General features: G+C 45.0%; 3 protein-coding genes and 1 pseudogene across 5 annotated transcripts; all 4 read left to right on the top strand.

Moving 5' to 3' along the window:
• Nucleotides 1–36268: 36268 nt before the first annotated feature.
• LOC310775982 (arf-GAP with dual PH domain-containing protein 1) lies at nt 36269–86870 on the top strand. Of its 2 annotated transcripts, XR_014552685.1 has the most exons (12): nt 36269–36715; nt 45277–45407; nt 48197–48288; nt 56365–56447; nt 56629–56741; nt 59450–59596; nt 63900–63983; nt 64850–64912; nt 71151–71222; nt 82173–82404; nt 82777–83053; nt 83084–86870. XR_014552685.1 is itself a non-coding variant. In XM_083636110.1 (11 exons), the coding sequence occupies exons 1-11, from the start codon at nt 36628–36630 to the stop codon at nt 82803–82805; spliced, it is 1134 nt and encodes a 377-aa protein (XP_083492236.1). In that variant the 5' UTR covers nt 36269–36627; the 3' UTR covers nt 82806–86870. The 2 variants fall into 2 exon arrangements, 1 of the variants encoding a protein (XP_083492236.1); XM_083636110.1 differs by having other exon boundaries at nt 82777–86870.
• Nucleotides 86871–89532: 2662 nt separating this feature from the next.
• uts2r4 (urotensin-2 receptor 4) lies at nt 89533–90642 on the top strand (the record flags this gene model as incomplete). The annotated part of the gene is made up of 1 exon (XM_083634547.1): nt 89533–90642. One exon carries the CDS (start codon nt 89533–89535, stop codon nt 90640–90642), a length of 1110 nt encoding a protein of 369 aa, XP_083490673.1.
• A 19172-nt stretch (nt 90643–109814) lies between these two features.
• LOC310775057 (beta-galactoside-binding lectin pseudogene) lies at nt 109815–121771 on the top strand (annotated as a pseudogene). The gene is made up of 3 exons (XR_014554039.1): nt 109815–109876; nt 110744–110915; nt 121212–121771. The product of XR_014554039.1 is annotated as a beta-galactoside-binding lectin pseudogene (transcript).
• A 3979-nt stretch (nt 121772–125750) lies between these two features.
• On the top strand, nt 125751–132796 carry LOC310775055 (beta-galactoside-binding lectin-like). Its single transcript, XM_083635148.1, has 4 exons — nt 125751–125790; nt 128007–128080; nt 128923–129088; nt 131703–132796. The coding sequence occupies exons 1-4, from the start codon at nt 125776–125778 to the stop codon at nt 131847–131849; spliced, it is 402 nt and encodes a 133-aa protein (XP_083491274.1). The 5' UTR covers nt 125751–125775; the 3' UTR covers nt 131850–132796.
• Nucleotides 132797–144179: the final 11383 nt, after the last annotated feature.

Below are 144179 nucleotides of genomic sequence, written 5' to 3' on the forward strand. Positions count from 1 at the left end.
ACGCTACACCTCCCGCTCGGGGGGAAAACCCAAACTGTTGCTATAGCAACCCGCGTTAGCATGGTAGCTACCTACTAGCGAACAATGCTAACCGAACATGCTGAATGCTGAATTTCACACAGAGCGAAACACGATACAAACGCATATGAAACGTTAACATTACATAATTAAGAACTCAACTTGCGTGTTAAAACGTCAACAAACGTCTTTATAATAATTCTGTGATTATCATTAATGATGCAAGTAGCCATTTTGATGTGGCTGTGACGTCAACTCGGAGAAATCGGAGCTCTGAATGATACCCGAATTTCCGAGCTGTAATTCCGGCCTGGACGACCGTTCAATTCACTTTTTACAGGTGGGAACCCATTTCTTCCGGCGGTCCGAGTTGTCTTGAACGTGGTATGAGCCCTGCCCGCCTGCCTGAGTCTGGTTCTCATTGGTCAGGGCTGATGTCAATCATTGCAGGGAGGCATTCCTACAAGGCCTGCATGCCTCCACTGTTGCACAATCTTATCTGTTTAGCCAATCATAGGTTAGCATGAAAAATACTGAACACACACATGACACACGGCATAAGACCCTGGCCATGGACCCTGCCCCTGACGAGCAACAAAGCTCCTGAGGTCCTCCGTCCTCCAGAGACGGCCCTTTCCTTCACTGGCCTGCAGGTGTCACCATTAAAGCATTTTCAATCATGGAATTTGTTCAAAGAGGAGAGAAAATATATTTTGGTTTATTTATTAAAAATATATAAACTCTCCCTTTTCTTCTCAAAAAAGAAGGGAGGGGGCTCCTCCCTTGCCTCACTAGAAAAACCTCCTGTGATCACCACCACATGCCTAACATTACGGTAACCCTTAACTGACCTAACCTTAACCTATAATCTTACTTTAGCCCTAAACCCAAATCCTATCCCGACGTAATTGTTGAGATCAAATAATTGTTGGGATCCAATAACATAATCATGGTCCCATAGCATCATAGCATCCAGGAATTCAGCCAAACTACAAGTACATTGGGGGTGGAGGGCGGGGCTTTGTCTGAGAGGAGGCGCACAGCCTCAGACTGTGCTAAGTGGAGCAGTAGGGGGAGGCAAAAACAAACAGAGGCCACTTATTCTTAGTTTACAGAAGTGAAAACCATGAAACTGTCCTCAAGTTGGATGCTTTTCCCCCTCATCTTTGAAACCTTGTGAGGGCGTAACGGTCCTCACTTGCATAGCAATACAAGAAACCAAACAACCCCCCCCCCCCCCCCCCACATACACAAACTCGCACGCACACACAACATTACACATAAACACACACATATCGCACACACTCACACCAATCTCCTTTACTCCCCTCTTGCCACTATACGTGATTTGCAACGTATCATTTGAGAGGGTTTAAGCCTCAGCCCACACTTGGCTCTCGACCACATTACATAACTCAGAGATAAACCTTTTAAGAATGCTACGCCTCTCCGCGTGGAAAGCGCTAATCCGTGCGGATGGCGCGGCGGCGGCGGCGGGCGTTTAGTCGTTTTAATTTTTCAATAACGCTTCACATTGAACAAAATTGTTGCCATTTGGAGGCCTCTTTTTTATCTGCAGCACCGCACCGTCGTTATGAGTGCACACATTTGGAGCAGTGCTGCCCCTCCCTGCCCCTATACAGATTCACGGCTGACACTCGCACCGCGGCGGGCGGCTGCCATCTTGCTTTGAGAGGTGTGAAGGGAGTGTCGTCTATATAGGCGTAATACAGTACGGCTCTGTATGAAACAACAAGGGGACGTGTCTATCACCTATAGCTACCTAAGTAGGTACCTCCTGTTTCAGACAGGCTAAAACTTAAGAATTTACAACTCCCTACCTAGAAATGCTACTTATATCGATTCCGTGCATTTCATACACAGCTACTGTGTTGGTGAGAATGCATGTATAGCCGGGGAGAAGACAAGCGTACTATGCTAAGTGTAGGGAAAGCCATTTCAACGAGTCATTGTGGCTAATTATAGCTCTTTTGATCTAATGATAGCTCTTTTGATCTCTCTCTCTGTCTATTTTTTCTCTACTACTCTCTCCATTAGCTCTCTTCCTCTCCCTCTGCTCTCCACCTCTCTTCGTTTCTTTCTGTTTCTCAGTTTTTTCTGTTTTATCTGTGCATGAAGTCCCAAAACTATCTCAACTTTACCCCCCCCCCCCCCTCCCTCCATGCCTTATTTCTCTTTTCATTCTATGGATTTGATGTGCTTGTCTCTTGCTATTAATATTACATTAGACCAATGTTGCAGAAATGCATGGAGGTTGTGGAATTATACACACACACACACACACGCACACGCTCACACACACACACACAACACACACACACACACACACACACACACACACCGACACACACACACACAAACACACACACACACACACACACACACACACACACACACCCACAGTACAGCAGCTCTCTCTCCACCACACGCACGCACGCACGCACGCACGCACGCACGGACGTACGGTGACGTATCAGACTGAAAACAGATATTGCCTGAGATGAAAGAGGGTTGAGAGGCGGGCCACATAACGTGTCGATAATTTGATTTGACAGTGCTGAGGACTGGAGTTGGCATTGGCCAATCCTGGCGTGTTCCGCCCCCAAATCGAGCGTGTTCCCGCGCTACGCGAGTGAACGTTTGATGTGAAAAAGTGTGGAAAAACTAAAGAAATTAAATTTGTGAGATTTTTCCTTTTGCATAGCTACATTCATACGAGGGATCAGCGTGACTTCACTTGCCACCCAGAAATGCGGAAACCCGCGGCAGTTAATAGTATGAGTTGTGTCAAACAAACATTAATATCTCAAAAACTATACATCACATCGCTTATATTTGGACATTCTGAGTGAGAGCAGAAGTCGCTCAAGAGTTTGGTGTATAATATCTGCATGTCGTGTTAAGTTGTGTGAACTGTCGCAGTTTTTAAAATGTAAACAGAGTTAACTGGCTAGAGTCAGCCATTCAAGCCTCACGCCACTTGGGCTCTATAGGGTTCCATTGCCGTTGCCACCCAGTGACACGGTTTGTTTATCCAAAATTCTGCCGGTATGCCGCGATACACACACACGAGACAGAGCCAGAGAGAGGAGGAACGGAGGAGAGGATGACTTACTTTTAACAAATGGTTTAACACAAACAAGTGGGGTCTTCACAGTCCATGTGGAAGACGCGTGTTGAGACGCATGATAGTTGAAACACGGGGGGGATCGATCTCTCAGAACACGGAGCAATTTAAAGTATCCGGACTCCGGAGAAAGCCTAAGCGAGAAATGTCGTTTCCCACTGCCTGCCTGCAGACGGCAGCATTCATTTGTACTGGATCGCGTTCACGTCGCCATGTATCCCAAGCATATGTCGCCGTAGTCTGCACGGGGCGTCGTCAGAGGAGAAGTCTGCACGGGGCGTCATCAGAGGACAAATGTTTTGTTTTCCACTGCCTGGCACTCAAAGAGCAGCATCGCACAATTCACATCGTACTTTGTCGCCTTTCTGGACGAAATAGTCCCACAGCGGGCTGTTTTAAACATGCTTCGACATGTTCCTTTCTGTTTCTCCTCCTGTCCCATTCACTCATCTGCTCAAAGCAGAGAGGAGCGGAGGGGGGCGGGGGTGTGTGGAGTACATGCTGCATGGAGCTCTGTGTCCCCCGCCCCCCAAAATACAGCTCCTTTCACGGCTGTTTTTACACATGTGATCCCTCAGGTGTGAAGGGAAATTCCGGGAAATAGCCGTTATTGATTTACCGGCAATGTTGTATGCATGTGTGAAAACGGCTTCTGTCTCTCTCTCGGATCCCACAAAAGTGAAATTCATTCGGTTCTATGAACGGACGCATAACTCTCTCTCACACAAACACACACACACGCTTGCTCTTGTGAAGCAGAATTCATGTGAGAAGCCATCCATCGTAAGGCTATTGTTGGCGGCAGCCAAAGCCCTGATCTGTGCCTGTCAGGGGGGTTTGCAGCTCAGCGGTGATAAACGCACCAGGCAGGGCCAACGTCATTATTTAGCTGATGTAAAGTCATGTCAGGATCGCCTCCCACAGCGCCGGTGCAATCTGCTTATCTAAATGATGAGGTACAAAGAGAGAGAGGGGGGTGGGGGGGGTGAGGGGGGGAGAGATTGAGAGTCACAGAGAGAGAGAGAGAGAGAGAGAGTCACAGAGAGAGAGAGAGAGAGAGAGAGAGTCACAGAGAGAGAGAGAGAGAGAGAGAGAGAGAGAGAGTTACAGAGAGAGAGAGAGAGAGAGAGAGAGACACAGAGAGAGAGAGAGAGAGAGAGAGAGAGAGACACAGAGAGGGAGAGAGTGAAGGGAGGGAAGGAAGGAAATAATAACACTAATCTTTTTTCATCTCCAAAGCGATTAGAGACGACAGACTCTTACTCTTCTGCAATTAAACCCTTGTGCTGCCCCGCATTACTGTGCAACACACACACACACACACACACACACACACACACACACACACACACACACACACACACACACACACACACACACACACATGCGTGAATATGAAAAGGGATGAGAGGGCGATGGAGGTGGAGAGAGAGACGTGAAAGGAGTGAGCATGGCAGATAATTAACGTGGATGGAGGGGCGTTGAGCGATGGACTCTTAATTATATGCGGAGGGGAAGAGAGCGATTGGTGTCAGGGGCTGCTCCTGGAGGGCCTCGATTGGCTGAGAGGAGATGAGGGCAGACTGTAGGGCCTGACCCCCCCCCCCCCCCCACCCCCCTTCCCTCAGCCATTGACCGCTGGATTTGGTCCTGTAACTTAATAACAGACTGACAGCCTCTGTGGTACCAAATAACAAAGAGGAGGAGAGATAGACAAGAGGGATGCAACAGTGATTAGGACATCGTGGGTGCTGAGGAAACACTGTGATTCTAATTAAAGTGGTGAAATAAGCACAAAGTAGATTCGGGATGCAGCATTTTCAGCTAAAGTTTGGATAACAGTTAAGTTTAGGCAAGTATACTTAAGGTTAAGGTGTGGGAAAGGCTTCGGGGATGGCTGGGGATTTTGTTTCCCCCGTTTTGGGTGTGAATGATGTTAAGTTATCCTTTATTTATCCCCATGGGGAAATTCATCCTCTGCATTTGACCCATCCTCTACTAGGAACCTTCCTAGAACTAGGAGCAGTGGGCAGCCGCAGTGCCATCAAGGATCAAAAACACAATCAAGTCAAAGACTTGTTTCCATTGTGGTCCTTGGTCTTGGACGGACAATACAGAACAACAAGGAAGAGCCATAGGTACAAAGAATGATAAAACTATAGAAACTACTAACTACTATACCAATGCTGAAATACAAAAAAAAGTAATCAAATACATAAAATACTATACAATTAAATAAAGGAGTACCAAGACATAAGTGCATCTAAACTGTGACATTCTCTAAAAGCCAGCTGGTGGCACAAAGCACCAAAATAGAATCAGCTACACAAAACACCCTTAAATCTTGTGTATACGTTTTCCTTAAAATGTCTAACCTTAAGGATAGGATTTAAGGGTGTTTTATGCAACCGATTTTATTTTATGGACACTTTAACTCTGACTCTAAGGAAAATCTTATCTTGAGGTGCTTTGTGCAACTGGCCCCATGGTTTGACCTTAATCTTAAAAGAGAGATGACTGAATATAGTCTTGATGGGGAGGGCTAGCATGTTCCAGTTGACAGCTCCATACCTTAAATACCTTAAAGCACATTTGCCCATGTTGGTTTTGAACCTGGGCAGGCAGAGATCTGCGATACCGGCTCTAGGTGGTGAGCATGAGTGTCACCACTCCTCTGAAAAAGATCCTTGAGATACTCGTGAGGGGCTGTTATTACAGATATTGTGGACCATACTGAGCTGCAGTTGAACCGCTCTGGCCTCAAGAGGGAGCCAGCCAAGCTGCAGAAAGTGCTTTTTCCCTACGTGGTGTCTAGAGGATAGACCTAAGACAACCCTAATTAATTTGTTCTGGGAGATTTGTAATTTCTCTTTGAGAAGTTTTGACAGTCCTCCACACCAGGAGCAGATGGCATAATCAAAGCAACATAAAACAAGAGAGCTATAGCCAGTAAAAGCAGACTGGCTGCATCCAGTAAAGGAGCTTTTCTGGCTAGGAATTTGGTTCTGCCATTAGCCTTGCTTATGGTTTTTAGAGCGATGGGTTCCCCACCCAGGCTACTATCTAGGATGCAACCCAGGTAGCTCACTGAGGCTTTGGCAGGGAGGGTCAAGCCTTCCAAGGACGATATCAGACTAAGCCAGTCTGCGCAACCTGGGTTTGGAACCAACAAAAAATATATTGGGTTTTAGTCGTATGAAGGAACAACTTGTTATCAGTGAGCCATGACTTGATGTTATCAAATTCTCCTCTGTGGAAGTGGTCCGCCGTGCAGCGCGTCCGACCTGTCATCTGTATTCATCGGCTAACATAATAGACATGGGCCTGCAAACGCATGCAGACTTGCAGAAAATACGTGCGATTACCTGCAATCCCGCACCGAATTTTAAGCCCTGCAATCCAAACAAGCAGCAAACAGAGATTAGATACAGTTGGCTTAAATCAATATCACTATTTTATAACCAATCAGATACATCATTGTTTTCAGGAAACGTCTAACACAGAGCAGGCAAGCAAATGATGAGTGGAAACATTCAAGATGCCCTTTCTTGTGTATCCTCAACGTCACAGGAAAGAAACGCGTGCGCGTGAGCGCACACACACACAGATGCAGACACACGCAGACGCACACACGCACGCGCGCATACACACACACACACACACACACACACACACACACACACACACACACGCACACACACACGCACACATACTTCCTGCCAGTAGATGGGGGGAACAGATGCTACCCAGCCAGAGCACAGTTTGATCTTCATTTCCGACTCCCAAATGTCAAACTGTTGTATGCAAGTATTATAGCTACAGTACATATGTAAACACACACACACACACACACACACGCACACACACGCACAAACACGCACGCACGCACGCACGCACGCCCACAGACACCCAATGTAACTGCAAACAAGTATAACTCTCTCTCTCTCTCTCTCTCTCTCACGCACGCACACACACACACACGCTAGCAGCACAGTTTCTTTGTCCCTCCTATGGGTGTAGCTGACAACCGTCATCACACACAACCTGCAGAGGCAATTCATAAGCTACTATCATGCAGTCATTGCCACAAGGCCAGTGTGTGCGCGCGTGTGTGTGTGTGTGTGTGTGTGTCGACTACTGTCTCACTTTTGTGTATGCACGTGCAGTAGACACAATAGTGTTTGGGCAAGCACTCCTGCCCTAGCGTGTTTCTGTGTGTGTGTGTGCGCATGCACGCACGCACACACACACACACACACATGCACACACGCGCGCGCACACACACACACACACACACACACACACACACACACACACACACACACACACACACACACACACACACACACACACATACACACATGCTACTTTGGTTTTTAATTAAAATTCAGCAAGTGGGTGTTTTGTGCAGAGAGCGTGATGACGGCACAGGGAGAAAACAGAGTCATATCAGCAGATGTGGGGGCAGAGGAGGAAATGTTAAGAGAAGAAAAATGGGATAGATGAGTAGGCAGCGTTTACCCCCCCGGGGTGGGAATCTTATTTGACAGCTAAATATACTCTGTAAGCTACATCTCTGGAATGCTACAGGCCGGTCTGTTATAGCGTCTCCCCCTCCCCTGTGAAAGCAAACCCTGCGCCGTTCGGAGGAGTTGCGATGGCAGCCCTTTCAGAAGCTTTTGTAATCCAGCCTTGAACTACAGAGTCCTTTTGGAGACTTTGAAAAATAGATCCATAAGAAGAATAAGTGAAGAGTTCATTTGCAAAAACAGGTAAACGCCATTCTTAAAATGAACATCTGTTTGATACTCCCTGGAGTGCACATAGAAAACATTATTGAGGTGATTTATGTGAAAATTATCAGATGAATATGTTAGTTATGATTGATAATAACAAATTCCCAAAAATAAATAAATTACAGTATAAAAACATCAATATATAAAATAAAATTATAAAAAATCCAAACGGAGATACCTGTTTTTGCAAATTAACTTTTCAAGTCCATCTCTGAATGTTTGCTGCTCATAAACCACTTTGAAAAGCGATTGAAAGTTTAGCGTCTGAAACTATCTTTTGTCAACCAGAACTTTAGCCGGCAGTTTATTCACTTAAGATGAATCCATGTGGTTCAACTTAAAAAGTTAAGTTCAATTGCTGTCTTATTTTTTTTTTACTAACTCAGGGTATAAATTTAACAACACATGATCGTTCGTTAGACAACATTATGTCTTTTTAAGTTGAACCACATTTTTATTTTTTAGTGTTCCACCAATCACAGGCTCTGTTTCTGACTTCAGAGTGTGTATTTTCCCTACAGACTACATACAGACATGATGGTTCTGCCTGGCCCGGGAGGTCTAAGACAAACACCATTTTACTTATGAAGCTAGAACAATTGAATGAGATGACCTAAGTTGGCTGTTTGGAGTGATTTTTAATATAATAAATGCTGAAGAATAACAGCACAGTTAAAAAGACAATTAAATCTAGTGATGAAATGAGATATTACGCCATGTTCTTTGGCTCCCGGCAACAATCTGGGTTTCTCATGTGGTCCCCCAGGTAAAATAATTGCCCACCCCTGGTCTAATTCATCATCTAGTGTTCAAACAGCATTGTGTCTATACATATGTGTAAGTGTTACTAGATAAATTGCCTGCAGCCACTCTACAGGCTGTCATGGATTTCATTAATTAGCTTTTCCTCATCCATGTAATCACTTCTTGCAGCCTGCTGCTTCACTTCTCCATAAGGACACCTCGATCTAAAATAAGGACACCTTGATCTAAACCTGCTTCTCCATAAGGACATGCACCTTGATCTAAACCTGCTTCCCCATAAGGACACCTTGATCTAAACCTGCTTCTCCATAAGGACACCTTGATCTAAACCTGCTTCCCCATAAGGACACCTTGATCTAAACCTGCTTCTCCATAAGGACACCTTGATTGAAAACTGCAGGAAAGTCATTTTGCCCTGAAATAGATCACTGTCGTCACTGTCGTCACCAGAAACCACCAGAAAACTGCAGTTTGGGATGTCTGATTGCACTGAAAAGGTCCTATTTACTTAGAGGAATGTTAATTACTACCGTACACAAAAACTCTCCGGTTTAATGATTTATTAAGACTTCTTATGTGAATAAAGTCTGTCGCAGTTTTCCAATTAAAATATCTGAGGCGCAACCGCAGTGCCACACGCTGCACCACTGCTCTCAAAGCAATATCATCCACCTTTATTTAGTTCTGAGAAGAAACACTGAGGGTCGAGTCTTTTCCAGTGGTGCCGAGATTACAAGGAGAGAAAATCACAAATACAAAAGAGGAAATTAATGAATAAATGAATAAATAAACTAAATAAACAGAAAATCACACAGATCAATCCATCCTCACAAGCACATCATTTAAAGCAATTAAGGTTAACCAGAGGTAACTCGTTAGCTCATCAACTCATTAGGAAAGTGTTTACTGAGTTAATTAATCAAGAGAGAAGTATAGGGAAATTTTCCCATTGACTTCTATATAATCGGACTTCTTTTTGCAGCAATAGACTGATGTATAAATGGGTGGGTTATATAAAAATTCACCTCCCGTACAGTTTGTCATGAACGAAAATTAGCCATAGAGTCCCAAAACGGTTTCTTTGAACCTGTTTTGCTGTAAAGTTGGGCATTTTAACATGGAGGTCCTACGGGGATGATGCGCTTTTGCAGCAAGCCTCACGTGGCCATTCGAGTAACTGCAGTTTTTTGGCACTTGCGCGTTGGCTTAATTTTTCTAAGCCGGCGCTTACCGCTTGGTTCAGGCTCTGGGCGTTGTCAAAAGGCATTCTGGGAAGTTGGAAATCACTAACTGAAGTAGAAGTGGACAAGGCAGAGTGAGCGACAGTGGGTACAATGCCTTCTCTTTCCCATCGTAGACGTTTTGTCAGGAGCCCTAGCTTGTTCCACTATATTGTAAATATATATTTATATATATTGTAAATATATGTGTAAAGTTGGCCCTTAAAAGCCCTTGGTGAAGCCATTTATTGTAGCAAAGAGTTTACCAGGTGCCACCAGCCCCAGCAGCATAACCCAGCAACAAAACATTGACCACACAGAGGTCACCCTTTACCCCTCTCCCCAGGTGCTGACACTGATTGGGACAAACTATATCAACAGGGGAGCTCCAGCCTCCAACAAATACACATATAAGGAAACACATTTACACATATATACCGGTATATTATTTACAATTTCCTATATCTATATCCAATCATGTATAGGAACTATTAATTGTTAACATAAACCTTGTCATATAACTCCCCCTTATGCTATCCCCTCTTCAATGTAGCAGTGGGAGCATCCAGGACTAATAGGTTGAGGCCACGTCTCGTCATAGACGCTGGTTTAGCTGGCTCAGCCTGGCTTGGGGTGTGGTCAGGGTGGGGTAAAAAAACCCTGTTCTATCCATTCAGCAAAGTTAGAATTTAGCTGATAGCCCAGCCCATAGCAGACACGATCGGGGATTTAACCACCGCAGTAAACGGCAGACGTCTTGTGTTCTGCTCTAGAACCCCCAAACCTGTAGTTTAGAGCCGCAGCACCGTCTTTTGGTGAGTCAGCCCATTGAGATATATCGGCGGTTTTACCCCACTCGCGCGCCAGCCGTTTCACATTTTGTGGGCGTTCCCAGACAAGCGGACTGTCTCTATAGACATGCGAGCAGCAATCAGTAGCAACTTTTAGCAGGTGAGCATGATTGCATTAGGCCTCATTCAACAATTGACCCCACTGCTGTCTCCTGCCTTGTCTAGGAATGAATGGCTGGCTTGATGATACTTTTACCGTGAAACTAAAAGACCCATTTTAGATTTAGAATTGTCTATAAAATAAAATAATCTAATTGAATGTAATTTCACATAACATCAACATTTTGGCCCTGCATAGGAAAGAATTTGGTCACCTCTGCACTAATACCGACGCGCCCGTAATGTTCCTCCACCGCTAAAAATGGAAGTAAACGTGTGCCGCGCCGTTGTTTAGGTTCAGGTGTAACCTGCGTTGTGTTGACAGCACTGGCAGCAACCCCATGTTAAGGGCTTGCCCCAGGGGTGGAGCTGGATTCCATCCGCCGATCTCCCACTTGCAAAGCGCACGCACTAACAGGCCTTTATACTGGTGGGGAGTGAGTTTAACCAACCTCCTCGCACTCTGGACTCAACCAGGACTTACAGTCATTCGGTTACACATGCAACAAAGCCACTTGGTTAGGTTTAGGCAACTACAGCAACTTGGCCGGGGGTAGAGGGATTCCCAAAGTTTTCCATGCCAAGGCCCGGGCGCCCCCCCCAAGTAGAACTTCCGGTTTTGTCAGGAAAGTAGTTCCTATGTAGCTATGTATTTCCTTCAAAGATTATGTCTTGTAATATTACAGTGGGTAGGGCTCGGGTAGGGCTTGGGTAGGGCTCGGGTAGGGCTCGGGTAGGGCTCGGGTAGGGCTCGGGGTGTGCAAAAAAATAATAAGTCTGTGTGTAGCCTTATTTACAGTAGGCCAATGCATTTACATCTGAGCACCAGTGACCTCTCAGCGCTGTCCATGGTGCTGATTGCTCATTTTGGACTCTATGCCCCCTATGTTGCATCGGCGCTGTTTCTAGGCCGAGCGCCTGGCGCAGCGCAAATCAGTGGGCGTGGACCAGCGCACTTGATATCGTCGTGCTGGCGCTACATGCAGCCTAAAGCATTACAACCACGCCTTTTAAGCGTAAAATTATGCATCGTCATGCTCATTGGATAACTGCAATAAACGAATCGCACGCTTGCCTTTTTAGCTCCAATTCCAGTGATCCCGCAAAACCAGACGAAAGCCAAACGCTCTGCCCCCCCCCCCCCCTCCCTTCATCCAGTCTGTCTGTCTCCATTATAGGCTATTATTCCATATTATTATGCTTCTCAAACCAATCTAACTGCAGTTTAAATACTGCAAGCATGTAAATACGCTACACTATAGATCAAAGTGAAAAGAATGTAAGGCATCAGCTAGAAAAATATAGCCTATCCCTATATGATGAGATAAATTTTATATTGGTGAAAGTTTGTTCAGAACGATATTGTTTTCTCTCCCCTGCTGCAGGTAGAATGATGCACATAAATAGACCCTACATTATGTAAAGTCATTGCATAAATGTGTTTTTATTGTAAAACTAAATGTGAAGTTGGGCCAAGTTATTGGAGCAGACATCACAGTATAGCACATGACAGTAGAATCGCTTTCGGAAGCGCGTTCTGCTAACACTTATCTAAATGACGTTAAATCGACAAAGGATATATATAGGCCCAGGAGGACATAATGTTTCACTTAGGGTGGTGTTTTAATTTCGATGATTTATTTGGTCCAATATTGAAATGTTCTACAATTGCAGGCTGTGTTACCATTACACATTATTTTAGATCGACCTTTTATATCTATTTCGCCTCATTTGGTTGCTATTTAGTAGCGAAATGGAGTACCCAATTGCATGGTGGGACATTCACAGGCAGTCAGAGAGAGACAGTCGTATTGTGCCTGTCAGACTGCCTGCAGCCTTAAAGCGGTACACGGAGTTGTTTTACCCAGGCTGGACGCGTTGTCACACAGGCTTGTGACAGTAACTCAACGCGGAAGGATTTATTTCACAATAAACTGGTAAACGCACACCAATGCCTGCTCCTGTCAGTAGGAGAGAGGGAGAGAGTGACACAGAGAAGGGTGACAGAGGAGAGAGCCAGAGGGGAGGGAGAGAGCCAGAGGGGAGCGCTCCGCGCAACTGGCCCACTGAATAGGCCTGCTTTTCAAAGGCGCAAGGCGCTAAATTAACGCCAGGTCGGAAGATAGCAGTACGCCGGTATTTAGCGCCGACACGCCCACTTTGGCCCATTCTGGGACTGCGCCACGCCCATTCGGCCTAAAGCGCATTTGGCAGCGTAAAGCCATATTGATATCGTCCCAAAACAGGCGCAAGGCACGTTTTTTTGCGTTTAAGGCCCGTTTTAGCGCCGAAGGCTTGTGGGAGAATAGGGCCCAATGAATTGTCAAGGCTTTCTCTACTTGTTCAAATGTAGCCATTTATTTGATCAACATCTCCTCCTGTTTGCTCTAATTATACGCTGAATGAACACAGCTAGTTTGTGGCAGAGCCGTGTAAGAAGAGTTGCGACACCTCCATTCACTCCAATGGACCAGTTTTTTTTACTCTCAAGAGTTCCAGGAAGTAAGATCCTGCATTAAGCAGCACTGTCGAGTTGCAGCAATCATTTAATCAAATTGTACATTATCAGCCTGCTAGCTTCTCTCTCTTTCTCTTTCTCTCTCTCTCTCTCTCTCTCTCTCTCTCTCTCTCTCTCTCTCTCTCTCTCTCTCTCTCTCTCTCTCTCTCAGACATTAGTTTGTGGCATTCCTACTTGCTTGCTAGCTTCTCTCTCTCTCTCTCTCTCTCTCTCTCTCTCTCTCTCTTGCTCTCTCTCTCTCACCCATTGTGCTAAGTGATTTGACCCACTGCCTGTGTAGATTGCGCTGAGTACTGAGCACTGTAACAATGTGATGATGTCGAGTGAGCCGGGGTTCAACTGACTCAGGTGGGTTTGGGTTTTCCAGAGCCTTTGAGAACTCTGCTGTAGTGCACTGAAACTGTGAATGCACGAGTCACATGTACATAGGTGCTGTTGTAATGTGTATTTGGTGACTTAGCCGTTCGGCAGACTGCAGTCATTGTGCTAAGCTACTGTAACTAGCAGGAGCTAAGCTACTGTAACTGGTGCCGACAGGCCGCAGTGCTGACAGGTCGCAATGCCGATAGCCCACAAGCAGAACCAGCTGAGCGAGGCGGCGTGCAGCGTGTCGGTGGAGCTAACCTCTCCCAGCCCCCACGCCAAACCTAACCTCCCCCCATGCCTAAACCTAACCTCCCCCAGACCCTAATATAACCCAAAACCTAACCTCTCCCAGCCCCCACGCCAAACCTAACCTCCCCCCATGCCATGCCTAAACCTAACCTCCCCCAGACCCTAACCCAAAACCTAACCTCTCCCACCCCTACGCCTAAACCTAAGGTCGGCATTGCGGGTGGTCGGCATAGCGGGTGGTCCCCACTGTAACTAGCAGGAGCTAAGCTACTGTAATTAGCAGGGGGGGGCACGCTACTTTTCTACTGCACGCACAGAGAAGAGAAGGGCATCTATCGTCTCGTCTTACTATCAGGAATAATGGCAAAAAATAAGGGCGGCATTAGCTCAGGAGGTAGAGCTGTTGCCTGGGAATCGGAAGGTTCCCGGTTCGAGGCTGGCTCCTCCCGGCAGTGTGCCGAAGTGTCCTTGAGCAAGACACTGAACCCCAAACTACTCCCGACGAGCAGTTAGTGCCTTGCATGGCTGCAGACGCCGTCGGTGTGTGAATGGGTGAATGTGAGGTATTCATGTAAAAGCGCTTTGGTAGTCGATAGACTATATAAAATGCGCTCTATAAATACAGTCCATTTACCATTTACCAAATAGATGAATCTCCCAAAATGTCAGACAGTTTGACTGCTGACGAGCCCATCATGTGAAGCTGAAAGTTGCTGTCTCTTTCTCCCTCTGGAACCTTTCAGCAGCATAGGATAATAGATGGCGATGGAAATGAGAAGATAGTGCGGGAGAGGTCAGAAAACCACGAACAGCAAGTCAATGTCCTTCTGCCTCCCACATCATTCATCATGTCCTTCCCATCACATTGGATTTTTTCAGAGAGCACGCTCACTCATCACACACACACACACACACACACACACACACACACACAAACACACACACACACACACACACACACACACACACACACACACACACACACACACACACACACACACACACACACACAGTCTCTGGCTGACTGGTAGAAATGATTGATTATAGAACCAAACCGGCTGAATAACACATTCTTCCCAGTAGGCTGAATGAGGCGTACTAAATCCCTGCTACATCCCTCAACTATTTACTGGAACATATTTACCTTTTAGCGATATTCATTCACTATACAGGGAAAATAATGTAAATAAAAATCATTTTGAGAACCAATGAGGGATTTGGATGCAAGGTTTAAAAACAGACTTTTAATCTGTGCCGCTATATTTTCCTTTTTATTTTTTTTGACTTTGCTTGTTAACTTCACATTGTAATTACAGATGGGTCAGGGCGGATGATGCTCCTGTCAACCGCGCTGCATTGGGCCCTGAGACGTGCGCCCCGCCCCGCATCTATCTGACTGATAGTCTGATAGTCTGACAGGCTGAATGTGAGAATACATGACATGTGCCGCACCGTACTCGCACGAGCCCAGGAGCTGCCTGGCCAAAACAGTGACAGCATAGCTTTGTAATGTCAGCTAATGAAAGTTAACGTCAACAGCAACCTGGCCAATTCAACCTGGCCAACGGCCAGTCTAGTCAGTCACAGCTAGCGAACAAGTACTTGCGCATGCGCGTTACTGCAGGAACGCAATTCATTATTTTATAGTATTGCGCTAAAGTATTAACCATAGTTGTGTCCTGGAAGCTTTTTGGTGGCAGCCTATATAATCCCATATTTATGATATTTCATGTGACATAAAATGCGTTGAAATGTAGTGTTCGTGTAGACCAGATTTCAACTCTCAGTTTCACAATGAATTGGACAAATACCAATTCACACAGTATCAATATTGCCTCTATTTCAAGCTACAACGAACGTTTTAACAATATGATTAACCAAATTGTGTTTTTTGACACGTTGACGTTGTAACCGCATTTTAGCCGGTTGAAAAGAGGGTGGAATTTGGTCTTAGACGTTCAAACCAAATACCACCCAGATTTCAACAAAAAAATCTACGTTGAAAAAAACGTTTTGCGCTCGCTGGGTATAGGCCTAATAAATAACTTGCTAACATTATAACAGATGCTTTGCGCACAGATGTTGTAATGCAGTTTTTGCATGTTATAACTTTTTATTTTGCATCAGTTGACCCGACATAGCTTTGACTTTCATGCAACACAGGATCTCATATACCATCAATCACTTGCTTTATAAATCATTTCAACAATTCCCGTGCTCATCTGGCCTAGATACTGGTGCTGTACCAGTGCAAACAAAGGTGGATAAATAGTCCCCACGTGACGGTATCTCCACCATCATCGGGGCACATACAGTAAGCGAGCGTGCCAAATGAAAGCCATACATTATTCCAACCAGGAAGGAACACGGCTTAAACATGTCATCCGCGTGTCGTGCCCTTGTATGTGCTCCATAAACAGGACACACGATCAATGATGGAGGCACGTTTGCAGCGGGGGAGGGATGTAAACATCGTAAGGAGGAAAGACGTATTGTGGGAAAGCCAGCATAAATAAGGGGAGGCGAAGGTGATTTTTGACTGGGAGCTGAGGAAGGAGATGTCAGGTCCTTGCTTCAAGGATGTAAATAATTGTGTTTGTCTCGCGCTGGGAGGCCGCTATCCGCCGCGCCTGCTGCTGCTGCTGCTGCAGCCGGGGAGGAGGTCGCTATCCGCCCGCCCCTGCTGCTGCTGCTGCCGAGGAGCTGATGAATAAGGATCTGTGCGGGGGACACTGGCTTTTGTCGATCAGGCATGTGTATTGTTGTATCTTTGTCTTCTGGTCATGTCTTTCCTTAACCGATAGAGTTTTGTATTGTCTTCTGGTCTATCGTTCCTCCTTCTGACTGATTATTCTTCTCCCTCCACCTCTGATCATTCTCTCTCTTTCATCCCTCCCTGCCTCTCTCTATTCCTGTCTCTCTCTCTCTCTCTCTCTCTCTCTCTCTCTCTCTCTCTCTCTCTCTCTCTCTCTCTCTGTCTCGGGGTACGGAGGCGCAGTCGGTAGCGCTGTTCTCCCCGTACCCCCCCAGGGGGTTTCCTCCGTATATAACCCCCCCACTAAAAACATGCAGAAGATCAGATCGTCATCGTCATCCGACCAGTGACGACAACATCCGAAGTTGGTCCCCGGGCGTTGTACGAGAAAGCGACCACTGCTCCTGGCCTGCCCCTCGGAGGAAAGGACATGCCTGGATGGGTTAAATGCAGAGGACACTTTTCACCGGCCACCATCAGCATGAGTGTGTTGTGGCCGCATGCATGTGTTGTGGTGTTCGTGTGACAATAAAAGACGGGGCTTGTCCTGTTACGAGAGAGTTTTTTACGAGAGAGAGAGTTTTTTGTGTGGATGCATGTGCGTATGTGGTCGCAGCTATTGAGAATTCACACTTGTTTTTTTATGTCTGCACCCCAGGAAGAAGAATTGCAGCTAATGGGGATCTTAATAAACAGTTAACACACACATGGCCTGGTCTCAACCTGTATGAGTTATGTCCAGCCGCTGTGAACCTGGCTGAGGGCGAAGGGAGGAGATAGATGACTGCGACCTGCCTCTGCCCTCCATCCATCACTCTGCTCACTGACCCAGGATTGATCCACCTGATTCCCCAGCAGCAGCTATCCCACCATACACCACCTTGTTGTGTGACTCAGCACAACATCAGGATCAGAATCAGAATGACTTTTATTGCCACAGGATGCAAGATTACATACGAGGGATTTGTCTCAGTGTCATTATGCAACATAGCTCATGTCAATATCCAGATAAAGAAATACGAAAAACAACAAAAAGACAATCACAACATTGCAAGTGCAGTCCAATATATACAATATATACACTATACGAGTGCAGGAGTGTTCAGTATAGGCATACAATATGAATTTGCAGTCCGAGTTAAATAGTTGTTAATTAAATAGGCAGTGAATTTACAGTCCGAGTTGAATAGGCATTAAAATTAAATATGAGTTACAGTCTAACCCAGGGATACTCAACTTGCTTTGCCCGGGGGCCACTTTCATGAAATGATAGAAGGCCAGGGGCCAGTTCATAAACAAACAATGTACATTTTTCTGTAGGGGATTGTAGGTTTTTGGGGTGTCAGCCGGAGTTTAGTCTGACAATGTTGTGCACACCGGATAGTTAGTTAGGTTAAGTTAGCTAGGTTAAGTAGTACATACATAAGTGCCTGGGTAGTGAGCAGACTGCGGTATTTGACAATTTAGCAGCTAAATCATAGATTATTGAAAGATATTCCATATTCCAGACTGAAATGCTATAACAGAAGTGGAGTATTGGCCAGAATGACATGAACATTTGGAGACTTATTCAGCGGGTATCTTGCACTGTAAAAAAAAGAAAAGAATAAATTCCATCGGGCCGCAAGTTGAGTATCACTGGGATTCAGCTGAGTTCGGGTAGGTTCAGGAAGAGGTAGGTGTGTTGGTAGGGACCTTGGTGGACGGCAGTTGGGAAGTGCCCGTAGCACTATTATATGTGGTATGAATATGTGCATCTCAATGAATGTGAATCAGGGTGGTGGTGAAAGAGAGTATGCATACTTACTAACCCTTCCCTTGATATATAAACGTTAAAAAAAGACAAGTAGGCTACTCACCAAAACAAAGTTACAAAGTGGTTTACATAGTATGGTGGTGCAGTGGTAGCATTCTTGCCTCGCACTCTCGCCTCACAGCAAGAAGGTATGGACCCCCCACTAAAAACATACAGAAGATCATTGCCTGACCACCGGCGGTTGGAAGAAGTTGGTCCCCGGGCGCTTCACTGGAGCTGCCCACCGCTCCAGGCCTGAACCATGGAGGACGAGCCAGGATGGGTCAAACGTGGAGGACACATTTCATGGCGCCTCCAATTGCATGTGTGTGTGTACTGGCTGCCGTGCACACGTGTGTGTGACCAAATAAAGACGGCGTTTGTCCGTCCGGTTTCTTAAAGGGGCCATATTATGCATTTCTTAATTTTGTATCATATATATGTTGTTACAATCTTGGATGGTCATATTAAACATGGGCTAAGCTTCAAATAAATATGTGAAAGTGTTTTAATGTTACCCCCATGAACCACCCCTCGCGCCTATGAACTCTCGTAGACGAGAGGACATGGATTTATGGCGATTTTGTGCGAGAACCATAATTTTTGTGACGTCAGTAAGGACTTGTTACCCTGGCAACAAAGCGTTGCCGCCGGCCGGCGCGCAGCGCGCGCACGCTAGCTCCCACCCTTCCCCTCTCTTCCCTGTTCTGTGTTTCAGTAACCCGCGGCGGCGTCACCACTCACCAGGCTCTCTCTAGCCTGGCTGTCATGGGACTAACACAACAGTAGTAGTCTCATGGAATAACGGATTCCAGACCGCAAAAACAAGGAGACGACATGGAAGTGAGCCAGGATGTAGGACTGAAGTGGTAAGTTCTGAAAATATGTGTCTCATTCCAGCATCGGTCCAATGTGCTGCTAGGAAGCGCTAACGTTACTTACCGGCTGGGTAACGTTAGCACTTGCTATTTAGCCTAGCAGCACAGCTGCCTTATAGACATGAACAACCGATGATTGACGAAAGGCACATATTTTCAGAACTTGTAACGTTAGTCCAACTTGCTGACTTCTCCAAGTCCTCATTTTGGTTTGGTCCGTGTAGCCTTTGCTAGGAGAGGCACACAAGCATGTCACAAGCATTTGGGAAGTTAGCTAACTAGCTACATTAGCTAGTGTGAAGCTCCCGGTGTAACGTTATGGCAGGCCGTGGTAATAGAATCCCTGCTTGGCCAGCCACCGAAGGAAATGTCCCGGTGCAGCCCGGCCTAGCGGAGCTGTAGATAGCTAGGGGGATGTTGGTAAATCAATTGATAGCTTGCTTTATGTCCAAGTCACGTTTTTCATCGATGGTCAAATTCGTTTTGACAATCAGTTGCTCGTTGATATAATTGTTTTACAACTACCAAATTTAGTAGCCATAGCAGAGATCGCCTGTCTGTTTCTGTTATGCATGTCTGTTATGCATGACTATCTATCTATCTATCTATCTATCTATCTTATCTAGATAGATAGATAGATAGATAGATAGATAGATAGATAGTCAGACAGACAGACAGACAGACAGACAGACAGACAGACAGATAGTCTCGCTTCTACAGCGATAGCTCTCTGGGCAGAAGTTGCAAAAACTCCTCGCGCTGCCCACCTGGAGTATTTTCCGGAGGGTGGGGGTTCAGGGACAGGACCTAAAAACAGAGCGTTTCAGACAGAGGGTGAACTGAAGGGGGCAGTGAGAGCCAGTACAAGATAAACAATGAGTTTTTTAAACTATGACTGATGCAATAAGTTACTCTACTGGAGGCCAACAATAAAATAATAATACATTATATTAGCAAAATATGGGCCCTTTAAAAGATCGCTTCACCACAGTTTGGCTGTTGATGAGTACAGCTTCTTCTGGGCAGAGTGCTCGCTTGCTGTCTTTAGCAGAAAGTTTTTGAATTTCCCCCAAAGATGTTCTGCTGTAGCCCCAATTTGTGGTTTAGGGCTTATTAGACGGGTGTATTTTACCCTCGGTGCTGGGCCAGCGGCACCGCCGGGGGTGGAGAAGCCCCCGGAGGAGGCTCACACTGACAAGTCGTCCACAAGGAGAAGACGAAGGAGGAGACCCACGTTAATGATCTTTCTGTATGCAAAGGGCATGGTTCAAAAGGCAAAACTCCATGACGGAGTCTGGCGTTCATTGTCTCTCTCTCTCTCTCTCTCTCTCTCTCTCTCTCTCTCTCTCATCTCCATCTATCTTCCCTGTCTCTCTCTCCCTCTCTCTTTTCGCCCTCCTGGTCCCTCTCACTCGATTTCTATCTTCCTTTCTCTCCCTTCCTGCCTCTCTATCCCTGTCATTATCTCTCTCTCACACTGAGTGTGTTGACAGGCACGCAATAATCCCATAACTGAGAATAATTATCAGGTCATGGCAATCATCTGATTTCCATGTTCACCTCAAAGCGCGTGAGTGGACATTGAGATTGGGCCGTGCGCTGAATAAAACGGACGATTCAGCAGAAAGCTAGATGTGCTTATCGGATTTCATATAATCCGATAACGGCCTTTATCTGATAAAGCATATGGGTTTATGCTGTTTACACTGAATAATTACAACTGGGAATGATCTGGTAACTCCAGAAATCTGATAATGATCGGTTTATGTGCATGTAAACACACTCACTCTCTCTCTCTCTTTCTCTCTCTCCCTCTCACTTTCTTTCACTCGGTGTCTATCTCTATCTCTCCCTCGCTCTAACCTCCTGTCTCGGCCAATTTTCTGTCTCTGATCTCTCCGTCTTTCTCCATTTCTCTCTTCCTTGCAGCCCATTTTCTTCAATCTGCGCACAAACAACATGGCTTTCCACTTTCAAACTACGTGCAGTGACGCCAAACGTTCCCATTGCAAGCAGTGGATACACCGAGTCTTTGGCCAGACCACCAGAGGTCGCTGTGCGAGTCTGATATAGAAATAGGCCGTTGACAAAGCAACTAGGGAAAACGGGCGATGGACTCGTGGTAGCATCCTAGTCTCACAACTTCCTCATTGTGAGAGCGCCGGTTACTGTAGAGTCCCAACATGTCCAGATTTAACCATTTTTAACGCTGACCCAAACCATAACCCTGTTATACTTGGCAGTTGATACGCACAAAGTTAGACAATTTGGCGTACACATTGCACATTTGTGTTTTTATGTGTGTTCTGGTCATCAACCGTCTAAAAATATGGACTGGCAGCTTGACGTCACCCATTGGTTTTTGGACTCCCCCTTTGAAGCCTCGTGTGGCTGTCGCCATCTTGGGGTTCTTGCGCAGCTCGCGCGAGACAGCACAATACCAGGGTTTTTTCCCAGAGCCCCAGCTCCACCTGCTATTGGTCCGTGATCGGCAAGCTGCACGATCACTGGACAGGCGACATGTCAATCACCCCCAAAACACAGTATTTACAGCTTGTCTATTTGATTCTAAACAGGCGAGTTAAATAAAAATGCACCCCCCCCCCCCGTACAGTCACAGTTATGAAAGGTGAAATGACTGTAGCTATAGAGACCAAAACCGTGTTTTTGATCCAGGCCGTAAACATGCTTAATCCTGTTGTAAATTTGGGCATTTTAACATAGGGGTGAACAGGGAACGACTCCCTTTTGGAGCCAGTCTCAAGTGGCCATTCAAGTAACTACAGCTTTCAGTATCACTGCCGCGGCTTCTTCTCTAAAAGTCTGAGCTTGCCACCTGGTTATGGGTTTCCACTTTCCTCGGGTTGTCCTTTCTCTTCCTTCTTGCCTCTCTGTATTCCTCTCTCTCTCTCTCTCTCTCTCTCTCTCTCTCTCTCTCTCTCTCTCACTCTCTCTCTCTCTCTCTCTCTCTCTCTCTCGCTCTCTCTCGATTCAATTCATTTCAAATGACCTTTATGGGGATTACATACTTGAGTTCTTTTGCCAAAACAGACAAGTGAGAATCAATAAAAGTGAAAATGACAACAATACGAAATAACTGAGGAATAGCAAATCGCAATTATTCAAACACCCACAAAATGGTAGAAGGTTTTTGGAATCACTCAGGCGATATCACATCAGTTCTGCCAGCTTAAATGTCTGTGGAAACAACCTCTTGCTCAGGTCGTCTGTCTCCTATCTCACAGGAGGTTATATAAACAGCAGTTGGAAACAGGGATGGCACACTGCGACAATATACAAGAGCTGTTTGTTATATTAGTGGGGGAGTTTTTCCCAAATTACACATGCTTTGGATTTGTGGAGAAATAGGCCACTGTGACATTTTGCTATCTAGTGCAGCTGAGAGGGAAGTGTTTCCATAAGGCTGCTCATTCTGTCTGTTTTCTCCAGGTTCTACATCACTTTAGGATCAGACGCAATGTTCAGGTAGTCTGTCATCATCAGGGTTGGAGATGTAATCTGAGCTTTGTGGGGGGATTGGGGGGGGGGGGGGGCACTAAAATAATGTTGGTTCCATTCGATTTGTTACAAGAGAGAGCGAGAGAGAGACTTCACTGCTCATTACGTGGTCCAACACACACACACACACACACACACACACACACACACACACACGCGCGCGCGCGCGGTCGATGAATACGAGTGTTGGCGCGTAAGAAGTAAGATGACACCTTTTTGTTTCATTTGGTTGGGCCGACACCATTAGTGGCGCCACCAGCCACCAACCACCAGCCACCAGCTCAGTGGCCTTGTGGTTTGAGTGTCCGCCCTGAGACTGGGAGGTTGTGAGTTCGATCCCCGGCCGAGTCATACCCAAGACTATAATAATGGGACCCATTGCCACCCTGCTTGGCACTCAGCATCAAAGGGTTGGAATTGGGGGGTTAGATCACCATATGATTCCCGAGCGCGGCGCTGCTGCCGCTCACCGCTCCACCAGGGGATGGGTCAAATGCGGAGAACAAATTTTGCACACTCAGGTGTGTGACAATCAGTGGGACTTTACCTTTACCTTTACCATTATAGCACCAATGCTTACTGTATATTTGTATTTGGCTGAAGAGGCTCTGCTCTTGACGATGCTCCCGAATGAATCCAAGTAGGATGCAATAGATTCTGCGGAGAGCGCCATAAACCCCCCAAGGCATAGTAGACATATCATTAATGTTATCAAGATGGAGAGAGCCTGCACAGCATCGTGGGAGCAGGTCATACAGGAGGAGGTGATGGAGAGAGAGCCTGCACAGCATCGTGGGAGCAGGTCATACAGGAGGAGGTGATGGTGAGAGCCTGCACAGCATCGTGGGAGCAGGTCATACAGGAGGAGGTGATGGAGAGAGAGCCTGCACAGCATCGTGGGAGCAGGTCATACAGGGGGAGGTGATGGTGAGAGCCTGCACACAGCCTCCTGGGAGCAGGTCATACAGGGGGAGGTGATGGAGAGAGAGCCTGCACACAGCCTCCTGGGAGCAGGTCATACAGGGGGAGGTGATGGAGAGAGAGCCTGCACACAGCCTCCTGGGAGCAGGTCATACAGGAGGAGGTGATGGAGAGAGCCTGCACAGCATCGTGGGAGCAGGTCATACAGGAGGAGGTGATGGTGAGAGCCTGCACAGCATCGTGGGAGCAGGTCATACAGGGGGAGGTGATGGAGAGAGCCTGCACAGCATTGTGGGAGCAGGTCATACAGGAGGAGGTGATGGAGAGAGTCTGCACAGCATCGTGGGAGCAGGTCATACAGGAGGAGGTGATGGAGAGAGTCTGCACAGCATCGTGGGAGCAGGTCATACAGGAGGAGGTGATGGAGAGAGCCTGCACACAGCATCGTGGGAGCAGGTCATACAGGAGGAGGTGATGGAGAGAGCCTGCACACAGCATCCTGGGAGCAGGTCATACAGGGGGAGGCTGGGGTAGTGGAAGATGGGTCAACAGCAGCGGCATGAATGAAAAGGCAGTGTGAGCTGAATGTAAAGATGGCTTCATGGGCCTCATTCAGACTGCAGGCAGATCCCATTTGAGAACCAAATTAGATTTTTGAAGGGATACACCAACATTTTGGGACATTTGTCATATTTTGTCATATTCCCGATAGTAAAACTAGAATGTAGATGCCTTTCTCTCCTCTGTGCGTGCATTAGAAAGCGTGTTTCACGTGTACACGAGCCTACCCCTGTTCATTCAGCAAAAATATCCAACAGCGCCTGAAACACTCACATGTACATGCTGTGACTTGTGTACTCACCATGCGATGAAATAATAATCCAAAGTTACGGGAAATGGTTACTGTATTTTCAAAGTAAATACATACCTGGAAGTCTGATGACTGCACACAGCACATTTGCCTCAAGCAAATATGGAAGTAACTTGGGTTCCTCCATATTAGTTCTCGGTATATGGATTTACTTTGAAAATAACTTTCTTTCTTTCTTGCCCCTCTCATTCTCTCTGTTTCTGTATCTCTCTCACTCACCATGTATCCATCCAACTCACTAACATCCAGCTTTTAACAGACTTTTTTAAATGTCACAAAAAGAATGAAATTTGAATTAGTTGCATTTCCATCAGCAAGGTTGGCACGAATTAAATAGGCACCCAGAATGCAGACCATATAGCTTGATTTGAAACAACAATAACAACAAAACAAAAAACAAAAACATGAAAGAAAAAAAACGGAGAGAAGCTTTCAATAATTGATTAAGCTGTTATTGTTCTTTAGTGTGAATGTGGCGCGCTCATTTCCTGCTATAAAAAACACAATGACAAAAAACAAAAACGTCAATATTCTGCAGTAACTAATGCATGACGAGTCCAAAGTCACTAGTCAACTGTTCACACCGGGCATGCATCATCACTCTACAAACGCATTTCCACTGCTAGTTCAAGTGTCTTCATCAACAACAAAACTTTTCCATCTCAAGCCACACATACAAAACGTTTCATGCGACACCAAGTGAGGACATTTCTACGCACATTTGCCGCTTCCATTCAGCCTCTGCAATTGGACACAGCTTATTTCTCATAAAAAGGTCTGGACGACGTCCTCATACTGAAACGACAGAATCAGCCGATTTCCAATGACTGCCAAAACAATATGAGTGAAACTCTTGTTGTTTTTATGGGTAGTGTTTACGAACAAGGACCACAATGGAAATAAGTCTGCGACTTTTTGGGGTATTCCTTGATGAGTTTTAGAATGCATACTATGAGGTACAATGTATTTTAGTTGTCAAATAAAGTGAACTGAACGGTGCATGCAGAGATAATACGCCTCACATTGGTAAATTTGAAAACATCAACGTTGGTTATGTTTAAAAGCGAGTTATGTTTAGGCAACTAAAACAACTTGGTTACGTTTAAGGTTAAGGTTTATATGGTTTGGGTTACGGTTAGAAACTGAACACGTGCAACTTTCCGACAAAGCTGGCAGGATACCTTGAACAGAACACATTCCTCTTCAGTCTGTCTGAGACATACAGTTATTCGATTCAAGATAGATTGATTACATTGATCCAAAGTAAAATTAGCTAAGTTTACACCAGATATTGATCCAATTTGCGACCGTTGTAAACAAGCTCCAGCAACTCTCTCACACATGTTCTGGCAATTAATGCCCAAAGCTGTTTGACTATTGGCTCTCAATATTCAAACTTCTCTCAGAGGCTTTAGTCCACCTGGTATTCCACTCAGAAGACATGTTAACATAATCATAGCTTTTGCAACTCTTCTGGCTAGGAGATTAATATGAATCAAGTGGAAAGATACTTTTCCTCCTACTTTTAGCGACTGGGTTAAAGATCTCATGTACCATCTAACTTAAAGGAACAGCTCACCCTAAAATCCAAAATACATATATTCCCTCTCACCTGTAGTGCTATTTATCCATCTATATCGTTTTGTAGTTAGTTGCCTAAGTTTTAGAGATATCGGCCGCAGAGTTTCTGCCTTCTCTCCAAAACAATGGAACTGGATGGCACTCAGCTTGTGGTGCTCAAAGTGCCAAAGAAATACACTTGAAAAAGCAGTTTCATGGAGGAACTATTTTCTTTTGCCCGAACTACACACCCGCTAGCTGCTAGCTAGTTCATGAGACTGCAAAAGAAAATAGTTCCTCCATGAAACTGCTCACAACAAAGTCTGTATTATCTTGAGTAACCGGGTCATGATTTCTGGAAAGAGACAATGCTGTTGAGTTTCAAATGTAAAAAAAAATTCAAATTAATTTTTTTGGTACTTCGAGCACTAGGCTACAAGCCGAGTGCCAGTTCCATTGTATTGGAGAGAAGGCAGAAAACTCTGCGGCCGATATCTCCAAAACTCAGGCAACTATCCCAAAACGATATAAATGGATAAATAGCACTACAGTAGGTGAGAGGAAAAATATGTATTTTGGATTTTAGGGTGAGCTGTCCCTTTAAGAAAAAAATCGTTGCTGTACGAGAAAGGATCCCCGCGGCTTCTATGCTATATATGGCAACCTGTGCTGACCTGTAGCCTGGATGAACCCAGCCTTCCACGTGACGTCACAGACTATGCCTGTACCATAAGTGAATAGTACATGGAGGTAACGTGGAGGCTGGGTTTACCCAGGCTAGTTGACCTGCATAGAGAAAATAGACGCTTCTAAGATTTAAACCGTTGATGCTCCATAAACCATTTCCTCCTTAAGAAATAGTCTTTAATATTACTTTATCGGATTATTTTGTTTGTTTTCCTTTTTTCAATATGTGTATGTATCTGCTATTTACTGAATGTGATACATACATAGGTGCAATGGGGTGGGGCTCTGTTGGGAGAATGTATGAGAGGGGGCGGGGTAAATATGTTGTAAGCATTGTATTGATATATGCATACAATTGGTAAAATAAAAAGACAGAAAAAAATGAACATGTCGGGAGGCGAACCGGGTCTCTGGCGACGAGGAGGTTGAAAGACGAGGACATTACGGCCACTCCCACCCTAGCCCCTTTCGGACTCTTCCGGGTATGATGTCATCGTCACGGGTATGATGTCATCGTCACGGGTATGATGTCATCGTCACGTGATCGTCTACCCTACAAGAGTCCCTTATCCGTACATACATTAGACTTGCCTGGGACTCTCGCTCTCAAGCTGTCTAAAGCGATACGCACATATTTACAAGTGTCACAGAGACATTTCAAAGCCACCTACTAGAGCAGAAAGGTTCATAGCTTCTCGACAGCGGGGTTTGAAAGCTCGATGCTGCTCATAAATGCCTCTTTTTATCCGAATTCTGTGCTGGTGATATAATTTTTTCGCAAATGCCAAGATGGCCGCCGTGCCTTCTCTATGTGTTCTTCCGACCAGAGTTGCGCTGTGGAGTGCTATGATGGCTGTGCGCAGCAGCACAAGACAGAATAATTGGTATATTAATGTTATTTATTAGCAGCATCGAGCTTTCAAACCCCGCCATCGAGATGCAATGAACCCTTCTGCTTTGGTAGTTGGCTTTGCAATGTTTCTGTGACACTTGTAAATACGTGCGCATATCGCTGATTTAGACAGCTTGGGACTCAGAGTGGTGGGGAAGTCTATTGACGGATAAGGAACTGTTATCCAGCAGATGATGAAATCATATGTGGACAAACTGTTAGGAAAGGAGCTACTCCCACCCCTTTACTCTTAAAAGTCAGCAAGCTACTTCAACGACAGGCTGTTGTTATGTTAAAGAAAATCATGTTGTCCTTGAGCTGACCTTGAAAATAGACCAATGTTGTTGTCCTTGTGTGGACGGGCTGTTTGGATGAAACCCAACCCAACAGCTGCTATATACTGTACCTACCGTCTCTCTCTCTCTGCTCCTCTACCCCCACATCCTCCTTCTTTAGCCACCTTCACAGTTTACTCATGTGAAGTCTGCTGCAGCGTCGGGTATCTGCTGCCACATTTTGTGACTCATAACAACAAAGGCATCAGACACACACACACACACACACACACACACACACACACACACACACACACGCACACGAACGCACACACACAGACGAGGCTGCAATCAGTGTCAGACTGACCCTGCCTGCTATTGTTGAGGCTGATGAGAGGATGGACAGTGATGCTGATGTGGCTGATGTGAGTCCACCTCAAAAATAAAAAAATATCTCATTGTAATCAACTATTCAATCATTGTTCGTTACACCAAAACCTGCTACATGTCGCTCTGTTTAAAAAAAAAAGATTGATATGATAATTTGGGACTTTTTTCAAATGTTGTTCTGCCAGTCTCCCGCTGTCTCCCGAGTGTCTGTGTCTCTGTCGAGTTTAAATGATGAAGCCGTCATCGTTAATGATAAATTCCCCATATGTTTTGTAAAATGTCTTTTGCGATTGTTATGATCAAAACGGGGGGCGGGGTCTTGCAATTTGCACATTTTTAGATCTTTTGAAGTTGCAGGGATAGATAATTGAGTCAAGGAACGGAGGGTGCTGAAGTGCAGTTTTTACACCGACCTCCTGTTAAGAAATATACTTGCATATAATCATCAGTTCTACTGAACTGCTCATCCTTTTAAGTTTTCGAACTAGAAATAAAAACTTGGGCTCACAGTTACAACAAAGGAAAATATTGCACTTTCATTCCTAAACTAAGGCTCCACATCAGCACAGCACAGCAGCGTTTCATCTGCAGTCGGATCATTGCACAGAAGTGTGATGAGTGGCCAGACGCGCGAGAACTGCTGAAAACGGTGGTACTGTAATTCTGCCAAATCAACACATTCTCCCTCTCGACTCGTCACATACTGCGCCCATCGCTCAGGAACCACTCACGGCCCGGGGTACCCTTTCTCGTTATCTTTCAATGAGCAGGGTAGCGGGGTTGGAGTTATTAGGCAATGGTCCCCCTGGTGGTTGGTTAGGGTTCGGCACATGGTTGCAACTTGGTTGGGGTTATGGTTTGGATATAGGCCAATGTTAGGGATGGAGGCTCCCGCCTGGTGGTCCAAAGCCCCGATGGCCCGGCGGTACGCATCGTCAGGGACCGCCTCGCGCCTCTGCTTTTAAGGCACGTAGATGTAAAATGGTGAATGAGTCATTTGGTACTTATCCCTATCCACCTTATTTCTAGCTGCCATGATGCCTGATGGGTGCTTCTTCCGCTTCCGGTGTAATAGACTGTTTTACAGTCTATGGTTTTAACTTGACAAAAAAAAACGTCTATGAGGATTTTACAGCAGAGCCATTCTGCTCTACAGCCGTGTCGTTCGGGTGCTGGGATAACGTAATGCATTGTGGGTAGTCGGCTACTGTGGCTGATGCTAGCGGCTAGCGTAATAGTTACTTTACATGATGGCAGTAAAATGCCACTGAATGACCTAATTGATTTAACTTTTAACCATTTCGAGTAACACTGTTTCCATATGGACCCCCAGCGTTGGTTAGTTGTTTATAATGTGACTATATTTATAACTTTTATAACGTACTCCAGTTTCCGGTTTATAATTCGGGTCTGGAGCCGAGTATAACAAAGGAAATGGCAAGCTGCAACAATATGTCACGTTAAACCGGACCTTGTACGCACAATTATTTTTTACAGTGGGGCATTCAAAAATAAGGTGGATAGGCTATTTTCAATTTATTTCAGAGACTCCAGGGTCTTGTTATTTGTTATTTCGTACTTGTATTTGGTACTGGCACTTTTGCCACTTGTCTATGTCCGTAGGTAGGCTGTCTTGGCCAGGTCTGCCTTGGGACTAACCTGGTTAAAAATGGATTAAATGAAATAAATAATAAAATAAATAAGTAGTTAAATAAATACATAAATAAATAAATAAACAAACACCTCATTTCCCAGAATTGAAGGTCACGTGGCTATAGCGTCACCCAACGCCGTTGCCCGCATCGTTGCTTTCTACAACCTTTCTCTTCGGGAAGTTCCTGACCATGCGGTAGTATATTTGCCTAATTGGGAGTGAGAATGCATTGGCAAAATAATTGCAACTTCTCACAATATATTGCATAATATATGATTGTAAAATGTAATTCCTGGAGCGCATGAGTAATGGTAATCTTTAGTCCTAACTCCGGGAGCTGGAGCTGTGTCTATATATCACACAGGAAACACAATAAAGACACAATGAACCCAGAGGTCAGACCACAGACAGGACATGATATGTCAGAAGCAGCCAGCAAGACACATACTAATGAGCTGCAGCCTCTGCCATTTAGCCCATGAGCAAGCTGCCAAATGCCACCAAGTGCCTGCAAATGAATCATATCAGGGGAGGGGGGGAGAGAGAGAGAGAGAAGAGAGAGAGGGGGAGGGAGAGAGAGAGGGGGAGAGAGAGGAGGGAGGAAGATAGAGAAGGAGAGAGAGAGGGAGGAAGAGGGGGGGGGGGGAGAGAGAGGGAAGAGAGAGAGGGGGAGAGAGGGAGATAGAGAAGGAGCGAGAGAGAGGGGGAGAGAGGGAGGAAGAGAGAGAGGGAGATAGAGAATGAGCAAGAGAGGGGGGAGAGAGAGGGAGAGAGAGAGAGGGAGAGAGAGGGGGCGGAGGAAGAGAGAGCATTCCCTGCTTATGTGGGGAGAACAATCAGTGTGCAATTTCAGTTGCAAATCCTCATCACAAATGAAGGGGAATAGACAGCAATACTGAGTGAAGAATAACACCTCCAACACCCAGGCTGTTGTGTGAGTGTTGTTGTACCACTGCATATGGAGAGGTATTTGTTGTCACATTGGGCTTTGGTAATGTGCAGAATCCAGGGTCAATAAAGCAGAATAGAAAATAATCCAAATAAAGAAAGGGGTAGAGTTGAAAGAGAGAGAGAGGGAGGGAGGGCGGGAGGGAGGGAGAGAGAGAGAGGGAGGGAGGGAGAGACGAGCCTGTGCCATGACCACTTTTTGTTCATTTTTGTTTGTGTCATTTATTCAAAAATCCCTTCCTCTTGACTGACGCAATTACAAAACACATCCAAAGTGATGGAGAGGGAGAGTAGGTGCACTCTCTCCCCCCTCTCTCCCTCTCTCTCTGCAAAACACAAACACACAAAACTTTAACTCCAATCAATTAGGTGTCGCCATCACACAGTTTGACAGTAGCGTCAGCATCCAACTCCAAAATTGGGAGAGAGGATGTTGGTAACGGGGCAGGGCGGGGGGGTCAGCTGGATGGTTGTTGACAGATGAGCTGGGTAACAGGGCAGGGCGGGGGGGTCAGCTGGATGGTTGTTGACAGATGAGCTGGGTAACAGGGCAGGGCGGGGGGGTCAGCTGGATGGTTGTTGACAGATGAGCTGGGTAACGGGGCAGGGCAGGGGGGTCAGCTGGATGGTTGTTGACAGATGAGCTGGGTAATGGGGCAGGGCGGGGGGGTCAGCTGGATGGTTGTTGACAGATGAGATGGGGACCAGGGCAGGGCGGGGGGGGTCAGCTGAATGGTTGTTGACAGATGAGCTGGGTAACGGGGCAGGGCAGGGGGGTCAGCTGGATGGTTGTTGACAGATGAGCTGGGTAACGGGCAGGGCGGGGGGGTCAGCTGGATGGTTGTTGACAGATGAGCTGGGTAACGGGGCAGGGCGGGGGGGTCAGCTGGATGGTTGTTGACAGATGAGCTGGGTAACAGGGCAGGGCGGGGGTTCAGCTGGATGGTTGTTGACAGATGAGCTGGGTAACGTTGCAGGGCAGGGCGGGGGGGTCAGCTGGATGGTTGTTGACAGATGCGCTGGGTAACGGGGCAGGGCAGGGGGGTCAGCTGGATGGTTGTTGACAGATGAGATGGGTAACGGGGCAGGGCGGGGGGGTCAGCTGGATGGTTGTTGACAGATGAGCTGGGTAACGGGGCAGGGCGGGGGGGTCAGCTGGATGGTTGTTGACAGATGAGATGGGGACCAGGGCAGGGCGGGGGGGGGGTCAGCTGAATGGTTGTTGACAGATGAGCTGGGTAACGGGGCAGGGCAGGGGGGTCAGCTGGATGGTTGTTGACAGATGAGCTGGGTAACGGGGCAGGGCGGGGGGGTCAGCTGGATGGTTGTTGACAGATGAGATGGGGACCAGGGCAGGGCGGGGGGGGGGGTCAGCTGAATGGTTGTTGACAGATGAGCTGGGTAACGGGGCAGGGCGGGGGGGTCAGCTGGATGGTTGTTGACAGATGAGCTGGGTAACGGGGCAGGGCGGGGGGGTCAGCTGGATGGTTGTTGACAGATGAGCTAACGGCGCATTAGCCTCTGCTGTCACCGGGGAAATCACACCAAAGCTCAACTCCTCAGCCCACCATCATCCACCTGCTATCTGTCTCACTTAGTCAACTGAACTGTGTGGCACACGTCTCTGTGCAAGGGCAGTTACTCCAGAGACACCAAGTGTCATTATTTCCCACCAAAACATCATTCCCTTTTGTGTTGTATTGAGTCTATTCTGCTGCTCAATATTGTCTGAAATGAAATGCTTTGATTTTCACTTTTGATACATTCTGCCTATAGGTTACCGAATGGTTATCATCATCATCATCATCATCATCATCATCATCATCATCACACAATATTGTTGTTGTCGGTGTTGTTATTATTGTTCTTTTAAAACTAAAAACATTCCTTTTCTCTGTGGCCTTCTGCTAAATGTATGTAGGCTATAAGCAGTTTTTTTTTATTAATATTGTTTGTTTCCTTTTATTGCGGGGACAAAGGCACAGCACACACCTATACACCTGTGCTACACAATAAACCCACGAGTCTCCTGACAGGTGGTGAACTATCGCCACCTACTGACCGAAAGCGGTACTACAGCCAAGAGACAGAGCTCAAAGACGACAGACAAGGATGTTGTGGACCACCTAAACCAGTGTTTCCCAAACTTTTTTTCTGGGCACCCACTTTTTAAAATGTACAAACCATCGCGACCCAATTCTCATTCCTGACCATTTTACTGCCAGTTCCACATCCCTTTTTTCTTATATTATCTTGAATTGGTAAACCAGACATTTCAAGGAGATATAGGCCTATGTTTGGTAAATCACAATGCACGTTATTGAAAACATAATAACATCATGAGGGACTCTACCCACCATGCACATGGACTGCCCCCCCCCCTCTCTCTGGCAGGAGGGACTTTACCCACCATGCACATGGACTGTCCCCCCCCCACTCCCCTCTCTCTGGCAGGAGGGACTTTACCCACCCTGCACATGGACTGTTTGCCCCCCTCCCCTCTGGCAGGAGGCACTCTACTCACCCTGCACATGGACTGTTTGCCCCCCTCCCCTCTGGCAGGAGGCACTCTACCCACCCTGCACATGGACTGTTTGCACCCCTCCCCTCTGGCAGGAGGGACTCTACCCACCCTGCACATGGACTGTTTGCACCCCTCCCCTCTGGCAGGAGGGACTCTACCCACCCTGCATATGGACTGTTTGCACCCCTCCCCTCTGGCAGGAGGGACTCTACCCACCCTGCACATGGACTGTTTGCCCCCTCCCCTCTGGCAGGAGAGACTCTACCCACCCTGCACATGGACTGTTTGCCCCCCTCCCCTCTGGCAGGAGGGACTCTACCCACCCTGCAAATGGACTGTTTGCCCCCCTCCCCTCTCTCTGGCAGGAGGGACTCTACCCACCCTGCACATGGACTGTTTGCACCCCTCCCCTCTCGCAGGAGGGACTCTACCCACCCTGCACATGGACTGTTTGCACCCCTCCCCTCTGGCAGGAGGGACTCTACCCACCCTGCACATGGACTGTTTGCACCCCTCCCCTCTGGCAGGAGGACTACCCACCCTGCACATGGACTGTTTGCCCCCTCCCCTCTGGCAGGAGGGACTCTACCCACCCTGCACATGGACTGTTTGCCCCCCTCCCCTCTGGCAGGAGGGACTCTACCCACCCTGCAAATGGAGTGTTTGCCACCCTCCCCTCTCTCTGGCAGGAGGGACTCTACCCACCCTGCAAATGGACTGTTTGCCCCCTCCCCTCTCTCTGGCAGGAGGGACTATACCCACCCTGCAAACGGACTGTTTGCCCCCTCCCCTCTCTCTGGCAGGAGGGACTCTACCCACCCTGCAAATGGACTGTTTGCCCCCCTCCCCTCCCCTCTGGCAGGAGGGACTCTACCCACCCTGCAAATGGACTGTTTGCCCCCCTCCCCTCTCTCTGGCAGGAGGCACCCTACCCACCCTGCAAATGGACTGTTTGCCCCCTCCCCTCTCTCTGGCAGGAGGCACTCTACCCACCCTGCAAATGGACTGTTTGCCCCCCTCACCTCTGGCAGGAGGGACTCTACCCACCCTGCAAATGGACTGTTTGCCCCCCTCCCCTCTCTCTGGCAGGAGGGAATCTACCCACCCTGCGGATGGACTGTTTGCCCCCCTCACCTCTGGCAGGAGGGACTCTACCCACCCTGCAAATAGACTGTTTGCCCCCCTCACCTCTGGCAGGAGGAACTCTACCCACCCTGCAAATAGACTGTTTGCCCCCCTCACCTCTGGCAGGAGGGACTCTACCCACCCTGCACATGGACTGTTTGCCCCCCTCACCTCTGGCAGGAGGGACTCTACCCACCATGCAAATGGACTGTTTGCCCCCTCACCTCTGGCAGGAGGGACTCTACCCACCATGCAAATGGACTGTTTGCCGCCCTCCCCTCTGGCAGGAGGGACTCTACCCACCATGCAAATGGACTGTTTGCCCCCCTCACCTCTGGCAGGAGACACAGCATCAAGGCCAGAACCACCAGGCTCAAGAACAGCTTTTTCCCGGTGGCTGTGAGACTAGTTAATTCTGCATAAATGCTGCTTGTCTGTTGGATTTGTGAATGATTGCATAAGTTGCACTTTAGCGCCACCATGCTGTGAGCTGAACACACTGCCCTTTAACACTGACTGATTCCCCCTCTCTCTGTTTTTAATGTCAGGGCATGATGCAATCAGGTCCATCTGGCCACCTGCCTACTGTTGTTGTTGTTGTTATTAAAATGTTTGTGATATTCTTTTTGTAGTATTGATATTTGATATCTGATAGTATTGGCATTGAGTGATATAGTCAGTATTGATACTATCCAACCAGGGCCCTGAGTAGCCTAATCATTTCGTTCCCTTTCATGTTCTGGAATAACAATAAATATGGTTGAACCTTATTAACCTTGAATGACATGTTTTTATTTTATTGGTGGTTGTTTTCCTTGTGACAGTTTGGAGTTGTTAACAGCTCAGAATGACTGCATGGAGTTTCAATTGACTCAGCTCTCTCTACAGTACACACTTTCTACTGACACCACATCCTGTTCAATCAATCCCTCCGACTGCTCTCAGAGTTGGTGTGATTTAGATAGAGGCTATGAAGCAAATGCATATTAGCCTACATCAATCAATGAAGACTCAACTGGGTGAGGGAAGGTGAAGGTGATTTTATGTAAATTAATGGCAATTACTATTACTATTATTATTATTAACATTATCATTATTATTATATTTTTCTTAGATTTCATCAATTAGTCTCTGTCTTTTTTATGTAGGCTAGTCTTCAGCGTATTCTTTTTGCCTGTGATTTGTTAGGACTGACATAATCATCCTAACCTGTTCCTTGCACACAGGACAGGTAGCCTGAAGTTGTGTGCGCTGCACTGAGGGCGCTACAGAGTTCGCCTCCTTCTACTGAGACTGAACAGAGATAGGCTAACCTAACCCACAATTATGCGGAAAAGCAAGTTTGAACAACCTCTGCGTTCACTTCCTAGTAGGCCAGTCAGTGTCGCGTTTCAGCCCTGCACAGTGCACACACTGCACACCCTGCCTGTGCGCTTCAGGGAGTCCGGGACACAGAGGCGTTGCTTTGGGCAGGAGGACGCGCGACGCGTCGGTGTCTCTGGATGAAGACGGTGGAGGTCTGGTCAGGACTCAGCAGAACAGAACGGAGAAGGGACATTTCTATGAAAACTTTCTGAAGACACTTTAACGCGAGTTTTCCTCGTGGTACAACTGGGACGCATACCTCGCCCTTGCTGAGTGTGGTGCGCATACTGTACCTGTGCGGACTTGCCCGCAGCCCGTTATAGGTGGGAGGGGGAGTCGAGCCCGACCAGACACACCTTACCCCCGGCCTGCTGCGGCTCAGGCCCCGGCTCTCTCTCTCTGTTGAACCCGGAGGAAAAGCACGACCTGCAGCCTGACATGTCGGCAAATGAAAGAGCCACCCGCGCACTGAGGGAGATCCTGCAGAACCCTGGAAATGACGCGTGCGCAGACTGCGGCGCGCCTGGTAAGATCAGATGAAAAATGTGCTGACTTCAGAAATTCTAATTATGTAGCCTACAGTAGGAGACAATTACAGTAGGCTATACCAACCCGACAAAATGGTGAATTTGACTGGGATTGGGTGGGGGGTGGGCAGAGGTTTTGATAGGCTACCTTGTGGCTAGGCTATATATAATTGAACTGGAGCAACTGTAACTTTTCAAACAGCTTGTGCAAATGAATCAAAGCACATATAGGCTAATACATCCATTGCATAAAAAAGCAGTTGTGCCACTTTATTTCTAAAAATTAAACCACTCCTTTTCTCACATGTTGTTATTCTGACCACCTGTGACTATAGTCCTACCTGCCGAGCTAAGGAGCGTTTGAGGAACACTTGAATGCAGGAGCAGCCTGGCTCTGTGTGTGTGGAGGACTGGAGGCCATAAGGAAGAACACTTCAACAAGTCTTCACATGCACAGTGTGGGGCCTGCACGCACGCGCACGCACACGCACGTGCACGCACACACACACACACACACACACACACACACACACACACACACACACACACACACACACACACACACACACACACACACACACAACACACACACACACACACACACACACACACACACACACACACACACACACACACACACAGCTTTCAGTCTAACTGTGGAAGTGTAACCTCTGCCCTCTGTTACTTTTAGACGACAGCGGCTATAGCCACTAGTATATTTAAGCAATATAGCATGAGAGCCAGTGTGTTGTGGCAAATATATCCCGCTGATCAGCTGTTATCCCACGAGGCAGCAGGCCGAGTGGGATAACTGCTGAGCAGCGGGATATATGCCACAACACACGCAGCTCGAGTGCTATATTGCTTTTATAAAACGGTTTCCAAGTATGATAATATAATAATAATAATAATACTATAAGTCCGACTGGCATGGTATTCTGATAGAGTCAGTTGAAACACTACTGTAAGGCGGGACCGCAAGAACATGCGGGTGATTTGATTGGATCGTTCTGGAGACTGAAGTTGACATTGGCCAATCCTGGCACTTGCTGAGAAGCTGAGAGCTTTCTGGAAAGCCCGACACGCAGCTCGAGCGCAGCGCTGCATTCTCAGCGCTTGCTGAGAAGCTGAGAGCTTTCTGCAAAGCCCGACACCAACTAACGTTACGGGGTTAAATGCGGGGTTAAATGCGGGGTTAACAGCCTTTTTTTTGCAAAGAAGACATTAGCCCGCGTCTATTCTTGTACAAAACATAATTTTCTGCGAAGTATTAGTAAAGTTATAAGCGAAGATCGATTCACAAGGATCTGACAGCTGTCTGCGCCATTTGTTTTTTCTACATTGTCATTTGAGGTAACCAAAGCCTTTTAGTAAGAGAGTTGCCATGGCAACTCATAACCCATGGCCATGGGTTATGAGAGTGGGTTACAGGATTTATACAATGGCTGTGAACCAATCAGATTGCTTGATTTGAGAGAGCCGTTTTATAAAATGTATTATATAATATAATATAATCTAGTATATACTATTAGAGGCTTGACTTGACTTGACTAGTACATATTAGAGGCTTGACTTGACTTGACTAGTACATATTAGAGGCTTGACTTGACTTGACTAGTACATATTAGAGGCTTGACTTGACTTGACTAGTACATATTAGAAGCTTGACTTGACTTGGGTTCTGCTGAATTGGGACTTGCTTTTTGCCTTAATTTGATGACTTGAAAAGGATTCTAAAGTCTTGACTTGAGATCTTGTGTCTGTGTGAATGACATTGCTTGAAAGTGCTGAGATTTGTTCCGGCAGACGACTGAAATCAATTCACATAATTTGCACGGCATGATTGAATCAATTGAAGTTGAAGCTGATGATAGTTTTCATCCTATTCAAACCATCCTGCATCGAAAGCTCAAATAGATCTGAATTTGTTGTCATTTCACTTGCTGTTCTGAGACTTCTTCCTCACTTGGGACTATATAGGCAGAGTTGACTTGGTCGCACCTCATGATGGTATAATCACGTGGTATAATCACAATCAAATGAAGAAATCAGCTGAATTCAGGCCCCAAGGCAGCGTGTTGTTAGTTAAGCAATGGAATGCAATCTGTATTTATCGTGGCTGCACATTCACCTTTTGTTTTCACTGACGCCCTGATTCATGTTCACACACACTTCCACAAACGGAGTCTTCCACTGGTTGCCACCGAGCAACTTTACTGGAAAAACTGCCTTGCTCAAAGGAAGCTTGGCGGTAGTTTTTTTTCAGATGTTTTTCTCCTCCCAGTTTACCTGAGATTCATTCGTTCAGGCATGTTGGCGTGTTGCCAGAGACATGCATGGGTTAGTTTTTGTTTTCCTGCCCCCCCCCCCCCCCCCCGCATCGTGAGAAACTGACATTGCAACAAATAAGGATTAACCAGGCGAGTCTGCAGTTTTCTGATCGACAATTAAAGACTGCTGCCTTTGTCCTTCTCAGGCATCTGTGATCTTTAGTGATAAGAACAGGCCAGGGTACACACACGCACGCACGCACGCACGCACGCACGCACGCGCGCGCGCGCACGCACGCACGCACGCACGCACGCACGCACGCACGCACACACACACACACACACACACACACACACACACACACACACACACACACACACACACACACACACACACACACACACACACACACAGACAAGCTTAGATCATCTGGCAGCCTGCAGTGTGTGTGTGTCAGAAAGATAAGACAGGTGTGGCCAAAGCAAAGAACACATTTCTCGTAAGTTAGACAGACAGACATACAGGCAGACAGACAGACATACAGGCAGGCAGACAGACAGACACAGACAGACAGACAGACAGACAGACAGGCAGACAGCCAGTCAGACAGACAGACAGACAGACAGACAGACAGACAGACACAGACAGACAGACAGACAGACAGACAGACAGACAGAGATTGACTTCACATATTTCAGTGAACTGTAATGTGATGATTATATAACAGGCTGAAGGTGAAGGTTTGAGAGAGACTTATGATCAGAAGCTGGTTTGAATTCCCAGACCTGCTGGGAAAATCTGGGTGGGAGAAATGAATGAGAAGCGCTTCTCTCTCAACACCTCTTGAGTTACAATAAAAGAAAAAAGCTCAAATAGACCTTTGGATAAACAAAATATTATGACCCCCCAGACACCCAGGGATGTATTAGTGAACGGGCCTACCGGGCCCAGGCCCAGGGGCCCAAGAGCTCAGGGGGCCCATAACCCAGAGCCTCTTCACAGGGCCACCGTGTCTCTTGAGTTGCCCAGGCCTGGGATGAACTGATCCTTTACACCACTGATATGGTTTTCCAAATAGTTGTCCAAGTCTAGATGAGGATAAAAACCCACCTATCTTGTCTCCGTACTTTGTATCTCTCTTCCACTCTTTTCCTCGTTATCTCTCTCATGATTAAAGTCCTACATTCCCACATCGCCCTGCTGTAAATGACCCATGTTTAATACATTTTGAAAGCTGTGGTGCAAAAGAAAAGGTGAGAGGAGGAAGGGAAGAGAGGATGGTAGCAAACGCAAGTATGAACGGACGGGGGAGAGTTTCAAGCAGAAGTCTTGAAATTAAAAAGAGGAAGGGTGGATGAGAAGAAGTAGCAAAGAAAGGAGATTGTTTGGTAAATGAGTTGTGACACTTTGGGGCCTCTTCTCCTTCCTCTATCTGTTCACTCATCAGTGTATTTCTCTAGTGCCTTACTACTGAGAAACAATATTTTTCAGGTACACTTTATAATAACTGTACACTACGAAACTACAGTAAATAGGCTACTTAGTTATTCAATACTGATGCGGACATTCCTTTCTTTACTTTGAGTCTCTTTTAGTCCAGCACCAGTTTTTTCAACTGGTGGCGGGATGTGTGGGGATGTTACAGTATTTAGGGCCAACGCTATATTTTTGACAAAATGTTCCAGAAGTTTATGGACAATTAGAGGGTTATTATGCTTTTGGCTTTTATTGAGTGTGCCTGCGCTGTAAACCCTGTGGTAGATACAGATGAGTTTATTCCTTGTTATTGTGCTGTTGGCTTTGAGTGTTCAGGTGACTGTGCTGTAAATCCTGTTGATATGCAGGTGAGTGTGTGTCTTAGTTATTATTCTGGCCTTAATTGTGTGTATGTGCGCTGTGAGGGGGGGGGGGGGGGGGCTTTTTGCATCCAGGCCCAGGGGCCCGTCATGTCATAATCCGTCTATGCACACACCCACACACAATTAATAGCAGGGCTGCCAAGTTTCAGCCACAGTAAGAATTTGGCCCTTTTTTAGGGTAGATTTAGAGGGATATCTCAATTTAAATTAACATTAGGATTACTGTTGTGATGTAATTATTCAGTCTTCACCCGCATGCCAGCTGCTCTCCCTGCACTGTCAGCCTCCTCTTGCTCTCTCTCTGTCTGTACTCTGAATAGTGAACATGCAAGAAATATGATCAATTGCTAAAATGAATAGAATACACAGAGTCCAAGTCTACATTAGGATTAGACTGTCAGATGTCATTATTCAGTCTTATTCTGTCATTATTCAGGCAGCTCCTCCACCCAATTATTTGTGCAACTTAAAAACCAGTTTCCTGCTATTTAATATATAGTGTGTTCATAATTGACCAGCACAAGCAGAAATGAAAATAATTGTAAGAGGAGAAATCAGATCCACAGCCTCCTCCACTGTTTCCTCTGACCTGGAAAGTTTGGCAGGGGGTGGTTGACCCTTCACTGCCCAGAATGACAGCAGGTCTCTCTGCTTCTTCTTCGCTGACATCTTTCAATTTGTTTCAAACAGACAAAAATGGAAGTGTGCAGTTAAGGACTGCATGACCCACAGTCTCAAAAGAGAGCTACATGTTACTGTAAATCCCCTTAGATCATAGTAAGTATCAGTTAGCTCACACACGCAAATACCTGATGATTTTAACTAACACTGCTATTAGTCACGGTTGTTGTTTTTTGTTAAACCAACCGCAGCAACCTGCCACGCTGTTCACCAGCAGCCTGTGTAACGTTACTCCTGCTCCGACTGAGTGACTAACGCATTTTATTCTATAAAAATAACGTATTTTGGAGGATCAAAATGAGGTGGTTACCTACCGTTTGACATCCCGCTTCAGTTGAAAGAGTGTCACGGCATTATTCAGCTGACACAGAAAACGGAGTTTTCTTTTCAAACTGTTCGCCAAAATGTTTTGTTGTTCTTCTCTTCCTGGGATAGTGACTCCATGACCCGCCCTACTCTGCCTCTGATTGGTTGGTACTCGGGGTTGGGTTGGTTAGATTTAGGCAGGGACTGATGATTGGTTAAGGTTAGGGTAAGAATATCTGGGTCAGCTAATCAGAGGCAGAATAGGGCGGGCTCACTCTGTGGTGCCGCGTCTATGTGCCGACAGGCCGCAGTGCCGACAGGTCGCAATGCCGATAGCCCACAAGCAGAACCAGCTGAGCGAGGTGGCGTGCAGCGTGTCGGTGGAGCTAACCTCTCCCAGCCCCCACGCCAAACCTAACCTCCCCCCATGCCTAAACCTAACCTCCCCCAGACCCTAACCCAAAACCTAACCTCTCCCACCCCCACGCCTAAACCTAAGGTCGGCATTGCGGGTGGTCGGCATAGCGGGTGGACCCCCACTCTGTGACGGACTCGAACTACGGCACAGCAAGTTATGGAAAATTATAATATCAGTGAGAGGGAAAACCCTTTATGAGCGTGTGAAATAGCAAGTGTGGCGTGTGCGCGTGTGAAGAGGTTAAACTGCGTGACTCTCACTCTCAAAGGGTGAGACTTGGCAGCATACAGTAATCTACAGTATTTTTCGTTCAATCATTGTTTTTGTATTTTCCCCACTTTCTCCTGTTGTTGTGTTGCTTGCAGTGGGCTAGCTCGTAGCTCTGTTGGTGTGTTGCTTGCAGTGGGCTAGCTCGTAGCTCTGTTGTTGTGTTGCTTGCAGTGGGCTAGCTCGTAGCTCTGTTGTTGTGTTGCTTGCAGTGGGCTAGCTCGTAGCTCTGTTGCTTGCAGTGGGCTAGCTCATAGCTCTGTTGTTGTGTTGCTTGCAGTGGGCTAGCTCATAGCTCTGTTTGGTTGCTTGCAGTGGGCTAGCTCGTAGCTCTGTTGTTGTGTTGCTTGCAGTGGGCTAGCTCGTAGCTCTGTTGTTGTGTTGCTTGCAGTGGGCTAGCTCGTAGCTCTGTTTGGTTGCTTGCAGTGGGCTAGCTCGTAGCTCTGTTGTTGTGTTGCTTGCAGTGGGCTAGCTCGTAGCTCTGTTGTTGTGTTGCTTGCAGTGGGCTAGCTTATAGCTCTGTTTGGTTGCTTGCAGTGGGCTAGCTCGTAGCTCTGTTGTTGTGTTGCTTGCAGTGGGCTAGCTCGTAGCTCTGTTGTTGTGTTGCTTGCAGTGGGCTAGCTCGTAGCTCTGTTGTTGTGTTGCTTGCAGTGGGCTAGCTCGTAGCTCTGTTGTGTTGCTTGCAGTGGGCTAGCTCGTAGCTCTGTTGTTGTGTTGCTTGCAGTGGGCTAGCTCGTAGCTCTGTTGTGTTGCTTGCAGTGGGCTAGCTCGTAGCTCTGTTGTGTTGCTTGCAGTGGGCTAGCTCGTAGCTCTGTTGTGTTGCTTGCAGTGGGCTAGCTCGTAGCTCTGTTGTGTTGCTTGCAGTGGGCTAGCTCGTAGCTCTGTTGTTGTGTTGTTTGCAGTGGGCTAGCTCGTAGCTCCGTTTGTGAGGTCAATGCGGAAGTCACTTAAACATGCATTATTTCGAATGGCCTGCAAGGGGCAACACCACTGGCTGCAAAAAGAAGTCAGGTTACATGGAAGTGAATGGGTAAATGACACTACTGTACTTCTCACTTGATTCATGGCCCCAGCAACACTTTTATAATGAGTTTAGGAATCGTCAGTTTCAAGTCCTCTTCATACAGCATGATGTTCATTTCGTAAATTATGCTCCCTTTTGAGTAGTCGGATTTCACAGTAGCAGGCTGCTGGTATAAGCTCTGCCATTGGTACACCTTTCCGCTCCCTGCAAGCTCTGCCTTTGGCTCTGACTAGTGTCCTCTAGAGAGAGAGTGGCGTCAGCGGAGGACCAAAATGCGAGACTCATTAGCCAATGAACAGCCAGGAATGGGTCTCGCGCTACTTTTGCATGCTAAAATAAAGCCGATAATGTACAATTTGATTCATTTCAAAGGATGAAAAACCCTTTCAAAGTACAACACTGTCTATTTTGCTGCAACTCGACAGTGCTGCTTTTTTTATTTACTCAAGAGTTCCACTTTCTACTTCCTGGAAAAAAACTGGTCCATTGGAGTGAATGGAGATGTCGGAACTCTTCTATTATACGGCTCTGACTGACCGGCTGCGACCATTTATGGATTTCCTGTCCGCTCCCTCCGTGTCGAATCTGTCGATCTCAAATGCCTGCACCGCTGTGAAACAACAACAACAACAACAACAGCAATGCTAGCTCGTTGCTACACGTTGAAAACGATTGGATGTGGATTGTGCAGGCAATGGCCTGCTTGGTACTTTCGGTGGATGGTTGCCTGTTTTTCCCGCTATACCAGAGTGGAGGTATTACCAGCCAGACTCTCTCCCAGTGCAGGGAAGGAGTCTGGCAAATTTTGAGTAAAATTGTTGATGATAAAACAGACTATGTTTAGACCAGACCAATAGCAGGCAGTGCTGCGTCTCTTCTCATATGTATCAGTATGTCACTTCTGGCTCCAAGTAACCACGGTGAAAATGCCAACTTCAAGGCTTCAAAACGCAAGTCCAAAAACGAATGGGTGATGTCACGGTAGGGTCCATATTATTCATAGGGCCTATGGTTGATGGCTCTGTCCATTTCAATTTAATTAATATCAATAAATATAATGTTAAAAATGGGTAAAATAGTAGGTAAAATTATATACATATGCAAATTATTTTTTATTATTTTGCGTGAGACTGATTTTTGAAACTTGTTGATGTTGATATTATAAATTGAACAAAATTCAGTAGAATATAATATAGTTGCTAAAATCATCAGGACTAATAATTGTGACCATTTTGGTCATAAATGTGTAGTCCTAAATTCCTGGCCTACTTCTTATTTTGTTCTTTGTTTTGTTTTCCCCCGAGGGCGGGACTTTGGCACTCTATTGGCCAAGCGAAAATGGGAGAAAAATCTGAAAAAACTACAAGTACATGTACTTGAGTACTTTTACTTGAGTACTTTCCACCTCTGCATAATGCAATTAGACAGGCTATAGACTGATCAAAAAAGAAAAAAGCATATCTCCCTCTAACCCATCTTCTCAATGTCTCATTCCATCCCTCTGTACTCTCTCTTCATCCATCCCTTCCTCGCTGACCCTCTGTCTGTCCACCCTCCCCCTCCCTCCCTCCCTTCCTCTCCTCCACACTACCTCCTCCCCCTCTCTTCCTCCATACCTTACATACCATCCCTCCCCACCCTCTCTCCTTCCTCCTGTCTGACCATCCCTCCTCCGTCCCTCCCCAATCTTCTCTCTCCTCCCCCGCCCTCCTGTCCTCTCCCTCCTCCCTGCAGACCCAGAGTGGGGCTCCTGCTCGCTGGGCGTCTTCATCTGTCTGGCCTGTTCTGGGATCCACCGCAACAGCCCCGACATCGGCAAGGTCAAGTCCCTGAGCCTGTCCCGCTGGGAGGACCACGAGGTGGAGGTGAGACACCCCTCTCCACACACACACACACACACACACAGACACACACACACACACACACACACACACACACACCCACGCACACACACACACCCATGCACACGCACACACACACACACACACACACAAAACCACCTAATCATAGCTCAGTGTCATTTTAAAGTGAGCTTCCGTCCAAGTGCTTTTATGTGAACAAGGCTACTCTCCCACTGGTTGTTTTGTTATGAAGAAGAAGCGCTGTCTCAGCCACATTTTGTGCTGATCATCAGAGTGTGTTGCTCCATGCACATTTTGCTCCCATAATGAGCAGCTGCCACTACCGATGTACCGATGTCCAACTGTCTCTATACTGTGTCTATATGATGTCCAACTGTCTCTATACTGTGTCTATATGATGTCCAACTGTCTCTATACTGTGTCTATATGATGTCCAACTGTCCAACTGTCTCTATACTGTCTCTATATTAGGGCTGTCAAACGATTAATTTTCTTAATCGCATCTTTGTATCGCATGTTTAAAATGCTAGTATTTTGCATTGCAAAGCTTTTTTAATTAGATATTAATAATTCTTACCAGTGTGTCGTGATTGGGAATCAAATGAATGCAAATAAATGTACTTTGTGATGTTGAATTTTAGATTTATTTTCAATTCAATAGAAGTGCAATGTAGACAGGAGGTCACAAAATGTCTACAAAATGCATCTTGAATAGAAAATAAATGCACACTAATTGTAAACACTCCAGAACGCTCCAGAACCGATACTTCCGGCGGCGGCGCTGTGGAGCAGTCGAAACCCAAAATGACACAGCCGAAGAAGGCTGTATCTGAGCTAAAAACTTTGGCACTTCCATGTGAATAATGGCTCGGTATTGGAAACTGTGTATTGATAACGTGTATATCGCGTGAAGCCATTGGAGCCGACCTCCCAGTGGTTAGAGGACCCGCAGACTCTGAAGGAAGAATGAGTGATGAGTCTCGCGCTAGCTAGCTGGCTGCTAGCTGGCCGCTAGCTGCTCTGGTATGCTTAGCTTTTAGGTGATAGCTCAAACTCGATGTACTTCGGTGATATTTTAATTCCGTTTTACACAAGGTGCAAACTACTGCTCTTGACTTGTCCACTGTGCCGTGTGCTGTCTTTGTCTTCCATGCCTCCACAGGCAGGAGACAGGAAACGGCTGCGAACGGCTTGACTACAAGTACGGGTGCGACGAAGGGACAAAATAGCGGCATGCGATTTACGCGATAAAAAAAAAAGGGTTATGGGCGGCCCTTAATTGCATCACGATTAATGCGTTAACGCTCACAGCCCTACTCTATATGATGTCCAACTGTCTCTATTCTGTGTCTATATGATGTCCAACTGTCCAACTGTCTCTATACTGTCGCTATATGATCAGTACCGATGTCCAACTGTCAAACTCTTTCTATACTGTGTCTATATGATGTCCAACTGTCTCTATACTGTGTCTATATGATGTCCAACTGTCCAACTGTCTCTATACTGTCTCTATATGATGTCCAACTGTCTCTATACTGTATCTATATGATGTCCAACTGTCTCTATATTGTGTCTATATGATGTCCAACTGTCCAACTGTCTCTATACGATCAGTACCAATGTCCAACTGTCCAACTGTCTCTATACTGTGTCTATATGATGTCCAACTGTCTCTATGATCAGTACCGATGTCCAACTGTCAAACTGTCTCTATACTGTCTCTATGTGATCAGTACCAATGTCAAACTGTCTCTATACTGTCTCTATATGATCAGTACCGATGTCCAACTGTCCAACTGTCTCTATTTTATCTTGCATCACTAATCCAATGGGAACCCACAGTCTATTTCATCACAGGAATTATTAAATCTATTTCCGTGACGAAATAGACTCATCTGAGGGTACAGTGATGCTTCTTGATATGTCACTCTGGCCTAGAATATAAGCATCTTTCAAGAGATGCTTTTTGTTTTGCATATATGTTTGCAGCATATCCCAATCTTCCTTAAACTGGTCCCAGGATTTACACAAACTAGATTCTTACCTTGGTTGGATGCACCGATTTTGGCCAATACCCATAGCTGATATTAACATTGCTGTGATGCCCGATAACCGATATTTACTGATGTTAGGGTTAGGGTTATACTGTATGTGTATGAAAACAAATTTCTACGATAATACAATTGTGTACATACTGAAACACATGTAAACACTGGATTTGAAAAAGTTATGTCTTTCTTTATTTCCAAAACATTTGGAAAAGCCCATAAATCATAGATCGACCGCATTGTTCCCTCTCAATATGAAGAATTTGGACAAATTCTGATAACCGATTAACATTTGCTCATCACACTGATACCGATATGTTAAAAAATGACTAACATCGGCCGATATTGATATGATTGCCGATATACTGTATGGTGCATCCCTACTTGGTTTGCCTGGTTCTTATTCCTTCATCTAGTACTTCTCGGCTATATTCAGGGGGTAGTTGAGCCTCTCTGCTCTACCATCAGCTTAATGCCAAACATCACACTGTAAGTCGTAGTACAGCTGTTACTCATTTGGTTTGGCTACTTTGCTACAGTACTGCACCGCAGCAAAGTGGCCGAACGTAATGATAAACAACTGTGAGTGTGTGTCAAGGTGTCACATCATTCATCCTCCAATGCTCTTCTCTCATTTCTTCTTGTGTGTGTGTGTGTCTGTGTGTGTGTGTGTGTGTGCGCATGCGCGTGTGTGTGTGTGCGTGTGTGTGTGTGTGTGTGTGTGTGTGTGTGTTCGGTTAGTTCATGGCGGAGAATGGTAATGAGCTGATGAAGAGTAAATATGAGGCTTCGGTACCCGTCTACTACTACAAACCTACCTATAGAGACTGCCAGTGAGTAACACACGCACACACGCACACACGCACAGGCGCACACACGCTATGGAGTCCTATCGACGTCACTATTCACTGACACATGCGCAGCAACGTGTGTGTGCCTGCGTGACTTAACATAGTCAATCTTGTCACGCGTGCACACGTACGCGCACTATGATGTGCGCAAACTACATCACGCGTAATGACAAGCTGCGTAGCACAGCTACTTACAGCGTGTACACGTGTGACCAGTGTTGGAGAAATTTCGTTACGCGTTCACACACACACGCGTTGGTAGTTTTGAGTGTTACGCAACCGGAAGTGTATCTGCATCGTGCACAACACTGCGCGTACATGAACGCGTCGTGTAGTTCTGTTCTGTTTTATTCGATCTCTTTCTATGTTACATTTTCATCCAGTAGATGGTGCCAGTGACCAAACCAACCAGTTGATCAAGCATGTCGCTTCGAGGAGCTGTCCTGAAAGAGAGCAGCGTCACAATCACATAGCCTGCTATAATGTTAATTTTCTTTTTCTTTTTATATATATTTTTTTCCATAATACAAACAGGACATGACAAAGACTATAGAAAAGGGGGGGGGGGGGGGGTGTACAGAATATAAACAAAGATTCAGCGATTCAAAGTCTATTCAAGAAATTCCAGTAAGGATTCTGACAAAGCTCCAGGGTCCATAAAGATCCTGAATCCTGTCTTCTTGGAGGAGTAGAGCTGCCTGTTCCATTGACAACAAGTCCATGAAGTCTTTACGCCAGGTCTCCATATTGAAACAGTTTGGCTTCCGTTGTTTCCAATTCATTAGAATAATCCGTTTAACTGCAAGGAAGGCCGATGTTATAACATCGTGGACAATTTTTGGTTGCTCAATAGACAGTTTCACCCCCAATATGCAGGTTACAGGACAAGGTTTAATATCAAAGCCAAGGAGACCAGACAAGATTACAGTAATGTCGGACCAATACTGTTTGACAAGAGGGCAGTTCCACAACAAGTGCATGAGCGTCCCCTCTACTCCACATCCATGCCAGCACAGTTTAGATAATGTATGATCGATTTTCTTTAATGTACAGGGTGTAATATAAGCCCTGTGTATTATCTTTATTTGTATGATCTTATATCTAACACCGTTAGATATTTTTGTACTATTTTTGAGTGCTGCATCCCATTGTGATGTAGTTATGGGGAAGCCCATGTCACGCTCCCAATGAGTTTTACTTAGAAGATTGCGGTCAGGGATGGCGCAGCACAGCAGCCTATATACTGCTGAAACTGTGCCCTTCCCGACAGCAGCCCTCATTAATTTAGCTTCCAGGTCTCTCTTGTTTCCAATGTCCATACTCTTAGAGAGTAGTGACTTTGTGATAGATTTAATTTGCAAATATGATAAAAATTCAGAGTCTTTCAGCCCAAATACAGTTTTCAATTGACTAAAAGAGACCACTTTTCCATTACTCACCACTTGCCCCACATGTTTAATGTTGTGCTGCTGCCATACACTGTTTTTAAGGGTTTCACCACCCGCAGTGAATAAAGGGTTATTCCATAATGGACATGATGGTAGAGAATTTCCACTAAAAGTCAAACGTTTCTGCAATATTTTCACCATTTCACATGAGAATTCAAACAGTGCAGTTATTCATTCTCAGAGTGATCTTTGGATTGTACCATAACATTGATAGGGTTAAGACCTTGTTGTGTTCTTGTAGGATTTTCTCCTCAAGCCATTCCCACCCACCAATCTGTCTCACACCATTATAAGCCCACTGCAAGGGGTATCTTGAATTATATGGTACTGGTGGATATCTGGAAGTCCTATTCCTCCACTGCTTCGCGGCTGTATTAATTTTTTATAGCTGATCCTTGGTTTTTTGTCCCTCCATAGGAGGGATACAGGGTGTGTCATAATCATAATCAGTTTATGAACGAAAAAAGGGCTCGCAACACAATTTCAGCAGCAGAGAGAGACAGACGGCAGACGGCAGCGGCGCAGCCGCGCACAGCGCACTGAGTGGAAGAGGAGCTGTCCTGCTGCTGAAAGGAGCAGCGTCACAATCACATAGCCTGCTATGAACCAGAGAAAGCACTTATAACCTAAGAGGAATCTGCATGTTCACAACTACAACAACAAAAACCAGAACAAATGCAATGCAAAGATGTATAACAGTTAAAGGAGTTAAATTATGGAATGGACTAGAAAATGAAATAAAAATGTGTAAAACAATCAACAAATTTAAAAAAAATGTTAAAAAATCAGATTATTAACAAATATAAAACTCAAGATTGATATTTATATTATATTACATTATTATATTTAAACATATTATTACATTCATAGATATATAGAAATTTAGTTTGTGTATTTGACACTTTGTAAGTACAATTCATGTGTATATAGAATACCTGTATTTTGCTTAGTACTCATTATTATTGTTATTATCATTACTATCAATATTATCAATATTATATATCAAGAAAAAAATAAAAAAAAATAAAAAAATAAAAAAATAAAATAAAAAAATGAATGTAAAAAGGGTAGGCGCTATAAGCGTTTGCTTCAGCCTACTCCTTTTCGGTCAGTTCTTTTCAGGCTTGTATACACCCAACCAGCAATCACTGTTTGTTCTCTTATTTTGTTTTCTTGCTTTTCTTTAATCACAACTGTATTGAGCTGTACTTGTGAAATTGACCGAAATAAACTAAACTAAACTAAACTAAACTAAACTAAACTATAATGTTTATTAATGTTCCAGATGTATTTTATTTTATTGACAGTATTTCATTGTTAATATGAGCTGCTGATTGTAACTCATCAATTTCCCCTCAGGCCACGCGCCGTGTCGCTGGCTGCAACAGGCATCCCCTGGCCGCACCGCTGCTGCCTGTGATTTTGAAGGCCCAATTCGAAGGCCCAATTCGGGCCTTCACTGACGGCCCGAATTGGGCCGAAACTGTCTCAATAAATGTCCGCCACGGGAGCTATCAAGAAATTGTGTTGCGTGCCCTTTTTTCGTTCATAAACTGATTATTCTGAGTTCAGTAATTCTCATTATCAGTTTATTGTGTGCATGACAGTAAACACACTCATTCTAGGTCTATTCTTTGATCACACTGCACACAAAACCACGCAATTCATAAACAGATGATTTTAATCATGGCTCAGAAATGTTCAGGCAATAATACTTCAGGAAAATAGATACCAATCATTAACTAATGACTACCTACTCATTAACTATGATTAACTAGTGATTGACTAATGCCAAATTTTTCATTAGCTACTCATTAACTGGCTATTAGTTAATGGTTAGTTTACTAGTAACTACTATAGTATTTGTGTACGTTATTGTAAAGTGTTACCATATAATAGGCTATAGCTACAAAACACAAAATAAAAAACCAGGCGATCTTTCAGCATGTAGCATAACGTTTTTTAAATGGCCTCTGAAATGTTTAGGCAATAAAACAAATAAATAAATAAATAAAATAAAAATATAGCCTATGAATGAGGAATCAAGTTAACAAAAACAGAGAGCAGCAGGCTTTTATAATAGGCTACAAAATAAAAAATAACAACTTCACATGTTGCTGTTAAGGAACAGCAGAGCATTAACACTTGCAGCAGCTCATATTAACAATGAAATACTGTCAATAAAATAAAATACATCTGGAACATTAATAAACATTATAGCAGGCTATGTGATTGTGACGCTGCTCTGTTTCAGAAGCAGGACAGCTCCTCGAAGCGACGCGTGATTTCTAACCCCACATAGCACCTGGGGTTTTTCATCTTTTAAAATAAAGATGTTTAAAAAACTTTTGCTTGTTACATTTTCAGTGCTGTACCTTTTCTCTGGGTAAGAATTGAGCTTGAAATTAACGATATGATACATTATATGAGCTATGAACGTGAACACAACACCGTTTATATTATTGCATGTTTTTGTAGATTGTGTACATTGTGTAGAATTATTATGCTTATTATTATTACTATGCTAAGGAAGGTAGGTGACCATAATTAATTTCAATGTCCACTCTCAATGTCCGCTCTCGAAATCGCTGTCCGTTCTCAAGAGCTATTCAGTTGGTTCATGAAATCGCTGGCCTGCGTGCCCTCCAGTGCTGCTCCTGGCCAATCCCGGCGCCACAGGGCGTGGTTATTGCTTATCCTATGTGGGGTTAGAAATCACGCCTAAGTGACATGCTTGATCAACTGGTTGGTTTGGTCACTGGCACCGTCTACTGGATGAAAATGTAACATAGAAAGAGATAGAATAAAACAGAACAGAACTACACGACGCGTTCATGTACGCGCAGTGTTGTGCACGATGCAGATACACTTCCGGTTGCGTAACACTCAAAACTACCAATGCGTGTGTGTGTGAACGCCTAACGAAATTTCTCCAACACTGGTCACACGTGTACACGCTGGAAGTAGCTGTGCTACGCAGCTTGTTGTTACGCGTGATGTAGTTTGCGCACATCATAGTCCCGCGTGCCCGCGTGACAAAATTGTTCTATTATCTTCATGCGTGCGCTTACGCGCTCTGGCTGCACACCCCGCGTACATCATTACGCGTACATTTACGCGTAATGATGTACGCGGGTTGCGCAGCCAGAGCGCGTAAGCGCACGCATACACGCATGACCATTACAAGTCAATGGGGAAACTACATGACACGTCAAGCGTTGTGTGACACGTTCAGTCGTAGCTGCGCATGTTTATTGAGACGTATGGACCTTCATACACACGCACACACGCACACACGCACAGGCGCACACACGCACACACACACACACACACACACACACACACACACACACACACACACACACACACACACACACACACACACACACACACACACAACAACATAGACAAAAGACAAAACTCCTGCACTTCCTGAACAAACTTTTTAACTAAGCTGTCGGAACATTAATTAACATTCTTGCCTCAAATATTTGCTGAAACAGATTTGGATGGATTGGAGTGTTTAGCTGAAATAAGTGACAGCTCAGAACAAGCCACTGTATTTTTCTAGTTTGATAGAGAACCCAAGGATAGCATACTTTACTTCAGTGTGACACCCCAGAGATGGGGACTTGGACTTGCGACTTGGAGTCAAGTCTCACATTCAAGTCTCACACACACATGTGTGCGCACAGGACTCTGTGCGCCCAGGGACTACAGATGCAAATTAGCTCTTAGCTATCTCTGGTGCAATATGTTTATTGTGTACTGTCCCTGCTCAAATAAACAATAAAGATAAAGATAAAGATAAAAGACACACACACACACACACACACACGCACGCACGCACGCACGCACGCACGCACACACACACACACACACACACACACACACACACACACACACACACACACACACACACACACACACACACACACACACAGTGACTTGAGACTCGTCCTCAAAAGACTTGAGACTTGACTTGGACTCGAGATTTGGGACGCGTGAACAATCTTTTCTTTTTTTACATGAAGGAGATGTCTGACGAGCTGAATGTCATTCAGAATGTCATTCTGTATTTTGTATGATAAATAGGTCACAGTTATTATTGCATGACTATGTTAGCAATATTTTCCTGTTAACCTGAGTAACTTTATTATATATACATATATTTTAGCTGCCATTGTATTGCAAATGCAATAGCCTGTTTAAAGTGATCATATACCAACTAATCAATGCTTATACTGTATGTACTAATAGGGGTGAATGGAGTGATGATAATTCCTGGGATATAGCTATGCAGTGTTAAGCAGACCGGATAGCAGCAAATGATAGAACGCTCATTACAACCATAACAGACTTGAGACTTGACTTGGACTTGTGACCAAAGACTTGTGACTTGACTTGGACTCTAGCTCAAAGACTACAGACCTGAATAGGACTTGCAAAAAAAAAAAGAAGACTTGCGAGCATCTCTGTGACACCGTGGGCCGGATTATCCATATAGGCATCGGGCGAGTGCCCTGGGGGCACCGGCCATTGCCTTGGTGGGTGGGCACCACAGCATTTAAACCACAATTATACCTTTCAAAGTTTGGTCATATTTGCTCTATATTTACTCTCTGGTAGGAATGCATGCTCGGCCAAAATTACCCTTTGACGCTAAAAGAATATAAAGAGAAATAATCATGATTAGGGACTACCGGTAGGTGGTATAGCTATGTGGGGTTTTATCTGTGGTGCTGAAGTTGCGTTAGATGTCTTCTCTGTGGGATGATGTTTTTTTCTGTTTTGTTTGATGATGTATTTCATGAGGAGTTTGGCCCTGTAATGGGAGGAGTTTGGCTCTGTAATTGGTTGGCATATAGGGCTCTATCGTCCCACTGGCCTTAAATTAGCGCTTAGTGCCAGGCGCAGCTCATATTAGTGGGCGTGGACCGGCGCACTGCCTATTCTCGTGTCGGCCTTAAGCATTATAACCACGCCTTTTAAGCGTAGAATTATTCACACCGTGCTCATTGGATAAGTGCAGTAAATTAATCACAATGTCCCTTTCATGTTCCATTCCACGGAGCGATCCAATCCAGTCAGAAAAGCCCGACCAAAGCGCTCTGAGCTCCCCCCTCCCTCTCTCATCCCCGTCTGTCTCCATATATATTATTCCACATTATTATGCTTCTCAAACCAATCTCACTGCAGTTTAAATACAGCAAGCATGTAAATACGCTACACTATAGCAAGATCAAAGTGAAAAGAATGTTCTAAACGCATCGGCTAGAAAAAATACAGCCTATCCCTGGCTGGATGTTATGATGAGATTAGATTGGTGAAAGTTTGGGCAGAATGATATCGTTTTCTCTCGCTACCTTTTCTTATCCCCCACTGCACAGGTAGGATGATGCAACAGCCTCTGAATGACAGGGGCTCAAAACTACGGTATAACAACTTTTTTTTCATCGGCCATTGTGCCTGTTTGACGCGTGAGAGAGAGGGAGTGAGAGAGAGAGAGAGGGGGACAGAGAGTGAGATGGCAGAGGAGAGCTGCGCGTAATTACGCACAGTAATATCTTCGGCGCACTGAATAAGGCCTGGTTTTGAAAAGCGCTAAATGCTAAATCAATGCCAGGGGGGAAGATAGCGTTAGGCCAGTATTTAAGGCCGAAACGCCCATTCTGGCCTATTCTTGCACTGCGCCACGCCTCTTCGGCGTAAAGCGCATTTCGGGGCCTAAAAACATGATGCTATCTTCCCAAGGCAGGTGCAAAGCGCGTTTTTTTTGCATTTAACGCCAGTTTAGCGCAGACACACGCACACACACGCACACACACACACACGCACGCACGCCTCGCACGCACGCACGCACATGCACACACACACACACACACACACACACACACACACACACACACACACACACACACACACACACACACATGGTCACACACTCACATGTACAGTACATACACACCTTGGCGGTTCATTAGTTCTAGTTGGATGCAGTGCAGTACTTACTTCACATCAGGAATGCGATGAGCAGAAATTATAATATGAATGTGAAACCACACCCCTGCACAGTTGTCATGGTGACGGCACACCCGGCTGCTGCTGCGGCGCACACTTTGGGAACCTTTGATCTAAGCAACACATGTGTGGTACCATCCAATACGAGAGGAAATATCACAATATTCTGTATTATTGAATGTCAGCCCAAGCCTAGTCTGTGCTAATGTATTGATTGTTGATTTGGGAATATTCATCTAGTTCAAATTTTCCCTACACCTCACTCTCATTATGACAGAATGATCAAAATACTAAAACTAAAAATCATGTGTGTTATGTTTTGTCAGTTAATTTAAGAAGCACGCACCCTTTATGTAAGTGTAGTTTTAATTGGTCACAAACTCAACTTATCAAAATATTTCATCCATAGTCAATTCCTAGCCACCTTACTGACGTTTTGCGTGTGTGTGTGTGTCACGTGTGTGTGTGCATGTGTGTGTGTGTGTGTGTGTGCGCGTGTACGTATGTGCGTGCGTGTGTGTGTGTGTGTGTGCGCGCGTGCGCGCGTGTGCATGTGTGTGTGTGTGTGTGTTGTTGTGTGTCTGTGCAGGGTATTGAGAGAGCAGTGGATAAGGGCAAAGTACGAGAGGAAAGAGTTCTGTGAGCCCGGGAAGAAGTTGATATATGAGGAAGGTGAGTACACGGCACACACACATACACACATACACGTACGCATGCGAGCACACACACACACACACACACACACACACACACACACACACACACACACACACACACACACACACACACACACACACACACACACACACACACACATACACACTGATGAATAGTGTTTGCTGGTTTTCTATAGGAACAAGAGACGGCATGCTGATGAAAAGGGGGCGGGACAACGGGCAGTTCCTCAGCAGGCGATTCGTCCTCTCAGAGAGGGAGGGGACTCTGAAGTATTTCACAAAATATGACGTAAGCACTTTTATTGACCGCACGCACACTCAACACACACATACACACACACACACACACACACACACACACACACACACACACGACAACACCTTAATTATAGTGTTCATAACACTTAAAGTGTACTGTGGTTCATCTCGAACATGTGGACCCCCAAATTAGGTTCTGCACACACTCACTCTACACACACACACACACACACACACACACACACATACACACACTCTCTATAGACGCACGCACGCACGCACGCACGCACACACACACACACACACACACACACACACACACACACACACACACACACACACACACACACACACACACACACACACACACATTTAAATGCTCTTATTTGGATCCAAAGTAGAGCAAATATTACAGACCCAAACATTTTAGAAGAAGGCCGCAGTACAGTACATTTATATTGAACCAGACACTGATGCATGTACTTCTTAGGCACAGGAAAAGACATTGCAGCAAGATGATGACTTAAATATAATGTATGCAAACTAACATATGTAAACATGTTTAGCACTCAAGGGTATACAAAGCATCATCTTCTCCAGATAAAGAGGCTGCCTATTATGGCTGAAATAGCAGTATTTTGCTAATGTTTTTGCATCAGGCTTTAGCAGCCTGCCTAATTGCACACACACACTCTATAGACGCACGCACGCACACACGCACACACGCACACACACACGCACACACACACACACACACACACAGTCACGCACACACACGCACGCACGCACACACACACATACACACACACACACACACACACACACACACACACACACACACACACACACACACTGCAGCTGAGCGTGTTCAGACAAGCTTAAGCAGCAGTGTGTCCCCTGTGTGAGTGTGGCTGAGTTCCTAAGCTTTACACCACCCAAACCAATTACATCTGCAAGCAGTTCGCAGAGGGAATATCTTTTCAAAGACGGGAGTATTTGTGTATTAACACAATGCCTTAGCTTATGTCTTCTCCTTTTCAATATTTGATGTGACTCTGTTCTCCTACTGTTTTCAGTGTCAATATTTCAATATTTTATGTCCCCCCACCTGTGTATGTGTGTGCGCGCGTGTGCGTGCGTGCGTGCGGGCGTGCGTGTGTGTGTGCGTCTGTGTCTGTGTGTATTTAACAAACTAAAAATCTCCTTGTGCCATTGCAGCAGCTGCAAAATAAATCAACAGCGTCCTAGCTCAGTGGTTTTCAAAGTGGGGTCCGGGGACCCCCAGAATTCCTTGAGGGGGTGTCCAGGGGTCGACGTTTTGTTCATAGATTTCATACACTTTCTCTAATAAAACAAAGCAAAAATCTTTTTATATCTTTTTAGAATTTAGGTGTGTAAAATATGCAGGTGCAACAGTGCGACTGAAGTGCTCCTCGCCAAATCTGTCTCGCTCTCATGCCACATTCACGCCCGGCGAGTGGTCACTGAAGGCCACACGACAACTGTCAAACGTCATCAGCTGTCAAAGCTCTTGCAAACTCTATGCATGTATGCTTTCCATGTATATTGTAAAAAGTCAGACGGCACGCACACACACATGAATAAAAAATGCGCACACGCGCGCGCACACACACACACACACACACACACACACACACACACACACACACACACACGCACACACACACCCATGTCACCAAAATAAAACACCTATAGTGGTTGTTAAAAGGCACTGTGGTTCATCTCGAGCATGTGGACAAGACAACACCCCCAAATTATGTGCCACATTTAACTCTCCATCCCTCCCTCCCTCCATCCCTCCCTCCCTCCCTCTCTCTCCCTCCCTCCATCCCTCCCTCTCGCCCTCTCTCTCCCCCCCCCCCCCCCCCCCCCTCTCTCCCTCTATCATTGCATCATTGCATGAAGACAGTTTGTTTCTGGTCAAACAGTAGGAAAAGTCATAATTACTCCGTAATTTATTTTATTATTATTATTAGAAATTTCACACACTGTGGGCGGTTAATTCCTAGGACGGAGACTCTGGAGATGATGTGTCATGGGTGCAGTTATGGAAGTCACCCGCTTTGCTACATGTGCTTGCACCGCAACTCGGCCGCTGTGTGACCTCATCCACGGCTCGGCCCGATATCACTGATGATGTCACTGATGACATCACCGATGATGTCACTGTTGATATTGTGAGGTTGTCCAGAACCATGAGGTTGTGCAGAACAATGAGGTTGTCCAGAACCATGAGGTTGTCCAGGCCAGAAGCTAAATCTCTTGTTATTTCTGTGTCTTGTGCTTAATCTCCTCCTCTGCTCAGTGCAGCTGGTCCCTGAAAGTCAAATTGTTTCTGACATCTAAGCGAGGCAAGGCAGCTTTAGTACTTTACAGAGTAATACAATTTACAAATATACACTGAAGGTCATATTTACAATTAAAAAGTGCAAAACTACATGCAGGCAACAGATCCAAAAGATAAAAGACGTAAAAAGTAGACTTCAAGGTGATTGACCCAATTAGTGAAACCAGTGTCGCGCTACACGTTCTGAAACGTATGCATGAATATGATGTTGATTTGATTTCACCTGAAATCACCAGATGTAGTTTTTTAACTCAAAATTACTTGAACAGCAGGGAAATCTGTAGCTCTGTGGGTTCATGATTGATACTACCTGTAATTCACACTCACAAAAACCACTCACACACACACACTCTCATCCTCTGTCCCCCCAGGCTAAGGAGCCCAAGGCGGTGATCAAGGTGGACACCATCAACGCAACCTTCCAGCCGGAGAAGATCGGCAACTCCAATGGCCTGCAGATCACCTACCTCAAAGACTACAGCACTCGCAACGTCTTCGTCTACCACGACAACGGCAAGGTCTGCTCCACCATCTGTGTGTGTCTGTGTGTGTGTGTTTCCCTCCACCATCCACCTGTTCTTATGCACATTTTCAATTTGCGCATTAAAAATATGAGTGGAATCGCAAAAAAAGAAAAGAAAAAAATAATCAAATATCGCAAAAAGTTGTTACGCTTGGGGGAGGTGGAAAAGTTGGTGTATCAATAAAAGGTAAATGCGAGTAAATAGATTAAGCTGATCTTCCGTTTTGTGGTGAACCAAACCTGTTAAGACCCGGTATAATAAGTGGCTTTTGAGCAGAGAAGCAGGCAAGGCAGGTGGCAGATGTAACAAAGAGTTTTAATGAAAGGTTCGGTGTGGCTGGTGGTAGAGGCTGGCAGGCCTGGTCAGAGCAGGAGTCCATAGGCTGCGGCATGCAGGTAGACAGGCAGGCAGGAGATCCTGGGCATGGAGATGGAGAGACGGTTAGCACAAGCACTGAACAAAGGAGCAAGACTGAATGTGAACTAGCAGGTAACACAACTGACGTAGCATAGTATCCGGCGAAGACTGGATGTCTGGCTGGAGTATATATAGCCAGGCTGTAGGCTGATTGACATAGCCGGCAACTGTGCAGGCGAGGCCTCCACTCCAGCACACCAGGGTCCAATCTCCTGTAATCAGGACCACATACACACACACACAAACACAAAAAGAGGCCATTTACACCTGGCGTTAACATGTGGTTTCTGCCATCAGATTGCAATCAGATTGTATTTTATCACTTCAGCCTGATTCCATTTACACCTGGCGTTAACATGCATTTTCTGCAATCTGATTGCAATCTGATTGCAGAAATGGTTGTCCTCTCAATCCGCATAAAGTTGGTGTATCCAGATTGAGAGGACACATTGCATTTACACTTGTGTTCAATGTGTACACAATGCATCCCTGACCACCTCCGGAGGTGGTTTGGCCGATCAGATTGCAATCCTTCTTCAATGCATTTTGGGGGGTGTTTACACCTGGCATTTCAAGTGATAAAACACAATCTGATTGCAATCTGATCACAGAAAACGCATGTTAGCGCCAGGTGTAAATGGCCTCAGAGAGAGGGAAAGCCTAGGGGCCAGTTGAGACTGAGGGCGTGACAAAACCTCTCGTTTAGCCAAACTCCATTCAAAAACCATGCGCTTTCATGTTGCCTTGCTCACTGGCACAAGTTAACACCCCGACCGTAAAACAGCAGAGGCTTGTTATGAATCAGTAGCATGCACTCTACATGTCGGCATACACTACATACACGTGTATGGTAAATAAGCACATATTTAGACTCAATTTGAAGGGAGACGACCTGCCGCGGTGTGTTTAAACTGAAGAAGACTGCGGGGTGAACAGGCGACTCACTCCTACAATTGACATTCTATTCACTTACAGTAACTGCTCAGTGGATTATATGTATGCTGAAGTGGCACCTGGTAATCCATTTTGTGGTGTAGCTTTGTGGACCATCCAGAAGATGTTTTTCAGAGAGCCCGGTCGCTGCCTCCAAGACACCTGCACGTACCTGCCGCACGTCTGCCCGCAAGGCACATATCAACTCCTAACATTCGCATTTGCCGTTTTTTCTGAAAATCCGGTTAAAGTTTGCGATACGTATGGATGGAAACCCAACTTCTGTCTCTCTCTGTTTCCCTCTCTCTGCCAAATAATGAACAGCTTGCCTCAATAATAACCATGGGTTTGATCCTCCGTTGGCTCCCGGCAGTTACCGACATTAAACGGTGATCCTTGTAGTCAGGAAAGACAGTCCTACAGTAGCATCTTGTGCCCTCGTCGATGTTTTAAACCGTGGCCTCAAACTCTATATTTATTCTCCTGCAGCCACTTAAGCTGGGCTCAGACTACAGGATTCTGACAATAGACGATTTTGAAATCTGGCTGTGACACGCACTACAGGAGAATCTTCCCAGATTATCTTCCCTAGAATCTCAAACATGCACACACTACAAGATTTGTAAATGTGGCGCACCACCCACTACAGGATATTATTAAGATTATCGGCAGGATAATCACCTTGATGCCCGGCCATACGAACCTGTTTCGTTTTTGGGGTTCCAGCAGTGACCAAAGCGCTCCGCCCCCACCTCACCTCTCTCTCGTTTCCTCATTTTCATGCCCGTCTCGCCAAACAAATGAATCTCACGGTAGTTAGCATGCGTGTAAACAACGCGACTCTATTGTCTGTACAAGTGAGAACACAAACACATGGCCTACCAAAATATATTTCCCTGCTGCATGTCATGAGATCGGCAAAAGTTTGGATAGCTTCCCGCAGCAGCAATGCCTTTTCCCCCCACACTGCCTGGCTGATAGACAGGTAGGAGATTACAGCCTCTGACTGGCAGGGGCTCAAAACTACGATATAACAACTTTTTATTCATTGGTCATTCATTGTGATATAAATGAGTGACATTTTCCCCCAAATACTCGTGGTTCTGTGCTGTTGGTATTTGGTAGCCTATAATGCCTGCAGTGCAGCGCATCAAATGAGCCGCGTCAATTAACGACGGGATCGCGCAGCAGCAGAATGATGTATTCGCGCAGATTTTCAGTCCTAAATATCAAACATGTTTGATATGATCTGGACGGCCCCGATGAGGCTTTGAGCAGATCGGGAGGCTTAAGATTGGATCTGCAAACAGCTCACACTACAAGATAATCGGTGCCGAACGTCGGGCCCGACCAAGCTTGGCAAGCTGCCAGGCCAGATTTCTCCTCCGATTCTCGGGAGGGGTGAATCGGGCATAAATCGGCCCGAAAATCCTGTAGTGTGAGCCAGCCTTTAGACAGGTAGAGAAGCAGGTGTTGTAAACTGTCAAAGATCCAAACATGTAACAACACCATGAACCAGTTTCATCATTTGAGACAGTGTCATCCTTTGCTTTTAAAAAGGGACTAAAAACCTTTTTTTAACAGAGCCTTTTCCTAACTTTTTACTGCTTTTTATCTGTGTTTTTAGGCTTTATTAGGCCATATTTTATCAAGGCCATCTTATTATGTGACTTTTAATGTTGTTTTATATGCTCTCTGTATTACCAAGCGTCACTCTTCAATTCAGTAGATATAATCCACGGAGCAGTTACTGTAAGTGAAAAAAAATCGCAATTCTAGGCCTGAGTCGCCTGTTATCCCTTAGTCTTCTTCCATTAAAATGGCATGCTTTTTGAATGGAGTTTGGTTACAGATTCGCTTAATCTGTTTCCACTGCACTTATCGCATTTTCCTTTTGTCCATACGCCAACTTTTCTACCTCCCTGAAGCGTCAAAATTTTTCCAGTGTCCAACTTTTCCCAAAAAACTGAGTGTTTCCACTCAGGTTTTTTACTGCACAAATTGAAAATGCGCATTAAACAGGTGGATGCAAACCCACCTAGAGGGAGGTGTTGTCTGCTCGCTCCTCTGGTCCACACTGACTCACTATGCTGCTTGGAAACTGCATTATGGCATAAATGGCATAAAAGCTCATAAAAAGAAGATAAAAAATTTGGCTCCGTCCGTTCCTGCCTATGCCAATGCCCAATACCCATGTGCAGTTTCAGACTGATTGGCCAACTCGCTGCGGAGGTATATGCTGCACAGACGGACATTATAATAGGATGACAGTCACCACTAATCAGCTGGTGTCCACATCCAAAAATCAGTGCACTCTGTGCAGCCAACAGTACTTATAAATATAATATAATATAATATAATATACTATAATATAATATAATATTATATTATATTATATTATATTATATTATATTATATAATTGTATATAATATAATATATAATATTATATTATTATAATATTATATATATATATATATATATATATATATATATATATATATATATATATATATATATATATATATACACATGCGCAGTTGCCAGCTGCTTCTTTTCACCTGACAACGGGGAGCTTCACCCGCAGGACGTAGCACGTGGGAGGATCACGCTATTCCCACCATATATTAAAGCACAATTGACCTAAACTTTTGGAGAAAAAGAAGCCTCTAAAAAAAACATTGTTTAGTTGTAGAGGGTGTGCTGTGGTCATTATCGCTATCTTCCCCAATATGTATGTGTCTCTCTCTCTCTCTCTCTCTCTCTCTCTCTCTCTCTCTCTCTCTCGCTTGCCCTCTTAGGAAACTATAAAACTGTCTAAAAATGTGGCAAGACGGACCACACTATGATATATGATACGACAGTGCTTTGTAACAGTCTCTCTCTCCCCTCTCTCTCTCTCTCTCTCTCTCTCTCTCTCTCTCTCTCTCTCTCTCTGTCTTCTTTTAGGAGATTGTCGATTGGTTTAATTCATTTCGGGCAGTTCAGCTTCACTATCTAAAGGTGGCATTCCCTGGGGCTACAGATGCAGAGGTAGTGTACACACACACACACACACACACACACACACACACACACACACACACACACACACACACACACACACACACACACACACACACACACACACACACACACACACACACACACACACACACACACACTGCAGCTGAGCGTGTTCAGACAAGCTTTTAAGTTAAATATGAGCCATTTGGAGGCATTTTGTGTTGGCTGCTGGGATGAAAATAAGGTCATTCAAGGTCATTGTGACCTCACGAACCCCATTTGCAAGCTCTTTAACGCAATATCTCAGGGACGCCTTGACGGAATTTTTTCCAATTTGGCTCAAACGTCGGGTTGGACTCGAGCATGAACCAGTTAGATTTTGGTGGTCAAAGGACAAAGGTTAAGGTCACTGTGACCACACGAACGCCATTTTCAAGCTTGTTAACGCAATATCTTAAGAATGCCTTCACGGAATTCCTTCCAATTTGCCTCAAACGTCCACTTGGACTCAAGGATGAACTGGTTCGATTTTGGTGGTCATAGTTCAAGGTTACTGGGACATCACGACCGCTCGTTTCATGCTCGTTAACGTGAGATCTCAGGAACGCCCTGACGGAATTTCCACTTGGACTCAAGGATGAACTGATTACATTTTGGTGGTCAAAGGTCAAGGTCACTGTGACCTCACGAACGCCATTTTCAAGCTCGGTAATGGCATATCTCAGTAACACCTTGACCAAATTTCTTCACATTTGGCTCAAACGTCAAAGTCTGGACAGACATGCATGTCGACTGCTCACTTGTTAGCGGAGACCTATCCGCGGTGCGGTCGTTCTAGTTCATAGTAATATTTTGCCGTCAAACTGTTCATTTGTGTTTCCTTGTCTTTTCAGCTCATGCCCAAACTTACTCGCAACTTTCTGAAGGAAGGATACATGGAAAAGACAGGTCCCAGGGCAAGTTATCACACACACGCATGCACGCACGCACGCACGCACGCACACGCACACACACGCACACGCACACACACACACACACACACACACACACACACACACACACACACACACACACACACACACACACACACTCTCTCTCTCTCCCTTTCTCTCTCACACGCACCATGCTGTCAAGCTTAATTTCCGTCTCCCTCTCTGCCACCTTATTATTATTCCCCTCTCTCATTGCCTTCCTCTGAGCTTCCATTAACCCAGCCCAGTGGGTCACATTAACACGTTCACTGCCGTGGACGAGATATCTCGTCAAGCAGAAACCAACGGTTGACTGCCAATGACGAGATATCTCGTCCAATTTTTTATTTATTTTTTTTTGACGGTGGGACGTCGATCAACCCCTTTTACATCTCCTATTAAAATATGGGAGGTATTGAATGTGTATAATCTATTTTACCGACCCACTAAGTGGCGACAGTGCTCTCCAGACGAGAGAAAGCCAAGCAAAAACAGCCGCGTGAGGAAGCCATTCTCATGAAAATGGATTGGCGAAAACGCTTTCGCTTTCGCGCAGGGAGCTGGCGGTGGGGGATTGCAAATTTGCATAATAGATTATGGGTGCAACACACTTTGAAACACGCAGCATAAATAAGACCAGAATCATAAAAGCTTCATCAAAGCTCTCAACCGAAACCCCAAGAAACGAGCGAGCCCATCCAGACTCGCCCAAAGAGCGGCCGCCAGCAGACAGGCAGCAGCAGCAGCAGCAGCAGAAACTCGCTTGTGACACGCCCGCTGCAGAGCCAGGGAGGCAGGAGGAGAACACACACGGAGGGAGGAGTTTGAAGGAGAGGGGGGTTTCCTGCTGTTATGGAGGAAATTACTGTTCAAAACTATTGTTTAGATGTCTGACGTCGTACTGATGCCAAAAATGAATGGTTAAAGTGACTGTTCTATCGAATTTCACAAAAAGCCATTTATCTCAGCTTAAATTTTCAGACGCTGAAACCATGCTGTATTCAAGTGCTAATGCCTACATAACTACTAACTCTACAAACTAACTCTTTTAGACAGAGAAAGCACACATTCTATTAGTTCTTTTGAGATATTTTGTGTTCACAAAATCTTAGCAGAAAATAATCCTCGGCTGTTGAAAGATGAGCCAGAATCCTCAAAAAAAAACCTTGGCAGAAGCTACCTACAGTAAAAAAAAAACGGCTGGCAGTGAATGTGTTAACCAGTGGGTCACATTAACCAGTGGGTCACATTAACCAGTGGGTCACATTAACCAGTGGGTCACATTAACCAGTGGGTCACATTGACCAGTGGGTCACATTAACCAGTGGGTCACATTGACCAGTGGGTCACATTAACCAGTGGGTCACATTGACCAGTGGGTCACATTAACCAGTGGGTCACATTAACCAGTGGGTCACATTAACCAGTGGGTCACATTAACCAGTGGGTCACATTGACCAGTGGGTCACATTAACCAGTGGGTCACATTGACCAGTGGGTCACATTAACCAGTGGGTCACATTAACCAGTGGGTCACATTGACCAGTGGGTCACATTAACCAGTGGGTCACATTAACCCAGCCCAGTGGGTCACATTAACCAGTGGGTCACATTAACCAGTGGGTCACATTAACCAGTGGGTCACATTGACCAGTGGGTCACATTAACCAGTGGGTCACATTAACCAGTGGGTCACATTAACCAGTGGGTCACATTAACCCAGCCCAGTGGGTCACATTAACCAGTGGGTCACATTAACCAGTGGGTCACATTAACCAGTGGGTCACATTAACCAGTGGGTCACATTAACCAGTGGGTCACATTGACCAGTGGGTCACATTAACCAGTGGGTCACATTAACCCAGCCCAGTGGGTCACATTAACCAGTGGGTCACATTAACCAGTGGGTCACATTAACCAGTGGGTCACATTGACCAGTGGGTCACATTAACCAGTGGGTCACATTAACCAGTGGGTCACATTAACCAGTGGGTCACATTAACCCAGCCCAGTGGGTCACATTAACCAGTGGGTCACATTAACCAGTGGGTCACATTAACCCAGCCCAGTGGGTCACATTTAAAAACTTAACCCAGCCCAGTGGGTCACATTTTAAAATGAAGTTGACTGAGTCGTATCTTTTGTCACGGGGGCTGCACCTTATTTTATGAGGGTGTGGGTCAGTTATTTGATTTGGCCGCTGCCCACTGGTATTTCAGTCAGACATCTGGGCAGTGAAATCGTTTGCTGGGGGACCATGTAATAATCCTGAATGATTTGCACTTTATCTCCCTCCTTATCAGCTTCCAGGTCAGCTCAATGGTGTTTTGAAGTCTGCGGTGTCAGCAGGCAAAACTCTCTTCAAGTGGCTCCATATCTAAAGCCACAAATCTGCTTATCAGAATCAGAATTCTTTGATTCGGCCAAATGAAATTGATTCGGCCTCGTAATCCAGATACCAGGAGCACAAGCGAATACATGCATGCGACCAGCAAAGTCCTGTTCACATTGGACTGTGGCATCCTGGAAAACCTGGAAAGCAGTTTTCCAGTCATGGAAAACACATTGAAAATGAGACTAATAGTCAAATGTCCTGGGAAATAGTGTGTTGTCCTGGAAAATAATTTCAACATCCTCCTATTTTTCTGGGACTGAGAATGAACTACTGGGCTATCTAATCAGAGCTCCCAAAAATGGATAACATTGTCACATGATAGCACATGCAGGTTGGATGATATTACAACTTAAGTGACAAAACTAATCTGAGTTACGTTATCCTTGTAAATATTAGTCACTGTTTACTGGTAGTTTTTATTAGGTTTACACAATGACACATGCCATATTAAAAGTATACATTCCATCGCCATAGACTACATGTACATCTGCAGGTGTGTATGCATTCATTCTATGATCATAGTTTCTAAGCATGTAGAGATTATTTCATAGATAAGGTATAGCCATAGACCTCTTTTAAATCAGTCTTGGCCAGAGTGGAATATATTTCAATCAGAAGAGACTCATGAATGAATAAAATAAATATTCATTGCACTAACAGAATATAATATTACATTGACAGAAAATATAGTGAGAATTAGTCCGCCCTAATTACCTAATTAAAAAATCTGGCAATGTTACTGTAGGTCACCTGCGGGGGTGCTCTTTACACTTCCTGAAAGATTCAGCGCAATCGCACGTAAAATGGCATAGCTATGGCTGAACACAATTTCTGCTCGCTAACTCACTCACTGACTCACTGACTCACTCACTCGCGCACACACACACACACACACACACACACACACACACACACACACACACACACACACACACACACACACACACACAGTCTTTGCATTCTTATTATAGTTCTGGTACCCACACAATCACTGGCCATTTAGTCGGGCCTTGCTCACAGAGTTGGCATGCAGCCTAGTCCACTTCCCTGGGTGATTCCAACTCTGCTCAGGTGTGCTCCTCCACGCAGGTGTGCTCCATCACTAACTAATGAATGGAGCTCTCCGTGGTGCTGAACCTGTGTTGACTCGTTTTGGCCACGAATTAGCCATTTTTTCATCCCTAATTACATAATTCAAAAATCCAGCTCGGTTAGGTCACCCGCACTGGTGCTCTTTACACTTCCTGAAAGATTCAGCGCGATCTCACGTAAAATGGCCTAGCTGTGGCCGAACACAATTTCTGCTCACTCAGACACGGAGGCTTCTCATTCGTATTATAGGATAATATCGGCTATTGTCCCATCCCTACCCACCAGCTCTAAGCAGGCTGATTGTTTTTTTGTTTTTGTTTTTGGGGGGGGGATGCTATCTAACTCAGGTCTGGTGTTAATTCGGTGAAGTCAATTTCAATTTACCGTAACAAGTTGGACACACTTCCCTCCCTCAAATCCCCCTCCTCCTCCCCCTCCCCGTGATCCCAGCTCTCTCTCTCTCCGCTGGCTTTAATTGAATAGGAGTCAGGCTAAAGAGGCTAACTAACTGAGCTGTCAGTGTGGCGGCTCTCCTGTTCAATTGACTGACAGCTGGGTATTCCCGCATGTCCGCCTGTCGCTCTTTCTGCCGGGGAATCAAAGGCTTCCAGCCGAGGACACACTTAATCCAGCACACGTCAGACACACAAAACACAGACACATGTCAGACACACAAAACACAGACACACACAAAACACAGACACATGTCAGACACACACAAAACACAGACACACACAAAACACAGACACATGTCAGACACACACAAAACACAGACACACACAAAACACAGACACACGTCAGACACACACAAAACACAAGACAAACGTCAGACACACACAAAACACAAGACACACGTCAGACACACGTCAGACACACACAAAACACAAGACACACGTCAGACACACGTCAGACACACACAAAACACAAGACACACGTCGGTATGTTAGCACACTCACAAAGAGGCATTCATACATAATGCCCTCAGACACACACACACTTGCACCCGACACGTCCGGTTACGCGTGCGAGACAAGTGCGTACACACAGTGGTACATTCATACAGTCCGTACAGTGACTTGGCAGGCTGCACCTGCACAAGCACCAGCAACCCGACACTCACGCGACAACCTTCATTCAGACAGGCGGGCCACACACACACACACACACGCACACGCACACGCACGCACGCGCACACACACACACACACACACACACACACACACACACACACACACACACACTGTGTGAGTTTAATCTATGTCTGTCAGGCTGAGAGATGAAAGGACTCACTAACCTGCTGCGGTGGGCTGATTTGCTAAATGGACGTCATCATTTGTTTCCCTCACACGCGTGTGAGACATATTTGCTGAAGGAGTCACTCGCGGAAATGAGAGGGGAGCAGTCGGCCGCGCGGCGCGTGTGAGAATATCAAAGGCTTTTGTATGAGGACAGTTTGGCAGCAGTCAGTCGGGGACCTGATGGGGCGGCGTCCTCATTATTAGAAGCGTGGCGCGCCGAAAAGGAGCTCAGGGTGGTTCACTACACTAGGCTTCAGTAAACTTCTCCAAAGTGGATGTTCCTCTTCGATAGCTGCTTTCCTCGTGGATTTGAAAATGTTGCATTTGACGTAGACTTTCAACCTCGATAACAATTTATTCCCCCCCCCCCCCCCATTTCATTGGAAGGGTTTTATGCAGCCGGTACAATAAACATTCTGGGCTGTCAGGTGGAAAATGAGTTGACAACATTAAAGCTACGCGCGGCGACATTTTGGGAGATTTGCCGAGCAGCATTTTGGTGAACAAACCGCGTCACTGGGTGGAGACAATGGCAATGGGACCCTATGGATGCATGAGCTTGAGTGTCTGACTCTAGCCGGCTGACCCTTGCGACAGTTCACACAACTTTAACACGACATGCATATATTATACGTCAAACTCTTGAGCTAATTCTACTCTCACTCAGAATGTCAAAATACAGTACAAGCGATGCCATGTATAGTTTTTGAGATATTAACGTTTGTTTGGCACAACTCATACTAACTCATACTAGACAACCCGTTTTAAAAACAGTTTCTTCCCCACTGCTATAAGGACACTGAACTCTCTGTAACAACCCCCATAGCACTGCTGCTATGACTGTATTGTGTACTGTTATTGTGTTTTATATTATGTATTATGATGTTTAATGTTGGACCATTGCTTACGTATGAACTGTACTGAAAACAAATTCCACCAGCCTGGCTGTGTGGTCATTAAAGAATCTAATCTAACTGGTTACGCATTTCTGGGGTTGTGACGTCACGCTGATTCGTCCTATTTTCCATATAACATAGCCAGTTCGGGCTATGTATTTGCTTAGAAAACTACAATGTCTTTACATTATTGCATAGCATAGTGAATGCACGAGTCACAACATGTACATTCGAGTGTTTTGGCACCGTTGGAATGTGTAGGCTATTTGGTGACTTAACAGGGGTAGGCTAGCTTGTACTGAGGACTACGGTGGGGGCCACACTGATCCGTCATTATAAAAGGATAGATGTATGTCTCTCTTCCTCTCTCTCTCTCTCTGACTCACGCTATCTCCCTCTCTCTCTTTACTCTCTCTCCCTCCCTCCCTCCCTCCCTCCCTCCCTCTCTCTCTCTCTCTCTCTCTGACTCACGCTATCTCCCTCTCTCTGTAACTCTGATTCTCTCTCTGACTCTCTCTCTCTCTCTCTCTCTGACTCTGCAGCAAACAGAAGGCTTCAAGAAGCGTTGGTTCACTCTGGACCACCGGCGACTCATGTACTTCAAAGATCCCCTGGTATGGCAGCTTTACACACACACACACACACACACACACACACACACACACACACACACACACACACACACACACACACACACACACACACACACACACACACACACACACACACACTGGGTGTATTCTACCAATAAGTGCTATATGGTATTAAAAAAAGTAGTCTTGGTCACTGAGTTGACGAGAGCAAATGCAATTGCAAGGACATATTACACATATCACAACACACACCATTAAAGCAGATATACACACAGTAGTGCAAATGAGCAGGTACAGTAACAGTGGATGGGTTATGTAAATATAAATCTATATAAATGATGTTTAGATGGCTGGGTTAAGCAAAGTGCATCCAGACAAATGTATTATTAACAGCTTAGTTGTTTAAGAGAGGGAAAAAGATGTCTCGGATCAGATTGGTATCGGTATCGACAGATACTCGAGGTTGTGCTACTGCATCGGTATCGGACATGAAAAAGTGGTATCGAGCCATCCCTTGTTTGAAAATCATATTGATCATGTTGATATATCATCACATCATATTGATATATTGATACATTATTTTGTCGTTTACCATAGGGCATAGGGCATGCTATTTTGTAAGTTTGTTTGCCAAGTACATTACATAACATGGCAGACAATCAGAAATAAAGTATGCTTGGATAAGAGTAACTGAATATTGGATCTATCTGCAAAATAAAACAGTCCACAACACACAAACACTTGCCTAAATAGACGGCACATAGCCAATGCCAAATTTGCTTGGTGATGCAATAGTTCAATAGCGAGATGCAATAATTATAGGTGTCACCGTAAGTTCGACTTGGCCCTAGAGTGTTAGACAAGAATAACGGGCAGATGAAAGCAACAGGAAGTCTAGCGTGTAGACTGGGAATATATGCATAAGAAGGTCAAAGCAATCGCAATATTGGATGAGATTTAAATTATGCATGTTAGATACTGTGTATTTGCTTGACCTGAAAAAATAATTTCTCTGCAGTCGAGCTAACAATAAAGTGTCACCTTATAGACGGGCTTTCAGGTGGCCTAACAGCTTCTGGCGGCCATCTTAGCTCTTGGCAACAATGGCTAATCCAATCATCATCCAATCAAACATTACCAGGAAGCAGGAGCTTCGAGGTTTCATTTTGCTGTATCAAAACCTAATGTAAGTAAGTAAGTAAGTAAATTTTATTTATATAGCACTTCTCACAGAGAAAACTCACAAAGTGCTTCACAAGTTAAAATACATACAGGATAAAATAACAACAGAAAAACAAAACAAAAAGACAAAAGCAAATAACAGTCAAATACAAAAATACAGGACTACAGATCAAATTTCAGAGGAGCAGTCAAATAAAATTGAAATACAATTAAAAGAGTGAGTCCCTAGACAAAGGCCTGTGTGAATAGAAGCGTTTTTAGCCGCCGCTTAAAAATGTCCACAGAGGCAGCAGTTCTCAGATCGTGAGGAAGAGAGTTCCACAGCCTTGGTGCCACGGACTCAAAAGCTCGATCCCCTTTGGTTTTGAGCCTAGTACGGGGAACAACTAAAAGGCACTGGTCAGCAGACCTCAGTGACCTGCTGGGAACATGAGAAAGGAGCAGATCACCCAGGTATGCCGGTGCCTGACCATGCAGGGCTCTGTATGTTATAACGAGCACTTTGAACTGGATTCTGAAACTAACCGGAAGCCAGTGCAGCGAGGCCAGGACTGGAGTGATATGACAATACTTACTGGACCTGGTCAGTAAACGGGCAGCAGCATTTTGGATTAATTGAAGATGGTCCAGAGAGGATTTGGAAAGGCCAGTAAAAAGAGAATTACAATAATCCAAGCGAGATGACACAAAAGCGTGTATAATCATCTCTAGCTCGGAGTGTGACACAATGGACCTGAGCTTTGAAATATTTCTAAGATGAAAAAAGCATGTACGTGACAGGGACTTAATATGTTTTTCAAAGAGCATGGCCTGATCAAAAAAGACACCCAGATTTCTCATGCTGGATCGCACATTCTGGTTTAGGGACCCAATACAATTAGCCACCTTCGCAGCAATGTTATCAGCAGCAACGATCATCACTTCTGTCTTGCTGGCATTTAGCTGAAGAAAATTACTAGCCATCCAGTCCTTAATTGCGGACAAGCAGTCATGCAATACAATGAAATCGTCGGCACCGCCAGGAACAAAAGAAAAATACAATTGAATATCGTCAGCATAACAGTGGTAAGAGATCCCCTTAAACTGTTTGATTATGAGGCCAAGAGGAAGCATGTAGAGAGCGAACAGAACTGGACCCATAATGGAACCCTGCGGCACCCCACAGGTTAAAGGAGCGGCCTCAGATCCATGAGGGCCTACAGCCACAGTAAAACTCCTACCAGAAAGATAAGAAGAGAACCACTCTAGGGCACTCCCTGAGAGGCCCACCCACTCTCTGAGCCGGTCTATCAAGATGCTGTGATCCACGGTGTCGAACGCTGAACTGAGATCAAGCAGCACCAGGACGGAGCATTTGCCAGCATCAGAGGCCATCAGAATGTCGTTAGAGACTCTAAGAAGGGCTGTCTCAGTAGAGTGTCTCTGACGAAAACCTGATTGAAAGCGATCAAAAATGTTGTGGTTGTTTAAGACAGTAGTGAGTTGTTTTGTAACAACCTTTTCTAAAATCTTAGAAATGAAAGGCAACTTAGAAATTGGCCGATAGTTGCAGAGTAGGGATGGATCGAGGTTTGTTTTTTTTAGAAGTGGCTGGACAACAGCCTGTTTAAAATAAGAGGGGACACAACCGGATTCAAGGGAACAATTTATAATGGAGAGCAGACAGGGGCCTATGGTGGTGATTGCATCCTTCAGCAGAGATGTTGGTAAAATGTCTAGAGGGCTGGAGGAGGTTTTCATGGTACTGACTAGCTCAGTTAAATCTTGCAGGGAGATGGGAGAAAAATGACTCAGTGTTGGTTGCCGGTTAGGACAGACAGGTAGGGGGGAGGCGGACGGGATAATGCTTGACCTAACCTTGGCAACTTTGTCCACAAAAAATGAAAGAAAATCATTGCAGTCCTTGTCAGAAGACACAGGTACAGCAGGTGATGGGGGACTCGTGATATTATTTATGGTCTCAAAAAGAACTTTGGGGTCACGCCTACTAGAAGAGATCAGCTGTGCAAAATAGGAAGCCCTTGCAACACTGACCATAGTGTTAAATTCAATTAAAAGTTCTTTAAAATGGATGCGATGTTCCTGGAGCTTAGTGGTCTTCCACCGGCGCTCCACACTCCGATATATGCGTCTAAAACGGCGAATGTCATCATTCAACCAAGGAGAGGGTTTAGCCAAAGGGACAGTTCGCGTTTTTAGTGGAGCAACTTTATCTAAAATTATAGCACAGTGCGAGTTAAAAGAACCGACTAAACAATTTACATCGCGGTGGGAAGGCTGCACCATACTACCTGAGTTAAAAGCAGAACAGAAATTCTCTACAGAGAGGGAATTTAACATCCGTGAGCACTTCACTCGCTTACCGGATGGACAATCAGTGTTAAAGGACAAATTAAAAGTAATACAATCATGGTCGGTCACGGGCAACACAACAGCGCCGACACTGTCAATGTTTAAACCAAAAGAAAAAACAAGGTCCAGAGTGTTACCCATAGCATGCGTCGGGCCTCTGACATGTTGAACAAAGTTAAAAGAATCAGCAATACTTAAAAAGTCAACAGCAAAACTGTTTGTTGGGTCGTTTACATGGACATTAAAATCCCCAACAATTAAAATCCTCTCAAATTTAATGATGGAGGCTAAAAATTCACCGAAATCAGATAAAAATGAACTGTTTGGACCAGGGGGGCGATAAATTAAAATACAATAAAACGGATTAGAACGCCCGACTTTAGTCATTAAAAGTTCAAACGAAGAAAAGGAAAGTCCTGAGCTAACCACCCGAGATAGGAAGCGGTTTCTATACACCATGGCTAGGCCTCCACCTCGGCCAGTGGTTCTAGGTGCACAGGTGAAAGAGCATTCTGGTGGGCATAACTCAATCAAAGAGGTAAAATCTTCGCATTTTTGCCAAGTCTCTGTGAGGAGCAAGAAGTCCAAGTCTCTGGAGATGAAAAAATCATTCAAAATGAATGATTTGTTGGCAATAGAGCGGGCGTTTAACAAAGCCAACTTGCAGGGCTCGGATCCAGCAAGCTGGGGGGGTGTACGAGACTGGACAGATTTAATTAATAAAAGATTATTTTTATTTACACGTGATTTATTCTGCTGAGTCCTGGATGTTACAGAGGGGTCAAAGTGATTAAGTCTATGGGTTATAATTACAGGAATATGAGTAGCAGGATGAAAGCTATTTGCCACTAAGTGGGTAATAGGTATGCCTGACCACAAGAGGGAGTCAGCGTGACAGGGAGGTGAGAGTGAGGTATGCAGGTCACAACCGGAAGTGACCAGTGGACCAACAGAGGGCACAGCAGGACCCAAAGAGAGCTGGTCAACGGAGAGGGTGGGTTCTGGGGCAGGGTCATGCTGGGGTCTATGTCAATCTGAGCTGAAAGCAATATGCTGAATGAGATTATTAATCAGGATTTTTACACCCTTGATGTTAGGGTGTAAACGGTCCTGTTTGAGGAGGTCCCATCTAGACCAGAAATGATCAAAATGGCTAATAAAGCCTATCCCAGTAGCACTGCAGAAATTCTTTTGCCATTCATGCAGACCAAATAGGCGGCTAAAACGGTCAATACCATGTGAGAGTGTGGGGATGGGGCCAGAAAAAACACAGATTTTGCCTAAACTCTGGATTGTGATGGAAAGTGATTCGAGATTGTTGCGGAGTGCTATTGATTGTTTACTGCTGACGTCATTTGTACCCACGTGAACAATGAGTGTGTGAGCTGTGGGATGTAGGTCAACGAGCAATGGAGACAGCATGATAATGTCAACGACCTTGCCACCTGGGAGACAATAGGTGAAGGCACCTGGGAGTTTAACCTGTCTAACAATAGAATCGCCAATAATAAGTATTTCAGGCTGTCTATCTTTACAGTCCCCATTGAAGACAGTGAGTTTAGGAAAGCCAGGAAGAGGAGTGGACAGGAGATCATTAGCAGCGTTGGTTGCAGCTGTGGTGAGATACATCTAATTGCAGCGCCGCAGAGCCAGCTGGCTACGCCTCTTGACACGGTCTGGCTACGCCTCTTGACACGGTCTGGCTACGCCTCTTGACACGGTCTGGTATAGACATCACCCTTCAAAATAAAATACTCGTTATTTTTCTCTTGATTTAAAGAATTACAAGAACAATTATGCTTTCTATCTTCCACACTGAGCGTAGTTAGGCTCGTTTTCAACTCACCCAACACATTTTGTTTTTCATACTGTATATTTTAGGGATTTGGAAAATGTTTCTAAATCATTTTTAAAGGTTGTAGACAGAGTAGAGTTTTGCTATACAGTATTTACATTTCTGTATAAAATATTTGGTCAAAATAATTACATTGTTCATTAAAAATTAAATTTTTTTACCTTCAATGAATATTCAAAAATTGACAGTTTCAAGTATAAATGGTGGTAGTGCATCAATGCTATATTTAATCCATAAATAAAAATAAATAATATAAAAATAAATAAATAAATAAATACATACATAAATACAAAATAAATGAATAAATAAAAATAAATAAATAATAGGCTACAAAACATAAAAAATAAAAATACATAGCTAAAAAAAAAAATCAATAAAGTCTCTGCCTTTATACACTGTTCTCAAACTTTTTCATGTCAAGGTCCCCTAAACTAAAACAAATTAGACCACATGGACCCTTATTCGATCATATTTGATCAGGGTCCCCCATCTGATATTAGATGTTTTATTAGGAGATAGTGTGTGGCACCCATGGCCAACATTCTGTCATTGTCAACACAAAAACAGCCCTATATTGCAGCAGACAGACAGACAGACAGACAGACAGACAGACGGGGATCACAGACAAAGCTGTCTGTAGCAGGGCTGAGCAAGTGGACCTGGCTGAAATATCAGTTCTGGAATGAAGGTGAGTAACGTTATTTCGGTATGTTTTATGTTTGTCATTTTTATGTTGTCCTCTATGTGGCCATGCTTGCAAACTTATATCAGCTATAACAGATGTGTATGTTACATTAATGTGCTTTCAACAGGTAGACAGACAGTCAATATCCTACTTTCTGACTTTCTGTCTGTCTGCTCGACTGTCTCACTGTCTGCCTGTCTACCTGACTGACTGTTGTCAGACTGACTGCCTGTCTACCTGTCTGTCTGTCTGCCTGACTGTCTCACTGTCCGCCTGTCTACCTGACTGTCAGTGTCTGAACTGACTGTGTGTTTCACTGTCTGTCTACCTGACTGACTGATGTCTGTCTGTCACTGACTGACTGACTGTCTGTCTGTCAGACTGTCTACCTGACTGACTGACTGACTGACCGACCGTCTGTCTGTCTAATTGTCTGCCTGACTGTCTCACTGTCTGCCTGTCTATCAGACTGACTGCCTGTCTACCTGACTGTCTGTCTACCTGACTGACCGTCTGTCTGTCTCACTGTCTGCCTGACTCTCTCACTGTCTGCCTGTCTACCTGACTGACTGTCTCACTGTCTGCCTGACTGTCTGCCTGTCCCACTGTCTGTCAGTGTCTGAACTGACTGTGTGTTTCACTGTCTGCCTGTCTACCTGACTGACTGATGTCTGTCTGCCACTGACTGACTGACTGACTGACTGTCACACTGGATGTTATGTAATTTAGTGTATAGCTTTGTTGCTTTGAATTTGACATTAGGCCAGGCATGACAATCAAGGCCTCTTTTAGGGCTGTGACGTCTGACCCCTTTTGTTTTTGCCCATCCTTAGTCACCAGCTTTCTGCACCGCCCAGCCACCGTCATGGTCTTCGTCACCAGTGTCCGAGCCGGCCTCCTGAAAGGTTCCGCCTGTGTCGTTGGTGTAGAGGGCGTACAACAGGTGTAGAGGGCGTCCGGGAGGCAGGGCCGAAGGGTGGAGCAACCCTGGACGATGGCCTGGACACCAACGACACAGGCGGAACCTTTCAGGAGGCCGGCCCGGACACTGGTGATGAAGACCATGACGGTGGCTGGGCGGTGCAGAAAGCTGGCGACTAAGGATGGGCAAAAACAAAAGGGGTCAGACGTCACAGCCCTAAAAGAGGCCTTGATTGTCATGCCTGGCCTAATGTCAAATTCAAAGCAACAAAGCTATACACTAAATTACATAACATCCAGTGTGACAGTCAGTCAGTCAGTCAGTCAGTGGCAGACAGACAGACATCAGTCAGTCAGGTAGACAGGCAGACAGTGAAACACACAGTCAGTTCAGACACTGACAGACAGTGGGACAGGCAGACAGTCAGGCAGACAGTGAGACAGTCAGTCAGGTAGACAGGCAGACAGTGAGAGAGTCAGGCAGACAGTGAGACAGACAGACGGTCAGTCAGGTAGACAGACAGTCAGGTAGACAGGCAGTCAGTCTGATAGACAGGCAGACAGTGAGACAGTCAGGCAGACAATTAGACAGACAGACGGTCAGTCAGTCAGTCAGGTAGACAGTCTGACAGACAGTCAGTCAGTCAGTGACAGACAGACATCAGTCAGTCAGGTAGACAGACAGTGAAACACACAGTCAGTTCAGACACTGACAGTCAGGTAGACAGGCAGACAGTGAGACAGTCAGGCAGACAGACAGACAGGTAGACAGGCAGTCAGTCTGACAACAGTCAGTCAGGTAGACAGGCAGACAGTGAGACAGTCGAGCAGACAGACAGAAAGTCGGAAAGTAGGATATTGACTGTCTGTCTACCTGTTGAAAGCACATTAATGTAACATACACATCTGTTATAGCTGATATAAGTTTGCAAGCATGGCCACATGGAGAGGACAACATAAAAATGACAAACATAAAACATACCGAAATAACGTTACTCACCTTCATTCCAGAACTGATATTTCAGCCAGGTCCACTTGCTCAGCCCTGCTACAGACAGCTTTGTCTGTGATCCCCGTCTGTCTGTCTGTCTGTCTGTCTGTCTGTCTGTCTGTCTGTCTGTCTGTCTGCTGCAATATAGGGCTGTTTTTGTGTTGACAATGACAGAATGTTGGCCATGGGTGCCACACACTATCTCCTAATAAAACATCTAATATCAGATGGGGGACCCTGATCAAATATGATCGAATGAGGGTCCATGTGGTCTAATTTGTTTTAGTTTAGGGGACCTTGACATGAAAAAGTTTGAGAACAGTGTATAAAGGCAGAGACCTTATTGATTTTTTTTTTAGCTATGTATTTTTATTTTTTATTTTTGTAGCCTATTATTTATTTATTTTTATTTATTCATTTATTTTGTATTTATGTATGTATTTATTTATTTATTTTTATATATTTTTTATTTATTTATGGATTAAATATAGCATTGATGCACTACCACCATTACCATGGCATTACCATACCACCAATATTCATTGAAGGTAAAAATTTTTAATTTTTAATGAACAATGTAATTATTTTGACCAAATATTTTATACAGAAATGTAAATACTGTATAGCAAAACTCTACTCTGTCTACAACCTTTAAAAATGATTTAGAAACATTTTCAAAATCCCTAAAATATACAGTATGAAAAACAAAATGTGTTGGGTGAGTTGAAAACGAGCCTAACTACGCTCAGTGTGGAAGATAGAAAGCATAATTGTTCTTGTAATTCTTTAAATCAAGAGAAAAATAACGAGTATTTTATTTTGAAGGGTGATGTGTATACCAGACCGTGTCAAGAGGCGTAGCCAGACCGTGTCAAGAGGCGTAGCCAGCTGGCTCTGCGGCGCTGCAATTAGATGATGTTGGCTGTGGTCAGCGGGATGATGGGACTGGGGGTGACGTCACCACTAGCCAGGTGAGAGACCAGTGGTGTGTTGTGCAGATGGGTCAGTGGCTGGAGGTTCGGGGGGGAGAACTCGGAGCATGGGGTAGGATAGGGGGCAGAGGGAGGAGAAAACAGTCGTGCGCGTTTTCCGTGGACTATTGGTGGGGTCGAGGGAGAAACGCGACGTTTCCTCTGCACCTTGGAGTGACCCGAGGCCGTCGGGGCAGGCTGTTTCGGGATAGCCTCCATGCTAATGCTATCGCTAGCTGCTGTTAGCTCGGCCTCGGATAGCTGCGCCAGTATCGAAAAGGAGTTCGATAGCGGGATGGCATCGTTGTCGATCTCGTCATTTGGGGAAAACAAAGGGAGAGAAACCCTTCTCCCCGTCTTCACGATGTGTGCCCACGAAGGGCCAGGAATAGGACTGTCGGCAGGACTCCCAGGGTTGGAGGAGGAAGCGTCCCTCTGTAGCCCAGCCAGCCGCGAGGAGAGTAGGGTCTGCCGCTGAAGGACATCATGCAGGAGGGCTTCGATGGACAGGACCTCTGATCTCACGCTGGACAACTCCTCCGAATCAGCTGGGGTAAGTGGAGGCATGCTGTTGGAAAAGGAAATAACTGCCAGTACACGGAGCTAAGATGGTGGGTGGAGTAGATCAGAATGCGATTAGCAAAGCTAAGCCGCTGCTAGCAGATAGCAACCAGGTAGGAAACTTACACGCAAGGGCTCCAAAGGAGCCCACTGCGATGATCAGGTGTAGTATCGATTATTATGTACAGATGTAGGGACTTCGTGGATTAAAACATACCGGCACGGGTGACATCACGCTCATTATGTCCATATACAGTATATACAGTCAATGATTGTTACCCCGATAGCTGATTCTTCTGAAGCCGGAACTGCCACCGTGTTCTGTAGAGGGTAGCACTAACCTTTCCAAAGACAAGACTGTTTACTACAGTAACCACGGTAACCAACATTTGGAAATCCGCCTACCTTATCGGACCATTCACTTTTACTCCTAACATTATTGAACCACGCACGCACGCACGCACGCACACACGCGCACACACACACACACACACACACACACACACACACACACACACACACACACACACACACACACACACACACACACACACACACACACCAGTTAACAACACTTAACAACAGTTAATTTCAGGTGTATTATGTTCAGTTGCCATTTATCCATTATCCATTTTTCGAAGAGCCAATTCTCCAGCTGACCTCCATGATGGAGCCAGCACCAGCCTGTATGAAATAATATTTGAAAGGAACCAGAAGCACACCTCTTTGTGCCGATCCAGTTGGCCAGTCGAGTCAATAGTTAGCAGAGATTTGGATCAGAATCAGAATCACGTTACTCATCCACAGTGTTGGGCAAGTTTCTTTCAAAATACTACATATTACTAGTTACTTTCATTTGAAAGTAATAAGTTACTTTACAATATTGCTGTCTGTGTAGAGTAACCTGTTACTTATTACGCTACTTTTCCATTACTCTCACCAAAATAACTGCAGTAGCAGAATGACATTGCCACCCCGGAACCATTCCGAAAAATAATTTCAACCGTCTTGAAGTCAGTGTAAACCATCCAAAATTGTATTGTATTGAATCATTTTCCTTAGTTTTGGTCATCTATAGTGGTTACTTGCATAAAAACACAGTTTGATTAGGAAATGATGGTATCTTTATTTAAATATGTGCTTTGATCATTTTTTTTTTAACTCAATTTGTAACTTGTGTTACTTGACAAAGTAACTGGTATAATATTACTGAAATCCTATTGGTAATAAGTTATTACCGAGTTACTACTAAAAGTAATATATTGTATAATGTATGTAATAATATATGTAATATATTACATGTAATGTAATATAATGTAGTATACTGTACATGTAATGTTACTTTTGTAATGAGTTAACCCCGTCCCCAACACTGCTCATCAAAGACAATAGATAGAGGATTTTCTTTCTGTGTCTGACTCCTCTTTCTTTCCTTCTCCCTCTCGGTCTGAAGGATGCCTTTGCTAAAGGCGAGGTGTTCTTGGGGAACAAGGACCATGGTTACAGCGCCACCCCCGGGGTGCCCGCTGGCACCCACTGCAACGGCGCCTGGCAACACGGCATCACCATAGTAACGCCTGACCGCTCCTTCCTGTTTACCTGCGAGTCGGAGAGCGAGCAGCAGGATTGGCTGAAACACTTCAGTGATGTCATGAGTGCTCAGATGTCCCCTCAGGAGTACACCAGTAAGAATTCACAATTTCACTTTTTCATGGTTATCATCATGTTTATGATGTCTTGTTGTAGGCTTACCCAGAAGTCCCTGCACTTCCTGGTTCTTACGTGTAAAAGTCAATGGGATTTCTGTATGGGAATTTCGGTTAAATGCAGGAAACAAGGTCTGAGGTTAACAAAAGTATATGAAACGGCAAACTTTGTGTTCAGCAAGACAATCTTCACAAAGGAGGACCACTTTTATGACTTTTGAAGCGTTTTCTGAAAATCGCGTTTAAAAAAAATGCATTTATGCTTTGAAAATAGATAGTAGAGTTTAGTAATATCACACCATGTTTTGTGCTTTCATTTTTCTAACTTTGGCTCTTGTGTGTGTTTTCCAGTGGAAGCCCTGTTCAAGCACAGGCATTGACGGAGCAGAAGCCTGTGGGACCGTCTCCTCCCTCCCCTCAACCCTTCCCCCAACTGAAACAGGCCTGGCTTGCCTTGTACCAGTAATCATCACCAACTCCCAACTGACACAGGCCTATACGAGTAATAATCAACTGACAAAGGCCTATACCAGTAATAACCAACTGACACAGGCCTGGATTGTACCAGTAATAATCGCCAACTCCCAACTGACACAGGCCTTGTACCAGTAATAACCGACTGACACAGGCCTATACCAGTAATAACCAACTGACACAGGCCTGGCTTGTACCAGTAATAATCACCAACTCCCAACTGACACAGGCCTTGTACCAGTAATAATCGACTGACACATGCCTTGTACCAGTAATAATCAACTGACACAAACCTTGTACCAGTAATAGTCACCAGCTCCTCTCTTCAGCACATTTGGGAAGATGCAGTAAAGTGATGTGATCTGGCCTTCTTCACTGGTGTGTTTGCCCATTACCAACCCACCTTGTGTCATTATAATGTCGTTAATATAAGCAGATGGGCAGTGTTTACCTTCTCTTTTCACACTGAGAAATATCCTCCATTTGTCCCGCTTGCGGAAACTCCGCCACCAACGGAATGCAAGTAGCGGCAGGGTCGGAGACGTTTCAGAGTCTGAAAACAAATCTTGTCTGAGATGACAGGGTTGACAGGCGGACCATAATAGCGTGTCGATGATTTGATTTGACAATTCTGGGGACTGGCTTTGGCATTGGCCATCGTGTTCCGCCCCCAAATCGAGTGGGATTCAGCGTGTTGTGTTGGTGTTGTGGGATCCGCAGAGTACCAGGCAGCCAGCTGCTTCTGTGTACAGCGGAGCGGACAATCTGATGCATGGATGCTGCCCGCCCGCCTGGAATCTCCAAGGGGCAACCCCTTAGTTAATGTTATACTGGAATGCGAGTTTAATGAGCCAGTTACATTTCTTAGCTTACCGTTTGCCTTATTTTGTATGTTACATACAATTGGCCAAGTTAGTAGTTACTTTATGGGCTAGAAATTCTGCCAGATTACAGACACTATGCGCCATTTTCTGCTTCATTTGGAGGAGAAAATTCTCCTGAAATGAAGTTGATTGACACCTGCCATGTCGTGGTATGATTGGTTGAAATGAGGTAGACATTTGATAGTACTAGGTGACGTCAGCAAACTGTAGATTACTGTTATGAATTAACTTTTGATGTGTGAAAAAGTGTGAAAAACTAAAGAAATTTGATTTTTGTGAATTTCTTTGGCATACATTATTAAATAGGTGCACTGAATACCCAGGTATTTGAACTACCGTAAAAGAAAAGAAAAGTCATTTTGGGGTTCAGCTCGACTTTAAGGCTCGTTAAGGCTCTCGATGCAATTCTCCGTCGATGTGCGCATTCCTAAAAAATTAAAAAATAAACAGCCGCCCTCAGAGCAGATTCTGCGTCTCGAGCAGAGCTTCCGCAGTTCCGTTGTGGCGCGTTGTGGCGCGTTGTGACGCGTTGTGGCGCGTTGTGGCGCGTTGTGACGCGTTGTGACGTAAAACAGGTCACAATGGAGCGTTTTGCCAGAGGAGGAAATGGGAGCTCTCCATGTGGGGAACATATAGCGAAGGTAAACAACACTGCCCATCTGCTTATATTAATGACCTTATAATGATACAAAGTGGGTTGATGATGGGCAAAGCCATCCTTTAAGTCTCCGGTAAATAATCCAAACATGAGGACCAAGGCAGTATTCACTTTTAAATAAACACATACACACACACATCAATTAATCAATCAATCAATCAATCAATCAATCAATCAACACATTAAAACATTTTGCTGAAAGAATGTGCAAGCATCTTTATTTAGGCCATGTCCACACGGAGACGAGTTAGGTGTATCCGCTAAAGTTTTTTCTCGTATGGACGTTTCGTCCAGATGGAACCAGCATTCTGGGAGTATACGTTCTGGGAGAATACGCACATTTTTTAAACCGGGTCCCAGAGTGAACTAATCTGAAGACGCCACCCTTGCATTTCCGTGTTTACAACCTATACGCATCTTTCCTGAACCGATGACGACATAGCCCCACCTCTCTCTGCCAGGAACGCTAGCTACTGAGCCTCAGGGCTCCATAGCTGACTCTTCCCATCCACCCCTCCCCTCCCTTCATCGGATATTTCCCAGAAAGCTTAGCGGCGACTAAGTTTTTACAAGGACACAAACAAAATCAGGCTAAACGTGTTAGATAGAAATAATATTTATTTTTAATACAACATGCGATTCTGGAATATTTGAATATTGGACAAAATGAAATGAAATGTAAACCCTGAGTGTAACACACATACTCGGGATGCTCTATATATAGCCCTCGCAAATACAACGTGAATAGTGAAGTGAGAGGTTTGACGACTGTGATGTCCACTCGTGTCCACTCCAACAAGACTTTAGCTTACTTGACGCCACTTTTTCAATAAAAACACATTTATGCCATGACTTTATATAATGTATATTTATGTTGCATCATTTAGCCTGTGCTGTGATGTGCAGGAGCGGCCAATATGCTGGGATGTGTTTGCAACATATGTCTAAAGATCATGGAATTGGATGATATCAGGAACGTTACCGATAGTTAACGTTCTATATTGTAGGCTACAGGGAGACCATCAGCCCTGCTGAACAGCTCTGCATTTGCCTGTATAGGTTTAATAATTTTATTTATCGACATGGCAAACCTTCCCGCAAAGCCAAGGGTTTAAGCTGCTCGCTACAGTGAGATACACATTATAGACTGTGTGCCCCTAGTGGTTGAATGCCATTATTGACGAGATTGTCTTATTCTCTGTTTTTGGTGTACTTTGTGGCAGCGTTACAGCGCCACTTACCAGCCTGGCATATATACTACAGCGGTTTCAGTGGTATTCAGTGGTTTAATGTGGATACACACACATTTCTTGAAACGATTCCGTGTTTATGGAAAACTTTTCTTAAACGGAAAAAAAAGATTGGTTCCTTCTCCGTGTGGACATGGCCTTAATGTCAAAGTGGTAATCTGCTAGATCCGGGCCCTTCTTTGCTGCTAAGAGCCCATTGCGGTGGTGTGTGTGCACTGCGCCTCCCAGAGGTCACTGGTGTGTTAGGTCAATTGGTGCTAAAGGCAATAGAGATGTTTATTTATATGCAAATATCACACATTACTTACTTTAAACAGATGACAAAGGGTATATTTATTTGAAGGTGAAGAGTGCCTTGGTTGCCCCCCCCCCCCCCCCCCCTATTTTTTCTCTTTTTCTTTTACATGTTATATCCAAGTCTGATGGGATGACAGACTGGTTAATAATGAGGTGTGGGAAAATAGGAGCCATCAGGGCAGGAGACTAATTTCTCAGTGCAGTCACTCATGAGTCAGAATTCCTCTGTTGTGGAAGCAGACTCTTATTTGACTATTCTCATGTCAAAGAAGCTGGTTATTTGTCAAGGGCCCTAGAGTACAGCAGTTCACTGGCTGTTTCTACCTCATTCTCCTTATTGTGCTCCTTCTATCCAAAAGGTCACAAAAGAGTATGGTTTCAGGTAGCGTCCAAGCCTGAGCAATAGCTTCAGAAACACTACAGCTTGCTTCAGGATCTTTCTCCTTTTTTCATTTTTTTTTTAATTTGATAAAATTGGTATGTGCTTGTGACAAAATGTGTACTGGAAAGACTTTGGAGGAGTTGTAGTAGCTGAAATAATTGAAAGTCATAAATGGTGCAACAGCGCCTCTGTGTGGCATTTTTCAACAAAACAACAAATCTTTGTGTTTAAATACCTACTATGATCAGATTACTAATAGTACCCCCCTCCCCCTTTTTCACAGAAGTGTAATCACCAAGCAGTTAATAAATTGTATAATTGAATAAGGTAATTTTTTTTTTTTACATTTTTTCTTTTTTCTTTTTTTTATTGAAATGTGTTGTGGTGTCAAACTTGTTAACATATTATGTACCAAGGCATTTTTATGTTGCCTGACAAGCAGGTTGACTGACTTAACACGCTGTATCATTTATCACTAATAAAACTATCTGTGGCATGTCTGGCATGTCCCACTTATTTTCTTTTTGTGGATGTGCTAAGGTGTATTCGTACAGCCAGAGAGAGAGTGTAATGAGTTTGTAGTAGCCTATATTTATTCCTGTTTATTTATTCCTCTCTCTCTCTCTCTCTCTCTCTCTCTCTCTCTCTCTCTCTCTCTCTCTCTCTCTCTCTCTCTCTCTCTCTCTATTTGGTTTCTGTACGTGTTTGGATATTGTACACAGTGATTCATTGCAGTAATTTAGTAGTCATATCAAAGTTAGCAATCAAAATATTTATTACCCACTCTAAATATCAGACTGAAGGTGAATTATCCAAAACCTTTAACACATGATTTTCTGCGTAAGTAGTCGTTCTCCCAGATGATGCAGACATGAGACATGAGACATTTGGACCCCCCCCCCCCCGATTTTTGATCCCATTTTTATCCCCCGTTAGTGCTAATTTTAATTTATTTATCCTGGTTGCTGCTCCACCCTCTGCCGATCTGGGGAGAGCCGAAACTGGCTCCGTGCTTCCTCCGAGACATGGGCAGTTAGCCAGCCGCTTCTTTTCACCTGACAGGGGAAGCTTCACCGGTAGGACATAGCACGTGGGAGGATCACGCTATTCCAACGAGTTCCCCTCCCTCCGAACAGGCGCCCCTAATGACCAGAGGAGGCACCACATCAGCGACTAGGATATTGCATGTTTTGGTGTGGGGTTCCTATATGAAGGAAATCCCCAGGGGGCACGGGGAGAACATGCAAACTCCACACAGAAAAAGGCCCTTTTGACGACCCCACCCGGGCGGCGGGCACTCGAGGCCATGCGGACGGGCACGCACTCCTTCAGCGCTCACAGTGTCCCAGGTGGGAATCGAACCCAGGACCTTCTAGCTGTGAGGCGACAGCGCTTACCACTGCACCACCATGCCCCCCAGACATTTGGATTTTTATTGCGCAAAACAAGTGCTAAAGTAATAGAAGACATATGTCTTCTATTACTTTATATATATATACAGTATATATATATATATATATATATATATATACTGTATATATATACATATATAATCTTTCTGTTAATATATATATATATACATATACACAGTATATATATAATCTTTCTGTTAACATATATATATATATATATATACACACACATACATACTGTATATATATATATATACACATACATACTGTATATATATATACACACTGTATGGTGTGTTTGGTGATTGGTGGATGTCTAAAACTACACCCTGGTGCTCAGAGACAGTAGGTTGGGGGCCGAGAGGAATACCTCATAAATCTATAGGCCTATGCTAGCTTTTCACCCAGGTGAGAAAGAGGGAGGTCAGAGGAGGGAAAGAGAGAGAGGAGGGAGAGAGAGAGGGGAGGGAGGGAGAGAGAGAGAGGAGGGAGAGAGGAAGAGAGGATGGCAATCAGGAAACTCCAAAGAACACAGACACAACAGTCTTCTATTAAATTGGAGACACTTGGGTGCTGAAGACCCCAGCAGACCCGTTCACTGAAGGTCCATCTGCCATCAAAGTGGTTGCCTGCATGCCTACGGAGGTATAGTTGGAGCGGCGAGGAAGCACTGAACACGGATTACTTGGATGAAATGAAAGATCTGATCTAACTGTACATGTAATCCAACAGGGTGAGTGCCTACTTGGTAGGAGAACTTGGATGACTTGTATGTCAGTGGAAAGAAGATGAGATGAATTTTGACTGGATACAGTAGCCTAGCTGCTGATCAAAAGCCATTGGACAAATAAGAACAATTAAACGAAGAATGGACATCTACTCAGGACACCACAGAGGACATTGATGGAGAAAGACAGCTGATTTTGTCTTTGTTGCGTATTAAAAGTGATGCCATAAATTGCCGATCCCCGTATGGAAAGTCTCTGGAGACGCCAGTAATTCAGGATTTTGTTCCCAAGGACACTTCAGCAGGACGGGGGCTTGCTATCCCAGGGGTTTGAACCCAGGTCATCCAGGGGTGTTTGAACCCAGGTCATCCAGTTAAAAGGCAGCATAATGATTCACAGTGCCACCCTGCTTCCCCCCAAATGACCCCATCAGAGTCCTAAGCCCAGCAGAAATCTCTTCTCTGTAGCTGAGGACATCTCACCTCTAAAGGTTCCTTGACAGCTTAATTCCTCGCTAGATTTTGTGTGGATTCTGGACACGTACCCCGGCTGTGTGGAAGACCTCACGTTTGGAAATAAACACTGCAAAGCTATAGAAGGCTCTTTAGCCACTGGAGCTGTCGGCCATGTCAGTGGTGTCCTTGGATCTCCGTGGACTAACGCAGTCAGTATGGAACACTGAGCTTATTCATCCCGGCACTCTCTCACCTATTGCCCATTCCTGCGTTCTCTTGGATTTTCCCTGGAGTTTAAATCCCATAAGGATTTGTGACATACAGTTCTTTTCGACTGGATCATGTGGGTCACACTTGCTTCAGTAAGACTGTGTTGCACGACTGGTCAAAGGTGTAGAGGCTGCAATTCAAAATAGCACAAAGGACTTATTCAATATGTTTTAGTGTTGCTCATGTTGATGAACCATTTGCTAGACTGTCTATCTGTATCATTTTGTAAAAAGCGAGACTGCCTATTATTTGTCGGAGTGTGACCTCCGACCTGTAACCTGTGAACTCTAACCTGCAATGAACTGCACTCCCAACGCCACCATCAGTCCACAGCTGGGACTTGTCCTAAGCCCAGGGACTGGAGGTGGAGGTGGTGGCGGAGGAACTGGACCTGTAGAGAGCGGTGGAGGAGGAGGAGGAGGAGGAGGAGGTGGGGGTGGGGGTGGGGGCCTTTGGGTGACATCCATCCTCGGCGTCACACTGCTGATCATGTGCGCCATGGGCATGGCGGGCAACATGTACACGCTGGTCGTCACACGATCGGCCGCCCTGCGGCGCACGGGTTCCATGTACGTTTACATCATCAACCTGGCCCTGGCTGACCTCCTCTACCTCTCCACCATCCCGTTTGTGGTCTGCACCTACTTCGCCCACGACTGGCTGTTCGGCGAGGCCGGCTGCCGCATCCTGCTGAGTCTGGATCTCCTCACCATGCACGCCAGCGTCTTCGTTCTGGTCGCCATGAGCCTGGAGCGCTACCGTGCCGTGGCCCGGCCCTTCAGAGCCCGCAGGTCCTCGTCCCGCCAACGCAGACTGGTGGCCGGGGTTATCTGGGGGGCGGCGTTTGTGCTGACGCTGCCCATGATGGTGATGATCCGACAGAGGGAGGGCAAACCCAACGCGGCCGGTGTGGTTAAGAGGATGTGCTACCCCACCTGGACCCCGGACGCGTTCAAGGCCTATATCACCGTCCTGTTTCTCACCAGTGTTTTAGTGCCTGGATTGGTCATCGTCGGGCTCTATGTGGGGCTAGCACGGCGCTACTGGGCAGCTCAGGCCAGTTTGGGAGGTAGCAGCCGTTCGGCCCGGAGGAGAGGGCTCAAACAGAAAGTCGTGTCCATGATCTTTAGCATTGTCGTGGCCTACTGGGCCTGTTTCTTGCCTTTCTGGGGATGGCAGCTAGCAAAACTGTTCTCTGCGGAGTTCCTCAAGGCTCTGTCTCCGGCCACTCATAATTATGTGAATTTCTTTGTTACGTGTCTGACCTACGGGAACAGCTGTATTAACCCGTTACTTTACACTCTTCTGACCCGGAACTACAAAGACTACTTGGCCCAGAAGAGTCAGGCGACCGGGTCCAGCAGGGCTGAGCCCGGTTCTGCAAGCACACCACTGCAGGAACTCTAGAAGAGATAGTGCTGCCTAAACACACTTGAGGCTGAATGCAGAGGATTTTTATGTCAGTATTTTTGTATAACTTTGGAAAATGTCTCATTTAGGGCCGTGTCGAGAGGAAGCGTTTTCTTCAGGTCAGAGTGCTTCGGAAATCCTGTCCACAGTGCTTCCAACAGACAGCGTTTATTTGTTGCTGTTGAAAAAAGTGACATTGATAAGCAGCACGCCTCTCCACAAGCTGAACTTTTTCTCTGCTTGAGGCGCCCAGAGAGCGCTCCGCCCAAAAATGCCCAGGTACGGTGCTGGGAAGAGCCGTGTTCCTGGCACGTCTTTACCATCGAGAATGAAATCACAGAAAGGTGCTGACAGCTCAATGAAACGCTTCCTGTAAGACATTCTTTGTAGTGGCAAACCCTACAAACAACATACGATGTCATGTGTATGATACCTCATTGAGGTTATAGAAGAAGTAAGCCAGCACTCAAAAATGTCCTTTGAGAAATGTAATAAGTCACCTGGGACGGCACACAACGAACGTTTCAGCGTCAAGCCTTCATCAGCGTTGACTCAATGCTGATGAAGGCTTGACGCTGAAAGGTCCGTGACTTTGTGTGGCCCTGCACCTTAATGCAACTCGATTTTTGAGTGTGCTCGCATGCGGTGAGTTTGATACCTTATCGACCCTGCAGAGAATTTGTCTTTTTCGCTCGCCAGTGCCACGAGGACACCTACTGAGCCGGGGCACCCGGAGCTGCTAGAGATCAGTGTGACCTGTGTTTGGAGGCCATGTGGCACAAATGACATGAACGTGTTTAACTCTGTGGTTTTAACACGCAAACAGGCTTGGTCAGGTTCAGTCAATCCTTTTTACAGTATTAAGTCTCATCTACGTCTGTCGAACAGGCTTGACTCCATTTCTGCCTTCATGACATTGTTGATGAAATACCATTGTGAAGAACTTGTTATGTTTCCTCTTAATTATGCACATTGAATAGGATGTTTTACATTGGGCTGTTTGTAATGGGTCAAATGTCAATTATTGTTCAGATGAATAGTTAGACTTATAATGAAAGGGACCTCAAGTGGAAACACCACACTAAAGAGTTTCTAATAATTAAAAAGGCTCTGTTCATTAAAAAAAAATGAATCACATCTGTTGTCTCAGCAATGGCTGCATGAAATGACCTGGTATTTTGCCTCTGTAACAGAACCCAAGTTCAGCTTTAGTTGACTCATAGGACTGATAGGAAGAGTGTTGGTAACGGTAACCTCTAGCTACATTTAATTAATGGGAGAACGTCCTTTTACCCGATACCCACACCAAAGACACACAACTTACTGTACAACTCTCTCTCTCTCTCTCTCTCTCTCTCTCTCTCTCTCTCTCACACACACACACACACACACACACACACACACACACACACACGCACACACACACACACACACACACACACACACACATCAAGGCTATGTCGTCTCGTTCCAGGGAATGTGTTAGTATGGTGCCACATTCCTCAGCTTCGGGCCACGGCTCTCTTTGAGTCTTCCTGCAAATTGTCTCTGTAGGAATGTGCCTCGCCTCGACCGCATGTCCGTCCCTCTGCCAACGTGAAGGCTTCTCCTCCACTCCATTGTATGCTGATGTTATTCTATCCTCTCTCTTACAGTATCTGTTCCCCCCCGTCTTTTATTGTCACACAGTCACACACCAACACATGCATGCGGCCACAAACACACTCATGCTGACGGTGGCCGGTGAAATTTGTCCTCTGCATTTGACCCATCCTGGCTTGCCCTTTCCTCCGGGGGGCAGGCCAGGAGCAGTGGTCGCTTTTTCTTTCCAGCGCCCGGGGACCAACTTGTCGTCACTGGTCGGATGGCGATCTTCTGCATGTTTTCAGTGGGGGGTTACGTACGGAGGAACCCCCTGGGGAGCACGGGGAGAACATGCAAACTTAAATACAAACAAAAATAGATGCACTAATAATACATTAAGTAACTGGAAACAAATCTGCAAAAAATATAAAATAAATAATGAACTACTTTATCTCAGACAAATGGCTTGGGACCCTCAATTTAATCCGAATAAAATGGACAATGTATTAAAACTCTGGTCATCAAAAGGTTTACAAATATTCTCGCAAATGTTAATTAAAAATGATATAATTTCCTTTGAAGCAATATCAAACAAATTTGTTTTAGCCCAGTCAAACTTTTATAAATATCTACTATACTAGGAGCTATATTAATAATTTCCAAAAGAGAGAAGGCAACCAAGAACAGCATCCTTTAACAAGGTTCATGATAAACAACTATAATGTAGACACTAAGAATATCCTCTCCAAAATATATCAAATGCTGGAAGAAAATAATGCAATACAAGAAGACACAATAAGGACTGAATGGAATGCAGAACTAGGCTTATGTTTAAAAGAAGAAGACTGGCAAAACATATACAAAACAATACATAAAACAACTAACTCTAAGTTTTGGAGGGAATATTTGTGGAAAATATATACAAGGTTCTTTACCACACCAATAATACAGTCCAAGTTTACAGCATCTATTAAACCAGATTGCTGGAGAAACTGCGGTGAAAAGAGTGCAAAGCATTCACATGTTTTCTTTTTTTGTCCATCACTGAAAACTTTCTGGCAATTAATTATAACCTGTTTTACAAACATTTTCCAAACTAAAAAGGCATTTGAACCAAAACATATCATTTTAGGAATACCACCACCTGAACTCACATTAGAAATAGATAGATATCTTTATAGAATACTTAGAATCGCAGCCATGAAGCAGATAACAAGAAATTGGTTAAAACCTACTCCACCCGTCTTTAATAAATGGAAGTCAAATATAAACAACATTCTAGAAATGGAAAAAATAACTTACAGAATCCAAAATCTAGAGGTAGAATATTTGAAACGATGGAATAAATGGATTAACTATACAGAACACACCTGAAAATGAAGTTTTTCTGTGCCGAGGAATTACTGAAGAGTTAAGGGACGTGTGTGTGTGTGTGTGTGTGTGTGTGTGTGTGTGTGTGTGTGTGTTTTCTTTTCTTTATGTGTGTGGAAGCGTGTGTGTGTGACTGTGTGTATGTGAGTATGCATGCAAGTATTTTTTTTTCTCTTTTATTTAAAGTATTGTTGCTGGGTTTTTTCAATACAATTACCATGGATGTTGTATATTACTCTTTTTTCTTTTCTCACATAAAAAATACATAAAATATTGTAAGAATGTTACGTATAAGTATAAACAGTTAATGTAAATCTATGTAAACAAGGCCAGGTCGAAACCTGGCATACGGCCGGTGCAGATCGTCACCCATGTATATAAACACATTTTAACAATCAACATAACACATATAAGCCGTCATCTGATTTTCCACCTTTTTTCCCTGTTTGTGTTTAGGGATGCAGGATAAAGATTTTTTTTTTTTTTTTTTTTTTTTTTAATAAATGCTGCAGCTACTGTTTAAACTTTAATTATAATTGTTGTTTTTCTTTGTTCTTTGATGTGAATTTATGGCTTTTTGGCACCTTATGTAACCTTTTAAGGTTGAGATAATTGTATTATCATTATATGGTCCAAATATTTCAGTAAAGCACTTGAAACACTTGAAATATTCTTGCTTGGGTGGTAGCATTCTACTTGAAATGATGGTAAAATGTATTATTTTTAGTAAAATAACATGTCACGTGTGCAATGCAATATTTGTAATGGAGTCATTATGGGACAGGGCTGTCCCAAACGATTATTTTCTTATCGATTCGACTAAGGATTATTTTTCGATTAGTCGATTAATCTAACGATTATTATTATTATTTTCTTTTTTATTATATAACAATAAATTTACCCAAAACAAATAAATAACCAAAAACTTCTCAATTTCTGTATTTTATTTAACCATCTCATTCTCTTTAACAGTCCAACATAAAATCTCTCAAATAAAATTAAAGCAAGAGCTTAAAATGAATATAGTGCAATTCAAAATAAAATAGTAGAATAAATTAAATTCAAGTCACTTTCAGGAGGAATACCAAAAACCTTGTGCAATGTCAACTGAGTTTAGCAGCAGTCCAACATAAAATCATCATCTTACAGTACAATGGTGTGCAATTTTCAGTAACAGTGCTCTTAATTTTGGAGAAAGACAAATGCTCCATGTAAGATGGTGGTCACACATCATCCAGACACAAGGCTGTTAGAAGAGTGTGCTGACGTCAAATGACGCTGCGCTGATGGTTAAGCGCTATGTTAGCGGCTAACTGTTACTTGTCGTTACTTTAAATGGCAGTAAAACACCACTGAATGACCAAATTGATTTAACTTTTAACCATTTCGATTTCCACTTTCCATACGGACCCCAGTATTGGTTAGTTGTTTATAACGTGACTATATTTATAACGTTTATAACGTAGGCTACTCCGGTTTCCAGTTTATAACTCGGGTCTACAGCCAGAGTGCGACTTGTAGCTATTGCGCAACACACAGATTCAGCCCGCAAACCGGAGTACGTTATTAACGTTATAAATATAGTCACGACGTTAACAACTAACCAATGCTGGGGGTCCGTATTGAAAGTGGAAATCGAAATGGTTAAAAGTTAAATCAATTTGGTCATTCAGTGGCATTTTACTGCCATGTAAAGTAACGAAAAGTAACAGTTAGCCGCTAAAATTAGCCACACGTGACGGACAGGAAGTCCGAAACCGGACATTCGTCAAATAAAACAAATTTCAAAGTAAAAGCCCATCTTGATGAAAGGGTGCCAGAAAGGGTGCCAGGAGTGGTGACTGCAGCGATTGGGACAGACATGCTCCTATAGGCACCGGCCTAAAAACAAACTGAAATCTTGCAATAAAGTACAAAAAAAAAGAACATGAATCTAAATATCTACGTTCAACCGACGTTCAACAGTGATTGGCAGTTTACAGTTTGAACCATTGATAGTTGTTTGAAGTAAATGAATGAAGCATGAAGTGGTCTTGACCTGTGTGTGTGTGTGTGTGTGTGTGTGTGTGTGTGTGTGTGTGTGTGTGTGCGTGCGCGCGTGTGAGATAGAAAAAAATGCCAGAAATGGTGGTATATTGACTGTGGTTTATGCTTACCGTAAATTCCGGACTATAAGACGCACCGGTCTATAAGCCGCACCTTCAAAGGTGACTATTTTTTTCTTCTATAAGCCGCACCGGACTATAAGCCGCGGGTGTTTTGATGTTTAATTACCATATGTAAGGCTTCGTGCACAGAGGGGATTGTCGGGATCGATGGCTGTTTGGGGAAGCTCCCATTTATTAACATTTCAACAAAACAAAAGTCAGGTCACTAATCCCCAGACAAAATCACACATTGTGGTATTTTTTGTTTTTTTTACAGTGCACACAGTGTCCGCGGTGTGGTGAAAAGAGGGCAAGAGAGGAAATTAAAACAGAAGTGGATTTATAGTTAGAAAGAGTGCTAAAGAAGAGAGAATTCCGTTTTTTATTTTTTTATTTTAGTTACTCACAGTACTATTGACCAGTCCAACTCAAAAGATATTCGGCAGTTTCACTTTGAGCTCTTGTTCCGCCGCTGGGCACACAGTGTCCGCGGTGTGGTGAAAAGCGAAAAAGCTGCTTCTTCCCCGCAGCCTGGAGGATGAGTTGACGGTCGGGCCAGCGGAGTAGGCAGATGAAGATGGCCCTCGGTGGCAGGCCGGGGTCTGGACGTGGCCGAGGCGCCCGGTGTGCGGGAGAAAGGAGGAGGAGGAGAAACCGCCACCTCCACAGCCAGCCACCTCACACACCCCAACTGTTTAATAGTGCCCGGCTCGCATGCCTCTCGGTCGGCTGGCCGGACAATATGCACCCCGCTCCAGCAGCAGCTTCGGGAGGTTTTCTCACTGTGTTCGGGACTTCGGCTCTAACTCGGCCAGATGGCTGGACACGAGTGAAACTCTTCACGGTTGCATTATTTTCTTTAGTGAGTGAGTGGATGGACTTCTGCACGTTTTCAAACTTGTTTTCAAGCTGCTCAAAACCTCTGAGCGATGTCGGACTTAATCGATAGTGTTTCACGGAGTAAAAGTTTAGCCCAAGCGGTGTACCTCCAGCCTCCAGCAGGTGAGTCATTTCCTCATTCATGGCGTGATTGCTTCGTCTTTTTCTTTCTGCTTACCTGTGTTGTGTTATGTTATGTTATGTTATGTTGTTAAAAGAGGGCAAGAGAGGAAATTAAAACAGAAGTGGATTTATAGTTAGAAAGAGTGCTAAAAAAGAGAGATTTTTTTTTTTTTTTGGAAAAAATCCATAGATAAGACGCACCGTTATATAAGCCGCAGGGGGCAAAAAAGGCCAAAAAACGGGAAAAAAGCCGCGGCTTATAGTCCGGAATTTACGGTAATTAACCTCACCTCACCAGGTTCTCTCAGAGGGGGGAGAGCCTGGTATGCAGTACTACAGGCAGGAAGACAGAAGAAGACCCACCCCCAATCTTCTGGTGTCCTGTGCTGCAGTGTTTTCGTTCCCCCACAGAAATGCAACAGGCGGTCGCTACGACTTAGAGAAAAAATAAGAAGCATGGACATACCAAACAAAGTGTTCATTTTTAGCTAGCGCCGCGTCGCCCATGTTTTCTACTTCTATTGAGCGAAATTGAGCTGAATATTTTTCCTGGAGCACAGCACTTTGGTTCCGGGTCTTCCGCCCATAGTCGGAAGACTCGGAGCGAGGTTTTTCCATCCAGGCTAATGCTCAATATACCACAGCTGTGAGCCAATCAGATTGCATGATTTGAGAGAGCCGTTTAAGTTACTTTACAATATTACTGTCTGTGTAGAGTAACTCATTATGTATTACACTATACTACACACTATATATATATGTGTACTCGCGTTGCGTCAGTGGCAACGCGGGGCTGTCGGCAGATGTTTACAGCAGGAAGAGAAAGGTTTGGCTGCCCTCGCGAATGCCTGATCATAAATTTGTCCATTGTAACTGTCATTTCAATAAAGATTTGTCTGATTGTGATGTTGATGTGTGAGTTCTTGAATGCAGCGGAGCTCGTGACAGTCATCAGCCGCATTTAGAAAGTAAAAAAAGGAAGAAAATAAAACGCACAGGGGGGATTCGATCTCACACACAAATATGTAGAAAACACACTGCATGCATGCACACGCTGCCACCTGTGATAAACCCTCTCTGGCTCTGCCACAAGGGATGAGTGATGATGCTCCTTCCAAATAGTCACAAGTGAACAGCTGATGACACTACATAGTGTTTCCTGGTTTATTGCTTGGATTAACTTGCAACGCGATGTTAAGGCACTAGGCTACTATCATAAGGGCCGTAGCCAGGGTTCCGAAATAGGGGAGGTCCAGCAAGGGGAGGCGGAACGGCGCCGCCGAAAAAAAAATGAGTTTTTTTCCCCCTTTTTAAGCCATATTTAGAGTAATATATCATTTTAAATCAACATTAGGATTATACTGTTGTGATGTCATTATTCAGTATATTCTCTTTCATGTCACCACCTGCTCAGCTCTCCTGTCAACATAATTGTAACTAACAAACACAAACTGTTTTAGCCAAATTCATATCAAAATGACACCTACAAACACAGGTACACAACCCAAGCCGTACACAACACACAAAGTCATCATCGATAATAAAAAAAAACATACAGAGGGACATTTATTTATTCCTGATAGGAACGATTGAAAAATAAAATAAAATATATTATGTTGTTTTTAACTTTACACCACCTCTTTTTGTTACTTATTGGGTCATGAAACTGAAACCATGCATATAGCCACCTGCATACCTGACTTCGGGAGCTTGGCAATTGGCATCATGCATGATAAGCCAGTAGCATCCCAACGTGTCACACAGGTAACATTAGACAGACTAGACACTTACTTTCTTGGTTGTTGCTAAAAAATCTGTCAGTGTGTGTCACTCACTGTCTGTCGTTCACTCGCTCACTGTCTCGCAGCTCGCTCACCTTCAATTATCTCGCCAGGCAGACAGACAGTCATCACTCACCACCATGCTGCTGCTCTCTCAGAATCAAGTTACCGCGGACGCGGCGTCAGATGACTTCCTGCCTGACCTGCCTTTCGTTTCAAAATAAAAGCGATCCCGTGTTTTTCATGCTTTTCCTGTTTTCCATGCAGATTGTTTTATTTTTTTACAATCTTCGTTCTCAGGACACTCTACAATTTTCTGTTCCCAAAGTCCGAACTGAATTGGGGAAGAAAGCTTTTAGGTTCTCTGCACCCACCGCATGGAACAGTCTGCAGTCTGATCTTAAACTTAATAGCTTAGTAACCTTAAATGGTTTTAAGGCTATGGTAAAATCTCTTGAGAACAGGCTGTCTGTATGCAAATGTTTTATTTGATCATTTTAATGTTTTTCGATTGTATGTGTTTATGTGTTTGTTTGTTGTAACTTTGTGTTGCTGCTGTTTCTTGGCCAGGTCTCTCTTGTAAAAGAGATCTTTGATCTCATTGGGACAAACCTGGTTAAATAAAGGCTAAAAAAAAAAAAAAAAAAAAAAAAAAATTAAAAAAATCTGAAATATATGGGGAGGTCCGGACCTCCCCGTTCTCATAGCTAGCTACGGCCCTGACTATCATTAGAGATTTGTTTCAGAGGACAGTAGCCTAGACTACTGCACTACTTCATCATCCAATTCAGTAGGAGTGTGTAAAGTGTATAATGGCAGAGTAAAAGTTTAATTTTCCTGTTGTGTGTGTGTGTGTGTGTGTGTGTGTGTGTGTGGGGGGGGGGGGGGTGCAGTGCAATGATTGCTTGTAGACTAATATATCAGACTATGATATACTCATTGGAGCTGTCTGCAAACACCACCACTGGACTTTGATAGTAAGTGCACTTTTGTTCAAATGTTGGCAACTATATTTCAACCAGAGACCATTTCTTGAATGATAATGATTTATTAGATGATTGAGGTACATAAATATATATATATTAGACTCCATCATGACGTCAGCTTGATTATGACGTCATGATCAGCAGGGGTAGATGGATGCAGCCAGAGTAGAATTGAATATCCCCCCGTGGAGTCTAGACCTGGTGGTGGTGAAGGTAGACTTGGTCTTGCTGGAGAAGGCTTCTGAATCTGAAGACCTCGGAGAGGACTGGAGGAGAATGGGGTGGAGGAGGGACGCAGGAACACACTGAAACCCAGCAAGACCACACAGAGAGAAACAGGAGGCTTTTAGCTATGACAGGAAGACTAGATAGACTGAATGGGAAGATGTGTCTTACTCTGGTTGGCTTAATCTAAGTGTTACCACCCACAAACAGTGATGCTAGGTAGAAGCGGGAAAGGGGTGATTGATGACTGAGTTTTATGAATGAGTGGGCGTGACATTAAAGGTTTTCTCCTAACCGGGAAAGATGTGAATGAGGACAGAAGGGATGAATGAGAGCCCGTGACAACTAAAGGGTTTCTCCTAGAAACAGGAAAATGCAGGTTGATTAAGGAGTGGGTATGACAACTACAGGGTTTATCCTAGGAGAGTGAATTAATGAAAAGAGAGTGAATTAATGACATTACAGTCTCTCTTATAGAATTTTCGCTATGCTTCATTTACCACCATACACATTTAAGAACCCAACTATTTGCTTTTGTTAAAGGCTATGTATCCCAAAGAACTGAGGGCCGTATCTGTTGACCCATTTGGAGCCAAACATCAACAAACACAATATTGCAAAGACTCAACAATGTAAGCAAATCTAGAATACTACTTCTGAAGTACTTCTGATTGTATTGGTTTTCTAAGTTCATAAACATTCAACATCTAATAATTCTCTATAGGCCCTTCATGGAGCAAAAGCTTGGCATCGAGCTGTCCAGATGGAAATGCACTAGCATTCGCCATCCCCGCCAGCACAATGGTGACTTTACTTCCTGTGGGGTAGGTAATAGGTAATTTCACGCACGCGCGCACGCGCACGCACACGCACACGCACACATGGGTGGCTGTGGCTGTCCACTAATCGCTTTGGATAAAAGAGGTCAGTGGCTCGATCCCCATGCTTCTCCAGTCTACGTCCATGGTTCGATTCCCAGCATCTCCAGTTGAAGTGTCCTTGGGCAAAATACGGAATCCCAAATTGCTCCAGATGGTTGCGGCACCACCCTGCATGGTAGCTAGCTGCCATTGATGTATGAATGTGTTAATGTTGACATCTTATGTATTTATTTATTTGTTTGATGCATTCTCCTGACACATTGTCAGCACCATGATGTTAAACTATTTCAAAACAAAGACATTTGAGTACCAAGCAAAACAAACAAATGTATTTACTATAGCATATAAAGTCAGTCCATCTATATTTAAATTTATTTGTATTTATATTTAAATATATTTATTTAAATAAAAAATAATTGTTTTTGTTTTTCCTGGGTGCTGTGGGTGAACTGTTATGTACTACACTGACTGTAAAATATTGTATCCGTGATATGGAATCCTATCTGTATTAATTTTATATAGGCTAGTAGACCAATATTAGGAAGTAGGCTATTTAAGTATCGTGATTTTTAATGTCACGATTTTTTGAATCAATCTTTTATTCCAGAATCGATAATTGAAAAAAAAAAAAAAAAAAAAAAAAAGAATTTGGGTGCTTGCAGTCAGGCCACTCACTGAACAGCAGGCCAGGCGCCGCCTACTGGTTTACTAGTGGTTTTATTACTTTATTAGTTAGTCTGAAGTAATAATTACACTTCAGGGTTAAAGTGGGTGCATCTCATTGTAAAATTGGACTTCAAACGGCCCAAATCTGGCTTCAAACGGCCCAAATTGGGCTTCAAACGGCCCAAATTTCACGCGCGTCGGCCCATATCGGCCTGGCCTGCTTGGTATCTAATGCCCGGCCTGAATTATGATCCCAGTCCGCCCCTGTTTTTAACTATATCGCCCAGCCCTACTCATGATATATAATATACAGTCTCTAGTGTATGATTCAACTTTTCCCATGTTCTAATCTAGTGTAAAAAAGCAAACAAACTGAAAAAATAAAAGAAAAAAATAAACAAAAATCGCAATAAATCGTAATATCGAATCGCAATAATCGTAGAATCGCAATTCAATCAGGAGAGGCCAGTTGGTAGGATTAGACAAACTTTATTTAGCAATCGGCGTGCATGGCAAATGCTTTGGCGCTTGACTCCATTGGCCAGTGGCGCTGCTCTTGAGGCAGAGGAGGGCGCCTGCATGGGCTAGGAGATCCCCCGTTGGTGGTGGACTGGGGAGGTGGGTGGGGCAAAACAACGCTTCGGAGGCCGGCTTCAAGGGAGATGGACTGCCGTGGGCTGCTGCTGCTATGATCGGCCAGAGAGAGAGAGGTGACGTAGAACCCTTGCTATATATATGAGGATTAACTGACGTCATGTTTGACGTCATAGCAGACGTCATACTAGGATTTTTTGACCACGTTGAGATCGGATTACGCGTGAGTGGCCTTCTGCTTGAACTATGGTCTGGAGACCTCACTTCAATCAGGAGAGGCCAGTTGGTAGGATTAGACAAACTTTATTTAGCAATCGCCGTGCATGGCAAATGCTTTGGCGCTTGACTCCATTGGCCAGTGGCGCTGCTCTTGAGGCAGAGGAGGGCGCCTGCATGGGCTAGGAGATCCCCCAAAAGGAAGATCTGATTACCGGAGGTTAATTGAGATCTGCAGGCGCCAGTAGTTGATTGCACTATTCCGGCCTTCGACCTTTTTAGCGACTTACAGCTATTTGCGGCTGGCGCTCCCAACTCGGTCGGGCACCTCGCGATAGCGCTTCCCAGCTTGGCCTACCTGGCCGCCTTGGCGCTTCGCGATCGTACTTTCCGGCCTTCGACCTTTTTAGCGACTTACAGCTATTTGCGGCTGGCGCTCCCAACTTGGTCGGGCCTTCGATCTTGCTTTTCCTGCCTTCGACCTTTAGCGACTTACAGCCATTTGCGGCTGGCGCTCCCAACTCGGTCGGGCACCTCGCGATAGCGCTTCCCAGCTTAGCCTACCTGGCCGCCTTGGCGCTTCACGATTGTACTTTTCCTGCCTTCGACCTTTTTAGCGACTTACAGCTATTTGCGGCTGGCGCTCCCAACTCGGTCGGGCACCTCGCGATAGCGCTTCCCAGCTTAGCCTACCTGGCCGCCTTGGCGCTTCGCGATTGTACTTTTCCGGCCTTCGACCTTTTAGCGGCTAACGGCTATTTGCGGCCGGCGCTCCCAACTCGGTCGGGCCTTCGATCTTGGTACATTAGAATTTAGCTTGGCGCTTCCCGGCTTGGCCTACTTGGCTGCCTTGGCGCGACTACCCTGACTTTCTGCTACTTAGACATTCCACTTATTTTTTTGCTTCTAGCGCATTTACTAGTTATTCTATGCTATGTTGTGTTTTTTTTTTTTTTTTTTTTTTTTTTTTCTTCTGCTTATTGCTTAATATTGCATTTGCGTTGCATTTACTACTGTTTATTTTATTTTAAGCTATGTGTGTACTGTGAGCGAGCTACTGTAACCTGTCCCGATTTCCCCTCGGGGATCATTTAGTCATTCTGATTCTGCTTCTGAAGAAATGCCAGAGGCATTTTACTTTGAAATTCGTTAAGAACAGGAGGTGGTGTATTAAGGCCGGGTAGCTTAACACGGAAAGACGTCAGCATTCCCTGGGCCGTCTGGCTTCGGTCCGAAGTTATGCAGTAACACTCATTCTAGCTGATGCTCAGACAAGCTCCGTGGGCCAGGGGTGTTAGAATGGCCCCTTGCGTGGTTATTATTATTATTGTTGTAATTATTATTATTATAATTATTATTATTATTGTGACTCCCGCTGGCCATTTGCCAGAAGCGATTTCCGCTTAGGCGTCGGAGATAGGCAGGCTGAGATGCCCGCTGGGTAGAATAGTCAGATCACAGGCCAAATAACTTGTCAGTCAGCTTCGCTTTATTTAGTCAAAGCCCGAGGGAAGCTCTTTGCGGCAGGCACTCTCGACCTTTTGGCGACTTACAGCTCTTTGCGGCAGGCACTCTCGACCTTTTGGCGACTTACAGCTCTTTGCGGCAGGCACTCTCGACTTTTGGCGACTTACAGCTCTTTGCGGCAGGCACTCTCGACTTTTGGCGACTTACAGCTCTTTGCGGCAGGCACTCTCGACCTTTTGGCGACTTACAGCTCTTTGCGGCAGGCACTCTCGACTTTTGGCGACTTACAGCTCTTTGCGGCAGGCACTCTCGACTTTTGGCGACTTACAGCTCTTTGCGGCAGGCACTCTCGACCTTTTGGCGACTTACAGCTCTTTGCGGCAGGCACTCTCGACTTTTGGCGACTTACAGCTCTTTGCGGCAGGCACTCTCGACTTTTGGCGACTTACAGCTCTTTGCGGCAGGCACTCTCGACCTTTTGGCGACTTACAGCTCTTTGCGGCAGGCACTCTCGACTTTTGGCGACTTACGGCTGAGTCTGGTATTATGAAGGTGTCGTCGGGCTCCAGGAAGGCGGGGTAGGTTCTGCCCGCGTGGTTCTTGCCGTCGTGGTAGAGTTTACACCGTTTTTTTTTTTTTTTTTTTTTAAGATTGTTGTTCAAATGAACCCCCTCAGATCGGCTAAAGTTAAGAAATTATCATTGTCATCATCACGGAAGCTTCCTAATTTAATTTATCAGTCACCATCAGTCACGTGGGGTCACTGGGGACCCAGAGGTAGAAAATAAACAAACTCAGCTGCGTGTAACAGCAAAGATAATTGAGAATGAGAAGGCAAGAGTATATAGTGCCTTTTTGAAAACAGCGCTGCGGCCATTTTGGCCTGGAATACGGCTCCTTGCTGGGGCAGAAGCTTAGTCTCCAAAATGGCGGATTGGCTGTGTGCTGTCGCATCTTTACAATAAAAGGTCTCTGGTTACCGTAAGCCTCCGTTTCACAAACACAACAGCAAGGAGAGAGACAGCTACTTTTCACGCTCTGTTTTGGATTAAGAGGATGTCCTGAAGTGTGACGGTGGATTAAAGACTTGATGACAAAACGTCATGTGATCTGGTGGATTATAGTCTTCGTGACAGAAAGAACAGGACACCCGATGGATCAGCGTTACATGGATGCGGGTTTTACTGCCGAGTGCGACCCTCTGCTCAACTGCATGTAACGTTAAACCTTTATCGTCCATGTATTCCTGGGAGTGCTTATTCCCCTCGTGAATGGACCACCTTACGTCGCTGGATTTGGAAGGGAAAGCAAACTGCACTACACTTCAGCTGTCGCCGCCAGAATGAGCCGTTCGCCCCATGGACCTCTCGGTCTGCCCGGAGTGCCCGAGATGCTACGGCAACTCCAGCTTCAGCGCTTCTCCAAGCCGGTTCCCGACCAGGAAGTACGTGGCGTCTCGCGGCGGCCCCGCGGCCTGCATTTCCCCGGCGGCTCCCGGCTCTCGGGGCAGCCGCCTCCACTGGTCTTCGCCCGCGGCCTCTCGCACGTCCGCGCCGAGCGGCCTCTCCCTCCGGCACGCTCGCACGCGTTTTTGGGCGACCACGGCGCGGCGCTTCGTCCTCTGTTATACACGGGCCGTCGCAGTGGCGCGCCCCGTGCCACGGGAACGCGCGCTGGGCCTTCTCGTCGGGGCCATGCTGGCAGCCCGTGGTCCGGTCGCTTCGCCAACGTCCTCGTCAGACACCTCGGAAGGCAAGTACGCTCCGTGGCCGGTCCGGGACAGGGGACCGATGTAAGCTGCCGTCACGGTCCGTGGGCTACTCCGGCTCGGAACTCGACATGCCAGGAATGGGAATATCCACGGGTAGAGAAGGCCCGTGGGTGCTGATTCGGTCTGCGGATCTGGTGCAAAACAACGCTTCGGAGGCCGGCTTCAAGGGAGATGGACTGCCGTGGGCTGCTGCTGCTATGATCGGCCAGAGAGAGAGAGGTGACGTAGAACCCTTGCTATATATATGAGGATTAACTGACGTCATGTTTGACGTCATAGCAGACGTCATACTAGGATTTTTTGACCACGTTGAGATCGGATTACGCGTGAGTGGCCTTCTGCTTGAACTATGGTCTGGAGACCTCACTACTTAAGAATCGCAATATAAATCGAATCGGCACCCAAGAATCGTGATAGTATCGAATCGGGAGATAAGTGAATCGCCACAGCCCTACTATTTACTGTACTATTCTCTGAAAACAAATCTCAAATAGTGCAAGCAGCTGCAAGTTATCTGGTGGACCTGAAATTTTAGTCACATTGCTTATCCCTTGTGCGTGCAGATTGATTCAAAAAGGTATTGTGTCTTTGTTGCATTTAGCAGTTGATGACTGTCATGAGCTCAGCTGCCTATAAGAACCGAATTGACTCACAGTGCAGTAAGAGTCATTTGAAATGTAATGAAATGTTTCCTTAATCATTATCTAGTTGTACATTTAAAAAGAGTAATTTCAAAACGAATTCGCAAATGAAGGATTAATCAATAAATAGTTCAATTTGAAAATGGATTTTCAAAATCACCCATTAAACAGTCAATTTAAAAATGGAATTATGAATACATCTTTTAATTGAGCATTTAAAAGGTCAATTCCTTATTCCTATTTGAAATCGCAATTTAGAATTTCCTTTCAAATTGCCATTTCGAATTGGGATTTGAAATTGCAATTTGAAAATGGATTTGAAAATGGAATTTGAAATTGGGATTTGAAACTGTCGAGTATGGAGGTCGAGTTGCAGCAAAATGTACAGTTTGTGTTGAACTTTGAAAAAAACTTTTCTTGAATCAAATTGTACATTATCAGCTTTATTTTAGCATTCAAAAGTAGCGCAAGACCCTTTCCTGGCTGTTCATTGGCTAATGAGTCACGCATTTTGGTCCTCCGCTGACGCCACTCTCTCTCTAGAGGACACTAATGGAAATGAATGATTAATGAAATATCCACAACATTTGATTTTGACATTGAAGCCTACTGCAAATATACAAACACTCCCCGCAGTGTTTTTCAGCTTCCTCGTCAACATGCTTGACCATCATGTGTTCAGTTCAGTGTTCAGTCATTTTACAGTATGACTATTTGTAAAGTATTTAGGAACAAAAAAGCTTTAAAGACATCAATTCTCATGATGAAATTAATTGACTGCATTGCCAATGCCAATGCAGTTGGCCAATGCTAGGTGATTTAAGTTGTACTTAGATTTTTCATGTTGTATTTATTTTATTTCTTTTTATCCTTTTTATGTTGATTGTTTTTGTCTGCCTGTCTGTCTGTCTGTCTGTCTGTCTGTCTGTCTGTCTGTCTGTCTGTATGTATCTCCCACTGAGCTATATAAATGGGTATCTCCCTGTAGCTACTGTCTTGTATTGTCCTGTAGGCTATGTGAACGAATGTTAATAAAGTTATTTAAAAATAACTAAATGCAATGCATGCTGGGAAGTCTGCCAGTAATTGAAGAGTGTTTCTTAATAACTTAGTGTCAGTTTAGGGACTGCTTTACACAGTGTTCTTTTAAGTCACAAGGAGTGAACTGATCATGAAGCTAATAGCTGGCACTTATAATTGCACATTTGTATGAATAATGTAGTGAGACAGCCTGACCTAATCAAGAGACAGTGACTCTCACCTGAGAGTGACCAGAGGGGAGACGCTGATTGAGTACTGAAAAGGCAGTCAGTCTATGGCTGCGGGGTTGCTGGTGGAGCGTTTCTCTCATTGATACCAGCTGTCAACTCTGATGACATGGCAATAAAGTATTGAATCTTGAATCTTGAATCTTGGTCACTCTCTGGGACGGGAGGGAGATGTTCGCAGCCGGTTAGGGCTGCCGACGCTGAAGACAGCTAGAGAGGGGGAAGCTATCCCAGTGTCGCTGTAAGAGGGGAGGTCAGCTGCCTCCTGTAGTTAGTCAGGGCTGGGGCTGTAGGAGTGTCAACTGGCCGCCGCTCTCCAGCCGATCCTCAGCAGCGGCACGCTGCCGTATGCTGTGTCCACAAACTTTCCTGAGTCATCACTGACTTTGTCTAGCGCCGCCGACGAAGCCGTGATTCCCCGGGGAGTCGACCGGGGCGCCACAAGCGTAGACCTCGGGGAGGGTCATCGCCAACCGGGCGAGTTGAGTAGCCTATTTTGACCATAATAGTTGTATGTCTGTGTTTGGGTCCTGTCTTTGTTTATTTGTTAGCTTATAGGTTTTACATAATAAAGTGACTTTGGTATTGCCCTTCGGTTTCCGGTGTGGGATCATTACAGCCTCTTTGACATTGAACCAATTACCGGTTCTCCCCTGGTGGTGGCAGCATTTAGCTGCTTTATATTTAAAGGGCCATTACAATAATAATACAAAGCAGAGCAGTGGCTAAGGCTACACATGAATGATCCTGATTGGTTGTGGCTTTTACAGGCCCTTCCTTATTGGTTGCTTCTGGCTCCGACCAGCCTGATATAAACTGCTCACCTGGCTGCAGAGCATCTTCTGTCACTGAAGGCTCAACCCACTGAAGACAGCCAACATGCAGAACAACATGGTGAGTGGTTTACGCTTCATTCACAGCAGCAGCACTCTTCTCTGTTCCCCATGATGCCCATCTTCTCCTGCTTGTCTTATGGGTCTTACACCTTTGCTGGAGTGTGTGCAGTTCTGTAATAACGGTGGTGATGCACAGCAGTTTGCTGGTAGGAAGTGGTCATGTTTCCACAACATTCCTCTAACTAAATTATTAGCTCTGTTGTGGCATTACACCAAGCTAAAAAAGGAGGCTAAATTTGCTGTACATGTGTTTACACTCATACTGTATATTATGATGTTCATCAGCGCATTTCATTTACACACCTGTATATTGACTCTCTCATTGGTTGAATTATCTTCAAAATTATTCAAACTGATTTCAGATCTACAGGTTAGATATTAACAGTGAGGCAGATGTGTCACATGTTTCAGAATTCTCTCTCCATAAATGTTTATAGAGTGATTAAAACTTACGACATTTTGTGTTGAAGGCATACATTCAAATCCATCGAGACACCATCTGCATCCGTTAGATCCATGAAATGTCCACATCGCTGAATGCTCAGCCGTGATGATAAAATCTTCTTCCTCCTCAGATTGTATTTCTTTACTGAGCTCTGTATCGTCCATCATCATTCTAGGGACATGGGAATAATCAATGCATCCTCTCTTTGCACCGTTTCGTCTCTTTGCAATCGGTTATTTGTAATTAGGCTGATTTAAGCTTATATTCTACTGACACACGTATGGATAAGAGCGTCATAAACTGCCTCAAACACGCATGGGAATGTTAAGTATGATATGATGAAGGTAGTCTAAAACCAAAACTCAGCAATAAATCTAAAATCTCTGATCATCGCCTCTCGGTCACCAGAGTTCCACTCGACACATAATCATTTCAGCTCTTTCAGTTCTTCACATCACATCCCACAGCTTCTTCTCACATGGAAATCAGAGCCATGTAGAAGAGTCGCGACATCTCCATTCACTCCAATGGACCAGTTTTTTACTCAAGAGTTCCAGGAAGTAAGATCCTGGATTAAGCAGCACTGTCGAGTTGCAGCAAAATGGACAGATTGTGTTGTACTTGTGTATTTTTTTTCTTGAATCAAATTGTACATTATCAGCTTTATTTTAGCATTCAAAAGTAGCACAAGACCCTTTCCTGGCTGTTCATTGGCTAATGAGTCACGCATTTTGGTCCTCCGCCGACGCCACTCTCTCTCTAGAGGACACTAATGGAAATGAATGATTAATGAAATATCCACAACATTTGATTTTGACATTGATGCCTACTGCAAATATACAAACACTCCCCGCAGTGTTTTTCAGCTTCCTCGTCAACATGCTTGACCATCATGTGTCTTATCCGTAAGATTAGCAGAACATCTCAGGTTTGGCCTTGCAAATCTATCTAAATGGAAATCAAAATCATTATATCTATCCAAAGGGAAAGCAGAATGCCTGGCCCATTGGACTGACATCTCTCACCTGCTCCAACTTTATTAGTGATGCAATTCCAAACGAGTTTCACAAAATGTGTCACGTAAAAGCGGTTTGTTGTTTCCTCATTCCGATCCTTTGCATTCTGTGTGAACTGAAGTTAGTATTGTCACCTTTCATTCAATTGAAAGATTGTTTGGTTGACATTTGTCTCCATCCTTCCATCCACTAATATTTTCAAAATCACGGACATGAGCTTCAAGGAGGGGCAGGAGTTTAAGATCCACGTCAAACCCAAGGACGACTGCGAGCAGTAAGTCCTCTTCATGAGCCTGCTCTGTTCAGCCTTTCAACGGAGTGGGCTCTGATGTGGTTCATCTGTAGGTCAGGAACACAATGGTCCGACCTCAAACCAAATGCTTAGTTTGAGACATGCATCTCTTCATAGTAGCCTATTAGATATCACATGCATTTCCTACCAATATGGTGCTTTACAATTACACAATTACACTTACACACAGCTCGTTAGCTGTTTTTGTAATTTGATTGTAATCACCTGTTAATTGATTACAATCACCTGTTTTTGTCTTACCAAGATGGCCATATGACGATCTAAAAGAATGCTTTGAATACTGAAATGGGATTTCTCTTTCACTCGCCAAATACCAGGTTACCACGCACGTCACTTCAACTCTGAATATTGATCTGCTTTAAAACTGACAAATACCTCGACGAGCTTGTTGTGAGAATACACCTTTGACAAGGATGTTGCTACCTGAGCTACCATGTGGCTGCAAGGGGGTCTTGGTTGCATGACATTTTTATTCCTATTACTTGCATAATGTTTATTGGAAAACATTGAATTCACTCTTTGTCTCTGACCAGGTAGTTTGGGTAACAGGATTAGGTTAGGATGTTTAGGTGCATTTACACCTGGATTTGATGGATCTAAATACAATCTGATCACCCAGGATATTAACACCTGGAATAGAGATAGGCTTTGATTTCCACTTTGCAAAAACAGGTAGATGAAATTGTTTAGTGGAAATGTTTGGTTTGAGATCGGGCCGTTGTTCTTCTCGAATCCTCCTAGCATGCTGTGAGATAAGATAATTCATCCATTCTCTTCCTCTTTCCTCATGACCTCCCTCCGACCTTTGCTTGCCTGCTTCCGCTGCAGTTTTGCCATCAACATCGGTCATGATTCTGACAACATCGCACTGCACTTCAACCCCCGTTTCAACTATCGCAGCGACACCAACACCATCCTCTGCAACTCCTTGTCCGGGGGCGGCTGGGGGGACGCGCACCGCGAGGGAAACTTCCCCTTCCAGCGTGGGGAGGAATGCAAGGTGTGTGTGTGTGTGTGTGTGTGTGTGTGTGTGTGTGTGTGTGTGTGTGTGTGAGTGTGTGTGTGAGTTAATTATTTGCAATCTCTCATGCTCTTTCTGTTAAATTGAGCCCAGCAAGCACGGACGGACCCGGACGAATCGAGAGAGCCCAATAGGGGGCAGCCCAAGTCATATCATGATGAGTCAGATCTGGCACAGAGTATCACTGTACCTGTACCAATTTGAATAAAATATGGCTTTAGAATACAGCCCGCAAATAAGCATGTAGTTATAGTATAATTACGGGGTACAAGGAGTGTAGTTATAGTATAACTACGGGGTACAAGGAGTGAATTTAAACTTTAACTAGAGGGTAACAAGATCTGTAGTTATAGTAGGCTATAACTATGGGGTACAAGGAGTGTAGTTATAGTATAAGTATAACTACGGGGCACAAGGAGTGAATTTAGACTTTAACTAGAGGGTAACAAGATCTGTACTTATAGTATAACTACGGGGTACCACACTGTACTTACAGGGTGACTACGGGGTCGCGGGCTGTATTCTGAAGCAGGGGACCAATTCTGTACTTATAGGCTAATTATGGGGTACCACACTGTACTTACAGGGTAACTACGGGGCCGCGGGCTGTATTCTAAAGCAGGGGACCAATTCTGTACTTATAGGCTAATTACGGGGTACCACACTGTACTTATAGTCTAACTACGGGGTACAAGGAGTGAATTCAGACTGTAACTACAGGGGAACAAGATATGTACTTATAGTATAACTACGGGGTACCACACTGTAGTTAAAGTATAACTACGGGGTACAAGGAGTGTAGTTATAGTATAACTACGGGGTACAAGGAGTGTAGTTATAGTATAACTACGGGGTACAAGGAGTGTAGTTATAGTATAACTACGGGGTACGAGGAGTGTAGTTATAGTATAACGACGGGGTACAAGGAGTGTAGTTATAGTATAACTACGGGGTACAAGGAGTGAATTTTAGACTTTAACTAGAGGGTAACAAGATCTGTACTTATAGTATAACTACGGGGTGCAAGGAGTGTAGTTATAGTATAACTACGGGCAGTGTTGGGAGTAACTCATTACAAAAGTAACATATTACATGCAATATATTACTTTTTGCAGTAACTCAGTAATATAACTTATTACTTATAGGATTACAGTAATATTATACCAGTTACTTTGTCAAGTAACTCAAGTTACAAATTGAGTTACATTTTTTTAAATCAAAGCATATTTAAATAAAGATACAATCATTTCCTAATCAAACTGTCTGTTTTTATGCAAATTACCACTACAGATGACAATAACAAAGGAAAAAAGAATAACATTTAGAATTTTGGATTGTTTACACTGACTTCAAGGCGGTTGACATCATTTTTCGGGATGGTTCCGGGGCAGCGATGTCATTCTGCTGCTGCTGTTGTTTTGGTGAAATTAATGCAAAAGTAGTGTAATAAATAACAAGTTACTCTACACAGACAGTAATATTGTAAAGTAACTAATTACTTTCAAATGAAAGTAACTAGTAATATGTAGTATATTGCATTTTGAAAGTAAGTTGCCCAACACTGACTACGGGGTACAAGGAGTGAATTTAGACTTTAACTAGAGGGTAACAAGATCTGTACTTATAGTATAACTACGGGGTACAAGGAGTGTAGTTATAGTATAACTATGGGGTACAAGGAGTGAATTTAGACTTTAACTAGAGGGTAACAAGATCTGTACTTATAGTATAACTACAGGGTACCACACTGTACTTACAGGGTAACTACGGGGTCGCTGGCTGTATTCTATAGTACACTATAAGTACAGTGTGGTACCCTGTAATTAGCCTATAAGTACAGAATTGGTCCCCTGCTTTAGAATACAGCCCGCGACCCCGTAGTTACCCTGTAAGTACAGTGTGGTACCCCGTAGTTATACTATAAGTACAGATCTTGTTACCCTCTAGTTAAAGTCTAAATTCACTCCTTGTACCCCATAGTTATACTATAACTACACTCCTTGTACCCCGTAGTTATACTATAACTACAGATCTTGTTAGCATCTAGTTAAAGTTTAAATTCACTCCTTGTACCCCGTAGTTATACTATAATGCTTATTTGCGGGCTGTATTCTAAAGCGTTAACAAAATATGTCACGATGAGTCCTTTAGACACATACAGTGTGGAAAATAGGGTCCAGGTTGAAAAAAAACGAAATTCTCCTTTAAAAGCAGTAAGCACGACACTCACCAGTCTAGCCAATCTGCTCCCACAATTGAGCCTTTCTGTCTCTGTTGCGATAGTTTCTCCATATGATTAGTTGCCAGAAAAGGAGCACCCGACACCTAACCTGACGCTGCCAGATGGATGTAGGTTGGTTCACATTTGTTTCACAGAGGTGGGATTGTGAATTTGTGGAACAATCCCGCCCCCATCTGGCGGAGTCAGGTTACCCGACACCAGCGTCTTTCTGAAAAGTTAAATTATTTTCAGCTGGAAGCGCTGGGAGTCGGGCGCACAAAACGCTGGAGCGCTCTGAAAATAGACGCTGGGCGCAGCGCACTTTCTCTAGACGTCCGTGTGCGCCCACATACGCTCTCCCCCCATTGGAAACAACTGAAAAAAGACACAGGCCCTTAGGCCGTGTGTCCATCTATCGTCTTTTTCCGACCGTTAAATGCTGGAAGTACGCTGGGAAGCGCTCATCTCAGCGCACAATATACAATGAAAGCAGTCTGAAACTAACGTTAGTTCAGTGCGGTAGTAGCTTGATAGCTGACAGCTAACATCAGCAAACAACACACATAGGTACAGTGATTTAGCTCAACACTCACCAGAAATATCAAGTGTCTAGCCAATCTGCTCCCACAATTGAGCCTTTCTGTGTCTGTTGCGATAGTTTCTCCATGAATAGTTGCCAGAAAAGGAGCACCCAACACCAGCATCTTTCTGAAAAGTTAAAATATTTTCAGCTGGAAGCGCTGGGAGTCGGGCGCACAAAAACGCCGGAGCGCTGTGAAAATAGATGCTGGGCGCTGCGCACTTTCTCTAGACGTCCGTGTGCGCCAACATACGCTCGCTCCTCATTGGAAACAACTGAAAAAAGACGCCGAAGCTGATGAAAAGACGCTAGATGGACACAGGCCCTTAATTGTTAATCTGGACATAATTATATCTTTATGTATAAAGCTGCTGAATATACACTGTGTACATAGCAGAATAAGTGAACATGCCCATTCATAGAGACAGTCGGCATGTGTGGGAACGCCGACAAAATGTTAAACGGCTGGCGCGCGAGTGGGGTGAAACCGGCGATATATCTCATGGGCTGACTCACCAAAAGATGGTGCTGCGGCTCTAAACTACAGGTTTGGGGGTTCTAGAGCAGAACACAAGACGTCTGCTCAGATGTGCGTTTACTGCGGTGATTAAATCCCCGATCGTGTCTGCCTGGGCTGGGCTATAAGCTAAATTCTAACTTTGCTGAATGGATAGAACGGGGTTTTTACCCCACCCTGACCACGCCCCCAGCCAGACTGAGCCAGCTAACCCAGCGTCTATTGTGGGCGTTCCTAGAGCCTGTATGGGCGTTCCCAGACATGCCGACTGTCTCTATGGTAATGGTCATATTTCGACGTCAGCTTGACGTTCCCGCGTAGACGTCTAAATCGTTGTAATTTAGAATGTAGCATTTTGGGCGAGGTTAATGCTGATCGTTTCGGGGTTCTGCAGCTGCTTACACAAATTGTTATAGACGGTCACACTGTGATGTCCGATCCACAAAGACTTGGCACCCACTTTTTAAATAAAAAACACGTTTATGCCATAATAATCTTACATCTTACGGTATAGGCTATATTCGTGTCTCGTCTAGCCTGTGGTGTGCAATAGGCTGGACACACGACTTGTAAGATTTGAGGGAACCCTCAATGATTCTTCGAGATTAAGGTTTGAATCAAATCACGTTTCGCTTTTTAAACTGTCCCGACTCCACGCACACTGTTGAAAGAACAAGTGAAAAGGGATCCATGTTTTGAAATGGTATATAAACTAGTTCCACGTGCCACTGATTATCTCAGTATACAGATCATCGACATAAATAAATATGGACAGAGCGTCCCTATCTCCTCCCTGTATGGTCTATTGAAGCCAAAATCCTGCCAGATCAGTGAACCAGAGTCTGCGCAGTAGCTCCGTTGAGATAGAACCTCTGAGAGCTCCCCGCCCCTCTGAACTTTCTTATGTAGAGCTGCTGTTTCTAGAATGCGCACAGTGCATTGTGTATTTATATACAGTCTAGCTCTGTAAATATGGCACTTTAAGTTGTAATATTTTTTGTCTCGCCAAAAGTAACTAGGAAGATTCCCACTATGAGATCAGTTTATCAAAATGACGCCTGTACGAAAATCTGATTTTCGTTGTCGGAGATTGAAGCTGTATCAGCCAGACAAGTCAGACCTCCGGGCTGACGGCTGAAGGCTCCTCTTCCGGGCTGCTGCTGCTGCAGCCCGGAAGAGGAGCCTTCAGCAGGGCTGCTCTCAGCCTATCACTGGGAGAAATTATCGGATCTCTGCGTTGATTAGCCTAATGTTTCTGTGGCATTTTGATTCACTTTATGATTTAATTCCTTTTGGAGCAAATGTTGGTTTAACAAATCTAACCGTGAGGCTACGTTGTTGTACATCCCCGGTACAGTGTGGGTAGGGCAGCCAAACCTATAACGTTAGCCCAGTGCGTGAGCCAGGCTGCCTGGTCTATTCTCTGACTCTGCATATCCCACTGAGCTACAGTATATCTTATTTATGCCAATGGTATATCGTTACTAAGAGAGGAGCTTGTGAAGAACGAACATCCCCACAGTCAAAGCATTTCTCTGAGATATCCATATAAAAACGTTTGTTGCTTTAATACCAAAAATAAAACCTCTGTTTGTATATGACGCTAACGGCTAACCTGTTAGCGATTAGCTAATGGCTGGTGGTTACGTACTAGGCCCCATCTTACCCGGGATGGGAGTTAACGTTATAAAACACATTTCCTGGCAGTTGGACAACCTGGTAAGTTCTGAAAATATGTGTATATTATTGTGTTATTCCAGCTATCGTTATCGGTTGTTAAGTTATAGTAATATTAAGCCGGTAAATAATAAAAAACAGCCGACTAGCGAAAGCGGGTAACGCTATTGCTATGCTAAAAACCATTGTGTACCGATAACGCTGGAGTAACTAATAAAACACATATTTTCTGAACTTACTTCAGTCCCCAACCAACGTTAATTCCTCACGCACCTTTCTCAAAACAATGTTCTTTTTATTGCGGTCCATTGATATGTCTGGTAGCCAGCACAGCCACCCCATGAGCCACCCCGACCTCCAGGGAGCCACTACCCATGCTAAGAGCCCCTGTCCCGGCCCCACACACCCAGCAGAGCCACCCAGACCTCCAGGCAGCGTTACATGATGAAAGCAGCACTGTGTCCTTTCTATGTCAAACTAACGCTAGCTCTATAATATGAAGAGCCTGTCCAGCCAATGACGGCTTGAGACTGGCTGCCACAGCTGGCAATCATCCATTTTTATCCCTTTTTATATGTCGAATAACTACTTAAAAACAAACTGATCAGAAAAATGACCACTTGCACAGGCATTAGCATGATAATGACTATCTAAAATGATACAAACCACCTTTGGAAAGAAATTATCTGACGTATACTGTGATTACTTCGGTTGTGATTTTCCCATCCACTAACATGGGGGAGGCGGGCCTTGTGACCTATACTGGCTACAGCCGCCAGAGCTGCGATCTAACATGCAGCGGCTTCACTAAATGGGACCAGGCCTACACGCCTGATACAGATAGTTTAGTGGTAGAGTAGTGCGCTGCCACCCTGGAGACCAAGGGTTCAAATCCCGGGTTGGGGTACTATTTTATTTTTCTGATCGCAAAGTCGTTACTGATTGGGGAAGACTGAATCCACCACTGGCCAATCACTGGCCAAGTGAACGGTTCCCTCCCATAACCAGCCGGCTAAGGGGAAGTGTCCCAGACCCAGAGAGAGATCTGCAGCATGCAGTAACGTAGTGTATCAGCGTAAGAACTCTGGTGGCTCTGGCGTTGAGACTAGCCACAAACCAATACGAGGTCAATGGGGTCACCCTCCTTTCTGTGCAAGCTGACTGAGGCTCGCTGAAATGTCCTCCACAGTGCACACAAAGTACATTCCACTGAGCCTCAATAAGCCTGCACAGACAGGAGCGTGACCCCATGGACCTTGTATTGGTTTGTGGCTAACTATCTGGAGCTATATGAGGAACAGCATGGATTTTGCTGAGAAAGGAATCTACCAATCAACACCATCATCATTGGTAAGTAGCAAATAGGGCTAGGCTTCCAAAAATCAGAACTATCTAGCTGTAACGACATGACGTAAACACAAACAGTCTTTAAAACGCATAGGCACAGCTTCCCAAAACAATATCGCTCACTTGTCTCGCTGTGATAGTGGTTTGACTTTGCGGGCATCTAGGGCTGAACCTCGCATTTAGCCCCTTTAAGACATGGCTGATACATTAAATACTGTGTTCACAATGGTCCCTATTCTCCCACAGGCCTTCGGCGCTAAAACGGGCCTTAAACGCAAAAAAACGTGCCTTGCGCCTGTTTCGGGAAAATAGCAATAGGCTTTAGGCTGCCAAATGCGCTTTAGGCCGAATGGGCGTGGCGGAGTCCCTGAATGCGCCGAAGTGGGCGTGGCGGCGCTAAATACCGGCGTACTACTATCTTCCAGCCATCTTCCGACCTGGCCGACTTTTAGCGCTTTGCGCTTTTGAAAAGCTGGCCTAAAGCAGGATTCTGTGCACCGGGGACAGGAAAGTGAATGGAGAATACAATATATAGAAAAAAATACTTTAGAATACAATAGAATATAAGATTGCAACCCTTCTCAGGCTTTTTGGGTGAAGCTGAAATGCAGTTTCATAAATTTAGTTTAGGCTATCATAATAATCCCCATTTATGTGTAATATAGCTCTACGTTTTATTACCCCCCCCCCCCGAAATTAGCTAGGCTACTAATATTACTAATATTCCTAATTAATATGTATTATTATTTCATTCAGATAATTGACATTATAGGCATGTATATCGTTTAATGTGAGAGAAAGGGAGAGAGAAAGAAAGAGAGAGAGAAACTGGATCAACTGTTGTGTAGCGCTTCTTCAAACCCCACTCTTCATTACAGCTATTCATTACAGAATTGTCTGTTGTATTTATTTTTTCTGTGTGCAAAGCATAGAAAGTTATAATTATTTCCAAATGTTTCCCCCGTCTGTGGCAGCGGAGCTGTCCGAGGTGCTGAACAAGCGCAGCGCATAGACGGCCACCTGGGGCGGCTCACTCAGGCGGTCCAGGACTGGGCGCGGGGCGTCGGCGGGGTAATTCTCCTCCCCAAACAGTGCGCGATGGTACATTTGAACCTGAATGGATAGATGAATAAACAACTTAAGTAAAGAGTTGTTTTGTAGCTATTCAAAATGAATGGTGGACAGATATATCACCTGATTCGCCAGCACCATCTTCTCCTCAGCTGTGAATTTAGTGGATCGGTTTTGGTCTGCCATATTGATCACACTGCGCCAGCTGCTGCCAATCTGGCTTTTAAAGCCCCTCTGATTGATTACTGAAGATTTTATTGAGAATGAACATATTTGTCAGAGCCTGTGGGCAGGGGGTGGGGGGGACGCATATATAGGCCAAATAAAATACTATTACTCAATAATAAAATCCTGTAAATTAAATAGAATTAAGTTATCAGATCCAGTAAAAGTGATAGGTGTCATTCAGAGGATGTTGCATCGTGCAGTGGGGGAGGAGAGATAAAACGATATCATTCTGGCCATCTAATCTCATGACATCCAGCCATAGGCAATATTTTTTTCTATCAGATGCATTTAGAAATTATTTTCACTTTGGTCTTGCTATAGTGTAGCGTATTTACATGCTTGCAGTATTTTAACTGCAGTTATTGGTTTGAGAAGCATAATAATATGGAATAATAGCCTATATATGGAGATAGACAGACCGGATGAAGGGAGGGGGGGGCGGCGGAGCCCTTGGCTTTGTCTGGTTTTACCGGATTTGTCCAGGAATTGGAGCTTAAAAGGCAAGCGTGTGTCTCTTCCCTGCAATTCTCCAATGAGCGGACAATGCATAATTTTACGCTTAAAAGGCGTGGTTATAATGGTTGAGGCTGAGTTTAGCGCCGATACCAAGATATCAAGTGCGCCTTTCCACGCCCACTGCTTTGCGCTGCGGCTGGCGTTCGGCCTAGAAACTGCGCCGCTGCAACGATAGAGCCCAATGTGTTTTCACATTCGGCGACATTGAAAATGGCGGCCTCCCACTTCGGAATTAGTCATATCTTTTAGACAATCAAGTTCTGTTCTCATGGTTTTATCTTTCTTTAGACAACAGTGGCCGAAGGCTGCTCTCACTTTTGTGTGCGGAGATTATAGCTCAACTGGGGTCACGCTGTACTTATTACTTACTTATTACTTATTTTTGCACTTTTGTAACCTTCATTTCTCCAGACATATTATTTTTTTGTGATTATTGCGATCATAAATGCTTGATTTTGCGGCTGCTTTTCTCAAAATTTGCAATGCAATTTGCGTAATTTTATGTGATTTTTTGCGGTAAAATTGCGGGAACTGGCAAAATTTGCGGAGTTGAGGAAAAAAATGTGATTTAATTTTTTAATTTTTAATTACATTTTTTCTTTTCCTCCCTTCATAGTTTCTCTTCTCCTTTCTTCCTCATCCTCAATAATGCTATTATCACTTTGCCTTTTCTCATACTTTTTGCTTAGTGCTTTATATATTTCCTCTTATCTTCATGCCTTCCCTGTCCTCCTCATCCCTTCCTTGTTCCTTGTTCCTTGTTCCTTGTTCCTTGTTCCTTGTTCCTTGTTCCTTGTTCCTTGTTAAATATTCAAACAACTAGACCTTAAGCTAAATATGCCACCTGTGTGTGTGTGTGTGTGTGTGTGTGTGTGTGTGTGTGTGTGTGGGTCTCAAATGCTTCGCGCTAGCAAAGTGGCTGTCCAGTGACGATTTCCGTTTGTGTTCCTCCACGACAGTGTTACACGGAGTGAAAATTAGTTTGCCTCCACTTTCATGCAAAACATTTGGTAGGCTAATTGTTTTGCGGTTATTTTTGTTGGCAAATGTGAAGGGTTTGCCCTCCTCATCGCAATGCGATGACGTGTTACGTTACGTCCCACACTCTCGTCACTTCCTATTGTTGTCCCTCGTTCCCACAGCAACCAGGCAAGATAACAGCGCACACATATCTCAAAACCAGGTAAAGATGCGGCATTTAACTAACTTTTTGCGGCGAAATCGCGTGAATTTTGAAAAATTGCAAGCCCCCGCAAATATATCGTTTGGTTGAATTTGCATTAATTATTGCAATCGCAAAATCGCAATTTCCTGGAGGGACTTTCTGTAACACATAGCAGTTGCTCACATTCCCACCTAGAAGCTGTTCAGTACAACCACCATCAGCAGAAGCATCTGTGATGTGTGCTCTCTCCTTAGTTTCCTAATATGAAAGATTTAGCTGAAGATCAAACTTTCCCTTCTCTGTGGCGGTGAGGAGGATATTCCTGGGCTCACTGTCGGCGCTGCTACACCGCCAAGTCAACAGCCGCTGAACTACGAAGGGGGCGACAAACAGCTTTTATAGGCTCATAAAACATAATAGCAGTTCAGGGAGAGAGATAAACTCTCCTCGATGTCCCTCTGCTGCAGTTCTGCACCGTGTCAAAGTCAACGTGCTGCTGCTCACTTTATACAGATCCTTTCCAAAAAATTTGAATATCATGGAAAAGTTAGTTTTTTTCCATAATTCCTAAAGTGAAACTTTCATAGATTATAGATTCATTACACACAAAGTGAAATATTTCTAGCCTTTATTTGTTTCATTTTTCATAATTTTGGCCTACAGCTCCAGAAAACCCCCAAAACAGTATTTCAAGAAATTAGAATAGTGTGGTGAAAATCAGCAGTTACTTCTCAGTTATGAGTGACTGACTCCAGCCTCAGTCCACTCCCTCTGAATCTCCGCCAAATTTTTGAATCGTCTTTGCTTGACAATCCACACGGTCATCCATGATATTTCCATGATATTCAAATTTTTTGGAAAGGATCTGTTTATATTATGCCTTTTTGAAAGTTGTGTGCATATTTGTTTACTTGAGACTTTAAACTATGCCTCTATCTTTTCCCTCCCACCAGTTCTACATCTACTTCAACAATGAGCAGTTCCAGATCAAACTACCTGACGGCCGCATGATGAACTTCCCCAACCGGCTGGGAGACGTGAAGTACAAGTACTTTGAGTTCTTCGGCGACGCAAGGCTCATCGGCATCAAGATCAAGTAGACCTCTTGTCTCCTGTGTGTGCCTGTCCACCCTTTTTGTTTTTGTGTGTGAAATATAGTTTGTCTTTTACATTACTGTGAGTCCAGACCGGATCAGTCATCTTTTATCTGCCAAAGCTTGTGAAAAAAAACACCACCACCAGGGGCCACTCTTCAGTCTGACTATTACCTATGTTGTGTTTTTATAAATATGACGAAAATACATGCATGTTTCCTGTTTTGGGTATACGCAGATTTCTACACCTATACACAGTCTTATACATCTGGCCCCAGGGATGATTTCTATCAATATACAGTAGAGCTTTTCTTTTGTAATGAGAGCAAAGGGCCTCAAGAGGGCGCCACAGTAAATCTCACCTCATTGTACTTGCCTGACATCTGATCTACCAGTATGGAGGTCACTGGGCTTGTTAATAAAACGCTGTGAAATAAGAGTGTTGTGTATTGTGTACCCTTCTTTTTTATTGTGATGCAATGGATTTAGTTGCACCTTTCTCTCTGGCATTTTTTCTATCTCACACACAGACACTCGAGCGTGCACGTGACGTGCACACACACACACACACACACACACACACACACACACACACACACACACACACACACACACACACACACACACACACACACACACACACACACACACACACACAGGTCAAGACCATTTCATGCTTCATTCATTTAGTTCAAACTGTAAACTGCCAATCACTGTTGAACAGTGTTGGGGGTAACTAACTCATTACAAAAGTAACATTACATGTAATATATTACTTTTAGCCGTAACTCAGTAATATAACCTATTACCAATAGGATTCCAGTAATATACCAGTTACTTTGTCGAGTAACACAAGTTACAAATTGAGTTATTTTTATTTGATCAAAGCACATATTTAAATAAATATACAATAATTTCCTAATCAAATTGTGTGTTTTCTGCAAATAACCACTATAGATGACAACAACAAAGGAAAAGGATAACATTTAGCAACCGGAAGTAGTGAGTAAACAATGAGTCGTATTTCCGGGTTGCTCCAGATGAATGATTTTCGGTTTTTCAAAGACAGAAAAGTGGATTTTATGTAACAATTTGGAAGCGGCAACTATATGTATTTAAAAGAAGAGGATGTTGGCCATCGGATAGCGTCTTCACTTCAAGTTTTTTGTCTCAGGTAAGGGTTCATTTTTATACAGACGTGAGAGCGGCACGATTGTTTGATTGGAAATGCGTTGATGGTCGCCAGGCGCTAATGCTCAGTATGAGCGAGAAGCGTCCGGCTAGCGGGGTAAGTTTATCAGCAACGCTAACGTGAATCACTGATCAGTCTGTATTTCCCTTGGTCTGTCACTGTCTAAAACGCTAAGTGATTAACTCGACATACCAACATATACTGCAGCCAGCATATTTAACTAACGTCACAGTCAGGGGTGTAATGGTTGGTAAATGAGGTGGGTAAACTATCCAAGGTGAGCTTACCCAACTAATTTTCCCTCTTTGATACAGATGATCTGAAAACAAGTGAGTAAACTATCAACCTCATTTAAATAATGTGGCTTACCTCCACTACAGTATATTTTAGTAATCTTGACATTTCGAGGTATAGAATGTCTGCTGCACCTTATTGGATGTCCAAAAGCATGGCTTTTTTGATCAGAAATTGATTGGTTTGATTAACCTTAAATACTGTACACACATACTAGTCTCCATCCGGAGAAGAAAGCCTGAGTTTCTGGAGAATTTAAACTAAATGCAATGCATTCATATAACTTTCGGATTCAGATAAGGTCATAAGGTCTTGGTCCCTGTTTTATGTTGAACTTCAGTCATAGTATGACTATTTGTAAAGTATTTAGGAACAAAAAAGCTTTAAAGACATCCCTTCTAATGATGAAATTAATTGACTGCATTGCCAATGCTAGGTGATTTAAGTTGTACTTAGATTGTTTATGTTGTATTTATTTTATTTCTTTTTATCCTTTTTATGTTGATAATGATTGTTTTTGTCTGTCTGTCTGTCTGTCTGTCTGTCTGTCTGTCTGTCTGTCTGTCTGTCTGTCTGTCTGTATGTACAGTATCTCCCACTGAGCTATATAAATGGGTATCTCCCTGTACTGTTTTGTATTGTCCTGTAGGCTATGTGAACGAATGTTAATAAAGTTATTTAAAAATAACTAAATGTAATGCATGCTGGGAAGTCTGCCAGTCATTTAAGAGTGTTTCTTAATAACTTAGTGTCAGTTTAGTGATTGCTTTACACAGTGTTCTTTTAAGTCACAAGGACCACAATGGAAATAAGCCCTCGGGCTTTATTGTGTTTTATTCCTTTTGAGCAATATGGTTATGTTGTGTTGTCTTGTACGATCCTGCTATTATTGTTTCAATAAAGTTATCAATCAATCAATCAAGAGTGAACTGATCATGAAGCTAATAGCTGGCACTTATAATTGCTTTGTATTGATTTGTATGAATGCAACATAATGTAGTGAGTGAGGCAGCCTGACCTAATCAAGAGACAGTGACTCTCACCTGAGAGTGACCAGAGGGGAGACGCTGATTGAGTACTGAAAAGGCAGTCAGTCTATGGCTGCGGTGTTGCTGGTGGAGCGTTTCTCTCATTGACGGCTCTTGCACACCTACAATGGCAAAATTGCTTTTCCGCGTGGAAACCAGCTTCCAGCTTGGAGCTGTAGCCTGTAGAAACGTTTCCAGGTAGATGTACACAGAAGGGTGGTTGGACGAAATGTGTAGGAAGAGCTGTCATTGGGTAGCTTTAACGAAAGGTCCCGCCCTAGTCCCGCCCCGCGAGCGTGAAGCCGCTCGGAGACAAGCTGCCTCTAGTCTGCGACAGCGAAACGCTGGGCGGTCCAGCGGCAGGGGGCGCGAGGTTGAAATGGACCAATCACGGCTCTTGCGCACCATGAAACGCTCGGTGGCATGCAGAGCGTGAAAGCCTCTTTGACGCTGCATCTTGATAGGCTGTCTTGCTCTCTCTTGCGTTTCGCTGTCGCAGACTAGAGGCGGCTTGTCTCCGAGCGGCTTCACGCTCGCGGGGCGGGACTAGGGCGGGACCTTTCGTTAAAGCTACCCAATGACAGCTCTTCCTACACATTTCGTCCCCCCACCCTCCTGTGTACCTCGACCTGAAAACGTTTCTACAGGCTACAGCTCCAAGCTGGAAGCTGGTTTCCACGCCCACAAAACGCTGCGACTAGGCGGAAAAGCGATTTTGCCATTGTAGGTGTGCAAGAGCCGTCAGACGCGGAAATAGAGCAAGACAGCCTATCAAGATGCAGCGTCAAAGAGGCTTTCACGCTCTGCATGCCGCCGAGCGGTTCATGGTGTGCAAGAGCCGACACGGCTGGTCACTCTCTGGGACGGGAGGGAGATGTTTGCAGCCGGTTACGGCTCGTGCACACCATGACTGTGCCGGCTGTGAAAAACTCTTTGACGCTGCATCTTGATAGGCTGTCTTGCTTCATTTCCGCGTCTGATTGGTCCATTTCAACCTCGCGCCCCCTGCCGCAGGAACCGCCCAGCGTTTCGCTGTCGCAGACTAGAGGCGGCTTGTCTCTGAGCGGCTTAACGCTCGAAGGGCGGGACTAGGGCGGGACCTTTCGTTAAGCTACCCAATGACAGCTCTTCCTACACATTTCCTCCCCCCACCCTTCTGTGTACATCTACCTGAAAACGTTTCTACAGCTCCAAGCTGGAAGCTGGTTTCCACGCCCACAAAACGCTGCGACACAGCGGAAAAGCGATTTTGCCATTGTAGATGTGCACGAGGCGTAAGAGGGGAGGTCAGCTGCCTCCTGTAGTTAGTCAGGGCTGGGGCTAGGAGTGTTAACTGGCCGCCGCTCTCCAGCCGATCCTCAGCAGCGGCACGCTGCCGTATGCTGTGTCCACAAACTTTCCTGAGTCATCACTGACTTTGTCTAGCGCCCCCGCCGAAGCCGTGATTCCCCGGGGAGTCGACCGGGGCGCCACAAGCGTAGACCTCGGGGAGGGTCATCGCCAACCGGGCGAGTTGAGTAGCCTATTTTAACCATAATAGTTGTATGTCTGTGTTTGGGTCCTGTCTTTGTTTATTTGTTAGCTTATAGGTTTTACATAATAAAGTGACTTTGGTATTGCCCTTCAGTTTCCGGTGTGGGATCATTACAGCCTCTTTGACATTGAACCAATTACCGGTTCTCCCCTGGTGGTGGCAGCATTTAGCTGCTTTAAATTTAAAGGTTATTACAATAATAATACAAAGCAGAACAGTGGCTAAGGCTACACATGAATGATCCTGATTGGTTGTGGCTTTTACAGGCCCTTCCTTATTGGTTGCTTCCGGCTCCGACCAGCCTGATATAAAGTGCTCACCTGGCTGCAGAGCATCTTCCGTCACTGAAGACTCAACCCACTGAAGACAGCCAACATGCTGAACTGCATGGTGAGTGGTTTACGCTTCATTCACAGCAGCAGCACTCTTCTCTGTTCCCCATGATGCCCATCTTCTCCTGCTCGTCTTACGGGTCTTACACCTTTGCTGGAGTGTGTGCAGTTCTGTAATAACGGTGGTGATGCACAGCAGTTTGCTGGTAGGAAGTAGTCATGTTTCCACAACATTCCTCTAACTAAATTATTAGCTCTGTTGTGGCATTACACCAAGCTAAAAAAGGAGGCTAAATTTGCTGTACATGTGTTTACACTCATACTGTATGTTATGATGTTCATCAGCGCATTTAATTTACACACCTGTATTGACGCTCTCATTGGTTGAATTATCTTCAAACTAATTCAAACTGATTTCAGATCTACAGGTTAGATATTAACAGTGAGGCGGATGTGTCACATGTTTCAGAATTCTTTCTCCATAAATGTTTATAGAGTGATTAAAACTTACCACATTTTGTGTTGAAGGCATACATTCAAATCCATCGAGACACCATCTGCATCCATTAGAGCCAGTAAATGTCCACATCGCTGAATGCTCAGCCGTGATGATAAAATGTTCTTCCTCCTCAGATTGTATTTCTTTACTGAGCTCTGTATCGTCCATCATCATTCTAGGGACATGGGAATAATCAATGCATCCTCTCTTTGCACCGTTTCCTCTCTTTGCAATCAGTTATTTGTAATTAGGCTGATTTAAGCTTATATTCTACTGACACACGTATGGATAAGAGCGTCATAAACTGCCTCAAACACGCATGGGAATGTTAAGTATGATATGATGAAGGTAGTCTAAAACCAAAACTCAGCAATAAATCTAAAATCTCTGATCATCGCCTCTCGGTCACCAGAGTTCCCCTCGACACATAATAATTTCAGCTCTTTCAGTTCTTCACATCACATCCCACAGCTTCTTCTCACATGGAAATCAGAGCCATGTAGAAGAGTCGCGACATCTCCATTCACTCCAATGGACCAGTTTTTTACTCAAGAGTTCCAGGAAGTAAGATCCTGGATTAAGCAGCACTGTCGAGTTGCAGCAAAATGGACAGATTGTGTTGTACTTAGATTTTTTTTTCTTGAATCAAATTGTACATTGTCAGCTTTATTTTAGCATTCAAAAGTAGCGCAAGACCCTTTCCTGGCTGTTCATTGGCTAATGAGTCACGCATTTTGGTCCTCTGCTGACGCCACTCTCTCTCTAGAGGACAGTAATGGAAATGAATGATTAATGAAATATCCGCAACATTTGATTTTGACATTGCTGCCTACTACAAACACTCCCCGCAGTGTTTTTTCAGCTTCCTCGTCAACATGCTTGACCAGCATGTGTCTTATCCGTAAGAGTAGCAGAACATCTCAGGTTTGGCCTTGCAAATCTATCTAAATGGAAATCAAAATCATTATATCTATCCAAAGGGAAAGCAGAATGCCTGGCCCATTGGACTCACATCTCTCACCTGCTCCAAACTTTTTTTTTTTTTTCTAAATGTTTTTTTCCCGATTTTTTATCCCCCGTTTAGTGCTCATTTGAATTACTCAATCCTGGTTGCTACTCCATCCTCTGCCGATCTGGGGAGAGCCGAGACTGATTCCATGCATCCTCCGAGACATGGGCAGTCAAGTCAGCCGCATCTTTTCACCTGCCCGAGGAAGCTCCCCCGTTAGGAAATAGCACGTGGGAGGTTCACGCTATTCCAACCAGTTCCCCTCCCTCTGAACAGGCGCCCTTAACGATCAGAGGAGGAACCATATAAGCAACCAGGATGTTGCATGTTTTTGTGAAGGGGGTTCCTATATGAAGGAGACCCCCGGGAGGCACGGGGGGAACATGCAAACTCCACGCAGAAAGGCCATTTTGCCGACCCCACCCGGGTGGTGGGCACTCGAGGACATGCAGACGGGCACGCATTCCTTCAGCGTTCACATCGGCCCAGGTGGGAATCGAACCCACGACCTTCGAGCTGTGAGGCGATAGTGCTTACCACTGCACCACCGTACCTCCTGCTCCAAACTTTATTAGTGATGCAATTCCAAACGAGTTTCACAAAATGTGTCACGTAAAAGCGGTTTGTTGTTTCCTCATTCCGATCCTTTGCATTCTGTGTGAACTGAAGTCAGTATTGTCACCTTTCATTCAATTGAAAGGTTGTTTGGTTAACATTTGTCTCCATCCTTCCATCCATTAATATTCTTTGTCATTTCCATTGACAGAAAATCACGGACATGACCTTCGAGAAGGGGCAGGAGTGTAAGATCCATGTCAAACCCAACGATGACTGCAAGCGGTAAGTCCTCTTCATGAGCCTGCTCTGTTCAGCCTTTCAACGGAGTGGGCTCTGATGTTGCCTCAAACGCATCTCTAGTATTCATAGTATTCCCATGATATCACATGCATTTCCTAACAATATGGTTCTTTACAATTACACAATTACACTTACACACAGCTCGTTAGCTGTTTTTGTAATTTGATTGTAATCACCTGTTAATTGATTACAATCACCTGTTTTTGTCTTACCAAGATGGCCGTATGACGATATAAAAGAATGCTATGAATACCGAAATGGGATTTCTCTTTCACTCGCCAAATACCAGGTTACCACGCACGTCACTTCAACTCTGAATATTGATCTGCTTTAAAACTGACAATACCTCGATGAGCTTGTTGTGAGAATACACCTTTGACAAGGATGTTGCTACCTGAGTTGCCATGTGGCTGCAAGGGGGTCTTGGTTGCATGAAAGTTTATTCCTATTACTTGCATAATGTTTATTGGAAAACATTGAATTCACTCTTCGTCTCTGACGAGGTGGGTGACAGGATTAGGTTAGGATGTTTAGGTGCATTTACACCTGGATTTGCTGGATCTAAATACAATCTGATCACCCAGGATATTAACACCTGGAATATAGAAAGGCTTCGAGTTCCACTTTGCAAAAACAGGTATGAAATTGTTTAGTGGAAATGTTTCGTTTGAGATCGGGCCGTTGTTCTTCTCGAATCCTCTGTTCTCACAGTTTTAGATGACCTGGTTCCAGTTCTGTTTTTAACCTGGGAGAAGCTGTAGCATGCTCTGAGATAAGATAATTAATCCATTCTCTTTCTCTTGTCACATGACCTCCCGCTGCAGTTTTGCCTTCAACATCGGTCATGATTCTGACAACTATTTTCACTTCAACCCCCGTTTTGACAACGCCATCGTCTGCAACTCCAAGTCCGGGGGGGGCTGGGGGAAGGAGCACGGCGAGGACAACTTCCCCGGAAGCTTCCCCTTCCAGCGTGGGGAGGAATGCAAGGTTGTGTGTGTGTGTGTGTGTGTGTGTGTGTGTGTGTGTGTGTGTGTGTGTGTGAGAGAGAATTATTTGCAATCTCTCACGCTCTTTCAGTTTGATAATTAGTCACTAAGCTACATTTAGGTATACAGATATATAATCTAGTGAAGCCGAGGAGGTGAGTTACATTATCGATTAAATTGAGCCCAGCGAGCATGGACGGACCCGGACGAATCGAGAGAGCCCAATAGGGGGCAGCTCGAGTCACATCATGACTAGTTAGATCTGGCGCAAAGTATCACTGTATCACTATACAACTAATTCCACTCACCATTGTTAATATCCACGAGGATAACTAAATGGTTGCAATCAATGTCAATTCTATTCTAACAGTCTGGTCTGGTCTACTCTTATCCTAAATCTGATCTGATCAGCACGAAACAATCTGTGCTGATGAACAAGCTGTTTGGTTTTGTGGAGGTGGGACTACGAGGAGATCAATTGCGGGGGAATCCTGCATCGTCTCACTTGCATAAAATAAAATACACTGCGAAGCGTAAACGACATTTATGAGTTGGAAGTTGGAATGTAGCATTTTGGGCGAGGTTAATGCTGATCGTTTCGGGGTTCTGCAGCTGCTTACACAAATTGTTATAGACGGTCACACTGTGATGTCCGATCCACAAAGACTTGGCACCCACTTTTTAAATAAAAAACACGTTTATGCCATAATAACGTGGAAAAATCAAAAAGTGGCGACAAGGTAGCTGAGCAGGCCAATGTAAACGGTAAATAGAAAAAAGGGAGCTTCTTGATGCTTATAGAAGAATGTAATAAAGAAGTAATGTACAGGTATACTTAATCAGTTAATACACAGTACATCTTCAGGAAAGGACAAGGGCACAAGAGACACAACGCGTTTCAACCTCTGGTCTTCGTCAGGCTGTTAGTGCCATAATAACGTTACATCTTACAGTATATGCTATATTCGTGTCTCGTCTAGCCTGTGCTGTGCAGAAGTGCTGGATAAACAATGTTAATAGGCTGGACACATGACTTGTACAATTTGAGGGAACCCTCAATGATTCTTCGAGATTAAGGTTTGAATGAAATCACGTTTTGCTTTTTAAACTGTCCCAACTCCACGCGCACTGTTGAAAGAACAAGTGAAAAGGGATCCATGTTTTGAAATCGTATATAGCTCCACGTGCCACTGATTATCTCAGTAACCACATAGTTTAGTGGTAGAATAGTGCCCTGCCACCCTGGAGACCCCGGGTTCAAATCCTAGTCGGGGTACTATTTTATTTTTCTGATCGCAAAGTTGTTACTGATTGGGGAAGACTGAATCCACCACTGGCATATCACTGGCCAAGTGACCGGTTCCCAACCGGCTAAGCGGAAGTGTCCCAGACCCAGAGAGAGATCTGCAGCATGCAGTAACGTAGTGTATCAGCATAATAACCCTCATGGGTCTGGCGTTGAGACTAGAACAGTGAATAAATAAAACAGCTCGCACACTGCATGATGGGCTCCAGTGAAAATATTTATTTATAATATTTATAAGTCCTCTGAGACATGATTTTGAATTAGGGCTATACAAATAAACCTGACTTAACTTGATTTTTTTGCACTTTTTTTTTGCACTTTTGTAACCTTCATTTCTCCAGACATATTATTTTCTGACTGAGCGTATCATTTCTCTTAACACATATCAGTTGCTCACATTCCCACCTGGACGCTGCTCAGTACAACCACCATCAGCAGAAGCATCTGTGATGTGTGCTCTCTCCTTAGTTTCCTAATATGAAAGATTTAGCTCAAGATCAAACTTTCTCATCTCCGTGGCGGTGAGGAGGATATTCCTGGGCTCACTGTCGGCGCTGCTACACCGTCAAGTCAACAGCCGCTGAACTACGAAGGGGGCGACCAACAGCTTTTATTCACGAGTTTCCTGGTGAGACCGCGGGCGCTTCCATGACACCCTACCTCCCTGTTTCCAGCTGCCGGTTGCCTGTTTCCTCCCAGGACCGTTCATAGTGAAAGAGACTGAAAATAATCATAATAATTGGTGTGACTTTGTACCTATGTCTTGTACAACGGAGTGACAATATCTTGAATCTTGAAAGAGAGAGACGGCTAAAGCTACATTCAATGACCAAATAATAAGAGTTCCGGTTTGGACGTTCATCCTTCAAAACAAAAGCGACCGCTGCAGGCAACCACATATGAGTACGGTACCCGTACAGTACGAGTGAATTCACATTCACCTCGTTTTTGTAAAATATCGCCGCTATGCAACCACACAACGTTACTATTTTTAGCCATTTCGGATAAAATAAGCCAAACGTTCCCACTTTTTGACAGCACCGCGCACCTCCTTGCTAGTGAAAAAGTCGACAACTGGCAACCGCTGAGAATCATGGGAAACGTAGGTCCAGGAATAAGGTGAATAGGCTCATAAAACATAATAGCAGCTCAGGGAGCGAGATAAAACTCTCCTCGATGTCCCTCTGCTGCAGTTCTGCACGGTGTCAAAGTCAACGTGCTGCTGCTCACTTTATATATATGCCTTTTTGAAAGTTGTGTGCATATTTTGGATCTTTACTTGAGACTTATATCTCTTCCCCCCCACCAGATCTACATCACCTTCAACAAGGAGCAGTTCTCCATCAAGCTACCTGACGGCATGATGATGAACTTCCCCAACCGGCTGGGAGACGTGAAGTACAAGTACTTTGAGTTTCGCGGCGACGCAAGGCTCATCGGCATCAAGATCAAGTAGACGTCTTGTCTTCTGTCTGTGCCTGTCCACCCTTTTTGTTTTTGTGTGTGAAATATAGTTTGTCTTTTACATTACTGTGAGTCCAGACCGGATCAGTCATCTTCAGTGTTGGGCAAGTTACTTTCAAAATGTAATATACTACATATTACTAGTTACTTTGAAAGTAATAAGTTACTTTATAATATTACTTTCTGTGTAGAGTAACTCGTTACCTACTACTCTACTTTTGCATTACTTTTACCAAAACAACAGCAGCAGCAGAATTACATCGCCACCCCAGAACCATCCCAAAAAATAATTGTAACCGCCTTGAAGTCAGTGTAAACAATCCAAAATTCTAAATGTTATCCTTTTCCTTTGTTATTGACATCTATAGTGGTTATTTGCATAAAAACACACAGTTTGATTTGGAAATGGTTGTATCTTTTTTAAATATGTGCTTTGATTTAATAAAATGTAACTCAATTTGTAACTTGAGTTACTTGACAAAGTAACTGGTTTAATATTACTGAAATCCTATAAGTAATAAGTTATATTACTGAGTTACTGCTAAAAGTAATATATTACATGTAATATGTTACTTTTGTAATGAGTTACCCCCAACACTGGTCATCTTTTATCTGCCAAAGCTTGTGAAAAAAAAACACCATCACCAGGGGCCACTCTTCAGTTCGACTATTACCTATGTGGGGTTTTTATAAATATGACGAAAATACTGTGTATGCATGTTTCCTGTTTTGGGTATACGCGGATTTCTACACCTACATATACACAGTCTTATACATCTGGCCCCAGGGATGATTTCTATCAAATATACCAACACGTTCTCACTCCGAGCACGTAGCATATTGACGCTTTGTCCCGTCCCTTGTGCGTCGCTTGTTACTAACATGGCACCCTTGAGCGACCCATGAAACGACTTGGGCTTTCCGACTAAACTCAATGTAAACCCATGGAAGTCATCTTTGACGCTTATGGCAACTGCTCCCCCATTAGCCTAACTGCTCCCCCATTAGGGTCTGGGGGGAGGTTAGGTTTAGGCGTGGGGGTGGGAGAGGTTAGGTTTAGGGTTAGGGTCTGGGGGAGCTTAGGTTTAGGCATGAGGGGTGGGAGAGGTTAGGTTTAGGGTTAGGGTCTGGGGGAGGTTAGTTTTAGGCGTGGGGGGTGGGAAAGCTTAGGTTTAGGGTTAGGGTCTGGGAGAGGTTAGCTCCTCCCCCCAGACCCTAATGGGGGAGCAGTTGACTAATGGGGGAGCAGTTAGGCCAATGGGAGAGCAGTTGCCATAACCCAGCGAGCATTTTTCGGTTGAAAAGACGTTTAAAAAACGTTTAGGGTCAACGTTGAAAAAACGTGCAAGGAAGGTTTGAAAGTGAAAGTTTTTTCACCCACTATTTGCAGACGTTTATTGAACGTTCAGATTTAGACCATATTTCACCAGGTTCTTAAATTAAAAATTCAGCAGCGCACACGGGATTCGAACCCCACTTTCCCACATTCAAGCCAGTCCGCTTAACGCGCTGAGCTATACATTTTCTTATACTCTATAGAGAGCTGGGCACATATATACTCTATCTCGCACACAACTTGTAGACTACATGATTGTCGACGATCGGGAGTTAAGTTATTTTATGTGATGTGTACGAGACTATTATATTAATGTAACAGACTAAAATTATGTTGTGTGTGTGTGTTGTCTATAGGCTGTAGCCTATGGCTTCAGAGGTTACTTCATTTAACACCAGAGACTGAGGAGGTACACAGAGCCTCGTATACAGTCTGTTACAATAACATAGCGTGCCCAGAGCACCTCGTTCCGCACTTGGTGCAGACCGGTGCAGACTTGCTTTGGTCTAGTCTAGTCAGTCACGGTTAGTATAGCTAGCAATTAAGTACTTGCGCATGCACGTTGCGGCAGGAACTGAATTCATTATTTTATAGTATTGCGCTAAACTATTAACCATAGTTGTGTCCTGGAAGCTTTTTGCTGGCACCACATAGCCTATATAGTCCCATATTTATGATATTTCATGTGACATAAAATGCGTTGAAATGTAGTTTTCGTATAGACCAGATTTCAACTCTCAGTTACACAATAAAATTGACAAATGCCAATCCACACACTATCAATATTGCCTCTATTCCAAGCTACAACAAATGTTTTAACAATATGATGAACCAAATTGTGTTTTTTTACACGTTGACGTTGTAACCGCATTTTAGCCGGTTGAAAAGAGGGTGAAATTAGGTCTTAGACGTTCAAACTCAATATCACCCAGATTTCAACTAAAAATCAACGTTGAAAAAACGTTTTGTGCTCGCTGGGAAGCGTCAAAGATGACTTCCATGGGTTTACATTGAGTTTAGTCGGAAAGCCCAAGTCGTTTCATGGGTCGCTCAAGGGTACCATGTTAGTAACAAGCGACGCACAAGGGACGGGACAAAGCGCCAATATGCTACACGCTCGGAGTGAGAATGGGTTGAATATACAGTAGAGCTCTTCTTCTGTAATGAGAGCAAAGGGCCTCAAGAGGGCGCCACAGTAAATCTCACCTCATTGTACTTGCCTGACATAAGGGGCTCTATCTTCCCCCTGGCCTTATAGGCGCTAAATGCAAAAAACACGCTTTGCGCCGGCCTACCCGTGACTCGGGAAGATAGCATCCTGTTTTTAGGCCCCGAAATGCGCTTTACGCTGAAGAGGCGCAGTGCCTGAATAGGCCAGAATGGGCGTTTTGGCCTTAAATACCAGCCTAAAGCTATCTTCCCAACTGGCGTTAATTTAGCACTTAGCGCTTTTCAAAACCAGACCTTATTCAGTGCACCGACTCCCCTACCAAATGCCACACACAGACACACATGTGCATCTCCCAGCATGCATTGAGGCTTAATACATTTCAACAAGAAAAAGCAACCAAATCAGCCTAAGTAGGCTAAGTGGGAGATAGAAATAATATTTATGTTAACACAACATGCAATTCTAGAACATTTCAATACTGGACAAAATAAAACATACAAATCTAAACACAACCCTATGTGAAACATATATGTAATCCATGGGTGTTAGGGGGAGATAGATCCCCTGATCTACAGTATGGAGGTCACTGGGCTTGTTAATAAAACGCTGTGAAACAAGAGTGTTGTGTATTGTGTGCTCTTCTCGAAGGCAAGCACAATCTTGGAATCTCTCACTTCTTTTATTTATACTAGTGTAGTGCCCGTTCCCCCATGCACCACCCCGTGGGCGCCCCCCCCCCCCCCGCACACACACTGCAATCTGTCATGTCCCCGTAAGCACAAGTTTACAGTCGATCCAACAAACAAAGTGCACTCCCTGAGTTTGAAGTTTGAAGTCGATCAGATGAATGGCTATATAAACCGCTTTTTGTGTTGACAGTAGGTGGCGCTATGCCAAATTACACGGAATTCAGCTCTCTGCACGCTGTTGAGTCCCCCTAAGCCCACTCCCCGAGTTTGAAGTTTGAAGTTGATCAGATGAATGGCTATGGAGATAAAGGGCTTTTTGTCTTGCCAGTAGGTGGCGCTATGCCACATTGCACATAATTCAGCTCCCTGCTCCTCCTTGAGTGCCCCTAAGCGCACTCCTCGAGTTTGAAGTCGATCGGACGAACGGTTCTCAAGATAAACCACTATTTGTGTGGCCAATAGGTGGCGCTATGCCGAATTACATGAAATTTGGCACTGCAGTGTGTCAAGTTCCCCTCAGCACACTCCCCAAAGTTGAAGTCGATCTGACGAATGGTTCTTGAGATAAACCACATTTTCTATGTTGCCAGTAGATGGCGCTATGCCGAATTGCACAAAAACAGGGCACTGCACTGCACAATAGGGCCCACTCCCAAAGTTTGAAGTCGATCCGACCAACGGTTCTCGATGGCATGCAGCAGATGATGCTCATCCATAAGCAGTGGTGGAAATGGCCCAGGTTTTACTCTGACAACCCTACTTACACAGGATGCGGGTTCCCGGAAGTGGTGTTGCCCTAGAGCAGAGGTTCTCAAATGTTTTTCAGCCAAGGACCCCTTATAAGGGGCCCTTTACACGAGGACAGTTTCTGGAAGAAATGACACAATAGCGTTTCCTTCACACCTTTTCCTTCACACAGTTAGTTTTACTTCGTTTCGAACTCGAGCTCTCACTCTAGTGCCTTATCCGCTGCGTACGCAGCCCACTGGAAGACTGTTATTTTTGCTCCAAAAATGACTTTTAACATTAAAACCGACCACCCACCAGTAGGTGGCGTGGTGCCCCCCTGGGGCTGATGCGGCCACCCACCTCACCCACGTGACTACGTCACGCCCGCTCAGCCCCGGGATAGCCACTCACCGTTCTTCCAGCCACGACTGAGGACGTGTTATCTCAAATTAGGCGCTCTCAGAAGCTAAAGAAAAAAAGGGCTCGTTCCGTCTCACTTTGCCCACCTCGAGAGGTTTTGCGTGGACGAGATTCTTCAGGCTTCGGGGACCCGATCCTGTTTCTCTTCACCAGCGGCGTCGGAACAAGTCATCTAAAAGCTAAGAGCTGACCAAGGTCCGCTCTCAAAAAAGTGTGAAAGCTAGCTTGCATACGTGCGAATAGCATTAGTACTGTTTAGCACAGAACAATAGGCTAATTAGCAGGCTGCGTCCCCAGACAGGGTAACGCACCCAGTATTGTTGCAGATAGCTAGCGTGCACCCGTGCAGTTAGTATCTGTGTGCTAGTACATTGGGCGCGAGCTACCTCCGTGTAGAGTGCGCACGTTCATTCCGGCTGGAGTAACGTTAAGTGAGAGTAGTAGCTAGAAAAGCCGTGCTCTCCAGATTAGCTAGATAGCTAGCTTGCACCTGTGCAGCCAGCATCTAGCATTGCGTAGCACTCCAGCTACCTTTACCGTTGCAGGCTACTGCTAGTTAGCTTACACGGTATAACCCCCGCTAATTCCTGGTACAGTCTGCGGGGCTTGCTGCGAGTTAGCTTCGCTGAACTCACGCAATGAACCGGGCAGCGGCCAAGAGAAAGGGGGGGACAGCCAGGTGCTGTGTTAACTGTGAGGCTACGTTGGCCGGTTACGACCGGCACAATGAATGTGTGTACTGCCGAGGGCATGACCACGCTACTGATGCGTTGCTGAAGTCTGGCTTCTGCGAGACCTGCAATGGCTTCACCCTGGGCGAGTTATGGGCAAGAGCGATGCTCTTTGTCGAGGAGGACTTGCCAGGAATTGCAACAAAAAAAAAAAAAAAAAAAAAAAAAATTTTTACACAGTGCACCTGAACGCAACATGCAAGATACCCGCTGAATAAGTGTCCAAATGTTCATGTCATTCTGGCCAATACTCCACTTCTGTTATAGCATTTCAGTCTGGAATATGGAATATCTTTCAATAATCTTTATGACTAAAAGGCTACATTGAATTAGAAATTTAAATAATTAACTCATTGGTTTTGGATTTATTTAGCTTCAAGACTGCATTTTTGTTCGTGTGACCCTCAACACAGGCTTTGATCATCCCGGGCCACTTACTGATACTTATGCTTAAATTAACCCACTCATATTCTGATTTATTTCAAGAAAAACATTTTGGCTAGTGGAAACTCTAATTGGCTGGTAACTTTAAAATCTAGCAGCCATATTGGCAGGTGGTCAAAAAAGTTAATTTCAAGCCCTGAGAGCAGGTGGTGACATAGGAGTGAGTGAGAAAAGGATGGAATATTGGTGGTTAAGACTGAATAATGACATCACAACTGTTAATTTAAAATTAGTTATTCCTCTAAACGTGGCTTCAAATGCACCAAATTTTTCACGCTGGCGCCGTTCGGCCCTCAGCAAAACCTGGTAGCGAGGACATTTTTTGTGGCCCTCTCTATCATCAAAGTTACCCATCCATGGGTTACGGCATGACAATATTTGTTCGGCCCCCGGCAACAATCTGGGTTTCTCATGTGGCCCCCCATGAAAAATAATTGCCCACCCCTAGGTGGGCCTAGGGCCTAGTCGACCCCCCCAGGAGGACACCCCCCAAGGGGAGATGTCCGGCGGAGAGGATTGGGACGGTGCTACCACCGTCGCCACTGCGGTAGAGGCCTGCTCAGAAATTACCATCAACGAGCCCTACCAAAAACAGTTTCAGGGGGTGATGTCGAGGGCCACAGCGAAGCTCGGCATCGCTTGGGCCGAACCACCCTTGCCCCCCGAATCAGTGCTGATGGGGTGCTACTTTCAGGCACGCCAGGCGCCCCGCCCGAAACGCCGAATGCCCGTCTGTGTAGACGTGGTTCGCGCGGTACAGGCAGGATGGGAGAAGCCTCAGGAGGCCACGCCGCTCTGTGCTGGCATGGTTCCGTGGTTGACGCTAGAGGGAGAGGAGAAAGTCGCGTTCGCCGCGATGCCCCCCCTCGAGGAGATGGTGGCCAGACACCTGGCCTCCAATGCCGCAAAGCCCGCGTTGCCCTCCAAGGCGTGCCAGCTGACGGCCAAACTGGCCGAAAGATCGTATTTGGCGGCGGGGCAGTCCGCCGCCATCACCAACAACCTGGCAATCCTGCAGGGTTACCAGGCAGTGCTCCTGCGGGAGATGCAGGGTGACCCCGCCCCTGAGCTGTTCACAGAGCTCAGGATGGCCACGGATTATGCCTTGCGTATGATTGACTGCCTGGCGCAGAACAGCGGGAAGGTCATGGCCTTCTCCATTCTGACTCATCGTCACCTGTGGCTGAATCTCACTCAGCTCCCTGAGCAGGAGCAGAGGACGCTACTGGGGGTCAAGATCTCTCCGGAGGGCCTATTCGGTCCTTCCGTGGAGGATTTTGGCCAGCGGTTGGAGAGGCAGGAGCGAAACTCCGACGCAGTCAGAGCCCTCCTGCCTAGGCGGCAACGAGGGGAGGACCGCCGGTTTCAGGTGGCAGCGCGCGTGCCGAGCCGCCCTCCGGGGCCTCCGGCGCCCCACCCGGCCGCAGTGGGCCCGTCCTGGGTCCCACGGCAGGCCAGGATATGCGGCCCCTGCCCCCAAAGGTGACGAGGAGGTGCGCGGGCGGTGGGTGACCTGGCTCGTTCTTAGTCATCTCCCTTGGGGAAGGGGGGGCTATGAGCCCACCGTCGTTGGAGCTCAGCGCTCAACTTCGGTCCGGGACTCAGCAGGGACCTGCCCAGTCCGCCACTCGCCGGTGCGATGCGCCCGGCGGGGATGGCAGCTCGCCAAGGCTTGGGCTCAGAGCCAGCCCACCGAGCCAAGCCCACCGTCCTCGGTGCCCAAGGGGGGGCATATCCTCTCACGTCCTGCCCCCCCCCATTTTCTTCCCCCATCGGGGTACCGGATCAGGTACCGGTGCCCAACAATATACTCATGACCAGGGGGGCGGGTTCAGCCCCCTTTGGCCATAAGAGACCATCTTTGTCCAACAGGCTCAAGGCCTGGGAGCGTCTATGTTCCCCGTCCCCATGGTTACGGCGCACCCTCCAGAAGGGATACGCCCTGCAGTTTGCCAGGCCCCCGCCCAGGTTCGACGGGATCCCCGATTCGGCCGTGGAAGGGGAGTCCATGGATATACTCCACAAGGAGGTTATTTCGCTCCTCGACAAAGGGGCGATTCGCTCGGTTCCCAAGGCAGAGGTGCGCTCGGGTTTCTACCACAGGTACTTTGTCGTGCCCAAGAGAACGGCTCCATGCGTCCAATTCTGGACCTTCGGCGTCTCAGCAAGACGCTGAGGAAGTTCCCGTTCCGAATGCTCTCTTTTCCCCGCCTGTTAAACGCGTTGAGACAGGGGGATTTCTTTACTTCCGTGGATCTGAAAGATGCGTCTTCCATGTCCACGTGGTCAAGAGACACAGGAAATACCTGAGGTTCTCCTTCCTAGGGAAGGCTTACGAGTTCTGTGTCTTGCCATTCGGCATGTCTTTGAGCCCACAAACCTTCACGGTGTGCGTGGAGACAGTCTTGGCTCCCTCTCGTCCTATATCTCGACGACGCTTTCATAGTGGCCGACTCGAGGGTCTGTGCCACGGAACATACCAAGGTGGTGACCGATCACCTGCAAACCTTAGGGTTTTTGGTGAACTGGCAGAAGAGTTGCCTCGTCCCAGTGCAGGCGCCGACCTTCCTGGGCCTCGAGCTAGACTCCCGGGCAATGCGGGCCCGCCTTTCGCCAGAGCGACAGGCTCGCACGGTGCGGACAGCGAGGAGATAGGCCTGTGCCCCTCTGTGTCAGTGCATCAGTGCACAGTCATGTTGGGCCTGATGGCCTCAGCACTGCATGTGCTCCCATGCGTCCGTTCCAAATCTGGTTCTTCAGGCTTCGCCTGGACCCGGCCAGGGACCGTCATCGCAGGGTTCCTCTGACAGGTCAGGCCCGGCAGGCGCTGACCATATGGGCGGACCCCCGTTACCTCTCGAGAGGCACTCGGTTGGGCCCTGTCCCGCTCAGGTTGGTGATTCGCACGGACGCCTCCCTCTGGCGATGGGGTGCGGTTTGCGGGCATTTTTCGGTGAACGGCCGGTGGGAGGCTCAGGAGCTTCGCCACATAAACGTGCTAGAGCTGGAGGCGATTCGCCTGGCTCTGCTTCACTTCCAGCGGATCATACATGGACACCATGTTCTGATTCGCTCAGACAATATGGCGGCGATCGCCCACCTGAACAAACAGGGCGGTGTGCGGTCGGAGGCGCTGAACCAGTTAGCGGCGGGCAGGGGCGTTTCTACGGGTGGGCCTGGGTAGGCACAGGCCCACCCACTTCTTGCCCTGGCCCACCAAAATAAAATAAAATAAATAAATTAAATTAAATTAAATTGGTTGTTTTCTAGAGGCAAACTTGCTGCTGCCTTGCTAGCTAATGGTGTTGTAGCTTAAAAACGCAGGGCACATCATCTCCAGAGTCTAATGCATGACAACTTCATGACATCTAGGAATTTTGCGCGCTTTGCGCGCTAAATTTCATCATGCAATTGCCCCACCAATTGTATCCAGGCCCACCCAATTTTATCCAGGCCCACCCATAATTGAATTTCTGCATACGCCCCTGGCGACGGGGATTCACCTGTGGGCGTATTCCCATCTCCTTTCAGTGTCAGCGGTTTATCTGCCGGGACGGCTGAATTACGGGGCCGACCTGCTGTCTTGAGGAAATCCCCGTCATTCGGAGTGGTGCCTCCACCCTCAGGTGGTGGAACAGATTTGGGCCAGGTTTGGTCGTGCCCGCGTCGATCTCTTCGCATCGCGGCGCACGACGCACTGCCCACTGTGGTTCTCGATCCAGGAGGACAGCCCCCCGTTGGGACACGGGAGGGGCTCTATGCATTTCCCCCGATCCCCCTGATCCGTCAGGTGTTGGACAGGGTGAAGGAACAGCGCCTCCGGCTCGTTCTAGTGTAATGAACTATTAATAGCGCAAGGGACGGCCACTCGTCAATTCGCTGCGCATAGCCAAACACTCCTGGCTGCTGTTAGCCGCTAATTAGCAACAAACATTTCAACAGGCTCATACCCCGGTCGCAAACGTTACGTCAGAGGCATGGCGATCTGATTGGTTGAAGTTAACACGCACCAACGGTGATAGACAGATGGGTCATCCAATCACCTGCCAAGTAGTTTGGAAAAAGTGCCCGCCTCCGTCAGCGGGTCGGGTTACTGCATTCCCAGATCGACTGGTTTAGTGAAATGTAATGTGGAGCTAAACCGTCCATCTGGCAGTGTCAGGTTAAAAAAAAGCATGGTTTTTGCCAAAAACTGCATGGGATTAGCATAAAGTGGACATGTCTGTAAATGGGAGACTCTTTGGTACCCATTGAACCCATTCTCATTCAGATATCTTGAGGTGAGAGTTCAAGGGACTCCTTTGAAAATGGCCATGCCAGTTTTTCACTCGCCAAAGTTTTGCCTAACTTTGGAGCATAATTTAGCCCCATTCCGGCCAAGCTAGCATGACATGGTTGATACCAATGGATGCCTTAGGTCTTCTAGTTTCATATGATATATTCTAGCTAGCTTTAGATTTTTAGATTTTTTTGTTTTGTTTTTCCATGCACACATCCACACTCAAAACGGCCCAGCGGCAGCAAATGGCAAATACTCCTTCATCCATGCTATTCAAAAAGATAGAACTCACAGAGATGGAGCCAAGCATGTGCGATATGTCGAAATGTTGAGCAAAGCCTTTAGTAGGGCTGAACAAATTTGAAAAGAATATCTATTGGGATTATTTTTGACTGACATTGCAATTGGGATATTAGAGGGAATGTTCATTTTTACAACGTTATTCTAATTTTCATTGAAAAACTCATTAATAAAATGATTTTTGATTTGCAGGCATCTGTACCAAACAAAGATGTTTTCTGACATCTGTAGAATATGATGTGTAGGCCAGGACACCTCTGCAGCGTGATAATGTTTAATTAAAAATGGTATTTTGACACACATTTCGCCTTGAACAAATATTGAAAATTGCAGTAGGCCATATTGCAATTTCAATAAAAATTCAATGACTTGTTCAGCCCTAGCCTTTAGTAGTAATCCACGTGTTCAGTGTCAGTGAGATGAATAAGTGGAACATTGTTTGGTTGCAATATCATATTGGTCCACTGCGTGGTGTGTTTTGTATTGGCTTTTATGGCAACAAGTTATTTTACGTTACTCTTCCTCTCAAGTCTGTCTCCATGCAGTCTATAAGCGAGACGCAAGAACAGTCTTCTCTCCAGTGACAACTTGGTGTGTGGAAACTATAGCCTATCGATACATGTATGTGATTACTGCCGTAGAGACCGGGTATACAATATGGTCGACAAAAGTGGTAAATAAACAGTGCGTGTGTGAAATCCCACAACTGCCGTGGCTTTGAGTCTGTCATGTTAGCTGGCTATCCAGGAGGCTAATAACAGAAGCTACACAACACCACCAAACCTGTTACAAACTCATTCAATAATATGACCTATCTCACCAACTCCTCTCTGCCAGCTATGCTATTTTCTAAGCTAGAGCAGCCTGGGGCTTTACACAATTTAAGTTTTGTTGTGAACAACTCAGTCAGAATTCTAAATCAAGTTAGGAGTGTTTTGAGCCTACCAGATGTTTCTGTCCTCACACCAATTTGTTTCAATCATTCTTTTTTGCCTCCATGGTCAGACAAAAGTTACCATGCCTGGAGTGAGAAAGGGCTGGTTTCCATCAGAGACCTATACAGATGGTCATTTCACATCCTTTGATCTTTTGAGGAGGAAATTTGTATTGCCCAACTTAGCTCAGATACCTACAAGCCAGGAACTATGTTCGATCAAAGATTCGTGATTTTGTAGTTCTCCCAAACGAACATGTTTTTTTTAATGTGATGTTAATCCCCCCTCAATCCAGGCATCTTGTCTTCTCGTTCGTGAGAGATCTGTCAAGGAACCTGTTCTAAATGTTAAAAAAAAAAAGAAAACACGGCGGCGGCATCACTGAGAATCACCACCGTCACGCAGGGTAAACAACAACAACGTGCGTCACTGGAGAGAAGATTCACTATTCTCAAGAAAAGTCAGCCTTGTTTCTATTCCGGAGCCAGTGAATGTGCACTGTCTAATTAGAGAGAAGTATCGGCAGTGCATGCCAGCACACACTGTGATTGAAACCTTGTTAATTAAAAATGCTGGCAGTGCTGCTTTGACTGGCTCCACAATACTCTGCCTGCGTGCCGCAGGACTCTCACTAAGGTCAATGGAGTTCACAACTGCATTACATCCTCTGCAGATGAACAACAGTTTATCACTTTGACCTGCATCGTCGGTGCTGGATGTGTTACGTCCTAAACGGTCACCATGTAATTTCCTTTCAAGCTGATGACGAGTAAAACAATGTGATTAAGTTGACATGCTGATGCGAGGCGAGCACTGTCAACGCTCTTAATGGCATCTATCAAAGGTAATGCCATTGTTGACAGAAGTAAGCAGCAGATGCTCCCTCACTATTCAGAATCGGTAATAGTCAAACCAAACGGAAAGGCTCTGAGAGTTGTTATGGGGATCAGCACATTTATTTATGGGTAAATTTGAAGAGGATTTTGTTTACCAAAATAACCCTTTCAGTACACTGTTAAAATGCTGGTTCAGGTATATTGATGACATCTTTTTAATTTTTCTAGGCACACTCTCTCAGTTAGAAGAATTTAAACTTTATATTGATTCCAGGCTACCATCCATCAAATTCTCACTAGAACATAGCCGTGAGTCAGTCTCATTTCTGGATGTGGTGGTCACTAAAACTGAACACCTTATGACACGAGTGTATAGAAAAAAGACGGACAGAAATAGTTTTTTGGACTTTTCCAGCTTTCACCCCCCCACTCTCAAGAAGGGTTTGCCATAT

This window comes from Poromitra crassiceps (assembly GCF_964638095.1).
Source record: "Poromitra crassiceps genome assembly, chromosome: 4".
Lineage (NCBI taxonomy): Eukaryota > Metazoa > Chordata > Actinopteri > Beryciformes > Melamphaidae > Poromitra > Poromitra crassiceps.

Coding starts and splice junctions, on each gene's coding strand:
- LOC310775055 (XM_083635148.1), top strand. Junction 128,081..128,922: donor CCCAACGATGACTGCAAGCG/GTAAGTCCTCTT, acceptor CTCCCGCTGCAG/TTTTGCCTTCAACATCGGTC. Junction 129,089..131,702: donor AGCGTGGGGAGGAATGCAAG/GTTGTGTGTGTG, acceptor CCCCCCCACCAG/ATCTACATCACCTTCAACAA.
- LOC310775982 (XM_083636110.1), top strand. CDS start 36,628: ATGTCGGCAAATGAAAGAGCCACCCGCGCACTGAGGGAGATCCTGCAG. Junction 36,716..45,276: donor CGCAGACTGCGGCGCGCCTG/GTAAGATCAGAT, acceptor TCCTCCCTGCAG/ACCCAGAGTGGGGCTCCTGC. Junction 56,742..59,449: donor AGTATTTCACAAAATATGAC/GTAAGCACTTTT, acceptor CTGTCCCCCCAG/GCTAAGGAGCCCAAGGCGGT.